The sequence below is a fragment of the Clupea harengus genome, chromosome 21 (genome assembly GCF_900700415.2).
Source record: "Clupea harengus chromosome 21, Ch_v2.0.2, whole genome shotgun sequence".
NCBI lineage: Eukaryota > Metazoa > Chordata > Actinopteri > Clupeiformes > Clupeidae > Clupea > Clupea harengus.
The window spans coordinates 4,342,352-4,457,351 of NC_045172.1; the positions used below are offsets into that span (position 1 = coordinate 4,342,352).

The following is a 115,000-nucleotide window of genomic DNA, read 5'->3' on the forward strand; positions in this document are numbered from 1 at the left end:
AACCACCTGATCCTCCTGTTTATTTTTAATAACCCTGAATAATTCATTTGCGAGTTGAGGCCGTGACGGCTGCGGTACCTGTGCAGGTGACATGGAGATGAGCTAGGTGATGTGACTGAGGAGGGGCTTAAGGAGCTTCATTACCTGTGGTCTCTGGCTGCTTCTGACAAAACACCTATGAAAATGACCCTGACAGTGAAAAGCTATTGTGCTCTCTCGGTCTGTCTCTCGCTCTTTCTCTCGCAAACATAAACACACAAAGAAATGAATTGTGTCTTTGAAGGATGTGTAAACAAGGTTGTATTGACTTGGAACCTTGACCAAAACCTTCTTGAAGAAGACATTTTTGTGGAGGTCTCCATGTGCACTTTCAGCACTGACATTAGATGTCATTGATGCTAGTGGGGGAGACTAACATCCAACAAATGTTTTTTGAAACACAGAAATGATAGGAAATATAGCTGCAGGCAGCAATGGCGGGTTCCTCCTCAACATTCCAATCATTACAAAATTGACATGACACTGACATGTATTTCATACATGTACACAACATTGGACAGATAATTGGATCAATGGCTGATTTGAAGTCATTTTTTTAAATTATTCACAAATTGTCACTGTCGAGAAATATCCATGCTGGTGACATTATGGGTTCTTGAGACTTTGTGAACCAGGGAAAAATGTAAATTCTGCACAATTTGTCACTGTATAGAAAAATCCATGCTGCAGACTTACCAATGGGATATTCAATTTGAAATGCAATACTGTCAAGATCCACAAGCTTCAAGCTAAGGAGAGAGCGGGGCCTTGGTCAGGCCACAATGTCATGAAATGGTGTGTGTGCGTCTTGCCAAGTGTTTGGTGTGTCAGGTGAAAGTTTGTGTCTGTGAGAATTGGGGCAAGCCGCACGGGGAGCGAAGGAGGAGAGAGGGAGACATTACACTGGAAATGGTGGTAGCAATTAGCCAAGCATGCATGTTTCAAATATTCACCAAAAATCTACTTTTCATCTTACAGTCAACTTTTTTTCAGATTTGTGTACTAAACATTCTCAAGTGTCTTCATATGAACTTGTGATTGAATCAGAGTATCACTTTTTGAATGAAAAATGTGTAAAGCATTATTTTAGCGTTAGCGATTAATGCAATCTGCTTTATATCAATCATTTTTGAAGATATGAAGTTGCCTTTGCACATGGGGACATGTTGTAGTGTCTTCCACGTGCATACCAAGTTTGGCGTTGATATCTGAAATATTTGCTGAGATATCACTTCACTTCCTGTTTGATGGCTTTTCTGCTGAAATTCAGTGGCTGTACCGGACAAACGGTTGTGAGGATCAAAATTCTGTTGGATAAATGTTGTGAGGCTTGGTCTGAAGATCATCTCTGGTGATTTTGAAGAAGATTTGACAAAAATTGTAGGAGTGGAGGCCTTTCAAAGGTTTTTGATAAAACCGGGAATTGCGGAAAATCTATATAACCGGAAATTGACGGCATAGGGTGTGTTGAATTCGTCTTGATCCAGGGAATCCAATGGTACCTCATTTTTGAAAATTGGTCAAACGGTTCAAAAGTTACAGTGTTAACAAAAGTCCAACTTTGACCCGTTGGTGGCGCTAGTGTGGTCTAGTGGGAGACATGAAACTTGGTGTGAGTGAAGAAGGGACTGTCCTTAATGAGTGTGCCAAATTTCAGAAAAAGTTACCATACGGTTCTAGGGCCTGCCATTGACTTCAATGGTACAAGAATAATAATAATACCTACAATAACAATAGGTTTCCTCCTGACGGAGGAACCCTAATAATCCAGGCAATACCACCACACCAGTGACAGGAGCCTCTCAATTTGGCAAGAACACCACTCCTTAGTAAGATATATCCAGTAAGCACACACGTTCTCCAACTTGACACATACTTCCTTTTTCCCCTTTCTCCACTTTTTCTCTGAAGTGTCAGCTCTGTTGACCCATCCCCTCTTTTCAACGCAGCGTCTTGTGCCACAGGTCGAAGCACGGCACAGCGTGGAGCCGGACGTACTTCTGCCCGCCGCTGGAGCATTCCAGGCAACCGTAGACGGTCTCGCGCCGCTGCTGGCCCATGCCGCACAGAGCACAGGGGCCCTTTGAGATGTTGTGGTTGAGCAGGTTGACGCGGGTGTGGTTGCTCTCGCGCAGATAGGTCGTGGATACGTCCGTCATGCTAGCTGCCTTCTCGTAATAGTCCGTGGTGGCAACATCGTCCAGGAACGTGTCCGAGTGGGTGAGCTGCTCGAATGTCCTGTCATCTATGAGAGGGAGCGATGGGTAGGAATAAAACAAAACACTTTCTTTGTCAGTACATGGACAAGCAAATATTGTCTCTGTATTTACTTTGAAATGTTTGGTTGGAGGTATTTGTGATTGAATCAAAGTACGGAATTTCTGCTTCGGACCTCTTTACTCAGGGACGTTTTTTTAGATGTTAATGACTAATTATCCTTTCTGAAGGCCATTTGTCATTTTTACCTAAAGGTACACACTAAGGACTTCCTTGAAAAGTGAAATTCAAATTTCTGTTGAAGGTACAGAGTAAACACGGATGAAGGAAAACGTCAGTAGTTCACCTGCTCTGAATGGGTTTCCGTAGATGATTCCAGAAAGGAACCTCCTGAGACGGCCAAAGTGGAAGCGCCCAATGAAACCGCCCAGCTGCTCTCTAATCTGCTCCCTCTCAAAGCCACCACAGGACTCTGGAGCTACACAGATGTCTGACCACAACACACACAGGCACGAGTGACCACACACACACACACACACACACACACACACACACACACACACACACCAACATAGCATTTATGCTTAGATGGGAATGCGATGAGCTCTGACTTGGAGCAACTTTAGTCAGGAGGCTAGTGATGTATTACCATAAGACATATCCCAAGTAAGCCATGAAAACTTCTGTGATAGACACCTGTAGGAGAATTGGCTATGTTGGGCCCACATTGAACATATTTTACAACACATTAGGTCTTTTACAGAATGACCTAATGGTGAACTTGATCCTTAAAAGTTGACTTATAAGATAGAAAACCATGCTGTCTCTCATTCATTATGGGACATGCATACATTTCACCAAAATTAAATTCCTTTTTCACTCTTCTTTTCACAATTTCTACTGGCAGTGACAGTATTAGCCTACTCACCAAGTCTTCCATCAAGTCGCACATACAGGTCAAAGACACTATATGCAATTGTTGTGTGAGCTGGAATCACAATGGCTTTGTCACGGCCTTTGGGGTTGCGCCCATCATCTATCTGAAACTGTTTGAAAGAAATTTAGATTGATTTGATTGTAGAAGTTTTTCCACTGGTTAAGATTTTGTACATATTTATTATGATATTTGAAATGTATGGTTGTGCATGCTTGTGTGTGCTTCTCTTTTTTTCTCTCTCTCTCTTTGTGTGTGTGTGTGTGTGTGTTCTGTGTTTGTACTTACTCTCATAGTAGTCCCTCGCATGCCAGCATGAACTGTAAGGGAACACTGGCGCGTGGTGCGAATGCTCTCCATGACGACACACAGCACAGTTCTCCCACTGTCCTTTGATTGGCGGATGAGGCAGTGTTCAAGATCCACCTTTCTGTGGTAGAGAAGGTAAGACAGTCAAATGGCTGACTTTTTGTAAGTCATAATGCAATTACAGCTTGCCGTGATAAAAGTTTGTGACAAAAACCAGACAGACACCTTGAGTTGAGCTCTCTGAGTAGAGTGGGAACTTCCACCTCGTGTTTGGTCACTATGCCAAAGGAGGCTTTGACGGCCACAGAGTCAGAACCAGTGATGTTGAAGCCCACATCGTTCATCAGGTGATTCCCCAGCCTGCCATTCAGGGCCACGTCTGACTTGTCCTCATAGTTCAGCAGCTGGTATGAGGAAACACCTGAGTGGGGACAAGATGTTAAAGTCACAATGATGTGTATTAGTAGTTACATATTGATTAAATATGATGAAGATAAACTGACGACAATATTTAATGGATCTTAGCTTAACTGTACGTTTTCAGTGTAGCCTACAAATGTTGTCTTGCTGCGTTCTTATAAACTTCCAAATTGATGTCCACTGTACTGTACCAATTTAGTTTTCTTCTCCATCTATTTTTCCATACTGCTTTTTTTCTTACCAGCTGTGATCTCCTTTTCTCCCACGAGTATGTCTTTCAGTGAGAATGGGGAAGAGCCATACTTGTTTTTCTTCCAGAAGTGTCTCCTTCTCTTTCTGGTCACCAGGCTGAGAGGTTGATACCGGTCGGCTTCGCTGAGACTGGGCACAGGGATGAGCCTGCCTGTGTCGCCCACCTGTTTGACGAAGTTCTTGGTGGCTGCGGCGAACATGGTGGAAATGTCAAAAGGCTCAGGATACCGACTGCCTGGTAAACATGGCTGTGTGTCCTCCGTTTGCTTAATGTTCCGAGCTCAGAGGATCCTCAGCGGCTGAGTTCGTTAGCGATAGTGAAACGTGATGTTGTATCCTTCCTGTCTAAAGCTAACCCAATCAATTATGTAGGTTCCTGTAAGGTGATAGGGAACACATAGTCACATGCGGCGTGTCAAGATGATTGTCATCCCCTGCCCAGTGGCACAGTCCTCCAACAGAGAACAACATCCTCACTCTTTTTATCTTGAGGGGTTTTAAGCATTCGCACTGGTTATGACAGCATTTGTCCACTCTGATACCCCACTTTCAAAACAATTAAAACACAGGCTGAAAGAAGAAGCTGACCAGCCAAAATGACAAATTTTGTTTTTTTAAATACTCTTACACACATAAAACATTAAAAAACATACAAAAAAAGAAAATCTTTCCCTCTAACAACACAACTTGTAGTCAAACTAATATATTGTTTCAATCAATCGTCGCACAATAGACAACAAAATACTGCTATCAATATGAACCTTTTCAACCTTAATTTGCACTATATGCCTATGCCGTTTGTGACTTTACATAGTTATAGTATGTGCCAAAATACTAGCAAGCATATCACTGCATACTAGCAAGCATATCACTGCATTAGCATTTAGCAGAGATAACAAACCCTGCTGCACTCTGCACCTACACCTTGTTTGAGTTGCCCTGTTGAAATACTGTAAAAAAGAGATATTTTATAAGAAAGTTTTCTTTGTTAATTTTATTGTTGTGTGCAGGCCTTTTGTTTTTAGTCTGTCTATGAAATCTGTGTTAACCGTTTTGAAAAAGGGTGTAAAAAATGTGTGAAACCAATAAAAATGTTTTTGCTAAAGAGAAGATTTCTGCAGTGGTGGTGATGAAGATCAAGTGGATCCCAGTTTCATTAAGCGTTTCATTAAGTCTTAGCGATCGAGGAAAACTGTAGTATACCTTGCACTGTTCAAAATTTGTGAAGGGGCCACATAATGATATATTAAATGTAATGTGTGGATGCATGAGACTGCCACTTGCAGTAGCTTGAGCCTGGCAGATAGATAAACCACATGTTATGTTCTACAGCCGCAGGAACATCTGGAACATCTGTTCAATCATTGGCTCATTTCGGTCGTCTTCGTCAGAGAGGGGCACACGTGCTGTGATGAAGAGGTTGCAGTTTTGTGTGTGTGTGTGTGTGTGTGTGTATGAGAGAGAGAGAGAGAGAGTGTGTGTGTGTGTGTATTTGTGTGTTTGTGCGTGTGGGTGCACATTTGTGAGTGTGTGTGTGTTTGTGTGTGTGCATTTGTGTGTGTGTGAGTCTGTGTGTTTGTGGTGAAGAAGTGAGTCTATGTACATGCTGGGGAGAGTTCAAGTCTCCTAAAACATGTACAGTAAAGTGGTGAATGGACCATAAATGTCATTTCAATACCTATACTATATCTGTGGCTGACTCTGCCCAGGCCAACCTCGTTAAACGTTTCCTTCATACAGGGAGGCCTGTGCAGTGAGTTGTGGCAACCAAGGTGAGCCAGTGTCAGATCTACTGTATATGAAGCTCTGATCCCAGACCAGCTGCTGTTTCTTAGTTGGCCCACATGCTGTTTCTCACTGTTGTCTACTTGTTGCTGCTTCTTGTCCATTTGTATTCATATTATTATTTTTTTCATCTATCTCCGTGCTTGTAAGAACTTTAGCTATGGCATTTTCATTATTGTATCACTTGCCTATTTCTTGTTGTCTAATACATTTGCACTTGGCATTCCTTCAATTTCTCGCATCCATTTGGGCCTTTTTGAGGTACTCACTTTCAACGTTGTCACAGTATTACCCCACATTGACATATTTTGTCCTCTAACTAATGTCTCATTGGATGAGGGATTCTGACCAATGGCTGAATGTAAATAAATATGAATAAATATTATTATTATTTGTTACTCAATAAATTAATTGGTTCTGCTTACTGAAACTCAGCCCATATTTCCTCTCTGCTGTTCACTGGTCTTTCATGTCTTGTACTGACACACTCCCCTTTTTCTCCTGTTCTCAAAGGCCTTTTCTTGTGGTGCTTGAGGTGAAGCAGTCTTCTATTTGCAACGGAGCGCCATACTGGTGTGGTCTCATCCACATCACGACCCACCTCTTTCCTCAGGAGCGGTTCCTGAATACTTAATGCCCATGACCTCACGTTGCCTAGCCTCCCGTAATTTCCCCCGTTGGGTGGAGAATGGACAGGGAAATGGGTGATTTGTTTGAAGGAGCACTCCCTAAACAACTCTAATGGCAGAAAAGGGAGCTCATCCAGGGAGAATGCGAACCTGGCGTGCAGGCGTTTACAGTGGGCCTTTGTGGGGTGTGATGCAGGTCACTGACTTACAGAGGCAATTTTGATGACAGAGCAAAGCATGTAGGAAACTCACCCAAAACAGCGTAATGAGTCATTTGTGTACAGTAGAGGTGGCTGTTGAGAAGGGAGGGGAGAGAGAGAGAGAGAGAGAGAAGAGGGTGTGAGAGAAGTGATATAAATAATTCTCCTGTTTGTTGTTTCTCTGAGTTTGGGTTTTTAGAGGTCCACACAGAAAGATGTGTGTTCAGAGCAGAGACGTTTCGAGAGGAGAGAAGGGTGGATAAACACAGGGAAACAGGGAGAGATAGAGACAGGGAGACAGTGAGGGAAGAGGAGGAGGATTTCACAGCACTGCAGCATCTGCTGCCTCAATTAGACATTAATCAGTCAAAAACATGTCATGGACCCAAACTCCCAAACGTGTCTCCTGCACGGCTCTAACATGGAAGATTGAGTGGCCCCGTGGTACTCTGGCACACTGAACAGCCATGTCAAGTCCTCAGAAATGACCTCGTCATGTCAGCTCGGCTGTAATTAGTACGGCTCTCATTTAGACGAGAGTGTAAACAGGGTGGAGACAGGATGTGACAACTTTCACCCAGTATTTCCCTGTTTTCCCATTACAAGGGTGTATGTAAACAAAGACTGGGAACTGAGGCTTCTGTGACGTTACTTCAGAGGGATGGAGCTGAAATGTGAAAGCTTTGACAGTGACCTCTTTGTTGTCAGGTGGTACACCGGAATGTCTTCCTACTGTGGAGGAAAGGTGAATTGTGTCGTATATTCCTGATGAAGATTTAAGACAGTGCTTTTTTATACTGTACATTACTTGAGAAGGTAACCGTCAGAAACTACAGTTTTGTGTAGTTGGTATTTGAGCTCTTGGAGAGTAGGAAACCAAAAAGATGAGTGATGGGCAACAGACGTCAACACACTGGATCTAAGTACACAGGACAAGATGTTAACTTCCTTGTGCTAGTGGTGGAGCATACCCGTAAATATTTGGTTCAGTTGAATGGGCATGTTAACAAAACAGTCAACGGTCAGAGGGTGACTCCCAAGATTTTTTTCAAATGTGTCTTTTTTTTGTCTGTGTTTTCTTTTCTGTGCTGTAGCTTTAGTATCATGATGGTGAAGTTAAATGAATCATTATGGTGTGTTGAGTTTGAACTTGACCTATATCTGTGGCTCTGAAACAACAAACAGAAACTGTCTCAACTGAGATACAAGCTGCAGATGTGACCAGAACCGACAGCTGGTGTAACAATTAGACCAGATTACTGGAGAGCAATGTATTTGATGATCATAACATGTACAGATTGTCAGAATTAATTGTCATTGGACGCTGAGTGGATGCAAAAAAGTGAGAAAGTGAGCCAAAGTGATACTTGTGGAAAACACTGTGTATGCCTTGACAAAGGGAGAGACACACACACGTCCTGTATATTCCATTCCTTTCCTTCTCTTACTTTCCCCAGTTGTGTAGTCTCTCTGCTTACACTGCGGCTCGCTGCAACACTGGCCATAAATCTCCCCCATTTCAGCTATTGTCACCTTGCACACATATGTTTTCCCCCTTTCACTGCGGAAAGGCACGTGTCAAAAAAAAGATCCTCCTCACCTATCAAGTGTGTGTGTGTGTGTGTGTGTGTGTGTGTGTGTGTGTGTGTGTGTGTGTGTGTGTGTGTGTGTGTGTGTGTGTGTGTGTGTGTGTGTGTGTGTGTGTGTGTGTGTGTGTGTGTGTGAGAGAGTGTGTGTGTGTGTGTGTGTGTGTATGTAGTGTACAAAGGGGAAGAAATGTGTCGTGCCTAATTTGTGACCTTCAAAAACTATTTACCCAAGTTTTGGTGCAGTTATGACTGTGTTACAGTGAGGCTGTGCTTGCCCTGTCATGGGTCAGGTTAAACAAGGTAGTCTGGGACAGGCACCTGGCCAATGTTGGGCTGAGATTCTGGGTTTGGGGTGACACTTGACACTTCTTTCAACTTTCAACACCCAGTAAATAGCTGTTCATGTAACTTTGCAGTGTGACATGCCACCGTTTCAGCTGATATGTGCTGTAGGCAATGACCAAGCTGGCAAAACAAGTGAATTTGACATTTTGCTTAGATAGATCTAAAGAGAGTTTCAAGGTTTTTCTAAATGCCGATATTTAAATAGCGCTTTGTTGTTTAACTAAATATTTCAAGATTAAATATAGAGCAAAAAGCCATGTTTTTCTTTGGTTATTTCTATTTCTGACTTGCGGCTGACTGTGAGCCGGCGCGTAGAGCAGGCTGGAGTCACATTGGGGAAAAAAGGAGCGGGGGGAGGCGGGGGAGGTCGGCTGGTTGCGCTGTTCGCTGCAGATCAACTTCTGAGTTGTCATACAAGCACCATCAGGGCGAAGGCTGGCAATACTGCGCCTAGGGCAGAGGGGCAAACTCAAGAGGCTGTATGGTGAAGGTGTGACTGGGATATATCTTACCGGTCTTCGTCCCCCCTCGTAGCGCCCCAAGGAGGGCGAGTGTGTGCTGTTGAAAGAATGGCGTTTTCTCTAAACCATAGGATCTGTCTTTGGCTCGCCGTTTCCTTGGCGCAGGTATTATTTGTGACGTGCCAAGATGCCAAACCCGGTAAGTTAACGACCTTACGCATTCTGGGTTGTAATGTGTGACTTTTGCACTCTTGTTTTGATTGAGTTCACGGGTTGTCGTTATGAGGTAGGCCTAATGGCAGTGATGATGCATGTATTAATGTCAGAATTAATACGATGACCACACGTCAACGCCACCTGGTAGAAGGGTGCTGAAACAAGTGTGCTGTTTTGAGAATTTAAAAACGTAGTCTTTGGTAGGCCTATAGACAAAAGTTCGCTACAGGTGCATATTGTGCGTCTTACTTATATGTCACACGTTAATCTACCCACCCAACCAGCATCCTTCATCATGGGACATTATGCCTAGTTTTTTAATATGATAAAAACAAACAACAATTTTCATATGTCGTCAGTTTTTTTTTAAACCACATTTACCACATTTACCTCAGATGATAAGCGTGATAGTTTTACAATGTATTTGGTTGTGTGGCGTGTTAAATGTATTAGCTGTTAGTGTCCTGTGTGAGCCTGTCTGAGCAGATACAGGATGTTTGGTGTGTCCGTTACATCCCCTGGACAGATGAGCCTGCATGGGGCTTTTGAGTCCACTTACTGTACACAACTCCATCCATGTGTTTGTCTCATCAGATGCTAACATTACATGAAACGAAGGCCTCTCTCAGGGTTTCGTTTTTATCCTGTATTAACTCATGTAATGTCCATTCCATGTAGGTTAAGATGGCTTCTCTGGCTACTTTTTTAATGATAGCATCTATTTTTCTCCAGACCACAGATAGAGTCCAGATGATTTCTGGACCAGGCCCTCGTGTAAGATGGACCAGGCTGTCCTTGTGGGCTCTATATATAGATAACGTTTATCCTCAACCAGAGCAGGCTTGTAATAGGAATCCCAGCCTTGATATAATATTTGAGTTCACTGCAGACATTGATGATGTGAGTTTAATGGTGTATTTTCTGGCAAGGCATACATGCATCTCCAGTTGACTAATAGTGCGTGTAAAGATTTTTTTTATTTGTAGATGATTTGAAATCCATACCATATTGCATCTTTTGTGGATTTGAGACCATTCAGGCCTGGAGGTGGGCTGTCTCTATGTGAAATGACGTGTTAGACTGGGGCCCAGCTGTCTGCATGCCCTGCGACTGGGCCTATTTCAGTATGAGGCTTCCAGAGAATGAGAGGTTTCCAAGAGGCCTTGCATAAAATCATCTGGGGTTTTCATGCGCCCAGGAAGAGTAAGGCCACCAATTTTGGTCTCAGTTCTGCCCAGGAACGAGACTGAGGGCACACCCACAGATGAAAGAGAGTGTACACACACACACACACACACACACACACACACATTCTCTCTCTCTCTCTCTCTCTCTCTCTCTCTCTCTCTCACTCTGTCTCTCTCTCTCCCACACACACACACACACACACACACACACACACACTCTCTCTCTCTCTCTCTCTCTCTCTCTCTCTCTCTCTCTCTCTCTCTCTCTCACTCTCTTTCTCCCCCACACACACACACACACACACACACACACACACACACACACACACACACTCTCTCTCTCCCACACACAAAGCACACATTGCACGGTCTGCTATGCTGGGCTCGTTTTCAGATCAGTTTAGTCTAATTAAATACTGACCACCCACCCCACCCCTGCTCATTCACACAGCCACCCACCCACCTACTCACACACACACACACACACACACACACACACACACACACACACACACACACACACACACACAACCACCCACACACACACACGCACACACACACACACAACCACCCACACACACACACACACACACAACCACACACACACACACACACACAACTACATACATACACTCTGACAAGCCTGTTTTGTACAGGTTGACTGAAGTTGTGTGCCACCTCTTACAGTCGTCTGTCTTAGAGAGTAGATCACTAAAATAAAGTCTGGAGGTAAACAAAGGCAGGGCCAAAGAAAATGGGGGATAGCGATGTGACACAGCCAAAGGTGTTTACATGCTCGCACCTCCCTGAGCGCGGCTGCTAGGACAAGAACCTTGCAGTGTGGATCTACCTACGCTGGGTTTATTTCTGGAAAGGTTTTTGTCCATTTCTATGTCTGTGTGTGTACCTTCACAAAGACCTCTCTGAGAGGCTAGCTGACTTGTTGTTGGTTTTCATCAAATCTGTTTGAATTCATCTTAGCCAAGGAGTCCATTAAAACTGAGTAAATTCATCTGGAATTTGTCAAAATTGGACACATTTGACAAATACTTTGCCATGTGTTGAGATTTAGCATGTTTTTTTTTTTTTATCTTTGCAGTTAAAGTCTCACTGAAATAGATTTGGAACTCACTTGATTGTAATCATAATCATTGTAATCACATCATAATTACAGTATAGTGTCCTGTCCAGAGAAGACACAAAAATCCTCTGTCAGCTTCATGCGATAATTACTGTGGTTGGTGGAAAAATCATCCTCTATCGGTAGACCATCTCATTTTGAATAGAAGGTCTAAGATTGCAGTAACCGTAAACTCTCATTGTCCGTAAACTCTCAAATCCAACCCGTTAGAACAAGTTAAGAGCCCAACCTAAATCATATTTATCTCCTCTAAGGTATGGGTGTGTTATAAAACAAAATGGGAATATTTTTGTGTACTGCACATGCAGTGGGACAGTGTGTGAGGGGTTGTAGACAGAGGGTGTGGCCAGGCTGTCAGAAATAAAAGTTGCCCACAGGCGAATGCGAAGTGGAACGTATAATACAGCGCCTGTGGTTTCCCTAAAATAACGTCTGCACTCCCACTAAATTGGTACTTGCGCTCTCTTAGTGCTCTTTAGAAAAAAAAAGAAAAGATAGCTCCGTGCTTTTTTTTTTTTGTGAAAATCAAGACTGTAGCAGGTGCTCCCATTTTAGAACTGAGTTCTTGAGATTTAGCTGTGATCTGCATTTTGCTGATGTACATGTTTCTCGTATGGACTATGAGCGTGTCTTTTGCCTTTTGCATCCCTTGGCCAAGAGAAAGCCCATGAAATAATGTAATGGATGCCTTGCAGTACGTCACCAACAGATGCCTTGAGCTTTAAACAGTGACCACCCAGATCCAAGGCCTTTCTTAAAAAAAAAAAAAAAAAAACTTTTCAAGGTCTTATTTTCTAGAGATTTTAACCTTTCTGTTAAAATAGATTTGACTACACCCTCAAGCTGTTAAATGTATGTAATCATTGCTATACCTGCAGTAGGCTATATTAAGCCATATAACTAAAGAGGGATGTCTGCTACCTTGAAGACACTAGATGAAAGACATTGAGGGGCTTTTTAAAAATCTTCCCTGTGGTCTCATTTAAACCATCAGACACACTTGATGTGGGTGTAGAGTGTTCTAGCCATGTGTCACCCATGTTAGGCATCCCATATGATTTACAAGCTCAACTTTACACGGCTCACTCAAAACTATATAATTTGTCTGCACCTCTAAATTGTCAAGAATTCTCTTTGAATATGCTCTGCCAAGTCATAACTATAAAACTTGCTATCTGCCACGAGTGAGTTATGGTTTTTATGCACGTATTATTTGTTGACACCCATAATAAACAATTGTAAAATATGCCTCACAAGTCGCAGTCCTCATAAGGTTAATCTGAGTGAGGGAGTATTCCAGCCTACTGCTGCGGAGCGATTTAGTTTAAATGATTATGGTCTGGAACACAAGCCCCTAACCACAAGTGAACGATTGGATTGTCTTCTTCTCTTTGGGTGTGTGTTGTATGAAGCCATGAATTACATGCATCTAGTGTCAGCTTGTTTGTGGCCAAAGCACTGTAATTTATCTAAAAGCGTCAGACAAACAAAAGGAAGGCTATACTTGCTCTCAGGAGCTCCATTTCCTCAGATTTTCCAGGGGCCAGTTAGTTATGGTGCAGTGAATTTGGTCTGTAAACCCCACAGCAAAGATAAGTTTAGACGGGACTGAAAGCAAACGGACATCTTTTAGATGTCTAGCATGCTATGTGTGTTTTTGTGTGTGTGTGGTGTGGTGTGGTGTGGTTTTTTCACATTTTATTTTGACATAATTTAATTCATGTATGCATTAATCCACTCATGTGTTATGCCAAGGCCTCTAGTAACTGTGTATCGTGAGTGTGTGTGTGTGTGTGTGTGTGTGTGTGTTACAAGTGTGTGCATGCATGCATGTGTGAGTAATTTATGAGGGAGAGGATATACTTCATTTTGGTTCAACCATGTAACAGTGAATAAATAGTTGAATTCATGAACTCGTTGAATAAAGAATTGCTCTCATTAACTCAATATAACTTCACTGTCTGGGTGAAGAATGAAAAGCAAATCCAGATGATTGACACAAACTAAGTTTCTGAACCTATACTTTCCACCATGGGCACCAGTATATGTCACGTTATGGTGGGGTTCTGATCCAACTCCTTTCATAGTTGTTGATGGAGATGATATGGTAACGCTATCCATGTTTTGAAACTGATAATATATTTTCTTTTAAGTACCCTTACATGTGTTATTTATTTCTGGAAGCCTGCTATCCTCAGTCTATTTGTATGTTTATTCCCTGGATTGTTCTCTATTTTTAGTTATTTATTGTGAATGGATTTGAATCTCAAGTTTATAGCATTTGTAGGTCACAGACTCTCAGAAGAAGTCGTTTTACCTTGGAGTCTCCCATTGTACTGGAAGGCTCCTCTGCTCATGAAGGAGATGATTGTGTTATAGCATGGAATTATTATTTGTATAGAGAAGAGACCGATGCTGAAAGTAACGCAAGGAGGAAGGGAATATGGGTAAGACAAAGCCATGAAGGATACTTCTGATAGAGCCCACAATCCTCAAGCTTTCTGCATCACTCTGCTGTTTCCTAAGGATGCTCACTAATGAGACAGCCCAGTCAGCAGCAGAGGAATATAGGTCACCTGGGCTGCAGCCTACCTTTAGACGTGACCAAAAAAAGAATCAGCCCATTCCTGATCAGTCTGGCTCTTGACTGCCCTCTTCTGTCTGTTTGTTGAACTGCCTCTGTAGGTATGAATGTAATGAATCAGCACAGGGCAGAGAAGAAATTACTCTCCAGTGACACAAAACAATAAACGTGTTTTTGAAGCTGTAAATAAAGAATAAATTATGTTGAATTGTTATTAACATCTGCATTTAAACAGATCTTCCATTCACAATTAATTGGTTTCATCTACGCCTAAACGTCCCTAATAGACACACACATCCATGTCCAAGCGAAATACATATTTATATATAACTTTGTGTTTAACCCTCTTAGATGCAGACGGCAAAGGAAGCTGTAAAGATAATGACCAGGTGTACCCCAACAACGAAATCTGGAAGCCAGACCCGTGTAAGGTGTGCGTGTGTGACAACGGAGTGATCATGTGTGAGGACATCCGCTGTGAGGAGATTGGGACCAACTGTGAAAAAGTGACCGTCCCCGAGGGCGAGTGCTGCCCTGTGTGTCAGACTAACTACGCCAGCGCGTCTGGGAAGACACGTGAGTCACCCCCCCCCCCCCCCCCCCCACACACACACACACCTCCTCTAGAAACGTCTGGAAACTCCAGGAGAGGGTCTACAGAGCTGCACCAGTGGTGCCTGTAGAGATGCGTTAAACCCAGAAGTGATAAAGTGTTCAGGGGAATTATTTCTCATGAAACAAGGGCTAAAACTTGACTTGGAACGTCCAGCAACATGTTTTCTGTATACCTTCTTTTGATTTCTAATACCAGTAAACTAAAAGAGACAGATGTATGTTTTCACTTGTAAGTGAAATGGTCAGCATATGAGAATTACAGATGTTTTGTAGATACTTCTTCAGTAGTTCTCTCTGGGCTTTGTGAAACCCATGTCTTCATCAGAAACAGTCATCAGTCATTCCCACGATGTTAAGAACCTTATATCCCAGGTTTTACTTTTGTTGAGCCATAAATATACGCTGTGTAGTACAACCTTCAGACAGCTGCATGATGAGGAACAATGCATTATTTTAATATCTGTTTGTTTGTGTTCTTATCCTTTGCAGAATTCATTGCATATCATTTGATGGTAAGCGGATCTTTTACATGCTGTCTGTGTCTGTGTATCTAATAACAGGTATGTTCTGAAGCACTGGGTTGCACATAGTAATCTTTTCACTGTCAATTTCCAATTATATTTTAGGGACAAAAAGGAGAACCAGGTGACATTCCCTATGTGAGTATACCGCATACTATGTATATTTACTTCACTAACACAAACAAGGTGTTTTTATTTACTTCACTAACACAAACATGTTGACTTGTTTTAGGTTGTGGGACCAACGGGCCCTTCTGGTGGAATGGTATGTTTGAAAAATCCCATTTGCTCTTTTTTCAACATAGAACATGGAATTGACTTGCAATGACGGTTTAGTTAACAGGTACTGTGTTCGTCTTGAAACTAAGGAGACTAGACCTGCATATGACCACTAGATGGCAGTATCACTAAACCTAACTATGTTTGTGGTTAAAAGCAAATATTTCAGGGTTTTACGTTTTACATTCATGTTGAGGATCTTCATCATTCATAATCCAATTCATGTTTTTAAAAAAAACTTTATGAGCACCATGAGATGCAAAGCACAAACAACAGACACTCCACACACACACACTTCACTACACACACGCTACACACACACTACACACGTGCTGTCATCTCATCTGTTGAACACTGTGTGGTGTTAAACAGGGAGCCTCCGGCGCCGTGGGATCCAGAGGTCGTGCAGGAACCAAAGGAAGACCTGTATGTGTTTACTTCCTCTTCATTCTCTGTGACCACACATAGTCCATTATTCATTCTAGGGTGAAATGTGCTGATGAGATGCTGTGGTAGAACAGGTGGATGCATTACGTTAAGTAGAGCTGGTGTATGCATTGTGTAATTACATTGTAATAAGTAAATGTTATAAATTGTACGTGTGCGATATCACAATAAGTTAATGTCAAGACGGACTGAATTCCCATGTAACAACACAGTTCTTATCAGGCTGGTAAAGTAAATGATAGACATGTTATGATAAGTATACATTCAATCAGTGTAACCCCTTACTCATCAATCTAACCATGTGGCTTGTAAGGGGTCAGGTGAGAGATAACCAGAGCTGTTGTTTGTGTGTGTGTGTGTGTGTGTGTGTGTGTGTGTGTGTGTGTGTGTGTGTGTGTGTGTGTGTGTGTGTGTGTGTGTGTTTAACCCAGGGTTTGAGAGGTCCACCTGGGTTTGATGGAGAGCCAGGAATCCCAGGCATGCCAGGCCAGCCCGGCCCAGCCGGTCACCCTACACATCCAGTAAGATCACGCAGCCCTCCCTGCCCGTAACACTCAAAAATATCTCTCCCAAGGATGTCACATTAAGTCTAAAATATACTGTACATGAGGATTTTACATTGGTGTCATGTTCAGTCTTAACATACCGTATTTGTCAGTGGGTTACATCTTACAGACACATACTCAGATACTGTAGTGGAGAAGAGGTTGATAAGAGTATTTTTGTAATCCTGATCTCCTATAAATGGAAGTCTAAGTAATTAAGGTATCTTTGACAAATATACATATATATACCACACAGGTACACACACACACACACACACACACACACACACACACACACACACACACACACACACACACACACACACACACACACACACACACACACACACACACACACTCACACACACACACACACACACACACACACACACACACACACACACACACACACACACACACACACACACACTCACACACACACAAAAGAAGGCTCTGCCTGTGGTCACTGCGCTTTAGAGGTACCAGCTGGTGTTTGGAAGCCGGTCATGACTAAAATGTTTTGAAACATTTGTATTTATGTAATGGTGAAGGTCAGTGCCTGAAGGTATACAAGTACAACACATTAATTATGCAGATTGTTTTACCTCATTTTCAAACTTACTTTGCAGTTTCAAAGACACTTAATTTGTTTTATGTACCCTTAGCCCAGTTCATACAACGACAGATTGGGATGTTATATTATACCAAGTACTGTTTGCTTCCCTGATGCCATTTTCATACCTTTTTTTGTCAGTTCTAATCACTCCTGAATTGAACCATGTTACTACCTTGTCTGTTATTGTGCAAACTGAATTTGACACAGCCTAAGTAATGAATGAGTCACATTCATGTTTATGGTTTAATTAATCATTTTCCTCTGTTGTGTCAGAACCAATTGGCGACACAGATGGCATCGGGCTATCATGACAAACTTGGAATGGCAGGAATGGTGACAGGAAACACGGTAAGGAGGCACCAGATCAGATCCCACACCTGTTTAGTCTACATTTGAGTTAAGGGGTTTAAAGTGTGTGACAAACAATATCATAGCATTTGCAAGCTTGCTCCATATGCTTATGCATTATTAAGGTGCTTATAACTTTTAAAGTAGCTACCCTCGTAAGCCTTTCAAACAAGACACCTTCATAAGCCCTCGTAGACAGCTGACATAAGCATACACAGGCATGTTACAAACATGTAGCTGAGGCAGTGCAGTGAAACTCCTAAGAGGTATATATTATATTATATTATATTATATTATACATTGGTAAGACATAATTTGCCATAGTTCACCCTCAGTCAACAAATGTGAAGCTTTGGACAACAGATAGCCATACTATTCGGCCACTCAACAACTGATTAGCTCACTTCCACTGGCATCTGATAGTGTGGCTGTGACTCCATTAGCTTGGGGTGTTTTACTGTTGTGACGGAGCCATTAAAGAGAGTCCCAGATTCGAATCCAAAAGACGTTTGGTCAAATTAATCCAACTGCTCCTCGTGGTCCTCTAGTTGTCTGTTCTTCATGTGCACTCACACAGTCCTAGAAAACAAAGTGGCTTGGACAGAGCCATATGCTTTTCCAGCCAATCAACACTTTGCTCCAGGAGCACGGAAGGGAGGGGTGGAATTTGATTGACTGTTGTGCTCAAACATCAACAACTTTTCATCAAAACCACAGACCACCTTTAGCGGTTTTTTTTGTGTCTCTTTTCCAGGGCGAGTCAGGAGCTCGGGGTCCCCCAGGACCATCCGGCTCACCGGTGAGTCTCTCACGGCCTTCAGAGGTCAGACTTACATCTTCAGCTCCACACTGTGGGGCGGTCACTGATCCTCCCTCTTTTTTAACCCTATTCCTCAGGGACCAAGTGGTGGTCAAGGTATTCCTGGGGACGTAGGCGAGGCGGGACCTATGGTAAGGACTGATGAGTGGCGACAACCTGTTCAGTTCAAATGTATGTTTATCTGAACAACCCATGCTTTGGAGACCCTTTGAGTCATGCTAATATCATCGGTAATGTCGTTTTAATCTGAGTTTGTGTTAAGATTATGGTTAGGTTAGGGCTAGGTTAGGTTAGGGTAGATTAGATTAAGGTTAGGTTGGGTTAGATTAGATTATGGTTAGGTAAGGGGTAGGATTAGATTAGGGTAGATTAGATTAAGCTTAGGTTAGGTTAGAGTTAGATAAAGGTTTTATGTGGATAAAGTGCTACTCCAGAGTGTATGGAATATTAGTAAGAATGGGCTGCTTCAGTAAAATATATTTTGCTTCAGTAAAATATATTTTACTTCAGATTTTTAGATCTTAAAATTCCAGAACTCTCAAAACCACTGAGGTTTCTCAAAACTGACTTCATTAATGATATTGTGATTTGTTGCCTTTGTACATAATCCTTCACAGATCAATAATTATCACTCAGCTCGTCACATAGTCTCTGTGTGCAGTGACATGTGTCAGACCAGGAGGGAGATGGGGGGTGTGTGTGAGGGCTGATTTGTTTTTGTCCTTGTAGGGCTCCTTCGGTCCACGAGGCCCCGATGGCCCACCAGGAAAACCTGGCCCAGATGTGAGTTATTTGTTTACTTGCTTATTTCCATAACAAACATCTTGACAAAATAATTTGCTTATCAAAAGCTATTGCGATGCAGGATACGTCTCTTTTCACAATGTGAATCCAAGTCATTTTGATTATAATAATTTCTAAATGAGCATGACTAATACTCACTTGTGGTTGTCATAGGGAGAGCCTGGGTCATCAGGAAACACAGGAGAGGTTGGATTCCCAGGATCTCAGGTACAGTGCTTTTGCCTTCAGCGCTAATTGTGAAATATTGTATCTCTCCTCAGCCAAACAGCATAATAACACTGGCATTTTAAACACATTGGACTTAACAAGTCTCGTCTCAGACGATTAGTGCATCCAATAATGACTATTTAATTAGTCTACGCTGGTGTGACTCATATCTGTGAGCTGATATTTCATTTGTGCCCCTCTGCGGTCTCTGTAAGGTTCTCTTTCTTTTAAAACCCAAGAACTAACACTTTCAGGCCTTCTTATCTGGCATCGAGGGACACAATGTGACATAAGTGTGACAATACTGCCTAGAGGTATCTGAGTACTTCTAAAGTCAAAGTGGGTCACCGGATAGATAACATAACTCCCATTACCCCATGTTCTTTTCCTAGGACCCAAAATGAAAAAGAGTAGTTAATCAGACTTAGCTGCATTTGGCCCGCTTGTGGAATATTCAGACCCATCTGGGCAGTATCAGCACCTTTGATCCAAGTTAGCCCTCCTCAGATTAGAGCCACCCGTTTCAAATGTTTGTTTAATAGTCAAAACCCACAGAACAATCTAGAAACCTAAGTAGTTCACTCTTGCAAAAATAGTGTGCACCTGTGGTTTGGTGTGAGTAAGACCAGTGTTGGAAAGAGAGATATAAAAGGCTTCAAGTTCTTGTCTTAAATGTTGAACTTGTTTGTTTCAGGGGGCCAGGGGGTTCCATGGGTTGCCAGGACAACCAGGACTGAGGGGACTGAAGGTAAGTTTGAAGTAGTCCTTAACTCTCAGGCAATCAGAGGGCTTTGTTCTGACATTTGATTTTAATAAGATAATTCAAGTACAGGTTTCACAAATACAGTGACTTGGATTTGTATAGACTTGGTTAATATGTATCATTAGTTATACAGTTAGTCCAAATGCTGCTCAAAATGTTTAACTTTCATTTGGATAGTCACATAGAGATGAATACTCAGTAAACAACCAGGATTTCTTGAGGCAATAGCCTCATATCCCAATTATGGTAATACTATACTTAGACTGAAAATGAACATGATTTCTAATGTAAAGAAGCAAACCTGAGGGAAATCTTTCCTGAAGGAGTTTTCTGTACAATACAAAACCAAGGACACTCTTATTGATAGCTGTGAGGCAAAGACAGCTGGTAGAGTTCCAAGGTGTTTGAATTATTCATGTGTGTTTGTCTGTCATTTAAGGGACACGGAGGTCTGTTAGGATCCAGGGGTGAACCAGGGGTGACTGGATCGAAGGTAATCAACTTCGACGATTTCTATTGATATATATTCATGAACTCTGTTTGAAATGATTGTATTCTGAGGTTTTTGGATTGCATTGCTTTTTGACTGGGTATTTGAAACAGCTTTAAACATGTGTGTGTGTGTATTTCTGTTTCCCTGAATGTGTGTGTGTGTGTGTGTGTGTGTGTGTGTGTGTGTGTGTGTGTGTGTGTGTGTGTGTGTGTGTGTGTGTGTGTGTGTGCATAGTCATGTGTATATGATATTCTGTGTTTGTGTTTATGTTTGTGTGTGTGTGTCTTAACAGGGAGAGTCAGGCAAACCTGGTCACATGGGCGGCCTGGGTCCACGGGTGAGTGTGTGGCAGAACAGCCATCATGTTTTCCCCCAGTCATCGTTACTCTCACACAAATCAGACCTGTGATAAATAGCCCACTGACAGTTCAATCAAACACAGCTCACATCACCATAAAGCACGAAAGTCCCCTTTCCAATTAAGATGGGCAATTAATTTAGCTGACGTGCTCGTCGGGTTGCTGTGACTTCACAGCTGAATAAGTACTGCTGACCCTAATGATGAGTTTTATACCGTATTTTTCTGCAGTTTTAGAAGCATTTTCTTTAGAAATAACAAAGTATCATTTCTACTTACACTGATGCATTCCTATAGTCAATCAGACAGGAATAATACAACAGCTGGTTTAAATTGGGGGTTTCGTTGGGTTATGCTACTTCATGCTACTTCATTCATCACTGTGATGTTATGTGCCATAACTCATGACTGGGCGTGTGATTATGTGGTTTTTCTGCATGTTGCATCGTTGTGCAGGGTCCACTGGGAATGCCAGGAGACAGGGGAAGGATTGGAGCATCTGGCCCTGTGGTACGACATGATGCAATCATTTAAATAGACCTGGATGTTTAATTGAATGAATAATAATGATTACTGTAAATAGATAATGATTCATAATGCATAATTCAACACCAAATGTTTAGTTTGTGCCCTTGTTTGTTCTGTGGTCCAACAACTCCATTTAACAAGTTGTATTGAGAGATCATCAGAGAATCAACATGATTATGAATAGGCCAATTCTTTCCTGTTTGTTTTAGGGAAAACGAGGATCATCTGGGGATATTGGTAAACCAGGCCCATTGGTAAGTTCTTTTGTTTGTGTTCATTTTTGCATAGATAGGCCATACCACACATAATGAGTTGCATCATGTGAAAACCAACTGAGCCCTTTATCAGCCCTTTCTATGCTCACAGATGAACATAACAGAGCTTTATGCACTATGCAATGACCTCATAGGTGTCTGTTTCAACAGGGTCCAATGGGAATCACTGGATCTTCTGGTTTTCCAGGTGGTCCAGGTATGAAGGTAAGAACACTTTACCTGTATCTGTAACCACGGGTCTAGTCAAGATGGAGAGGGGTACTGACGCATGGCTAGGACTGTGGATTGATTTTTGAGTCGGAGAGAGGTTGCTATGTTTAGACCAACTATGCTTCACTATTTTGCGTATTTCAATATTAGCATGTCAAGTATACTGTATTTCAATCAAGTGCACCACTTGATAGTGAAAACGATATGATCTCTCTCCATCATGAGAAGATGAGTCATTATGGATCAAGTGCGACACACTAGCTGAATATGATAGGACATTTTATTTTTAAGATCTTGGTATTTGCCTAAAGCACTTGATCTCCTCCTCTCCTGCCCAGGGTGAAGCAGGCCCCACTGGAGCCAGAGGCACAGGTGGACAACAGGGCCAGAGAGGGGAGACTGGTCGACTGGGCTCAGCAGGATCATCGGGCAACCAGGTGGGCATCACCTGTTCCTGCTTAGCCTCTGCTGAAAAAGCTGATGATGATTAACAGTGTTGAAAGAAGGCTGATGTGTGTTGGTAATGTCCACAGGGAGCGGCTGGGACTGACGGAGGCCCAGGATCTAAAGGACCCTCGGTAAGTTGCCCTCTCGGAGGGCCCCACTGGACTGTGAGCACCGGGGGAGCTAGAAATATCAGCATGGCAGAGGAGTAATGCACCAGTGTGCACCAGTAATGCACCAGTGTGTGTTCTGTGAGTGTTGAGCTCACAGCTCACAGCTCACAGCTGCCTGGTAGATGAATAATGTGGACGTGTGTGTCTGTGTTTTCGGTGCGTTTAGCGTGATTTAAGTGTGTGAATGTTGTATCAATGATGTGCGGTTCTTCCACAGGGATTGCCCGGCATTCTGGGGGCCGCAGGGCTCTCTGGGCCACATGGCCCTCCCGGACCTCAAGGAACCACCGGATTCCCAGGGGTCAAAGGTTCAGGGGTAATGAACTGTCTTTATATGTGACCTTACATTGTAATTTAGGGCACTGAACCATTTCACTATGCCAGCTGTACCTTAGTCATTCATTACATGAATTACAGAATGGGACATCCTGTTTCACCTCTAATGCTCTCTGGCCAACAGGGTGACTTGGGAGTTTCAGGATACAAAGGAGAGCCTGGTCTTAAAGGAGAAACTGTGAGTGTATTTATCAAAACAAAAAATGAAAATACTGTCAGTACTACGTGCTACGAAAGCGACATGTGTCAGTGTTTTTCCATTAAAGTGGAAAGTCAATGTCAAAGTCACTATGATTCAAATCCATCTCTCAGGAATGTTACATAAGACGAGGAAAGCTCTGAATGAGAATCAGGGTCATTCAGATTCGCTCACCTTCAACTAGCATGAACCAGTGACACAAACACAACCAACACCACAACAACAACAACAATAAATAAATGTGCGACAAAATCCATATTTTAGGGTTCACCAGGGCAACACGGCGAGATGGGTCCGATGGGGGAGGAGGGGAAGAGAGGAGTCAGAGGAGACGCAGGGTCCTCAGGAGAAGCTGGGCCTGTTGGAGAGAGGGTGAGCACCACCTCCGTCTCCATTTTCATTATGTCATTCATTCATTCATTCATGCATTCATGCATTCATTATTTCATTCATTTTTTCATCAAATTCATGCATTTATATAATTCATTCATTCATGATATCATTCATTCATTCATTCATTCATTATATCATTCATTTATGCATTTGTTTGTTTGTTTGTTCTTTCGTTCGTTCGTTCATTCATTCCTTCAGTCATTCATTCATTCACTCACTCACTCATTCATTAGACCTATTTATCCAAAACAACATGCAATTTAGACAAAGTATACAGTTTTTCTCAAAATGTGTGCTATCGTGGAAACCTCCACCACTGCCCTATCACTGTAAAGTGGCTGCCACCACCCACAGTGGAAACTGATGAGGCTGACGAGATGATGAAGCTCAGGCGAGGCTGCTCTAAAGTGTCCTCCCCCTACAGCAGATCGTGCTCTGCCTGTATGAGATAAGGAACGAGTTATGAACCACTGAGATCTCATTAAATACTCGAAGGGGAACTAAGTGTGGGTGTATACTCTATGCCTAAGCAGCAATACAACTGGGTTGAAGTTGTCAATGAACTGGCACTTGAAACAGTCATGAGATCAGAAACAGTGGAACTACAATTGGTTAGCCTTGTTACATTAACCAGAGCATTAAATTCAATTAATAACCCATTTAAAGATATCCAATATATTACAGCTACTGAAACCCGTTCTTTTAAAAGAATACTTGAGTGAGCTGTTTTTTCTTTCCTGAGCTATCAGGGCAGCACATGTTAACTTTGCTTGCTTTCAGCATCTGTAAAAGACAAACAGTATCAATCAAATTAATGATTTGTGTCTTTAATCAGGGGGTTCCAGGTAATCGAGGTTTCTCTGGTGGTGATGGCCTTCCTGGTCAAAAGGTAGGCAACAAAAGGTTATTGATTATTAATTAGAATGACTTATTCTTAAAATCATTTGAGTTGATATTTCTCGACATGCTCACTGAACTGTTTCTCGTCCTTAGGGTGCCCAAGGTGAGCGTGGTGGCTCTGGATCCTCTGGCCTGAAGGGAGGCGGTGGAGACCCTGGACGCTTAGGAGAATCAGGCCTCCCAGGGGCTAGGGTAAGAACCGCATCACTTCCTCTTTAGTCCGAGACATGCAAGGTGTTAATCTCATCTTAATCTTGTCTCTCGGTACTGTTTGCCTTGATCATAACACATCCAGATGGCTCACTTGCAGTGGAGAGTCAATGTGCTGTTTCCCTTTAGGGTTTGACTGGGCTGTCTGGAACAACAGGACCCGAGGGCAAACTAGGACCACAGGTAAATGCCACCGACAAATGTCAGAGATTTACCTTTCATTAACCTATCCGTGGCACCTGCTACTTTGTCTTCATGCCAAAATATGGCGTGTGTTTCTTTATTGATTAATTTATTAAGTCACTGTCACTTGCTCACACACATCTGCTGTAATTAAACATAAATGTCATCTTAGCATTTACACAATTCTCAGACTTCATGTTAGCTTTACTTAATAGGAGATAGACAGATAGATAATAACCCTTTTCCCCTTCTCCTTGGCAGGGAAGTGCAGGAGAGGATGGTGGTCCAGGTCCCGCTGGATCTGCCGGTACCAGAGGTCTGGCAGGGTCACTGGGCCTGCCTGGGCCAAAAGGTTTCAGTGTGAGTAAAAGCTAGCGTTCAGAACCCTGTTTGTTCCTGTAGGGATTTCATACAGTTCACTGGCATTAGCACTGGAATTAGTGAATACTGTTTGCATTGTAATACCTGTACACTGTAGAACCTGCTTCCATTGATACATCCCCATTATACCCAACATCTGAAACATATCCATAGCATAGAATATGTATATCTAATGCAGTGCTTTTGAAATGAGTTGAGTTGTGTGAAGTCTGAAAAATGTGTTTATTCCCCCATTTCGTCTCCAGGGAGATGCAGGAAAGATCGGAGAGGCAGGGACCCCTGGAGTGCCTGGCCAGAGAGTGAGTGTTGCCCTTCCCCAACCAAACATCTGACGCTGGACCAGACCTTAGTCAGATCAGGGCCGAATCTGGGCCGGATCACAGCTGGATGCTCTCTAGAATGATCTATTATCTCTGTGTACTCTGAGGACAGCGTTCTCCTTATCAGGGACGGGCTGAATTACCAAGTCAATGCCCACTGAAGGGTCATTTGTGCATGCATAAATCAAACCGGTGTCCCTGTACAGTTCGTTATGCTAAACCAAAGAAGAGGGCCCATCTTCCAATACAGTTTGTGTATTTTTCTGTCTCTCTTCTCTCTTTCACTTTGAGCCGGATTGAAGTGGGTCTCTTGAGAGAGGCCGAGACAGGGAGTGCTGATAGCGTTAAGAATGGACAGCCTTCAGAACTGAATAAATGTAATTTTAATGTAGTGGAGTGGAGGTTATGGTGAGAAGGGAAAAGAAATGGGGGAATAACTAATGAGTTGGTCTTGACGTTGCAGGGAGGAAATGGAAAAGATGGAGAGGAGGGGGCGGCAGGGCCACCTGGACCGGGCGTAAGTGTCTCTTATCTGATCGGGTTCTATTGAATTCTGCACTGTGTGCTCGCAGAGAACCCTGTATAATTTATGATGGAGTTTTTGCTCAGTTGCTGTTGTATATGAAAGCTGGTTTGTCCATGCGTTTCTCTGCTTCTCTCTCGTTTTCTTCTCTCTCTCTCTCTCTCTCTCTCTCTCTCTTTCTCTCTCTCTCTTTCTCTCTCTCTCTCTCTCTCTCTTTCTCTCTCAGGGCCTTTCCGGAAAGAGAGGTGAGCAGGGGCCACCAGGGCTGAATGGATTCCAGGTAGGCTCTTGACCTTCAGCGCCTCGTACAAGAAAGGGTTTCTAAAAGGGTTTAGGATTGAGGGGTATTGTCACGCTTTTTTCGGATCGCCGACCACTGCCACAAATCCTCTTAAATCTTAAGTGGTTGTGCTGTGACAGGATGTTATTAATTTGAGTCTTTAACACTTTTTTTCTGGGTATTTTCAAGGGATTGCCTGGATCCGCAGGCCCACCAGGAGAGTCAGGAAAGCCAGGAAACGAGGTGAGTGTGGGAAGCTATGTGAGTGCTAGGTAACTACTTATTTGCCTCTGCCTCATCCAATATTTTCTAATAACAGGACCCCTCAGACATGTATTTAGGTATGCATGTATAGCCCACAAAGGAAACATTTGGTTCATTTTGAAAAAAAGCCCACCTGTTGATCTTTTCACGGACAAGGATAACGTTGGATAATTTGCTTGGTTATAATTGATTCCATTGTTGCTAAGCCCGAATCCTTTAGCTTGCTAACTGTTCCGATGTGTTTCGATGATATATGCTGACCACATTTTTTTTGCTTCATAGGGAGTCAACGGAGAGACTGGATCTGTTGGACCAACAGGACCAAGAGTAAGCTGATTGGTCAATTGGCCAATAATTTACAATACTCAGTATTTCATTGGGCAATGTATATGGTTTTATCCATAATATTCATCATCTGAAACAGCAATCTAGGGAGTGTTACCTGTAATACTTATCCCCACCGATTGCACTTCAATTTTTACTCAAGCAATGGTAGACATTTGGGACAGGCCCATCCTTCATTGAATACTTAGTCCAGTCCTTGTGTAGCGTTGCATGGTTGATAAACACCACTGAAATCCCTTCTTCTTTGTCTAAGGGTGAGCGAGGAACCCCTGGAGAGAGAGGGGAACCTGGGTCAAATGGCCTCAACGGACCCAAAGGCATCTCAGGCACACCTGGACCCGATGGCGCCAAGGTGAGACAGTCATGCATGCCCACTCACAGCTACAAGGACACCAGGGTGCTGTGATGTTTCACCATGACCCTGCAGTGTCCTGTCCTCATAGCCTCTTAGCCTTGCAGATACACGCTGCTATTAATGTTATTATACGCAACTATTATTTATACATTGTTATCTTCTTAGGGAAGGGTTATTTTGACGATTGGCAATGTCAGTGTCAGTATCAGTGTATGTTAGGAACAGACCAATGCATTGGGGAGACTTTGGAAATGTATGGAAATAATTGCATGGGAATAAAGTGGAGGACCATTGCTGGTTAGTGGGTGGAAAATTAAATACAGTATATTTATTGATTTCTGTAAATGCAGTTTATCATTAAGCACAAATTGCCCCATTCATTGGCAAGGAAGTGTGTAGATGATCTATTAACTTTGCCTCAGGGTAATGCTGGCCCCTCGGGCAATCTTGGAGAAGTGGGAGCCGCAGGCCTGCAGGGAATGCCTGGAGAGAGAGGTATTCCTGGCACCTCTGGACCTAAAGGAGAGAGAGTAAGTGTCTTCAGGTGACCTCTGACCTTACAATGAGAATTGAAATTATAGTCGTAATTCGCATTTGCAATTGCAGTTGTTTGTTTAGTATTTAGAAGGTGGCCACATTGGCTTTTACAATACAGAGATAGTGTCCATTTTAGCAGTATGTGTGTTTCCTGGCTTGTGTTTCCTGGTTTGTCAGTGTGTGTCCTTCCAAGTCTACATGTTATGCAGGAAATGAACTGAGATAATGACGTTGCTTCCATAACTCCCTGCTCAAGCTTCTCCATCATGAAATCTGTTTCAGTTCGTGTATGTACCCCTGGTTTCGGCGTGATGAGCTCCATTGAGATGCGGATCTCATTTTTGTGTGTGTGTTGCTGAGCTCATTATTGCGTAGCCACAATCATTGAGATCCTGACCTTGGTTTTGTTTTGGTTATGAAGTTTTTGCCTCTCAGCTCAGAGTCTCATTTCCAATATTTTAGGGAGGCATTGGAGGCAAAGGAAATGAGGGGAAAGCAGGAGCTGATGGTGCAAGGGTGAGTAATGCCAGTCCCTCTGGGGCAATATTCTCTTCGCTTTTTTCTTTTTGTAAAATTAAATTAATGCATCAGTCACACTGATTACTCTGTAATATCAGTACATTTCAAATCAAGAAAAAGATCAGACATTAATATAAAAATTCATGCCTGCTTTTCCCTGCCTCCATCTATACCTTTGATACCAATACTATTACTATTGCTGTGCTATTACTATTATTACCATTACTGTACTAATGTAATCTGTTACACCTTGGCGTTGTCCATGTCTTGTAGGGATTGCCTGGTGCACTTGGACCTCCAGGCCCAGCTGGGCACAATGGAGAGAAGGTGAGAAGGCTGAATGCTCTTCAGTCATACGTGTGCATCCGTATGAATGCTCGCTCAAAGTGTTTTACGTTTGTGTTTTAATCCTGCGTTGTGTGCCGCAGGGCGAGTCTGGACCCAGAGGCCCTTCAGGAAACCCTGGAGCCAGAGCTGTGGCCGTGAGTAGATGCGTGTTGTGTTTGTGTTTGTGTTTGTGTTTGTGTTGTGATGTTGTCCAGACACCACTGGATGTAGATCCCTTGTTCAGGTGTGGGGCTCTGGTTTGACTGCTTTTTCAATCTTTTTTTTTGTTGCTCACAACGAAAGTTGGAGAAAGTCCAAGAGTTGAATCTCTGTCAAGGCAATTCAGAATCAGAATCAGAATCAGAATCAGAATCAGGTTTTATTATCAGCAGCACAGTCATAAAGCCTTTCCTCATGTAATATCTTGTTTTAGGGTTCTCGTGGTGAAACAGGTCCTAGTGGTCCTGTTGGATTTGCTGGTGTCCCGGTGAGTAAGACCACTGATTTCTCTTAATGGGAGATGTTTGAGTTCCTGTCAAATGTTTTGATTTCCTGTTAAATGAGTCACATGACCCTAAGTGTTTGTAACGGCAGTCATTTCCTGTCAGGGTCCTGATGGTCAGCCAGGGGTGAAAGGTGAAACAGGCGAGCCTGGTGCCAAGGGAGAGGCAGGGTCTGCGGGCCCACAGGGTATGGCTGGAAAGTCTGGTCCTCGGGTGAGTTTGGTAGCGGTGTGGGTCACTTACTTCTGTATGGATGATGTTTTCTGTTTTAGAGGTTAAAATGTATATCGTTAAAGGTTCAGTCCTTGATTATAATCCATTGCACTTTTTCACCAAACTCAAAGCTCTCCTCACATTCCACTAGTTGTATGTTCAGTGTGTGTATTCAACAACACGAATGGTGTTCATACACAGTCCAGGCCCTGTCAATGAGAAACAAAGTTACTCTGACCAGGCCATACACTTTTCCAGCCAATCCACACGTTGCTTCAGGAGTACAGATGGGAGAGGTGTGATTTGATTGGCTGCTGAGCTCAAATATCCACAACCTTTCTCCATCATTTAGGACTGCACCTGTAAACAAACACAGTACATTATTGCATGGTAATCCATGATGTGATGCCAACACAAATTAGAGTAATGCAAAGGCCTGCAGTGAAACTCAGGGTCGGCCTGCTGGAAGACAAGGAAACTTTTGTTTTTGTTTTTTATGAGGTCATATATACACTCCAGCTTTGCTATCATTTGTCACCAGAGTGTTTACAAAGGATGTCTCACCCTAGTAAAGGTTAATGTGGACTTCAGTTTTAACTGAATTATGTGGTAATTTGTCTCCAGGGACTTATTGGAGTGGGCGGACTGAAGGGTGCTAGAGGAACACAAGGCGCTTCGGTGAGTGTTCCTGTGTTCACTGTTTTCCACATGGAGGTCACCATCAAACTCAGTATTTTCAGTGGCGTTTGAAATTGAATGTTCCCCCTTTCTTCACGCAGGGTTCACACGGTTTCCCTGGATCTCCTGGTGGCGTTGGAACACCTGGTGCTGCTGTGAGTATTTCTATTTCAGTTATTAATGTAAACTCCCACTTGCAGTTATGTTGTGATTTGGCCAACTGACTATTATGCCTGTACGAATTCTATACAACAAACACTCACCCACTCCAGTTGTATATTAAGTATGCTGACATTTAGTCATATACGTGTCATACTGTGTCATAGTGTTATTAGTGTTGAGTCAACAGTACTTTACTGCTCTTTCCAGGGAGGGGTTGGAGAGGCCGGGCCAATAGGACAGCCTGGGAAGGCCGGTGTTAAGGGCATCCATGGGGAGAAGGGTCCCATGGGGCGCGTGGGGGAGCGTGGAGCCCTTGGCTCAGCTGGTGGCCTTGGTGACAAGGGTGACGCAGGAGAGGATGGACAACAGGTAACATGGGAAAGTCATTTTTGCAAACAAAAACCCGAAAAAGATAATAAAATATAATATAAAATAAAATAAAATGACAAAAGAATAATAGAATAACCCATTCCCTTTAATTCGATTAACACCTGCTGCTGTGATTAGTTCAGTGTGTAAAAACTGCTGTTTAGTATAGCTAGCAACATGTGGTTTTATTCTGATACACTTTTGGTAGTCAATTAGTATTTATTAACATTCACTGGTTGAATCTTTCTAGTCCTGTTGACAGCATAATTGGCACAGGATTGATCTAGAAGATAAGACAGTTTGCCAATAGTTTACTGGTTAGACATGTTAGGGATCATTAAGGGTGTAATTACCTTTCATTAGAGACTTTACTTATCGCTTCCCTGCTCCTGTGCCTTGTGTTAGACGGCAGCCAACACTGTGGCACAGGGTGAATGCTTAAAGTAACCCTAATGAATGTGTTTCCTGCTGGTTTCTAGCATCATAGCTGCATTAAGATTTACATTTACATATGCATATTTAGATTGTTCTCATAGGGTTATATGGTCTCCGAAAATATGACCTTTGTATTTCATTATATCATTTCATTCATTCATTCACTCACTCACTCATTCATTCATTCATTCATTCATTCATTCACTCATTCATTCATTCACTCACTCATTCATTCATTCATTCATTCATTGAGTGTTTTCATGCTGGTTTCACCTCTTTCCCCTCCATCTCATCTGTCTTTCTTCCTCAGGGTCCCACGGGGCCTCCAGGTCCCTCTGGCACCACGGGCATGAGAGGGCTGGTGGGCATGCCTGGCATGAGGGGAGAGAGGGGCATGATGGGCCTCCCTGGTCCCGCTGTGAGTGTCAATCCTACTGCCTGTGTGTTAACCGTAGGATCAGTCTTAGGGTTAACCTAGTACATGACATGATTCATTTACACTGGCCCTTAATAAACCATATTTTTGAAGATTTTGTTTTTAGCCATTTGCATTTATTGTAAATAGTCTATGTACATGGAAATATGACAGCCCTACAATTAGATTGTAAAGCTACACTGGAATTCAGAAACACCCATGCCACTAAAGACTAATGACTGAGCTGAATATTGGGTACAATATATGGTGGCTGCCTGTAGCTGAGTCCATGTCACAGTCCAAATATCTTGAGGATCTTAAGTCTATCCTAAAAAAGTTTCAGGTGGGTTTATTTTGTATGACCATAGTGTCGTACCAAATGCTTCCTCTGGTATCCTAACAAGAGGTTTTAAAAAGAAAAAGGTCCCCCAAAAACAATGGCTGCCAACTTAGCTGCTACGGTGATATTTATCATCCTGTTTTGACAGGGGAAGGCTTTTGCAGCTGATTCAAGATGCCCTTTAGCCAGTAACAGAGTCTTTGTATAGGAAAAATACTTACAGGGATTTCATGTGCCTCCAGGGACCTCCAGGAAAGAATGGTCAATCGGGCGGTCCTGGACAGAAAGGACCTCCAGGGATTGCAGGATTAATGGGCCTCCGCGGACCTCGAGGAGAAGCTGGATCAGAGGTGCAGGACCTCCCTATGACCGTGCCCTCCGGCTCCAGAGTTTAGCTGCTCGGGGCCCACTGCTCTACTGTCACTGCTGCTTTCAGATTGACATATGCACATTTAGATTGTTGTCATGGGGTTATACAGGCTCTGGAATAATGACACTTTTTACTTCATTATTGCATATGAGATTACAATCACTCAGTCATTCATTCATTTGTGTGTTTTCTTTGTAGGGTCTAGCAGGATCTGATGGAATACCAGGAAAAGATGGTAGCATTGGAGAAAGGGTAAGGAAAGTCACTGCAACACAGCTCTGTGATAAAAATCACCGAAAAACCCTCTCACTATTCATTATGCAGTCAGAGCTGAATTCTCTCGTGCCTCTGTAACCTATATATTTTGGTTCAAGGAAAATGGTAATGATGGATTCCTCATTGTATAATTGTTGTTTTTGCATACGTCATATAATTCATCTTTCATAAAAGCCTTTCATAAAATACATCATTTGCTTTATGGAAGTGTCCTCATCATTTCTTGTCAGGCTTTCTTGAAAGAGTTTTTTGATGTCATGCAATACTGGGTCCCTTTGCAGCTATGCCATATTACCATGTTGAAAGAAGCATTTGCCAATTAATTAAAGGCTGTTTCCAAAGGGATAACATAGAGTAGGATGGTAAACAAAGCCTGCTGTTTACATTTCCTGTCTGATTATGCTGCTTTACTTATCAGTTTGTTTGTTTATTTATTTATTTGTTTGTTTTGTAGGGTGACAGAGGAAATCCAGGTCCTGAAGGACTGGCAGGTGTTGCGGGCGCACTTGGAACTCCGGGGCCAGTTGGCTCAACTGGAGACCCAGGAAAGAGAGGAAATCAGGTGAGACAGCGCAGGCCCCTGCCAATATCCCTATTCTATTTGTTCAACCATTCATCTATTCTTTCTGCTGTCTATGGAACAAACAAGAGCCACTAATCACCACTAGCGCAGTACCTCAGGGCAAGCAAATGTTTTTCTTTTCTGTGAGAGATATCATTTAAAATGTTAGACATCATCTTAAGTTATGAAGGCATGCTCTATGTCCTAGTCGACTCTTTCTTTCAGAGGGATTGCAGTTCTTGTGCCACCTGAAAAAGTATTTGTGATCAGTCAGTCAGAGTTCTAGATGTAGAGCTTGAAGTACACAGTAGTTCATGTCTCTCTGCTGAAGAGCTTTTCGGTGTGTTTGTGTTTGTGTTTGCTGACAGGGGTCAAGAGGTCCCCCTGGCTCTAGTGGCCCAGCTGGCACTCGTGGAAAGCTGGTAAGATAAGGCCATTTCTGGTGAAGAAATTCATATATATATTATATATATATATATATATATATATATATATATACTGTATATATGGATATATATACATATTCCACTGTATATATTTCCTAATCTAAAACCTGTTATATGACTGTGTGTGTGGTTAACTGCCTGAGTTAAACATTGCAGTACAATATAGTGTAAGATTGTAAGCTGATTTGCACTGGGCTCCGTGTAATGTGTTGTGTTGTGTTGTGTGGGATCCAGGGGCCACAGGGACCACAAGGAGATAAGGGCGAGAAAGGAGACAAAGGAGAGAGAGGTCAGAAAGGTCACAGAGGGTTCACCGGACTCCAAGGCCTCCCTGGAATAGCTGTAAGTCTAACAGCCTTCACTATACAACTTTACATCAGTGCTCTTGTTTTCAGATGTATAGAACTTTTGTATTGACTTTGTAAACAACTGTACAGTTTTACATCAACGTCTTTGTGTCAAAAGAGTCAAGTTTCAGTACAGAACCCTTTTCTCTGAAGTGTGCAGCTCTTGTATTTTTCAAGGATTTAAAGTATTTTCATGAGTCCAAACCGAACAACAGCTTTATGCTTGATTCTGTTTCAAGGGTCAAACAGGAGATGCTGGGGGTCGTGGAATCGTTGGACCTGGTGGCCCAAGGGTGAGTTCTGGAGTGGTGGAGTCGACACACCATAGCCCAGATAGAGATATAATCAATATAATATTATCAGTATGATCAAATTGAGAGATAATCATTATAATATAAGCCCCACAATCAGATTTGGATATTATCAGTGTAATCATTTGTCATTACAAAATGTGCACGGCTGTCTTTAGGGTAACCCAGGTCCGGTTGGACCACAAGGAAAGGAGGGAGACCAGGGAATGCCTGGACCTCAGGGTTCTCCTGGAACTCGTGGAGAATATGGTGAACTTGGACCAGAGGTGAGCCTTGTGGACTGTCTATACTTCAGAACAGGGACAGGCTTATTATTGAAAAGTCTTTGGTTGGATTCAGGTTGAATATCTGAATATTCATCAATTTGGTTTTGTCAAATTACATTTGCTCTAATTATTTGGATGTTATATGAAAAAACATTAAAAAACAAAACATTCAAATTTACATAGACATCATTTTCAAGTGTTTGGGGAACTATTTTGGTGAGGGGAGTTGGCCGGGGGTGGGGTAATCTAAAACATATTTTTGTTAAACGTAGATTAAGAAAAAGAGCCAGTTTGACAAAGTTGATGTCTTTTATAAAGCTTGTCATTGAACTATAAAATTATTTATATTAATGTATTTAGTAGATGCTCATATTTATGTATGTCTGAGCTGTGTGTGACTTACAGCACAGATGTACATGTTGATCAGTATGCGTGCTCCCTGGGACTACTCATGACCTCAAGACAAACGGCACAGCTCTTTCCCAACTTGCTCTCCCCTCTTTGACCCTCAGGGACCTCCAGGAGAGGCTGGCCCCCCGGGTCTCCCCGGCCCCGCCGGCCCCCCGACGGGCATTGCGGACGATCTCTTTGCCACCTTCCCTGACTACGAGGGCGAGGACGCGGGCTCCCCGTACGTCGCCTCCGACCAGGACCCCGCTCCCCCGCCCGAGGTCGTCAGGGACGAGGCGCTCCCCATCAGCAACACGATCAACAAGGACTCGGGCAAGGCCCGGGTGGACACAGGCATCCACATCTCCCTCAAGACCCTGAGCAGTCAGCTGGACAGCATGAGGAGCCCCGACGGCACCCGCATGCACCCGGCACGCACCTGTGACGACCTCAAGCGCTGCTACCCCCACAAGAAGAGCGGTGGGTGGAGAGTCGCACAGTCGCAGATAAGACAGCGTGACAGATGGGAAATGTAGAGGGGGGTAGGGTGGGGAAGGGGAAGGGGGAAGGGTTAAATCTAAGGGGGGAGGCGTGATCAGGCAGGCCGTTTGAGTATAACTGGGTTGAATGGGTCTAATCTCACGCTGTGGAAATGAAAGCTCCTCGGTGGTGGAAAAGCCTATTTATGCCGCAGCAGAAGCAGGCGATGCCTGGTAAATGACTTTCCCCCGAGGTCAGGTGTGAATAGTTATAAGGAAGAGACTTACATCGGAAATGTTCAGACGCTTTCATCATTTTAAGCACGTTGTTCTGACACAATAAGAAGTACATCAATTCTAAGTATTAAACCTTTAAAGATGTTCTCGGTCTGTCAGTGGTGCAGATTTGACTAAACCTCATGGATCCCTTTTTGTTAATATCTATTGTGGATGTTGTTGTAGGTGAGTACTGGATCGATCCCAATGAGGGCAGTCTGAATGATGCCATCAAGGTGAGCTGCAACATGGACACGGGTGAGACCTGCATCCCTGCCAGTCCCGCCAGCATCCCACGCAAGTCTTGGTGGTCGTCCAACTCCAACAATTCCAAGCCCATCTGGTTTGGAGCCAACATGAATGGAGGAAGCCGCGTGAGTGCAAATAATGGCCTTTCAAATACATTGTTCTGACATTACAATTGACTCTTGAAATCTAAATTACATTGGCATTAGGTCTGTCCCAGGGCACCTGCCATTTTACCTACCCGAAAAGCTGCCCTTTCCCTATGACAGTTCCCCAATCAAACCTGTTTTAAACCTTTAAATTTAAAGATGCATGTCCACCCAGAGTTCAATTGACTTTACTTTCAATTTACCTACTAGAAAACTAGTTGTTGTCCAGGACATTTACTGCATAGAGGTGTAAAATGTCTAAAACTCCTCCGTGAAGTGGCATGAACACTAATGTGAGGCGCTCTGTCTGTTGTTTTAGTTTACCTACGGGAATGAGGGGGCCTCTCGTAACTCGGTGGCTGTTCAGCTGACCTTCGTGCGCCTGCTGTCCAAAGAGGCCACGCAGACACTCACCTTCCACTGCCGCAACAGCGTGGCCTACAAGGACGAGAGCGCCGGCAACCTGAAGAAGGCCGCCATCTTAAAGGGAGCCGACGGCGTGGATCTCCGCGCCTACGGCAACAACCGAATGAAGTACACTGTTACCGAGGACAGCTGCTCCGTACGTTGTTTTGCTTTGTTTGTCTGTTTTCCTTTCATGACTAATGATACAAATATACAATTGGCATATGCTTTAAGTACTGCGCCTTGAAGAACAACATGAATCAGAGTGGCCATTGAACAGTTACACATCAAGTGTGATCGTTTATTCAATTTAGCCTATTCAGTGATATGATTACTTTAGGTTATGCAATACATACATCCTAAAAAGTATTGTAAAATATAATTTTTTGTTATATGTATTCATATGAGTGAGTACTAGCTATGCTTTCTGTGGTACTGTTTGAAACTGAGCAGATTCTTTGAAACCAGAAGGACTGTCTCAGGTGAAATCATACAAATGTGCTTCAGTATTAGCAGTGTTTTGTGTTGTGTAAGAATGTACACTGTGGGGGTGCTGTGACACAAAGGGCCGCATCCCAACCTTATATGGGTCCAAGGGCCCACGGGCCCCCGGATTCCTGTCACTCAATCCTGTCTAAATAAAGGCAAGAGCCCCAGAACATAAAAAAAAGAAAGTACGCTATAACATACTCATAATGTAGTATATGCAGCAACATTCACACTATTAATGGTAATAATTCCTTGTTGGTTTGCCTCTACAGGATGCCCCCAGTGATTGGGGCAAGACTGTTTTCGAGTACCGGACTCAGAAGCCAGCCAGACTGCCCATCGTGGACCTGGCTGCTGTGGACGTTGGAAGAGCTGATCAGGAGTTCGGAATCGATATAGGCCCTGTGTGTTTCTCCTAAACCCAAGGAAATCTCCCTAATCTAATATTCCCTTGGGAAACACCATGGGAGCCATGAACTATCTGCTGATGCAATCAGCCTTGTTGACAAACATAGAGACTTCCTTGCCCAAGACAAACAAGTATTTATTACATGTTTTCAGATATCTCTAAATGCCAAATTTATAAGGAGACGGCGATACCATGGAGCCATATTGAGATTGTTTTTTTTTAACCACAGCAGTATTTTTCTTCCCAAGTTGAACTTTGTCAGGATTCCTACTGGTTGGGTGGTTTGAGATTTTGAGACACCATGCTGACCCATCCAAAAAAGTCACCATTTCTTTAACCAGAAATAAAATGAAAATGACCACATGCAATACATTTGAAAAAACTTGATATGTTAGTTATTTATGTTGAATGAATAATTATTGTCGTATTTGTTATTCTTTCAGGGTGGTGCTATATGAAATCTAAGCTCAGTTGTTTTTTTTTTAATGTAATTTTGTCCCTGCCCCTCAGGTGGGTCCCAGGGCATCGGGTGGGTTAACCTGTATTAAAGAGCTCCCTGGAAGGATGGCGTTTGTGTGGTTTGTTGATATCATTTTTTTATCACCCCTCACCCCATCTCCGACCTCTCCTGGATTGGAAAATTAAATTTCAAATGGCACCCCATTCATGTATGACATTATGCATGCATGCTACCTCTAGACGTTATTTATGCTAATGCACGGTCGTTTGAGAGATGATTAATCGCTGCCAGCATAATGAGGTTTTCCCAGCCATCAGTGAAGCACTGTAGGTGAGGGTTGTGGTAATCACTTAACATAATGTGGTCATGACTGCATGAAAAACAGGTGCAGTCTGGCCAGTATGAATGGTTATTTGTGTCTGTACTGAGCACTAGCTTGATTTCTTTTTTGTTCGGGTAAGACATTCCAGATACTGGCCAAAATGATAACTAAAAAAATCTCAAATGTAGAGGCTTGCGCTACATTTAATAACTTGACATAATTGTTGTCATTGGTTTGCCAGTTGATAATCTTTCTAATGTAATTCTGTTGCGGAACCTCCAGGCCAGTGTGTTTTTGTTTGTTTGTTTGTTTCTCCAAGAGGCTACACATCTGATTAAAGCAATCATTCAACTCCTAATGTCTTCAGTATAGATGACCACCTCCATCAAGCATGACAACCAAAGGTCTAAAGGGAAGATTACCACTGGGCTTTAGATTTCTTCAACCAAGTAGCGATATTTTCACAAGGTGATGATTTTAATAAACGGGCGCACACACTCTTTCGGTCAAGACCATAATCACATTGGCTACAAAAACAGACTAATTTCATTCACAATTAAGGACATTTACAATTTATTCTCCAGATAGAATAGAAAAACACATAACATTTGCAGTTCTAAGCCTTTGTGTAAGTGCACATCTTGGGGTTTCCACCTCTCTTAAGATTGATGTAAGAATAGAAATAATTCTTGAAAGAACAGAATAGTTAAAGTAATAGTGGTTATAAGAGGGGAAGTGCTGGTATGGTGTACATGCTGATGTTAATACAACTGCTTTGAATCACCAAAATTTTACCCGGAAAAAAAACCCCTGTAAAAGTCTTGGCTAAATGGACTAAACAAAAATGTTGACATTCAGCAACTTTGCAATGCAAACAATTATGATTAAAGGTGTAAATGTGTGTTTTAAACGATGATAAATGTTAGTTTGAGTTATGAGGACATGCAAAGCAGCTTTGTAGGTGAAATATTATGTCACTATGTTAGGATTTGTTCTGAAATCCTCATAGACATCAATGCAAGTGCCACCAGTACAATATTCCGGTGAACATAGAATAAATTCAGAAGAAGTTTTCAAGTTCTTCCATGTGCAAAATTCTAAAATAAAGAAATTGCTAAATTAAATAGATTTAAATTTGTAATTACATTAAAATGCCCTCTAAAGAGTTGGTAGTTTCATTGTTAGGTTCAAATACATGAATTTCACCATTGTATGATATCAAATAATTAAATGCTCAGAGCCTTACATATATCCATCTCGTTTCATTCATCCTACAAAAATAAAAAACTCCACATAAGTGGCTTTAACAGTATTTCTCTTTGACACAATGCAAAATGTAAATAGAAATACACTGAAATCTTGATCTTGATTTAACATTCCAGCAAGAAATCATTTCAAGTCATTTACAACTTACATTTCTATTTACATAAAAACTTTAGTTTTGACATCAACATCGACTATCCACTGAATCCATTGAAAACACAGTGCCTTCCAGAATTAGTCCCATTTTGAACCCCGCCTGTGAGGAAAAAAAAACACAAAAAGACATTGAAGTGGTTTTTCTAAATAAATCTATTTCCTATGACAACGAATAGCCACTCTCATGCACTGTGTATGACACTTCACAAGACTAGACCCTGATAGGCCACTTAGTGTTCATGTAACAGTCTGCCAGAGTTAGGAGCGCAGACTTGATTATGCTGTTCTGCCTTTCAAAAAATAATGAATGAAGAAATAAAAGAAGTCTCGAGGGAAGTGAAAACATTTGAGGACAGCAACCGAGCTTGATGAAAATGAAAACATATAAAACACACACTGTTATGGGCATGCTTTCTGGGCCATGAAGCAAAATAAATTTCCATCTTTACAAAAGAAGTACAGTAACAAACTCAGTTCAGTTCAGCCCCAACTTTCGGTGTAGGTGGGTGAAGAAAAGTTAGCTTCCTTTCAACCGCACACATAAATAATTCAGAGGCAGTTTATCATTGAACTGATTATTGAAATGCAAAGAGGCAGGGGAGAAAAATCCCGATCTGAAAGGCCCTGAACTGAGCTGGAAGTCACAGTGAGTGACTGGCGGCTGCGGCACAAAACACGTGACAGAAGCCAGAGAAGCCAGGAGGTGGCAACAGCGACAGTAGCACTCGGGGTTATATCAAGCCTGGGAGGAAGAAACGGGTTTACAAACCATCTTTGCCGCTGCAGCGTGGAGAGACGAGAGCAGAAAGATCACTGCTGTTACTGAAATACTAAAATACTGCCATATCAAAATGGAAGAAGGAACCAGAAAGTGTGCTCTTATGTTGGAATGCTAAATTCAAGCAAATTTGAAACACGGACATGCAACCTTTGAAATATTTGACCAGTTATTTTTTACTTTTGGCTTCAAAGTCAAAGCACTTGTAACTGTCAATCTTATCCCGTCACCACGTTGACATTTTTGTCTAAGAGAAGTGGTTGTCAGTCATTGGGATGACAAATGCAACTCCCATCTGACTTTTCGTGAGGGAACCACAGAACAACAAAGGCAAAATCCCTCTCCCTCAATGATAAATACCTACATTATGGCTTCAACTAAAATTTATATCTGGTGATGGCTCAGAGAAAAATCCCAATAACGACTTATGTAAGCCTCCATTTGTAAGATCAAACCATTTATAATTCAAGTCTCATTTTTGAGTTTTGAAAAGTTGTAAATCACGATTGCATGTTAGCTAGTGCTTTAATTAATTATTGATTGCCTTCTGAATGTTTCATTCCAGCCATAAGCCACGCTTTACCAGGATCTGCCCTGGTTAAGGGTTTTATTTTTACTACGTGCATGTAAGAGCATTGTAGCTAAAGCCTTTGCTTTTACCCCCATTTACACAACAGATCAGTGTATTTGTGTGTGTGTGTGTGTGTGTGTGTGTGTGTGTGTGTGTGTGTGTGTGTGTGTGTGTGTCTGTGTGTGTGCGTGCGTGTGTGTGTGTCTCTGTCTGTGTGTCTGTGTGTGTGTGTCTGTGTGTGTGTCTGTGTGTCTGTGTGTGTGCGTGCATTTACCTGCATCTCCTCCAGCTTGGATTGTATGTCGGGAGAGTAGTCTGCAGGCACACTGCTGAAAGGGTCAAATGGTTCAGCTCCAAACAGGTCCATCCCTGCAGGAGAGGAGAATGGAAGACAGGGGAGGAGGAGAGAGGAGAGTCGATGGAAACAACATGAGAGGGGGAAGGAAGAGGAGGAGAGAGGAGAGGGGAGGGGAGGGGAGGAGGAGAGAGGAGAGTCGATGGAAACAACATGAGAGGGGGAAGGAAGAGGAGGAGAGAGGAGAGGGGAGGGGAGGGGAAGGGAGGAGGAGAGTAGATGGAAACAACATGAGAGAGGGGGATGGAGGAGGAGGAGAGAGGAGAAATGAGAAAGGAGAGGAGAGAGTCGATGGAAACAATATGAGAGGGGGAAGGAAGAGGAGGAGGAGGAGAAGGAGAAGGGAGGGGAGGAGAGAGGAGAGAGGAGAGAGGAGAGGAGAGGGGAGAAAGGAGGAACAGAATATAAAGGAGAGGAGAGAACAGAAGAGAGAAAGAGAGAAAGCAGAAACAATATCAACGAGTCTCACTCTATGCCAATGTCAGTTATAGCCAGAGGATGTAAGAGGGGATTTAAAAAGGCCTGAAGCCTCACATATACCGGTCAGAGTGAGATACTCACTCCTCTCCTTCAGCGGCAGACAAGGAGGAGGAGGAGGAGGAGGAGGTGGTGTGAAGGGGGGCGGGCTGTCCCCGTTGCTGGCCGGTATCTTTGTCATGGGTGACACGGGGGAGAAGGGCACCATGTCAAAGACGTCCGTGGACCGCCCTCGCACAGGGATGCTCCCGGCCTGGTGGGAGATGGGGGTCAAAGTTCAAAGGTCATTTATGAATTTGATTAGCTCCTGAACCTCACCCATCAGCTGAACATGCTGAAGTGTCAGTGCTGATGGGGTCTTCAAAGCAGAATAAGTAATTAGTAGCTGCAATTGGGTTGAGGGGCACTGGCTTTGACTTTGATCTTCCCTCGTGGGTGAGTGTAGTTAAGACCTTTATACATAATGTAGTCGAGTTAACTGCAACTTTTGGATTTTAAATGCAATATGGCAAAAAATGCGTTGAATCAAATCAAAGTTCAACTTTAAACATTCTAATCCCTTTCAAAGTCTGGAGTGTGTGTGTAAGTGTGTGTGTAAGTGTGTGCACTGTGTTCTGAGATTACCACTCTCTCTTAGTTTGAGCTCTAATTCATCAAAAAGATTCCCCTTTGCAGATTTACTTACAGGAACTATAAACTAGAAGCAGGAGAAGATCCTCTTGAGGGGTGAGTATTTCAAACATTTCATCTTCTTCTTTGGTGTATAGATGTACAGAGGTAAACATGTACAGTATGATTTGGCACAGAAATATCAAAGTGTGTATACACCGTAGGTCTACATATCATGCTTATAGAGTAGGGATGTTGCTGCATTCTAAATGGCTTTGGTTGTCTGCCATGTGGTGTTGGAGTATGTGGCCTTTGGGACATGACTGATCGGCTGTTTCTTGTCTTAGAATCGAATTCACTTTTACGTCACTTTGCATAAAAGTGTCTGCCAAATAAGTTAATCTAAATGGAACTGTTATTAAATCATAGGTACTGGTGTGGAACGGAGACCCGAGACCTGAAATCCATCAATTTGCCTTTTTAAAGAAACATCTGTTGAGTAATCCTATCTTTTTCTCTTACAGTCTTTTGATTTACATTTATTCATTTAGCCGATGGTACAAGCTGAACTAACTTAAACTCTCTCTTGTAAAGTGAGGTAGAAAAGCAGACCACTGCCAAAGGCATGTGCTTTTGTCAGAGAAAACCACTTATGCAGGAACACAAAGCGTTAAACAGTGGGTGAGTAAAGGAAAGAAAAGCTCTGGTTATTACGCGAGGGCGTGGCACACTGTGGTTGCAGAGGGGCTTTGATTGGGCAGGTTTAGAGGGTGGGGGCGTGATCAGGCCGGCTGATTGGCTGGAATCGGGGGAGCTGGCGGGGGTGAGCGTGAGGGAGGAGATCTCCAGACAGGCGAGGGCTGTCAGGTCACCGCCGCACCAGAACAGAGCCGACGGCCTCTGCATCATGAAGGCCTCGTTACTGGGGTTTAGGTGGAGGAGCTAGAGAGACAGAGAGAGAGAGAGAGAGAGAGAGAGGGAGAGAGGAGGAGGAAAGGAAAAGAGAGAGGAGAAGAAGGAAGAAAGGAAGAGGGAAGGGAAAAAACGAAGAAAGAGAGAGGAAGAGTTTTCTTTTTGTTTAGAGGGTTAGATACAATCAAAAGGTGGAAGTGAAAGATGACAGTTAATTAAAATGCAGACCAAAAGAGGAGTGCTAGTGAGAGATAGAGGGTTAGAGGGCCTATTTCTGAACCGCCATTTTGGATTTCATCTTGTTGTCAACTACACAGTTTTAAACTGACAGTTTCTACTCAACTTCATACATATGTAAAAAGTAGACCAGAACACCAGCACGAAGATAATTCATCCAAATCATCTAAAGTCAAAATTAGGGCAAGGGATGGGTGAGTACTGTGAAGAAAGCAGTGCCTTCTTGCTGAAGTGGTTGTCTGTCAAAATGAGGGGAGAACATACTGGAGAAACCTGGCCATTCGTCAGCTGGTCCTCCAAATCCTGCAGCTGCTTTTTTAATCTGGAGTTCTCGGCCTCTAGATCTTGAATCTATAATCGAAGAAGAACAAAGATCTTGAATCAAGAAACAAAAAGCTTAAGATGGAGGGCGAAACTAGGAGTAACGTATCGATTCGGTACCTTTTACATTTGAATCATTTGCCTGAGAGAAACTGGAGGTTTCACTCAACTATACAGACAATAAATGACACAAAGAGCTGGGACATACTGCAAATAGTGAAGGAAGACTGATAGAGATTTTCAGGACCATGAGCTCACTCAGAATTATATGCAGAACAGTGATGCACAGTGTTGGGCTAAGTACTGTCAATTTCAATACAATCTTGGATGACAATCAAGCCTGAGCTTTATCAAGCCCCTTAGTACTAGAAAGACGAATTTAACATCTTGTTCTGTGTATTAATAAATGCATAGGTAGCAAATAAATGAATTGATATCATCACAAACAAATAATCTCATGCTCTATTGAACCTTTACCCTCTTCTGTAGGTTGCCTATCTGTTTTCTGGTCTCCATATCTTTACCACCGGATTCCAGGAATTTTTTGTATGCCAGGTCAAACGCTTGACCGATGGCGAGGGTAATCTCCTCTGCCTGCGCCACAGCAGCAAACAATGAGGGCACAAAGAGTAAACACAAACAGTAAACACAATGGTGGAGAACAGTCAACAGCAGAGTAAAAGCATGCAATCCTTTAAGCAAACAGAGCTGGTCAAGTTAAACACGGATTAGCGCTAAATGAATACTGTAATGACTGCTGCAGAAAAAATGGATCCATTTCAATTACAGCTTTCTGTATACACAAGGACATCGACATTGACATTAGAAGAAACAAGAGTGGTTCAGGGGGATGGACAAAAGAGGCAGACAAGAAGTAATTATTAATGATTGAATATAAATGTATATATATATATACATATATAATATGATTGAATATGCTAAAAGGATGAGTATTGGGAGTACTGGGGCAAGAGGGGTCTAAAATTGAAAAGGAAATTTGATTGGATGAGGAAGGGGAAAAGATGGCAGACTGCGGTCAGGGACTGGATGAGTTTGTCTGAATGAGGGTGGTGGGTTGAGAGACTACAGAGAAAGAAGAAACAGTGCTCTCCAGGACAAATGTATTATTACTGTTCAAATGGATTGTTACTGTTATAATAATATTGGCCTGTTTCTGCTGTGAGTGTGACTGTGCTGTGAGCGGGTCTGGTATCACTGGGCTAACAGGACATTCAGTACAGTACAGAAGAACTTCAGCCATCACCGGCCACATGTCTGACTTACACATTTATCGCTGTCGAATACGTAGCACAGATGCGTCTTGGTCTCGGGGTCGGTGCAGATGAACGTGAATATCCTCTTGTCCGTTTTATCATCAGCGCAGAAGGACATTCTGTGTAACTGGCAATTATGCTGTACTTCCTGCGGAGACAACGTCATTTAGGTTCCAGCCGAATAGGGCAATTCCACTGCTGTGCTGCTCAGGGGGGGGGGACTTCAGGAGGCCATGCGATGCAACTCTGCAGCTCACCTTTAATTAAACTAAGAGACTGTTTTTATTATGTGATACATCACACTCACTGTCTTTGCTCGCACTAACATTACAGAAATGTAAATCTGTTCCTGTTAATGTACATGTATGAATCACCTTCTCCTTTCCAGTCTTTTTTTATGGGGGGGGACAGCGACGACGACGACATTACTTTAAAAAATGACTTTTTGTATCTTTTAAAAAATAAACAAAACACAAAGATATGCAAATCCACAGTAGGTCTAGATTACAGTTTCAGTGACATAGTCTGTGTGCTCTTGCAGCTGAACTGGTAGAGCAAGAAGCCAACAACACCAAGGTCATGTAGCTCTGCACCGGACACAGTGCACATCTAAACAGTCGCTTTGGATGAAAGTGTCTGCTGACTGATGAAACATAAATGTCAGTACGTGTCAGTGAGAGTAGGTTCAGTGCTCAGTGTTAATAAAGAATGTGTCAGTGAGAGTAGGTTCAGTGCTCAGTGTTAATAAAGAATGTGTCAGTGAGAGTAGGTTCAGTGCTCAGTGTTAATAAAGAATGTGTCAGTGAGAGTACGTTCAGTGTTCAGTGTTAATTAGTGACGCCTGAGGTCCTGGGCTTGATGTGCTGTGAGACTGACTCACTCACTTTTGTCTTTGGATCTAAGATTTTCACTCCGTAGATGGAAATCTGCAATTCCACTTTGGGAGACTTCTGTCCCTCAGACTTCTTGATGTGCCTTTGAAACTGAAAACACCAAAAAAAAAAACAACACTGGAAATAAACAAAAATGCGTATGAATTATTCAATCTGAGCTTTTCATCATTTACTTATTTGAGTCTGATTTTAAATTTTTTTTTAAGTGCCCAAACAGTTCTTTAAATTTCGATCTCTATCACTGACACCCCGGTTGTGATGTTCATGCACTCCACTAGAGGGCAGTACAGAACACACACGCATACTTGTCCCATGTCATTTGGCCGGAGGCAAGCAATTAACTTTTACGTGCCACCTGGCTCTTTTGTGCGTGAGAGAGTGCCCACCTGTTGCTAATGACAGAACAGTGAAACCAGGAAAAGACGTCAGTGGAGGAGATTAGAGTGCTTTGAGCTGAGTGTGAAGGTACCTTGAGCTTCCGTACAGCAACCTTCACCACGTCGGTGCCTTTTGGCTGGTCCACCTCGGTGATCCCCAGGAACTGAGACAGACAAAAAATCAAAGCAGACAGCACTAGAAACAATCAGTGCCGTGCTGGCAAGCGACTCCAGACTTTGATAAATGTCTGTCTGTGTGTGTGTGTGTGTGTGTGTGTGTGTGTGTGTGTGTGTGTGTGTGTGTGTGTGTGTGTGTGTGTGTGTGTGTGTGTGTGTGTGTGTGTGTGTGTGTGTGTGTGTGTGTGTGTGTGTGTGTTTGTGAGAGAGAAAGAGTGTGAGAGAGAAAGAAAGAAAGAAACTTTTCTGCTCTTAAACTTGGCAGAGGTGTCATCCAGAGAACTCATCAATAAGAAAAAAACTGCCAAGTTAGAGAACACCTCGAACCTGTGCGCTGTCAGACATTATCAGCTCTGATTTGCCTGGCTGGCTCTCAAAGACCTCTCCGTTCACCACTGTTTCTCCAGGATCTCTACTATCCACTACTGGCCAGCTAACTCTTCTGGACGTATAAAACCCTTAAGGAGATAAGCTTGAGAAACATCTATATCAATATCCAGGCCAGGCTCTTCAAGCATCTAAACACACCACCATGTAAGATACTTTAGCTGTCTAAGTCAGCAGGCGATACGAGGATAAGAGACGATATTGGGGATGGCCTCCAGATGTAATAACCACACTGAGTGAGGACTATAAGTTGGGTTTCCATCCAACTCTTTAATGCACATTTTGACCCTTTGAATAGGGGTGGAAATGCTTCTTTTAAGTATAAGAAATGAATTCACTGGAGTGGGTGGATTAACTCACGATTCACATAGGGTATAATGCGAATCACATTCGTTGCGTGTTTCCATTAAAGTTGCCCTGACAACCTCCAGTTTTGAACCCATAGCTGTTCACAACTCCCTTGATTAAGAGAGTGAACATTTTTTTATTCACATAACACAGCGGATGGAAACGCTCACAGACTCCGAATTTTCAAAAATGTGCTTCAAATACGAGAGTGAGTTGGATGGGAGCCCAGCTGTAGAGACCTCTTGTGTGGCACTCATCCCCTCTCCACAGACTCCCAGCACAGCAGCACTCCCCTCCAGCCCAGAGACACCCCAGGAGGGAGATGACAACTCTGGATCTGACGCGCCGCTGATGGGGTTCAAGAGTTACGTCACTGTCTGGGGCCTCACAGCCACACACTGAGGCCATCCAGAGTGTGTGTATGATGCTTGTGTGTGTGTGTGTGTGTGTGTGTGTATGCTTGTGTGTGTAATCCTGTGTGTGTGTGTGTGTGTGTGTCAGGGCCCTCACATCAACACACGAGAGAGAGAGAGAGAGAGAGAAAGAGAGAGAGAGAGAGTGTGTGTGTGTGTGTGAGTGAACACACTGAGGCCATCCAGAAAAGCCTTTTTGAAAAACCATTTCCACCTCCTGCTGAGTATGTGTACACATTACACATTTGGATTCATGAGTGTGTGTGAGTGCATGTGTGTGTCTTAGAGAGAGAGAGAGAGAGAGAGCGAGAGAGAGAGAGAGAGAGAGGGAAAGAGACAGAACACACTGAGATGATCCAAAGAAAGCCTCTGGGAAGGTGATATCTAAACAGAACACCTCCTACCCCCTGCAGAGTGTCCCCTCCCCTCCCCTCCTCTCCCCTCCCCTCCCCTCTCCTCTCCTCTCCTCTCCTCTCCTCTCCCCTCTCCTCTCCTCTCCTCTCCTCTCCTCTCCTCTCTTCTCCTCCCATCCTCTCCTCTCCTCTCCTCTCCTCTCCTCCTCTCCTCCCCTCCCCTCTCCTCTCCTCTCCTCCCAACCTGGCCTTCAGCACAGTGCCGAGCCCAGAACTGAGTAGGGTGATGAATCTCTCCTGCTTTTCAGGCTCCTGCAGTCCAACTTGGCAGAGGTGCTGCTTCTGAGGGCGGGGAGGTATGGGTCTGTGTGTGTGTGTGTGTGTGTGTGTGTGTGTGTGTCTGTGTGTCTGTGTGTCTGTGTGTGTTGTGTGTGTCTCTGTGTGTGTGTTGTGTGTGTCTCTGTGTGTGTGTGTGTGTGTGTGTGTGTGTGTGTGTGTGTGTGTGTGTGTGTGTGTGTGTGTGTGTGTGTGTGTGTGTGTGTGTGTGTGGAGGGGGCATCGCTGGCTGGTGTGTAATGGCGTAGGGTGGGAGTGGGGACCGGGGGTGAGGGTTGGATTTCAGCGGAGCTGTATGGGGCTTGGGGAGCCAGGTCACATTTCCAAAGGGAACGTCTTGCCCTTTTCCCAGTGAAAGCCAGCTCTCACCTGGGTGATGTGTGTGTGTGTGTGTGTGTGTGTCTGTGTGTGTGTGTGTGTGTGTGTGTGTGTGTGTGTGTGTGTGTGTGTGTGTGTGTGTGTGTGTGTGTGTGTGTGTGTGTGTGTGTGTGTGTGTGTGTGTGTGTGTGTGTGTGTGGTGGTGGTGATGGTGATGGGGGTGGGGGCTGTGTTTGGGCTTCTGTGTGTGAAAAAAAGGAAACAGACATTAGCTAGCTGTGCCTGTGAGCCTGGTGGAGTGACATAAACTAGTGTGAGTGATGGGGAGGACATGTTTATGTGTCATGTTTACGACAGGCCCGTGTCATCGCCGTCAAATGGCGTCATGTTCAATAGGAGATGAATGCGGTGAGATTTACGGCTCTGGAAAAAGAGACCCTTTTCCCCACTCGCCATGGGGGGGGGGGCTTTGCTGCACGCTGTGCTCAAACGAAAAAGGAGAATAGCCTAGCACACCCCCCTTCATAGACTGTGGCCATTTCACACTTAACTGTACGGATTTTACAGCCTTTTAAAATTACAAAATAGCATCTACAGTGGCTTGGATTAGCAAAGCTTCTGTGATTGCTGTGTTTGAGTCACATTGTTCAGGTTCAAAAGACCCCAGAAGTCTCACTGAGTTTGCTTTTTGCAAACAGATAATTAGCCACAATTACCACACACCCTCTCCACGCAGACTCTAAGTTCACCAGAGGCCGAGTGTTAAAGAAAAGGAGAGCAGAGTGAATGTGGCTCATCATACCTTAGCGTTGTACGCCACGTGCTGCTTCACCAGGGCTTCGGGGGTGAGCATGGTGGGTTTATCTGAAACACACAAAGGCAGGAGAGGCTCAGGGAGAGCGGAGGCTGAACGGCAACAAAGGAGACAATGCGGGTGGGGAGACAAATGTCCCCCATTTAGCCAAGCATCCTGTAGGACTCTGGCCTCAGGCAGAACGCTTCTGTCCATGCCCACTGTGCTACTGTAGACACACAGTCAACAAACAAATAAATACCCTCACACACACACACACACACAAACACACCAATATACAAACACACACACACAAACAAACACACTCACACACTCACACACACACACACACACTCACACACACACACACATACACACAAACACACCAATATACAAACACACACACACACACACACACACACACACACACAAACAAACACACTCACACTCACACTCACACACGCACATAAACACACGCACATACACACACACACACACACACACACACACACACACACACACACACACACACACACACACAGACATGCAAACACGCGTGCCCGACACACACACACACACACCTGAGCAGAGTCTGTAGGCATGGAGATAAATGGGAGAGCCCATTTGTCACAGTAGTGGGTTGTGTTTTCCTGAGCAAGGCTGAGAACAAGAGGCAGCAAATGTGTTTCTCTTCTCGTCTCCTCTGCACTCTTTTATTTCTGCATGACAAGGAAAGGCACTCATCCAACTCCTCAATCCTCTAGGCCTTACAGCAAACTGGGATCCTAATGCTGTTGTGTAATTGTGAACAATTGCACCTAGCTCCACACAGGATTGTAAACAGACCTACTTCAATACAGAGATACTACAATACACTGTCATGCCTTAAGCCGTGATGTAGATCAGCAATGGTTAATGGGGGAAATAGGAAAGCAAAAATAGGAGGAAAGGGATTGTCTGCGACCTAAATATATTTCTGCTGTTACAGCAAAATCCACACTTTGGAGTTCTTTGGATATTTAGAAGTTTAAAAGTTTTTTTAAAGACACTTAGACACCTTTGGGGCTAAACTATATTAGAGGCATTGTAGCAACGTATCCTCTCCCGTCTTTGTCCGTTTTCCTCCTCTCCTCTCCTCTCCTTCCTCTGACCGTGACTCACTGTCCAGCTGTTGCCACTGACCTCTGGGCGGCTGGCTGGGAATAGTGCCCTCTCTGTGGATATCTTTGTCCCGACCACTGCTGAGAACTCAGTCTGTTGCGGTCGGCCGATGACAGAACAGTTCCGTCTCTCTGGGTCTCCTTGACCACACCACAGGTGGGAACACCGTCTGCTGCATTCTGCTGTTGACAACGGAACAGTTCTCTCTTTCCAGATCACCTCCACCAGGCCACTGATGGCAACACAGTGTGTGTGTGTGTCGGTTCTGCAGTTACAGTAAGAGTACCGCTCAGAGACTCTAGAACTCCTGGACTGGACTGCTGGAGAGAAGTGTGTCTGCTGATATCACAGTATCCTTCATTTCTGTGTGCAGTTGATTCACGAAGTTCAAAAAGTTCACACCAAGGTTGGCTGGTTTGGATGCGCATGACAAAACCACTTTTCTTCAACCCATCCGTTCTGGCGACGAGACACTTGTGGAAATGAAATCCCACGGAATTGATGCGTTCTCCCGCACTAGATGAAACTGTCTGCTCTCTCCCCGGCGAGACAACGAGTGCAAAAATGAGTTTTCATCTCCCTCGCCCCCTCTGTTTTCCCCCAGTTTCGACCCATCTTAATCTTTTCTCTTCCTCCCTCCCTCCCTCCCTCCCTCCCTCCCTCCCTGCTACCTCTCTTTCATTTTCTGTCTCACTTAAACTCACTTTTCTCTCAATCTCTCCGTCCCCCTCTTCTCTCATATTGTCAGTATAAATGTTAACAAATGGCTTCCTATTGCAAAATATCTGCATGTGTGTGTGTGTGTGTGTGGGGGGGGGGGGGGGGGGGTGTCAGGTTGTCCCACTGCCTTTCCTGTCTGTCCCCTGGCCTGTGTGAGGCCATCCGTTGATGGATGAGCCATAGGGAGCTTTGTGCTCTGTGGAAAGCACTTTGAAAGGGCTCCAGGAGACCTTCTGTCATCAGATCTGCCTTCTCAAACTGTGCCACCATCAGCATTGGGCTCCATCCCTCAGTGGGGTGCCTCGTGCGCTTGGCCACAGGGTGCAGTGTTTGATAGACTTTGGATCTTTGCTTAGTCAGCGCAGGTTATATATACATATATACTTTTTTTTATTTATACATGCAGGTTCTCCACATACATACACATGTATACATATATGTACACATACATGTATATATTAAATATTTGTATATATATTTATTTCCCTGTAGGTAGTAAAACTGTTTGTGATTCTGATACATACGTCCACATACTTACATAGACACACATTCAGTTCATACATCAAGCATGTTTTTATGGCATGTTACATTGATATGAGGAAAACAGACAATGAGCGTATCTCCATATGCTGCTCTCAGGTATACTGTTAGGAGGAGAGTGTAAAACTGGAGGAAACTGGCCACACTTTTCACAAGCGCACAGGTTCTCAAACCACATTAGCCACAGAGCTGCCATGTCTACTCAGCATCACTGGGCGCAGACGAGGAAAAGAGATGCCTCCTGAGTCATGCCCGTAGAGGGAGACGCGCCCACTCAACGGCCGTCTGGCGGAGTCGCAAGTCATGACGCCAATGGAGTGGTGTGTCCTGTCACATCCTACCTGACACCTTCACGCAAAGAGCCTTTCCCCTTAATACCCTGGCCCAAGCTTGACAGCTGTCTGGAGCATTAGCCATGGCCCGTCGCCTCTGAACTAACCCAAAATAAACAAGAAAACAAGAAAACATGACAGCACTACTGTTGACGAATACGGTTTCTGCTTCTGGGTGACTACTGTCAGCTCCTAGACGAAACCTGGCAGCTAGTCGTAAGAATGTAGGCTACATGGACCCCGCTACTGTTGCGTGTCGTTAGGGGGATTGGAGTCCACTGATGGTTATTCCACCTCAGCCCACTGCTGATCCAGCCACTGACTGACTGCAGCATCCTTTCACCTGCTTTTAAAAGTCTTAATTAGACTTTGATTGAGAGGCTGCCTGGAACATCACCCCCCTCCCACACAAACACACACACACACACAAATGCAGTCCATTTGCAACCCTTTAGAGGAGATGGGTTGAAGACCCTGATTGTAGGAGATGGCAGCACTTTCACTGCTGGGCTGATGCTGCTGAAGAAAAGGTCACGGTGTGCCTGCCTCCCCTCAATGTGTGGGTGGAGGGAGTGTGTGTGTGTGTGGTGGGGGGGGGGGGGGGGGGGTGGAGGCGAGCGAAAGGTCAGCGAGTGAGAGGAGGCTTCGGATCCCGGAGGTGGAGAGATGAAACACAAGTGCGAGGCAGGGTGACAGCCGTGATCCAGTGTGTGGATGCATTAAGATATCAGTTTAGACGGATGTGCCCTGATCGTGGTCACGACCTCTGTAACCTTAAGGGTTAATACTTTTTCCTTTCATTTCCACCTGCATGGCAGGGCAGCAGAAAAAAAGCCTCATTGGTGGTCGAATCAGTTTTTTTGTGGCTGAATCATTGGGGAAAAAGATTCAGGCCCAAGTACCTCCTGTGCTTTTTGGATGAATGTTCTCTGATTGCCAGACACTTGACAAGGCTTTTGTGCTCCCCCCGCCCACACACTCCTAGTTTTACGCCACTCAATATCGCTCAGGCCTTGAATCAAATATCAACAGCCCACACAGAAAAGTACTTTCTACAAGCAATTTCTAGCCGCCATTTTGGGGATGACGTGACTCTTTTTGTTCTGTTTCTTTGGACTATTTCAGGCATTTAAGCTTAATGCCATTCAGGATGCACCGCTTGCTTTTATATCTTTCACCGCCATGTCGGGCCAAAGACACCTCAGCCGCCTGCCTATTTAATTTTCCACTTCAGTAGGCTTATCTACGGCTCCTATATTAGCAATACAAATAGGGGACATTACGGAGAAGATTAAAGTTGCCCTTGTCTCAGGTGGATGACGGATCTGACTGTACCACAAATATTACCCATGTTAAAAGCCATTATGACTTTCTGCACAGCGCGCCATTTTCCCGTCGGGCCGTAACTGTCAGGGGGGTTTGTCTCTGCTTTGACACTGAGGAGAGACAGACGGGGTTTCTCTCGCATGTTGGGCCAATAGCAGCTGGTGCGCCACCATTCATCTAAATTAGACATTTCAGATGAGTTTTTCGGGCTAAACGTCTTTGGGTGCAGCACATGCTGCCTGGCTCTCTCTGCATAGTTGGTGGTTCATGAGTTTAGTGAGGTGGTTGACGAGAACTAACTCTAAAATGGCAGTCTCTTAGCACAAAGGATTGCGTGCACATATAAATGAATTGGAAGTCATTGAAACTCGGAGACAATTCATCTAAATTATCCCCCTTTTAAACTTATATTTAGTTCCATCCGTAGTTATACTTGTGGTACTTAGAGACAGAGGATTTTAATTGCTGGAATCCTCATCATTTAGTCAATGCAAATTCTCGTTGTCATTAAATATCATTGTCAGTGCCAGTGGAGGGTAATCCCGTCAAACATGTATTTCTATTGGCATGTGAAGAGGTGTCAAAGGAAGAATGAAAGACTGAAAACTGGGAATGAAACAAGCCTCTCCAAACCTCCACCATGCAAAACAGCAACCCGCCTTCAAACTTCATTATCTCCTCTCTTGAAACGCCTGTGAGAAGGAGAGAAAATAAGAGTGCCTTCGTGCACACACACACTAGGAGGAGGGAGAGAGGAAGAGATAGGGAGAGGTAGAGAGAGAGAGAGGGAGAGACAGAGAGAGAGGGATATAGAGAGGGATATAGAGAGGGATAGTGAGAGGGAGAGAGAGAGAGAAAGAGAGAGAGAGAGGGAGAGAGAGAGAGAGGGAGAGAGAGAGCGAGAGACCCAACAGCACGGCATGAAATATTCAAACCAACCCACTACAGTGGCTGCCTGCTAGGAGAGATAAACCGCGCCAGAACCGCCGACCACGACCGAGGCAGCGGGTCCGGAGGCAGGCCTGTCACCAACATCCATTAAACATGAGAGCCCTAGAAGGCAAGCCATTCTCTCTCATTCACCCGCTCCCAATGGGGGTAGGCATGTGGACGTAAACCTGAGGCCCTGTAACCACGATGACGACGAAGATGACGATGATGATGGCGCTTCTGATTGCCGCCACCAGAGCTGCCCACTTTTCACTGGCTGTGGTTTTAATTGCGTTATGCACGGATGGAGGGCTTGAAATGGAAATGCCCCATCACTTTGGAGTGTGTGTGTGTGTGTGTGTGTGTGTGTGTATGTGTGTGTGTGTGTGTGTGTGTGTGTGTGTGTGTGTGTGTGTGTGTGTGTGTGAGTGTGTGTGTGTGTGTGTTTGAGTTAGTGTGTCTGTATCTGTGTTTGGTGACTCTGACTCTGGATCCGGATCGGGTGTGTGTTATGCATGTTTGTGTGTGTTCTGTATGAACGTGTGTTTATGTGTGACTGTGGTTGTCATGTGTATATCACTCTCTGTGTTGTGTGTGTGTATGTGTGTTTGTGTGTGTGTGTTTGTGTGTGTGTGTGTGTGTGTGTGTGTGTGTGTGTGTGTGTGTGTGTGTGTTGTTTATGTATATGAGAGTGTGTGTGTTTTACTCTCATTAGTGATTTTGTGAGAAAAAAACGCTCCCTGTTGTGTTTTGCTGGATGAATGCAATCGCCAACCGCTGATTAAAAGCCAGCTTCTGTATAAATATGCCGGATGTGTGTGTACAAGTGAATGTGGTTTGATTGTTTCGAGTTCTATGAGCACTATATAAAGTTCTGAGCAGTCTGAATCTCTTTTTCCCACAGTAAATCCAGTGACTGACTTTTTAGAAACTGCTTTTATTTACTGCCTGTATTCAAGCTAAATTAATTGTGGAGACACAATATCATTGAATTCTCCAGATACCTAGCCGACTCACTAATAAACATATACATGGAACAGTTGCTTGTCATATGCAATCCTGGGGTGAAGGAACCAGATCAAAGCGTTCTACGGCAGCACCTAGTTCAGATGATGATGTCGTACCTTTCTTCCGGCTGAAGGCTCGGTTCATGCTGTAGGTTCTGTGGGGTGTCTCCGGGCGATCTGATGCTGCTCTGCCTGCAAGAAAAACAAAGACTTAAAAATGACACATCCCTTCACAATTACTTTTTAGGCAGACGAGAAGAGTTCAGCAGTTTAAATGGTTCCTTTTTCATCCGTCAACGCTTTCAAGGCGCAGCAGAACGGGCTGGGCCCCGGTACGAGCACACAAAAAAAAAAAAAAGTTGATCCAAATATCACCGTGACGTGACGCTCCGCACGCGCACTCTGGAGACATTTCTCCGCAGCTTATCCGCCCATTAGCTCAGGGAGCGCTCAGAGGCGGCGAGCTCTTGACGTTAGACCAAAATACCGCCGCGCACATGCATCTCTGTGCTGGCCCGCTGCCACACTCTTCCACAATGACTCTTTGTTTCAGAAGCCTGGCTTTCAGCAAATTACACCGGCCCTGCGCCGCACACCAAAGACAGAGAACCAATAAACAAATCGCCTCTAATGGGGGTCTGAGCCAGGCTACTCCTGCACTGGAGCTCTTTGTGAAAGAGAGAAAGGGATAGAGAGGTATACAGAGGGGTACAGAGAGAATGAGGGATATAGAGAGGTAGAGGAAAAGCAAGAGGAATAGACAGAGGTAAAAAAAAGAAGCAGAGAAAGAAGGATAGAGAAGAACACAGAGAATGTGGGATAGAGAGAGACAGAGGAAAGAGAAAGGGAGATGGAAAGATAGGACGAGGACGAGGAGGCAAATAAGAAGGGAAATGAAGGCTTTTCCCCGTCCCCTTCTGTAGGCATCTGTTGATACCGTGTGCATCAGAGGACTGTCAGCCTTCCCTCCTGTCACGGCTCAGCGAAGCCCCAACCTCCGGTGCCAGGCCGTGCCACGCCATTCCACGCCAGTCCGCTCCGGCTCACGCCAGCCCTCATCAGACAGGAAGGCACTCTCGGGGTGAGGAGGGGGGGCAAGACCCGGGGCAGAACTCGCCCCCCTCTCACTAAGGCACTTCAGCAAGTCAGTCTGAGGCGCAGCCAAAGGGAATGGAAACTGAAAGGCAATGTAAGCACTGCTTGATAGGGAGAGAGAGAGAGGCAGAGGGAGAAAAGAGACGGAGGGAGAAAGATAAAAACACATACAGAGAGAGAGTGATAGAGGGAGAGAGAAAGAGAGAAAGAGAGGAGGAAGAAAGGAAAAGGAGATAAATAGAGACAGAAAGAGAGAGACAGAGATTTGAATGCCTCGTCTGTGTTGATGGGACTTTGCTGCTTGGCTGTCTGGTCTACTCACAGACCCTTTCTCACACAATCTTAAGGAATCCTTGCCTTCCAGAAGTGACACAGTCATTTCATTCCTGAGAGCATTGCTCTGAAACATAGAAGAGATTGCAAAACACTAAGCCAGACCGAGGGAAAATGCTTTCATGAGAAGCTTATTTAAATCTCAAGGACACTGGGTTCACGTTGTTCCATCTGACTGGACAGAAGCCATCTCCATCTTAGGCATGACGTGTCAGGGCTTCCTTCTTAAGGCAGAAAACCAGGAATAACTAATATTTTTAGCAAATTCCCGAAGGTCTTTAACAATTTAAATGAAAAAATTAATGTTTTATTTTTATGCAAACCGGAAAATCGAATTTCCACATTAGCTGCAGTGAGTCTATGAAGCAATGGCCTCACATGTACTGACGCACTTCTTGGATAGCGTTATCTCCAGCCTTTTAGCACATTTACTGTGACCCAAGGTAACCTGCACATACAGAAATGTCTATCATAAACAGACAGAAACATTAAGTCTTGCACTTATGGTCTTCTTGTTTAATAGCTGTTAAATGTCTTGGTTAAATGCTGTTAAATGTAATCCATCACAGTCATGTTAATGAATAAAGCAGTCTGTAAAATGGATGGAAGCCGCTTTTGTTCTGACGCCAAACTTCACATTTCCTTGCACTTTAACAGAGACAAACGTGAGTGGCCTTCCTGTCGAACGCATACATTTAGAAGACAGCCATTCGTTTGGCATTTAAAACATCTCCCAGTGCTGATGCTGACTGAAGACAGACATGATGGTTCATCATTCCACACATTTATCCTACAGTTACGAGCCAACACACACACTCACACAAAAAGACTACAGCCTTTCATTATTCAAAGGAAATCAATGTCTTCAATTCAGGAAAATAGCTGCTATTGACAGCCCAGAGTGCTTCCACTCCATTAAAGCCCATTAAAATCCACTTAAGCCATCCCTCACGCATTAACTGGTGTCCTAACAGGCCTTATACCACTTCCTAATAACTCCAGAGTGCCAAATATTCCTTTCACCAGAGAAGGTGTGTTAAAATTGGGCAAAGTTGTATTCCAAAAGGACATGCAGCCAACTCGTGACAAATGTGGCCGATGTGGCCAAAGAGTAATGGATGTTTAAATGTTTAATTGCATTTTAAATGTGGAGGAAATACCTAATTGAACAAACTTTAAAACAGTCTTGTTGAGGCCATTTCAAGTTTAAAGACTCTCTCTAACACACACACGCACGCACGCACGCACGCACGCACGCACGCACGCACGCACACACACACACACACACACACACACACACACTACCACAGGAACCAATCTTATTTAAATCATCTTTCATTACAGGAAACAGATCCAATCGAAGCACTGTGGCTGGAATTTAAATTGGAGCAGAGTGTTGGCTTTCGCCTTCCCTGCGGATTACAAGAGCCAAGTCAGACACCGTCATGCCCAAAGGAGCAGAATATGGAGTGCGCTGTCCGTTAGTGAGTGGACAATTTTTTAATGCAATCGACAGAAACACAATTTCTCCCACCCAAGTTCATTTAGCATTTCGATTGCTGAGCTGTTTCATTCCATCATTTCAGTTGACGCTTCCACCAGTGTGCTTTAACGTTCCAGAAAAAAGGAGCCTGTACGGAGATTAATCTTAGGCTACTCTTATTCCAAGGAATTGAGAGCAGCGAGCAGCCTTTCTCTCTCTCTCTCTCTCTCTCTCTCTCTCTCTCTCTCTCTCCCTCTCCCTCTCCCTCTCTCTCTTCCCACCCTTCTCAAAGTGGAGCTTTTCAAAAGATGGTGAGGAACATAATGAACAGTAGAAAAAAAAGTGCACTTGTCAACCTCTTCAGAGCTCTTGTTCCCTTAAACTTCACTCTGTAACCCCTCTCTGTAACCTCGTGTCTCTTTGAGTCATGCCATAGAGCGGAGGCAGAGATTGCCAGTAGGAGTCAACTGCTGTGACAACTGAGCCTGGGAGAACGTAGTGACTTAGTCGGCTTATAAAGGGCGTTCTTCGCACAGATTTGCAAAATAGAAACACAAAAAAAAAAAACCCTAACAAAAATTGAAAATTGAAACGAAAAAGTTGAAGACAGGTAAGAGAACAGGCATTGATACAGCGCATCCCTGCTTAGGACAGCCACAGCAGAGGCGGGGGGAATAAGCTCAGCAAGACTCCGACAGGCCTTAAAGCTGGACTTTGGATTTAATGCCAACCGCTGGGTTTCCATCAAAGCCCGAGCTGACCACAATGACTAGTTACTAAAGTCCTGACAGATGCACAACTTAACCCGCTCCATCGTTTCTTAAAAAGGCAGGAGGGCAGATGAGAGTTATGTATGAACTGGTGATGGATAGCTTATTAAAAAACTGACAGGTGTGGCAGGTCAGCTATATATTCGGTAAAATAAGTCAAGCAGGAGGTCAGTGAGAACTTCGAGGAGAGCAGGCAGAGCACCCCGGCCGTTCGTCACCCTTGAAAAATGGCATGTGTGGTTCAGTGGGCTGCGTGGGAGAGCTGTGGAAATTAAATTAAATAAAGAAAAGAAAATCGATGCTTGGTTTCATGCAAGTGCCTGTCAGTAAACACAGAGGCTTAATTAATTTCATTCACCAGCCCTACTGTTATTGTGCGCATCGACAGTTAAAAGCCACTCAATATACTGGGGTCCCCAAGCAATCACACGGGCCATATGATTTCCCTTCATTGCGCTGCTGGTTCATTTACAGTTTGGAAAAGACACCAGCACCAAAGCAGACTGTGGCAGTGGAGAAGACTGAAAGAATATGAGGAGGAATATGGGTGTTTTGTTCTGCAAGCATATTCTTGCTACAAGGGCTTTACCCATTGAACACATTTCCCATGGTATCTTTGTCATATGGTGTTGGTGCTTGCATAATCCTCAATCCAGATAACTGTTCCTGAACCCTCACTTGATGTACCTTGATGGGGATAGATTCTAGTGGTTCATCTACACACTATGAGCAAGTGTGTACATTTGGACTGACAAAGATCAGTTTTATACTGATCTGAATTCAGGGAATCTGTTTCTTCTAACGTATCTCATTCTCTGTGTTACTAGTGGCCATATGTAGAGCTGAGGCACTACATCAAGCTGTCGGCAGGAAGCCAGAAGGCAAACATTGTGGGAGTGGACCCTAACCATGAACCATGTAGAATGAAAACAGAGACCTATAGAGAGAAAAAAAGAATGATTGAGAGTAGATGAAAGTAAAGATGCTGTCCTTGACTGACAAGGAACGTTACATAAATGAAGGACCAAAAGAAAAAAGAGAAGAAAAAAAACCCAGCTTCCGCCTCGTTTCTGCTAGTGCACGAGTCAGAATCAAACACATGTCAAGAGTGAGACAACCTCAAATCTGCTAGATCTCACCAAATGAGACGATACATGAGTGAAGCTTTCCTGACTCTCTCTCTCTCTCTCTCTCTCTCTCTCTCTCGCTTGCTTTCTTTCTCTTTCTCTCTCTCTCTCTCTCTCTCTCTCTCTCTCTCGCTTGCTTTCTTTCTCTCTCCCTCTCTCTTGCTTTCTCTCTCTCTCTGATGCTGGGGAAATTGCTGTAATCCAGACAGCCACGCTCACTTGACCTGATCGCAAGCATCATATCAGAATGCACGCACCGCACTGTGCCGCACGCATGAGGTACTCGAGAAAAATGATGCAAAAGCCCTCCGGATTAGAACAGGTGCCTGGGCCAGGGCTGGGCCTCGTCCGTCCCAGAGCCAGATGCCATCTGCTTTAGCTCGCGTGATACCCGTGAAAAAGAAAATGACGAAGCGAAGTTGGCGTGAAGGAAGTCATAACTCGTTCTTGGCCCTTGAATGCCCCAGGGAGTGTGGTGACCACTGGCACCCCCACACTCCATGCCAAAGCACTGATAGCTTATTTCTACACATCAGATATTTTAATTTACTACCACCCCACACACACACCCTTCTCAACACCCCCCTTCCTTCTCCACTCCTTCTTCAAAATGGACATACATTATGTATCCTCATTGCAGAGAGGAAAAATTGGGGTTTTCGCAAAAAGGGAAGCTTGCTGTTAGACGTGCTTTATGGGGCATGAAATCTCATTACATGCCTAGTTAAGGAAGGCACTGATGGGATCGGCTTGCAGAAATCAACCTTGAATGTGGAAGTGTGCCAATAATGAAGGAGCTGCACGTGGGTCTGGGGATTGGGGTTTAAGGGGGTGGAAAACAGGCTTAAAAAGAACACTCCGTATCCTTAGATCTGTCTCCTTAGGTAATCTCAAGCGATGCTTTTTAACAACAAAAAACAAACATCAACATCAAAAACCAACAAACAAATATCAACATCTGTTGGTGATATCGGTGTGTTATTTTATTAATTGATTTATCTTCAAAGGAGTAGGCCTATCGTTATGTAAGTCCAACATCTATACTCAAAAATAAGCAGAGCAGTACATAGAACAGGTACCTTTACCACAACTACTACTTCTAGGCTATGACATCTGGGCATATAATTCTACATGAACATATGTCAACAACCTATAGACAAAAAAAAGGACACAAAACCGGTCCAGTTTCTGTCCCGCACCCAAAACAGAGTCAATACCCAGAGTGCTTCCTTTCGCCACTACTAAGATTCATAATGTGTTCTTTGTCAAGTTACATTTTTTTTCCATCTTGCTTCACGGCCTGGGCTGAGCGGAATAATGAAATCATTCGGGAGAACAACATCACCACGTACACGTTTACCAGAGCCCAATGCTCCCGGCCTCAGTCTACGTCTCCTCGCCTCGCTTCCCCCGGGTCGAGCTAATGAAGGGCTCACATCGCCCTGATGGAGCGAGCCGTGGAAATCCCCCGACAGATGAATAAACCAGTGGAGTTGCTTTCGGAGCGCGCGCAGGCGCTTGCGCGGGGTGTCATGGTTGGACACGCGTGAAATCCTGTGCCAGCCTCCCCCAACCTCTTTCTGTTTCTTTGCGGTACATGCTTTGTGGTGTACCTCATGGCTCCGACAAGACAAAGCACTTTAGAATAACGAAGCAGGTTCATAAATCTTGGGGAGCGATTCCAAGCACTCGTTTCAGTCTTAAATCCCATATAATAATTTGCCTCTAATCTTCATGGCTGTTTCTGCATGATAAGGACTTTACTTTGGCGAAATGCACTGCCTGTCCAAGTCACTTATAATGTGCCCATATTTTACTGTCAAGAATTGATTTCTAAGGAGTGTTTTTCTCCCTGGGCGAAAAAATAGAGTATGCAAAAAAAGGGGGAAAACGACTCCCACTTCAGCAGCCAAGGACAATCCAAACAAACACCAATTCCCTCTACTTCTGTAAACTTGGAGAGAAATAAGCGTTCTACTCTCATAATAAGAGCATGCTCCAAGGTCACAATACACCAACACATTTTTAAAAAGCACGAAAATAATCCAGATGCAGGCCCTCATTTTTCTTGACGCTATCTCGGCTAGGATAACCCTCACCAGTCACACCTTTTTTTCCCCACGCGCCTGTGTGAGATTGTGACACAGATACATACTAAAACCTTTTTCCGCGGAAAAACATATGCCTGGAGGGTGGAATATAAAAACGTGAGCCCTAAGTGCTAAGACATGACACCCTGTGAGGAGTGGAGGAGATGCAGGGCAAGCACTCAGTACACAAACACACACAATATGGCCACGGGGATTTATCCATTCACTGCAAAGTCTTCACAGTCCCTGACATCAGGTCTCTTCATTCTTACAACGGTCCCACCCTGGTCCTCATGGAAGAATTATGGTTGGCGTTGTGTTAGGCCCTTAATAAAGCTGAAGAAAATGTAGCCATAGGTATTTGAAACATCTACATCTTAGAATTAAACTTTTCTTTGAAAGGAAATTACCATAATAACAGCTCTCAGTCCTGTCATATGAAAGAACTTTATGCTCGCCTAATGGTGTAGTCCTTGATTATAATCCATTACATTTTTCATTGAATTTAGCTCAAATCTCATCACGCTCCTAGTTTGTGAACTCAGAAAACTCTGGTGTTTGTGCACAGTCCTGGCTCTGCAAATACAAAACAAACAAAGTGGCTCAGCCATTCTCTATTTCAGCCAATCGACAACATCGCTTCAGGAGCTTTGCAGTTGATTGGCTGTTGAGCTCAAACATCAACAACCTTTCAACAGAATTTAAGGCTGCACTTTTAGGCAGAAGCCCACTCAAGAGTCACGCAGGATCAGGTGAGATTAGGACGCAACATTACAGGGGATAAATCCTGAGAACATTCACTTCACACTGTTTTGGATGGCAGCTTAAAACCCAGTCTTTGACTTCGGCTGTACAGAAAACCTTTCATTAACAACACAGTCACATAGGAATATAGTCTTAGAATGGAAAACAGAGCTGTGGGAGCAGCCATTTGTCCCTTTGATTCGCCACGCTAGGTTAATCCCTTCTGAACCTTATTAGGGTTTATAAAAGAGGGGCTTCTGTGCCATGAAAGAACCCAACACAAGAATGCAGCACACACGTGCTGGACACAACACATGGGGGCTGGAGGTTTAAACACACAGACACACAGACACACACACACACACACACACACACACACGCAGAGCCTGTGTCTCTGCTCGGTTCTGGAAGGGGGAGATACGGAGGGTGAATCCATATGCTCAGAGAGAGAACAAGAGAGAGCGAGAGAAAGAGGAAGAGAGAGAGGGAGAGGGAGAGGGAGAGAGACAGAGAGAGGTAAAGAGACCAAGAGAGAGAGAGAGACAGGGGAAAAGAGAGAGGGAGAGGGATATATATATATATATATATATATATATATATATATATATATATATATATACTGTATAGTGGGTGGGTGTAGGGCTGACCAGGCTTATATAACACACGGCTTGGGGCACCTCGCCAAACGGACCATATAAACCCCTTTACATGCATTGTCACGCTGTCCTCATAAACAAGTGTGTATAATACACATCTGTAGGAGAGTGGGTGTGTATGTGTTGGTCTGTGTGTGTGTGTGTGACAGAGAGAGTGTCTATTCTGATATCTACTTGTCAACATCGCCCCCAAGGCCGATAGTGCCAAAAGAAACCCTCCTGAGATTCCTTCTTCTTTTTGTATTGCTTCATCTCCATCATTGTCATGACAGCCTTTACAGTAAATGGCTTACTTAGTCAGGGTAAACTTCCTTATCCCGTGGCAAACTATCTCATTGGCCGTTAATGATCCATTCAGACAGGATCGCCAGCCTAAAAGGCCATCTGGGAGCGAGAGAACAACACCACATCCTCTCCCAGGAGCTCAGAACGCAATCACCAGAAAAAAAGGGGCTATTTATTTATCTATTCATTCTCATCCATTACCAAGGATAAACAACCGTGACTCTATCACATAAATGCGTCTCTAATAATCCAGATGGTCTGGATCATCAAAGCAAGACATTCTGCCGTGTGTTCTGTCTGGCGTGTGCGCTCGGCCATACGCTGAGCCAATCAAGCATCTCCCACAGGCCTCAGCATTGCGCAATTCACCACCTTGAGTAAGAAAGGGCCGCCCAGACTAAAATTAGATCTGTTGCAGATAAGGGATCGCCCTCTCTCTTGCCAAAAGGGCACTAAGAGGCTTATAGTCTGCATCATGCAGACGACTTCATGCATGTTCCCAGTGTGTCTACTCTATGGTTCTCTATTTGTCTTTGTCTAGTGTGTGTGTGTGTGTGTGTGTGTGTGTGTGTGTGTGTGTGTGTGTAAATGTGAGTTTGTGTGTGTGTGTGTGTGTGTGTGTGTGTGTGTGTGTGTGTGTGTGTGTGTGTGTGTGTGTGTGTGTGTGTGTGTGTGTGTGTGTGTGTGTGTGTGTGTGTATTAGTGTTAGGGCTCTGTCCTACTTGAGCAGATGATTATTTGACCAGAACAGTTTAGGGTGCAAACCTGACATTTACGTTTCTACATAGCAATCTCACTAAAAGAACACGAGTGGGAAGATCAAACTCAATACACAATTAACATTTAAATGTTTCCCTCTGTGAAGATGCATAGCGGCTTCAAGCCAGACCTGGGCCATATCCGCGCCGGAGTCCTCGCTTACCCAAGCATGCCACGCTGTTCCTCAGCGCATGCATCTTACCCAAGCATGCCACGCTGTTCCTCAGCGCATGCATCTGCATGTATATTTCATACAGACTCATGTTGTGCGCTGCAGGACTGGCTGTTTTCACGTCACCCAGAACAAGGGAAAGGACAAGGCTAGGACACGGAACAACACCTTCAAAGGCATGTTTTTCTGTCACGACACAATGTTAGCCGAATGGGCGCTCTCCTTTGGTGTTTAATGGAAAAGAAATTACAGTGATCCATCTTGTTTTTTTTTTGTGTCTTCTCACTGGCATCAATTCTAGTGTTTTGCGTGGTGTTCCAGTTAGATTTTCAATGCATCACTGGTGTCTGCGTAATGATGTTTGTGCGTATGATTCTCATTTAGGGTTCCTAATGTCATTACACAGTCCTTACACCAGTGTCCACTACCGGCGCTGGTTGGGAAAGGCTTTTGTTTTCCACCAGTCAATGTGCCTTGTTTCTGTTTATGATACGCAGGAATACGTGGTTGAATAGACGAAAGAGGGACTGCGGTGTTGATGTGAAGCCTAAAAAAAAAGGACAACTGGAGCACGCTCAGTGGCTCTGCAGAAAAACAAAAGTGTGCCCACAAACCAGGCCGACTCTCAAAGCAGTCTTCAAACGCCGCGCAATCCTTCAGCTGGAGTGAACACTGAGTCAAGCCATTGAGGCTGCCGTTCCAAAGATAGCACTGTCTGAGAAGCTGAATTAAGTAAGTCACCAGCGTTTCTCTCTCTCTCTCTCTCTCTCTCTCTCTCTCTCTCTCTCTCTTTCTTACTCTCTGTCTGTCCCTTACCATTGCTCCTTCCCTCTCCCTGTCGCTCACTCAGGCTATCCCTCAAGTCTCTCTCTCTCTGTCCTTTTCTCTCTCACACTCCTGCTCACTGTCTCTCGCTCCCTCTCATCCTCTCTCACTCCCTCTCATCCTCTCTCTCTCTCCCTCTCATCCTCTCTCTCTGTCTCTCTTTCTTTCTCTCTGTTTCCATGTTTATGTTTGGCAGCCGTCTGCAGAGAGAACACGAATTCCACAGAGCACACTGTACACAGAAATCAAAACATAAACATAAACATGTTTTTTCTGTCCTCTCACAAGCAACACGGTGTGGTTGCCGGGTCGCCACAGTCATCCTCCACCGTGCGGCACACGGTACAGTGCTCCTAGCATCCAGGTGCTGAGTTGGGCATTCTCTCCTCTGTCTTCTGACTGGGATGGCTTGGGAAGAAGAGTCTTAGCATCTGGATGGCGATACCCTGGGAAACAGCCTCGCTAGCCCTTCAGGGTTGGGCTGCTGAGGGTAGATAAGTCCTAAGCCCTGGTCAGGTAGCACACACACACACACACACACACACACACACACACACACACACACACACACACACACACACACACACACACACACACACACACACAGCCTAGCATAATTCTCTTGGGAACCACACCCGCATGGGGTTTTAAAACGATAGAGCCTATAGCATCCTGGAATTAGTGCACCCTCTCAACAAACACACACACACACACACACACACACACACACACACACACACACACACACACACACACACACACACTTAGCCCTAGAAGATACAAGGTAAAACTGTCAAAATTTATATGCATACAATATAAACACATACGTAGTACATGTACGTAGACCTATACATGAATCAGGGGGGCGGTCTGTTTGACAATGTGCTACTGCGCTGGACACAAAGCTGTGTGAATCACAAGAATCAAAGTGAATACAATTAATGCTGAATTTGCCTCTACAATCCATCAAGTAGGCATGTGTGATGAGATAATTAACGGCAAATTAGCAGCTCTGTTTTGGAGTGTAAATAGAAGGGTAGTGTTGTGCGCTCTTAATCACACCCTCATAGACTAACATGGCCTTCTTCATCTCATCCAGTATTACCACACAATAGATTGCAACATCAATCCCACAGTCCCTTGCTGCAGAACAATGTTGCAGCTACATAGTGGGAACAAGAACAAAACAAAAACAGCAGGTGAAAAATGCGCCGCCTTCCCCATGCTCAAATATCATCCCAACAGAAGGTGGAGCATTTATTTCCCTAATGGCTCTAGGCATGATGGATGAACTGTGTCTATGACTCTATCTCTGGACCTTATCTCACTCTATAATATGGTATTTGTTCCTTTGTCTCCAGTATCATCCTATTTCATAGCACATTTACAATGGAGGCCTGACAGCTGAAGTTTTTCACAGCGTAATATGATCAAGCCCAGGGAGTGTGGAATATTGATTGCACTAAAGTAAACAGCAAACAGCCCGCTGAAATCCCTGAAAATAGGGAAACAATCAGAAAAGAAAAACACAATTGGCCTTCCGCATTGTAATTTTTTACATGAATGCCCAAGCTGACGGCGTGAAAATTCTCTGGCAATGTCAGTGGCGAAAAATGGAGGAAATATTGGGAACGTCTCAAATGGGGTGAAATTGAAACGCCCAATCACGGTATAAATTGCACAAACACTGTTGAGTTATACTAGCGACGTCAGCTTGCGTAAAGAACTTCTGCACTATTACTCAGATAAAGTGTGTGCACACAAACACAAACACAAACACACACATCCACAAGCACAACAAACACACATACACAAACACAACAGAAAAAAGACACAGACACGCAAACATGCAGATAACAATACACACACACACACACACACACACACACACACACACACACACACACACACTCTCATACACAAACAAATCTTGGTGTTTGACATTCACAGTTGAGCGGTTTCTTAGAGTGTTAACTAAGCTTTAACTATGTGATGTAATGCTGTCAATGAACAGCTGTGACAAACCCAGATGGTTAACCCACAGTGATACCACAGCCATAGCCACATCAAAATATCTTCTGGCCATAATTCCATTACTTCACATTGTGATAGTGCTTTCTCATTGTATATTATAGCAGTGGAAAGGAGCAAAGCTTAATCAGCTTAAACTAAGCCCCTTCGAGTGACAATGGCGAGGACTTACTCTTTGCCTGCGAGACGAGGCAAGGTTTATTATGGCTTGAGTCATGCAGAGCACTCATATTCTCCCTCAGACGTGTGTGTGTGTATGTGTGCGTGTGTGTGTGTGTGTGTGTGTGTGTGTGTGTGTGTGTGTGTTTGTGTCTGTGTTTGAGCGTGAAGGTGTGCATGTGTGTGTGTCATAGGTCATCTGATGTGTGTGTGTGTGTTTGTGAGTGACTCTGTGTGTATGCTAGTTCTCCCTTCACAGTCATAGGTCATCTGTTGATCATATCCAAGCTTACGGTTACGCTACATGGAAAGACTCTATTATTATAATGCACTGGCAGTCACATTGACATTCTGTAGTCACGTGTATCTGACACATGAATTGCCTTGTGTATAGATTGTTCTCATTTCTTCCAGGCTAACAATATTTGTGTTTACAGCAATGGGGTGGCATACAGAAAAGGAGTGATCATTCATTTAGTGTTTTCGGTTGCACATTCTACCGCAGTCTGAAAGAGACTGCGGTAGTCTGAAAGAGACTGCGGTAGAATGTGCAACCGAAAACAGTAAATGAATGATAACTCCTTTTCTGTTCAGTTCCCCACAGCTCTTCCAGAGCTTTCTATGAGTTTCAATCAAACATCATATAAACAATACTCCATTGTCGGCTAATGATGATGAAAAGGGCAGAGTATGTTCCACATGCGCCATTTGGTCCATATCAGTATGCTGATGCAATATCTCATGTGTGAGGGTTGAGAGAAATAGGATATTAAAGAGAGAGTATTCCTCAGAAGGAGAGATAGATAGAGAAAGAGGGAGAGAGAGAGGGAGAGAGAGAAAGAGGGAGAGAGAGAGAGAGAGAGAGAGAGTGTAAAATCCCATTTTGAACAGGCTAAATCTTTGGGGTCGGCTTCCTGTTTGCCGAAGGGAAGGAAATTGTGTAACGGCACGCTCATGATGTGCCATTGGGTGGGGGTGTCTGCAGAAGGAGTAGCCTCTTCCTGGGGGGCAGAATGAGGGAGGGCGGGAGGGGTCCTGACTTAGGAATGGAACAGAGCAGGAATGGACCAGATTCTAACAGCACAGACCAGATTGTGACCTGACCTAAAAGAGCAGCTCTTTGCGATACTGTGGAAGCTGATCTTAAATTCCTTCAGAGTGTTGATATGATGATGTACAGAGCATGAGGTGATATGAAATAAAACTAAGGCTGTAACCTTAATGTGAATACCTCTGAGTGATTAGCAGGGAATGTTTTTGGTACATTGTGCACCAGACTGGTCTAGGCCTTGAAGCTATAACCTTAAAATCATGGTTTATCTGCCTACAGCTTTGTTATCTTTCTCTCTCTGTTTGTAGGTCATATCGTAGGTCAGGGTGTACTTTCATGGAGCAGCAATTGTTAAGATGTCTAGGTCAGTCCATTTGGGCAATACTGGAAAATGGTGGTAAAATGATTAGTTTAGGAATGACTATTAGGACTATTTTTGATTGGTTCTTAAACTATCTTCTGTGGTGATGCCAATGTGGGAATAAGCATCTACGACTTGCCAATTCTAGTCAGAAACTCTAGTGCCCTCTCTCTGCCCACGTGCAACTGTAGAATAATAACCTTTGTGATTTGGACTTGAACACAATTTTGCCTCTACTGTGTTATTTAATGGAAATTTCTACAACAATGCTCGTCTGACGGTGAGGCAAATGTCATTGCTTTCTGAGGGGCTGCACAGTGTACTGGCTTAACTTTTCCTACTTTAGTGTTCCCAAATTACAGTTGATTTTGACTTAACTATATACTCTCCGCTAAGTTCTCAAAGCAGCCCCTGCATCTATTTGAGAGCCTGGCATATTCTTTTCCTGGAAACCAGGCTTCCTTAGAATTAAATGACTTGAGGAAATCTCTATCTCTAACAACACGCATGTGAAATATACTTAGTGAAACATTTCACGTCATTGTATATCTATTTTGTTTTGCACATTATAATGTCAAATCGTAAGGTTCTCTCTTTAAAGTAGGCTTGCACGTACATTAATGCTGCCTGAAGCCAAACTAGGTTCATGCCCACTTGGCCTTCTCTCACAAGGTTTTTTTTTTTTACATAATTGGCCAATCACTGGACTGGACTGTGAAAGAGAATAAAATGCCCTCTGGGTGTGTAGATGACGCCCAAGAATGTTTGGCCTCCATTTAAACAAAGCAAATTACAGGTGGGCAGATGAGGGTTATCCAACCTGGTATCCAATAACCAATCAGATCAGAAATGCAGTCACGCCAAGATATGACTATGAACTATAAAATTAAACTGAATGCCATCCATTGAGTTTAGTCAGTGAATTGCTATTGTAAACATGTGTCAACAAAATACTAACATATTGATCCATTTCTTGTTGCACATCTGTATGGTCACTTTGCCTTAAATAACTGGAATATACTGTATGAAAGGGAGGAATACGGACGGCATAACTTGTGCGAAAAGCGGAGAGTAGGTTAAGGTTCCCCTGGCTGCAGCTCAAGATGCTACTTAATCTAGCTCAATAGGAGGACATCATGTGCAAGCGAATTAGCCTATTTGTCCAGGGAAGTTAACAAACAGGAGAAAACAGAGCCTATCATTTAATCGATCTGTCTTTTAATTGTGATGCTTAGTTGCAAACTTCTTATAGGCTATAAGCTACAACTAAACTGATTTTGTCTAACGTTTCACAGATAAATATTGATGATGTGCAATAAACCCAGCTTAGCAAGAAACCTGGAAATAGTATTTTGAAACGGTTTCTCTCTTTCAGTGTGAATAAAGGTATCTGTGATATACTTTATAGAATATAGATTAATTGTCATGACAGCACCACAGCAAATTCGTAGTCAACCTTTGTATCTTATTACACCCACTGCTTTCCCCCGCCCCGACCTCTAAATTCATTTTGGGACTTCCTGAGTTTCAAACATCACGCCCTGCTACTGGTGACCCATACAGTATGCCAAGAAATTTCCGCCCCTCTCATCTCACTAACTTATTTCCCCGCCATTCCCCACCTGGAACCCAAATAGCCCAAGAATCGCTGAGAGGCCCTTGCCATCCATCTTGTGGGCCAATCTGCACCACCGAGTGGGAGCACAATTTCTTTATCTCGAAGATCTGACGGTGACAGAGATGAACGCCGGTCTCAAAGCCCGACGAGTGCATTTATCAGCCAAACAAGAACACAGGCTCACAATGGAGGAGGCGGCTTCAAAGGAAGACGCAAGCCCTAAGTGCTCGTCTAATTCAGGCACAATGACCTCATTTGCAAGAGCCGGACGGAGGAGGAAGAGTGGCTTTCCGCCTCCTATTGTGACGTGACTATTATGGGCCAGGAACGACTGAAACAACGACCAACTTGGCAAAGGGATGAGCTATTTTTGAGAGTATTAGGGTGGGGTAGTCTTTCTTGATAAGATCTTAGTTTAAACAGACACAGCGTGCAGCTGAATCAATAAACTTGCAGCCGTATTCCTGCCGTCCGCATGTGCCCACAAACATTACAGGCAATGGATTAGGGAGCGTACAACATGCACCAACTATTTATTTTCCCAAAAGGTTTATGCCTGTCCATCTTTCATTCCAGTAGAATAGAATACACACAGCAACAGCCCCCCCCCCCCCCCCCCCCTAACTCCATCCTATTCTGCCATTCTGCTGCGCTCTAGTTATTCATACTGGTTGAATGTGGAGGAAGCTGTGAGCCCTCATCTGGGCGGAGTAATGAGGTGATTACTTTCTCCAGAGTGCATATTAGATGGGAACTCTTGGACAAACACGCCATGTTAGTTGTTGAAACATACATACTCAAACACACACCCGCACAAAAGAGAGAGGGAAAGAGAGACAGAGAGAGAGAGAAAGAGAGAGAGAGAGAGAGAGAGAAAGAGAAAGAGAGAGAGAGAGAGAGAGAGAGAGAGAGAAAGAGAAAGAGAGGGAAAGAGACACTCAGGCTTAGTGGCTGTATTGGGCCCCAGTCCACCAGCTGCTCCATGCCAAACAGTAGTGTCAGGGGTAAATAATAAAATATGCAATGTTTAAGAAAAAACAACAACATCATGTCTGAGGGAGCGACAGGGGCCAGAGGGTCCTGGATTGATTTATTCACACAGTACAGCCAGCTCAGAGAGGCAGGTTCTTTAATGACTTTCTGTGTCTGTGCCATAACTGATGTGAAACTAAAGCTGCAAAAGCCTTGTTTACTCTGCCATTGTGCAATTAGGCTCCATTATCTTGAATAAAAGGGCTGCGATGCAGCAAGCCAGTCAATGTTTTGCAAGAGTTGATGCTCAGTCTTTGGATTACTTTGAACAATTCCTTTTTTTTGTATTTTCATGAAGTGTTTTAGCAGCTTGGGCCTAATAAGGATGATGATTGTTGATGTCGAACTTCACGGGGAGAAAATGTTAAGCTTTGAAGGGAAGTGGTGTTACAGGCACAGCAAAATTCTCAGTGACACCCATGTCCCAGAGTCAACAGGATGAGTCTGAAACTGGCAAGATACAACACCTCCAATTATCTGCATGGTTCACTGCCGATTGAAGTATTTAAACATGGCGTTTGAGCCCTGCTTTGGAGAATGCTGTCATTTTTACAGAGGCTTCTCAGATGCAGGCCCACAATATCATTTCCTGCTGAATCCCCAGCCTTGCATTACTAAGCAATTACCTGTCCAACAGGAATACAGCAACCAGGCCCTTCAACTCCCTCAGTTGTTGCCACTGTTACCTCTTGACCTGTTGGGGATGTGTTGGGTTGAAGAGCTAGGTTATAGCTCATTATGCTAACTGCCAAACCAACAAACCAACCACTACAAACAACAACTGCCTGAGTGCTTGGACCTTTTCGTCCTTATCTCCTTTGCTGCCCACGGACTTCTGTGGTTGAGTGGTTGGTCGACCGTCAGCCAGACTGAGAGGAGCAGGCATGTTGGGTGCATATGCCTGTGCAACTCCCGTAACCCATATTGGACTGTGCTTCTAAGTTTGTGTCACAAACGTCTGTGTTTGTTAACTATGGAAGCCTTTCGCTACACAGCCCTTGAAGTTGTGGTTCTCCTCTACCATTGCCTCTATCAGCGACGGTTCTCTACTTCTGCAGGGCAGCTGGGAAAGTCCACTGGAGATGATAGCCTATGTTCATTGAGGCTCTGGTCGCACCTTTGTCATCCAGCGGACTGTCGTAGGTATGGATTGGAACTGGACATTTTTGCTGCACTTTCACTAGCTTTAGCAAACAAGAGAATGGGCAGAGTGCATGCCGGTGGGTAGGAAGGTAGACAGGCAGGTAGGCCATCCAATCATTTCATTTGGACCGAATGTGACTGCTGTGGGGTGATTCTTTTCTTTTTATAGTCAGAGCATTTAATTCATTCATTGCTGTCGGGATGTAAAGAGAATTTCTACAAATATACCAAAACATGCGTCTGAAATACATTACCTACCCTAGCTCTAATGCAGCAAATGAGGATATGAAAATGAAAAAGTACCCCATATTTCTCATTTGTAAATACTTGATCAATACCAGGTTTAAATCACAGGCAACGCGGACCTGTGAGTTGGGACGCTGATGCATAAGTCACCATTGACTGGCTCGTGGGGAGAACGGCTCTACAACTGTTGCTTGCTTGACAATTCTGTGCTGTCAGCTCAAACTGCCAGCAGTCAATATCTATGCACAGCTCAAATCAAAGGGATACGCCATCCGCCTCGCAACTGTTTTTGAAACTACTCCATACACTGCCGTCGTTTTCAATTTAGGACAGAATCAGGTGCAATTTAAGAGAGAAAACTGGGAAGCTTCACAGCGGGTTTGCCATTTCCTCGACTCATTTCTCTTTTATGAAGAAGTCTCATATCGTTTGCATCAAAGAGAGTTTGTGGTGATGAATGCTATCAGGTCAACGTTAGTGCTGAAATTTCAGAGCGTCAGGTCACAGTCCAAATCTGGTTGCCTTCAAGCTATTCACAGCTATCAATGGTCTAAGATGTGGTTGCTGGCGAGAAAAAAAACAACTACAAAAATGCACTAAATCAACACAACACATCCTCTGGTCTAGACATGCCTCGTCGATGTCAGGAGGGCGACTCCAAACCACCCTCAAAACATTCACAGCCACAAATGGAATGATCTGGAATTGCCCCCCATGGCAAAGTAAACACGCTTTCCTTTTTATTCGCATACATGATAAAGTCTGCACTAATCTGAAATACAAAAGTCATATTTTAGCAATCAACAGCTGCAGTTATTACCCCAGAGAGCTAGAAAAGTGGTGTGTGACACTAGGCAGGACCTTGTTGAGAGCAACATTTTCAATGGGGAAAACACAATAATTAAGACTCAAGCAGCTCTACATACTTCTCCTTAACACTATCGCCTCAAGCTTCCATCTAAAAAAAAAAAAACAAGCACAGCGGTCACTGTGATTACAATGATTCTCGATTTTTCTCCTCCAAATGGGCACTTAAGCCATTACGTTTGACAGAAAAGCAGAACACTAATGCATAAATAAATTAAAAAGAAACATTAAAATATGAAATAAAATTTTAAAACCGACTTTCTATGATCCCTTTCTCTTTGATTCAACCTATTGATTGCGGCAGTCTAATGGTAATAATAATAACGAAATGCCCACTCTTGCCTCAATAAGGCCTCCTCTCTGGATGTTCGATACAGTGTGCCCTGGAAATAAATAAATGAAAACGAGGTGCCCTGCTGTGTTCTTCGCCCCGGAGACTACATCTCTATCCCCTTAACAAGCCAGTAGCTCCGAATTCAGCCAAGGTGATGGAGGACCGCTTCGGCTGCCAGCTCTATTGCTAGTCAGAGCTCAGGCCTTTTGACTTCTGCCTTGGCTGTTTGAAGTGCAGGCTGGGGCAAAGGTTTCCAAAAATGACAACCAGGAACATATTATGGTAAGATCACATGCCAGTGATTATGGGCCTGTATGAATAACACAGGGATTGGGGATAGGGTTTTTTTTAGTGAAACCTGTGGAGCTTTGGGTTTTCCTGTGAGCCCCTAAGGGATAAGAAGGAGAAATGATGTACTGTGCTCAGAAGTGCAGCGATCATGTGTAAGTCCCTTACAGCCGTTTTGTTTGATGTATTGGCCATAGGGGAGGTGCCCATGCATGCAATGTAAAGCTCATTCTCATGCAAAAGAGAAGAAGAAAGAGAAAGAGGGAGGGAGAGAGAGAGACAGAGGGAGCATGAGAGAAAGAGAGGAGAGAGAGAGAGAGAGAGAGAGAGAGAGGGCGCATGAGAGAGATAGAGCAGCTATGCTTGACTGATTGCATATATGCCAATGCAATTATGCACATGTTCAGTGTGCTAACCATTCATACATATTTATAACCTCTACATGGATCTGTTTCCATTCAATAGATGAAAATAACTGAATCACTGGGGACAATCATGTAGACTATGCATCATTCTATCAAATTGATCATATCCTATACATATTCACAATCAACAGTCTATCCCCACCATGCCTGCGGGCACGGAGTTTAAAAGATACCAATTAATACTGCAGCACACTGACTGACTTGCTGAACAATTTTGTTTACCCTGTTTAATGGTTTTACAGAAATAAGTCACCCATGCAGGTGGACATCACGCACGGAGGTCAGTTCTGACGTACAGAGCTGGCCTTGCCAACTTTAATGGCCAGCGCCAAGTAAACCGCGTACGCTTGGTAGACTGAGAAATCTAATTTTGCCAGCCAAGGGCACTTTCAAGAAGAAGGGTGTCCAGTCAGCAATGTCATTCAACCCTAAGATTTCAGTTATACCCTTTTTAGCAGACACTGCAAAAAAGTAACCCAAAGCTTGATGAAAATATCAGGATATAAGATAGATAGGATTCATGAAGTGGCAAAAATGGACTACCTTACAGCCGTGCCATATCGTACCTATAACGATGCCTTGAGTTGTACGCCTCACACGGGTCGACTGAAAAGCGTGGACACTTGTGGATGGGCGATCTGACAGAGGACAAACAAAAACACTCCTTGCTCCTTTATCAACATCAAATAGCAACTTCCAAGAGACCACCCAAATTCAGCTCTGAACCCGTTTGCACTTTGTGTCTCTCAATCCTGACACTGTCCAATCTGCACGTGCCATTGTCACCGCTGTTTACATCTTCGCGACCTTTCTCAATATTTAATTACAAAATGAATCCAAATAGTAGAACAGTTCCATTCCATATCAATACGTGGGAATACTACTACTTTCCCGAACGCTACTTTTACTATCATTAGGGGAAACAAACAGTCAAAATCGACCTCATAATTCTGCAACGTTCGATTTATTACGTTTCACTACAAAATGACCAACAAGCATGTTGATTTATACATTTTGTTGAACAAAGAATACGTGCGTAATGCATGAAACAAAAGAGAATCTCTAACACCGACAACACAATTCTTTCTCTGCTCAAAGCACGCCAGCCAGGCTACTACGACAAGAACTTTGTGTTTATGTATTAATTTCTACTCAAAACTTGCCCTTGTCCCGATAAAGATTCCATTCTGCTCAAAGAGGTTTTCTCCGAGCCAAGACAAGAAACAGAAAAACGCAGAGTAAAACTCACTGAGAGTGGAGATTTTCTGGCTGCGCCGCGTAAAGCCGCTCGCCTCCGTTACCATCGGGACCCGCACTACAGTCTCCTCACATTCCGCTCGCTGGAGCTGCTTAAAAAGTTTAGTGACGTCAAGGCAGGCATTTAAAACGCCGCTTTTCTACTGGAATCCAGAGTCGATAGCCCTGTTAAAGGGACAGACTGATCATCTGTCCTGAGTGGAAGTAAACAAAGAGGCTGGCTTATTCCCCAAGCCGTTAAAATGCCTATTTAGCCACCCAGTGGTCAACGCGATGCAGTCTCTAGTAGGCCTACTGTCAGCACTCAAACAAAATCTCATTCAGTTCAAAATAATGGCTATGCACACAATATGTTGCTTTATACACCCTATGCTTCCCCTTTCTGTATCCTATAAATAGCACATGCTAGTGCAGTTTACTGTCACTTATTTTTCTATTTGGCAGTCATCAGATACCATCCCACACAAAAGAGCAGGAGCAAGGTGCATCTAATCTGGCAAACATTCACCAGCCTCCCTGAATGGACTGTCATGGCCACATGGGGACTGATCAGTGATGTCCTGAAGCCAGACGATCATTCTCGGCCAGACGGCTCAGAGGAGACGGGCAGAAAAATAAAGAGGTAGCTACAGGACCAAAGTCTTTCTTTCTACAATATCTGTTCTTAATTCTGCCACTGACCACAAAGTCCTCTCTTTCTTTCTCTCTCTCTCACCAGTGCAGCCCTTTGTAACTCTACCTGTTCCTCTCATCTCTCTCTGCTTGCCTTCTCTCCGCCCCTCTCTCTTCTACCCTCTCTCCTGCTACTGTACGCACCATCCCTTCTCATCGCCTTCTTTTCCCCACCCTATCTTCATTCTGCCACTGACCCAGCATCTTTATGTGTGCAGTCTGTTATTCAGTTTTGACCAGAGCTTCTTGAAGTCAGGTCTAGTTAACAGATACATCACCTAATAGGTGTGTGTGTGTGTGTGCATGTGTGTGTATCCTGGCCTCACCTGTCCAAGCATTAGTAGAACTGGTTTTCATACATTAGTCAAGTGCAATGCTGAAAGACACTAGCATAATCACTGGGACTATGGACTGCATAAGAAAGTGTGTGTGTGTGTTTGTTTGAACAAGAGGTCGGTTATGACTTCCAACTGACAATTTAATTGTTAACCCCCATGAAAATGAAGTGCAATTTGACGGAAACCTCACCTCAGATCACAGGCCACACTATAACTCCGGATTGCACGACTGGATTGATATATTTTATAGCGTCTGTTAAACCTGCATAATCTCTCCCTCCCCGAGAGCTGCTAGTTGAGCAGCACGGCTCTGGAAATTTGACAAGCAGTCACAGCATCTCTCTCGTGTCGGTGTATCTCTCCTCTCCTACCAAGCACTAATGTGCACGGTAATCACAAATTGATCCAATCACCTGCCTGTGTTTTGATGAGCATCGGGGCGCATCTGTGTCCGATGATTAAGAGGAAATGGAGAGAACTCATTTTGAACTATTACCTGTAATCAGTGCAATGTGACTTCCATACCAAGTGGCTGTGCCAGGTCGAGGTCTCGCCTGGAAGATGCGTCGAATTTGCAATCGATTTAGCAAGCGCCTCCTCCCCCCTCGAGAGAGAGAGGGATAATTTGGCAGCTGTGACACTAGCCACATAAATATGGCTCACTGCAGCCTACTGGTGACATGGATTATGTCCCCTTCTGATCATCTGAGGGCTTGCTGAGCCATTCTCTCACGGCTTTGTTCTTTTATTCAGATGCAGAGGTATGATGAAAAAGAACACAGGATATACAGTCTCAGAGAGTAGCTGACTCTGGATGTGTTTTGGTGCCTGACCAGAAAGGACAAGAGCTGTTTCACTGATCAGGGCTAGAACTGTGTCTGAGAGGCTGCTGTTGTATGGGGAGGTTCACCTGAGGTATGGAACAGCAGATGCAGTGGCTCTGGAAGATGAGGAGATTGTAGCGCACACGGAGTAGCTCAGATGGTCCCCTTAGCAGATGTTGGGTGGAGTGGGATGAGGTAATGATGTCCCTCTCCCTTGAAATTCTGTGCACCCACTAAGCATCTAGGTTATTGCTATTGCCTATCTCACTTATGCCCAGAACCACCACTGAACAGAGGAGTGCCCTCTTTCAAGGGAGCACACCTTCTGCTCCCATTAGCACGGTACTAAAGCTGGTGTGAAAGTCTCCCAGAGAACGGCAGACTTCGGGGCAGGTCCGGCCCTGTTGCTGTTGCGGCCATCAAGGCTGAAAAAATAATTACCTCTGTGAGAGCACCAGTCTCTAAAACAGCTGCTCTGTAGAGAGGGGAAATGGCTGTCTGTATTTGTCTTTTTTTCCCCCAGAAATGTCAGACGCAATTTTTTCACTGCAAGGAAAAGCGTGTGCCTCAGTGCTTCTATGTTCACTAGGAATCAAATGTCACCAAATGTCACAATAGATGCATTGCAGTTAATGACGGTAGAGACATCATCATGCATTATCATGATCAGCATTAGATACTAAATGCATTTTTTATTAGTAAATTGTACTTTTCTAACACAGAATTCGAAAAATAAAAAATACTTACGGTACGCTTGAAACATAAATGTCTTAAAAGACTTATCATGGTTCTTCAGTAGGTTCATTCATTTTCACAAGAAACAGTAGTGAATGGTGTTAAATCTTTTTGCTCTGCTTAATTTCATTCCAACTCTGCAGGTTTCTGTTTCTTTGTGCTCGCAAAAAACAAAGTTTTTAATTAAGCAAATTCATAATCTAATCTTATGTTTCCAGACAGGAAATGCTTATCAACTTTATTAACAATTACATTATTACGTATAATTCAAAGTGATAGAAAAAATGGGCCCTTCTCCAGATACATTTTTCATATATATGATTATTCATCCACTTTGCCCAGTGCATTCACCACAGAAAGTAATGAAATTATGAACATAAATCCTTTATTCTATTTATGCAATGGTTAGTTCCTCTCACTTGAACATTCAGACCTTATTAATAGACTGTCTTATTTAATGTGCATTAGATTTGAGTGACTTTTTAAAAAGCTACTATGATCACATCAAACTCCCTATGATCATATGTTATTATCGAAAACAAAAGTATTAACCAAATGTCGCCCTAGCTGATGTATATTTAGTCCACCAGTCCAGGAGAATACCCCACAACAGTTATAAAGCATTTGTTACACTTCAAGCATATCGCGTGTTCCTTAACCCAGTATCCATAAGGCATTATAAACACATCCATAAAAGGTTTCAAAGTGATCATTATGCCTCATAATGATTGACATAAGTCTATATAACTACTTAGGCCTTTACACAGTAATGACTGCACTCATAAAGCCTGACAGTGTTAGCCCTTAGAGCTTGAAGTATCTGAATGTGTAATTAAGCTTCTTTTAGCTCTTGATAATATACCTCTGTGGATGAACTACAAAATGGGGCCATATTTTGCCAACATTTCTCTATAAGAAAATAACATGGGGATTTTGACTTTGAAATGCTGCTGTTTTGCCCTGCATACTTTTGTTATCTGATGTTGTACGGGTCCTGTGATCTTTGATGCTGTTAAGAGGGGAAACTAAGATTCTTGTTACATTGGAACTAACCTATTAACTATTCAGTGCTCACTTCGGACATCACGTTGTTGGAGAAAACAAAGTGGGGGGGATGGGGGGGGGGGCGTGCTGTTGGCCAGCCACTGCAGCGAAAAAAGTGCAGTTAATGACAAGCAAGTTTTAGATTTCACTACATAGTTAGTATAGTTAGTTGCCAGTATGTTGTCTTTTGTCATTATCATGATTGATCAATTCTATAACTTAATAGCTATTGGACTAACATTAGCAAACAATGTCAACGCTGCCAGGCAACCCTCAGCTCCCCAGAGCCCTTAACTGGTGAATGCGCTGAGAAGGTGGCTCAGGTCAGCCCCATGTAAAGTATTAGTTCACTAGCTTCACAGCATTGGAGATCCACTCAACAAAAGTATGTAGGGCAAAATGGATGCATTTCAGAGTGTGGTAGGTGTGATTATGCAAAATCCTCATGTTATTCTCCAATACAGAAAATCGCTTTGACACGGAAGTCAGTAGCGGACCACAAGGTCTATAAGCATTGAGGACATCTTTGTCTTTATGTCAAATGCTTTTTATTCCCCAAATGCTGACATATGTGACCCCATACAAGTTTACATAATAATAACATCATAACACTTTATGACTGGAGTCATGTCTATTGATAAATAGTTATATAGGCTTATATCTCGCTGAGGGGATCCTTAGGAGTTGTAACACACATGACTGTGAGGCAACTCATACATTTTTCCCTCTCGCTCTTTGCAGTCAGCACATTAATGTCGACAGCGGCTGGTATATGGTGAACGGACTCTCCCTTAATGATGAGATTGCCCCCCCCCCCCCCCCCCCCCCCCCCCCCCCCCCCTGTTTGCTTTATTTTTATGATCATGCCTGATACTGTGGCCGCCCCCTCTCAGGTCGTCCCATTTGAGAAGATCACCCTGCTAATAAACAGCGAGGACTGGTTATCTGAATCTGCAAATGACAGCACTTCTAGTTCCTGTGTAACTGCCGGTAATTTATACTCTTATCGATCCTAAGCCCCCCATCACAGATAGCAATGAAAAAAAAACTCCAGCTAATTACATTTTTACAGTAAACTTCCATCACACATAGGCTCATCGTATTCGCTCTGTGTTCCCTCTAGGTCTTGTAAATGGCTGCATGGGTTGATGTACATGGTCATCCATTTTGGTCCGTTAAACATAGACGTTCATGTAGAGATCTTAGTTGTTGCCGATGGGGAAACCTAATGAGCTATGTGTTGGGTTAATCTTACGAGCTCATCACAATTGCCGAAGCATGGTTTGCCACAGATAAACGTCTGCCTGGTAATATGTTCCCACAGCCATACATCAGCCATATGATTCGATCATACATTTTGCATGACTGATCATTCAGTATTGAGATGAAGAAGATTGATTGTTAATTAGATTATGTGCCTGCTGATGCTGCATGATAACCTCTCAGAAGGGTGTATATCAGAAGAGAAGCCCCCCCTTTACCCCTCATTACAGTGTGATCCATACCGACCGTGTCAGCCAGTGATCAGTGGGTTATTGCAAATGGACAGTACTACAGGGCTGACCCCAGAACAAACCAGGTAGAAGACTTTAGAGGGAAATAGCAGCTGGGCTCTGTGGTACATCATTTGTTGGAAGTGGCAACCTGTCTATCTAAAAAGTCACGATCTCCGTAAATTCTACATGCAGAAATAACAGTTTCAGACTGCCACTTCAGACAAAAAGCTGTATGTTAGCTGTTAGCTGTGTGTTAGCACACTGAAAGACTGGAGATAATGAGGACCTTCTGTTCAGCTCGGCATTTAAAGAGAGATGCCATGTCTCAGAGGCACGTTAGTTGTGAGCTGCAAAAGCAGCCGCCCCTTTGCCCCGGCACACTGTAATCGATTTGTTCTGAGCCCTGAAACCTAACAGCGGGATGTCGACAAATTGCATCACATTTCAATGCTAATGACTGCATTCAAATACCAAGGACAATTATCAGTGGCGTACAGTGCCTGGTTAATCTGGTGTGGGCTTACAAACTGGGAGGTGCACGTGTGCAGGGCGTGGGGTGCGAGGCAGGGGGAGGTGGCGGGGGGTACACAAAGGGAAGTGATGCAAAATAAATCCCTTGCCTGTGGTTGCCATGTTGTGCTGTGCCATGCTGTGGTGGAGCTCCATGTACAACAGGGGAAATTATGTTTATGCTACCGGTGTGTGTGAGTGTGTGCATGTGTGTGTGTGAATGTGTGTGTGTGTGTGTGTGTGTGCGTGCGCGCTTCTTGCTGGTTAAGGAAAAGGATGCTGAGACTCAGGAGTCTGTACGACTGGCTTGATGGATTGATGGCCTGTCAGCCCCATCTGGAGCATCTCAAAGTTCCGAGGAGGAGTGTGTGCGTGTAGGGAGGATAGGAGTTAGCATGGAAGCCAACGCACGCTAGCGGAAGAGAGCGCTTCCTGGAGTGTGCCTGCAACAGCAGTGAGCTGATCATTCAACCTGTCATCTCAGGGGGAGCTTTCATCCACATACACCGCAAAATGACTGACATGAGTTATTTATAGTGCTGTGTCACAGGGGCTAGATCTCTCTCTCTTTCTCTCAGAGTGTTTACATATATGTGTCTATGTGTGTGTGTGTGTGTGTGTGTGTGTGTGTGTGTGTGTGTGTGTGTGTCAATAGAGCTGTTGGATTGCTATGCCGTGTGTGTGTGTGTGTGTGTGTGTGTGTGTGTGTGTGTGTGTGTGTGTGTGTGTGTGTGTGTGTGTGTGTGTGTGTATGTGTATGTGTATGTGTGTGTTTTACTGTGAGTATTTGTATGTGCATGTGTCTGGTGAAGAAGTAAAATTGCAAAGTGTCATCAGAAAAGCCATCCTTGAGGCGTTATTGGAGTCCCGGATTAAAAATATATTACAGCATTAAAGTAAATCAACAAATTGCCAACTCATCCCTTTCTAAATCACATTTATGTTCTGGCTCTTCCATGAAGGCAGGCTGCACTCTCACCAACTAAGTTCCTGTACTCTGATACACTGGAGGTTTTTTTGGAAAGAGTGGAAAAATATGAAATTTAATGTAGGCGCACTGTGGAGAGAGAGGGAGGGAAGGAGAGAGAGAAAGAGAGAGAGATGAAGACTTCCAGGATGAAAGGATTTAAGTTTTAAGTTTACTTGTGTGCTAAAAACCCGATAAACAGAGGTCGGAAAACAAGACAGTTACACAACCCGAAGTGGTGCACCGTTGTTCCAAACTAGCATTAACTGCCAGTCACAGCAAGTAGGGAGCATAAACAAGAAGTAGGCTTATAGCTAGTATATACTGTAAGATAAAAGAGGAGTCAAGTGCTGAAGAGCCAGTGGCACTTTTTAAAGGGATTTCCAGGACTGAAACAACATGAGTTCCGAGCAGCAGTGTTGGCTTTTCCAGTCCCTCACATCCCGCCATCCTTTCCTCCCCCGCCCCCGCCCCCGCCCCCGCCCCCACCCCCACCCCCACCCCTCTTCTTCTCCCCCACACATCCCACCTCAGCCTCTTTCCATAAACCTCCTGACTTGCCATTTCAGACCTCTCTCTCTCCGCGGGTCATAAGAGATGAGTGTTTACTGGAGTAGAGAGAACAGTGATGGCAGTCTATCCCCCCCCCCCCCTCTGACTCGATTTGTCAGGAACCAGCAGCAGGACAATAAACCATATGATTGCGCTGGCTCAGTCCAGCAGGCTGCTCTGTAAAAGGCGAGGGCACACCACATCAATCTCTCGTTTGTAAGGTGAGGGGGGACCTGCGCCCGTGGAGGCCCAGGCTACGAATCCTCCACCGCCTCTCGAATCTCGTTTCGTTTCGTCCCTCTGACGAGTTACGTCGGACACGATGAGACGACCTTGACTGATAACGGCACTCCCAGGGCTCGTGCTGATGTCTAGCAGAAGTGTCCAAAGTCCCGCTTGATGACATTTTCTCCCCCAGAAGCACCTCTTAAAAAGGATATGTTCCTGAAGCAGCTGGACAGATTTGTTTGTAATGACAATGGCAATCGTCTCATTTTTAGGGCTGCACATCGATATCATTTCATTGCTGGTGGCACCCTTACTAAATTGCAATATGTGTGCCACGCTGTTAGTTTGCACAGAAGATTAAATCCTCTCAATGATATATAAATAGAAGAACATTGCCAGAATGACGGCTCATACATTCCAGGAAGGCGCTTTGATTTTCAATTTGTTTAGTCATTCGATGCCACAGTGGGCCACTGGCAGTCTGGCTTGTTTCTTGTTTGATGAGTTTATGGAGGGTTGTGTTGAGTCATCGCGGCTGCTTGAAACAGACGGTGAAAGTCTGTGGGTGGCACAGGTGGAATCAAACGCAGAGCAGGCTTTAATTCTGCCCCAGAGGGCCAACAAGCATAACAAGTTTGTCTGAGAGAGGTATTCAGGCAGAAAATACGTTCTGCACCGTCAAAATCCGTGTTTTCTGTTTGCGTTTACACAGCCCAGGCTCTAAATGACTGGGGGCCATCTGGGGGTCTATCTGGGAAAACATGATCTATATGGAAGACTGTGGGTAGCACAGGTGGAATCAAATACACAGGGGGCTTTCACTTCACACCAGAGGATTATCTACTGTAAATTAACCTTTTATTTACATCTGAACACCAGCAGGGAGAGTTTTACTTCACATCTGAGTGAGAGGTATTCAGGCAAATATATATTGACGCTGTTGATATTAGTGTTGTTCTCTGTGTATGTTCCAGTAATACAGGTTATGTCTTTGAAATATTTATGTAACTTCAGAAGATAAAAAAACATGGTGTGCTTTCAAAAACGTACTTTGGGCATACAAGTGTTCAGATAAGAGGATATGGTATCGTCAGGGCCGGCACAAGACGTTCTGCTGCTCTGTAGGCAAAACATAATAACATAATATAATAGCATAATGTAATAACATAATATAATAACATAATATAAAAAGATAATATAATAACATAATAACATAATATAATATAATAACATAATAACATAATATAATAACATAATAACATAATATAATAACATAATAACATAATATAATATAATAACATAATATAATAACATAATATGGCGCCTTAAAGCCGCGCCCAGCCTGAGTCGCCATTTAGCTAACAGTTTGGGAAAGCTAACTAAATCATACTTTGGTTTACAGTTCCGTCGTAGCTCTGACTAGACATACTAGTCGTCCTCCATCATTCGAGAATTATTGCACATATGACAAATATTGCACTCGCTGATATTGAGATTTGCACAAAGATCATACATAGAGTCAGTTGTAGAGTCTACACTGTAACAAACCAACTGATGTTAACTCTTTACACATGGTGTCAGCAACACTTCCCATTCAGAAGGAGCATCGCTTGAATAAGCTCATATGAAAATTTGTTTAGTTTCTTCATTTAACATTCTGCCCATGTTACTCGTTTGAAATTTTAAGAAACACCACAGATAACATTAGGCCAGTTTATTGATCTCAGTTTGGCCATAAAGCATTCACTGTGGAGATTCTCCACTGTAATGGCTAAGTTCGAAACTGTAAGTCTGCTAAAGTAACGTTATTATAACATACCATTTTGGACCTTAATACCCAAGTCTTCTTTAGCCATTGCCCACTGGTGGCTGATTGGTTCGTACTTAAAAAAAAGTTGCATGGGGTCTGCTGGCGAACTGAACCTGGGAGCGGAGCCATCCTAGAAATTCACTGTGACTTGCCTTAGTGTGGGAAGGAAAGGGGATGGTAGTGTATCAAATTTAGATTACTCCAACATGGTTAGCAACCTCTCTTGTCTTCATCCAGATTCTTCACTCTCTCTCTCCACTGCCCTTGCTGATCTGCCGCTCTAGGCAACTGCGTAGTTCGCCAATATCTACGTGCCTAGCCAGCGTGCTGTAGTGAATGAATTTTTGCCCAACAAGCTTTTTGTACAGTTTTTTTTTTTTTTACTTTAATCTAAAGGAAATAGGTTTACTAGTGGGTTGCTGTCCCTCTTTCTGACATATGTTACTGCAAGATGCAAGATTGCTGTGTGCAATATGAGTATGTCACTGTGGTATGAAATATGATGGCCTCCTGGAATGGGTTTTGTGGTGTATTGTGTTACTGTGTGCTCCTGTCCACAGGGTAGATTCACAGATTTCTATTCCACAGTCTAACAGTCACAGGTGGGTGAGCACATTCCCCATTCGCATTCGCTGCCCATCTACAATGTTAGTGACACACAAAGAGAGAGAGAGACAGACAGATAGAGAGAGAGATGGATGGAGAGAGTGAGAGAGAGAGAAGCAAGAATGAGAGAGCGAGACAGATGGGGGGAGAGAGAGAGAGAGAGAGAGAGAGAGAGAGAGAGAGAAGGCAAGCGCTTTCTTTCGTTTCCTGAGTGGCTGCGCAGTTGCACACGTGTTCCACCAACATCAGTCACCCCAGGAGAGCCCTGTGGGGCAGATTTACTCCTGATCCCGCAATCATCTTTCACAAGCCTTGCTGAGCAGTTTTTATGCCCGCGTGTCCAATGGCAAGCACATCGCCCAGGAACACACTCGCCTTCAGATGTCTCCTTTCAGTCGTCTGCTGCTGCTGCGTGGAGAGAGAGAAAGAGAGAGAGAGAGAGGGAGAGAGAGAGAGAGAGAGAGAGAGAGAAACGCCTTGAATGCAACAGGGCAGTCAGACCAGGACAGCGTGAAAAAGACAGAGCTGTAGGGAAGAGTACCAGGCCTGATGAACAAATTGCTTTCACAGCATGGAAGAATACAAAAATAAACCCTGTGAAGGGTTTTTATCGAAGGGAACAATCACCTTTGCTTTGAGTCACTCCTGCATGTACACATACATGTTCACATAGAGGCACACAGACATCTACAAAAAGTAAAAGTCACACGAAGAAAGAAAACCAACCAAAAACACTCTAAAGCCATGCACACTGTAACCCACAGAGGGCACACAGAATGATTATATTCACATTGAAATTGCACACAGAGGGATGAAGAAGTGCTCTTAAACACAACTAAGGCATTCTTCTCATGCCTTTCAAGAGGGTCTCTGCCTTTTTTCTCTGCTTTGTTTGGGGAAAATGGAGTATAATGATCAAATCACTGAGCTTTTAGTTAGTACCAGAACACAACACAAAGGAACGGAAGCTAATGGGCACTCTCCTCGCCTCTACAGTCATCCCTCTGAAAAGATATCTGGGTGAACATTTACTTTGCACCCAAAAGTGCGTCAGTCATTTTCCGGACCTGCGGGTGAAACCACTAAGCGCATGCATGCTCTCAGGAGTTTCTGATGTTGCTGTTGTTGTTGAGGGCAAACTTTGTGCTATGTCTTTGTTTTGTAATGCTGTTATCACTGAAAAGATGCACTATATAGCTGTTTTTTTTCCTCTAATGGTGAATCTCATCTCTCCTTCAGGTAAGTGTGACAGTTTCGAGTATGGCTTAGCTATGTAAGGATGAGGGGTACTAAGGCTTCAAGAGGCAGACAGCTTTTTTCAGTATAGACAGAAAAGACTTTCTGCAGTATATGCTCTGCTTAAGGTTCTCTTGTGTCACTAGAGGATCACATGCTCAATACACAAGCATTCAATCCATGGATATGTATTTGAAGGCTACAAAATGTATCTGGCCTCATTTTTTAAGGCATATAAAAAAGACATTCTGAAGATTTTTGTCAGCTCGTCTCTTGTGAAGAAAGGACCTGAATCAGTCTCCTGCAGTAGCCTCGTCTTGATCACTTTCAACACAAATTCCTACACTTTGTCACTGAGTGCTTTTGTTTAGTTTTATGCATTAGCTCTTTTTGAATAATTGCACATTAATTGAAACTTTAAAATAGGCTGTTTATATGCTTGTTCATGGGAAGGAAATGGGAAAGATGGAAAGATTTGCCGGCACTTTCTGAAGGCAGGCTGCATTTACAAGCTTAGATTTAATTAGGACGTGTTTATTGCTCTGCCTGCAGACTTAGGGAGACAGAGCCGGCGTTCACCTACAAAACTTGTCCTTCGCCATAAATATGGTCCCAGATTAAAGAGTTGTCTCACACTGCAGCACAAAGGTTCTGTGAAAAACAATAAGGAGCAAGGGCTCAAACTTGAATTAATCGAAGCTGACATATCTCTTTGAAGTTAACTTGCACAAGTCACAAGCTGTTACTGTTACAAAGTGGAAACGGCATTTTAGGAAAATGGGAGAGCTGACACTGTAGAGGGGGGTGATCATAAGAGAGCCAAAGTTGCTTAGAAATAAACCAGTGCTGTGGCTCCTGTTTCATTTGGCCAGTTCATTACCCATTTGCCTCTCAGTAGCATGTAGGAAGCATTAGAGGATCCAGTAAATTGGTGCTATTACATTCACTGGGAGGATCTGCTAATGAACTTGAGTGACTGAGAGCCATGCCCCTTTGATATCCGAGGGAGCCAAGACTCTCGTCGGCGCAGACTGAAATTAACTTCCCTTGGGTCAAGACTCCCCGTTTCTAGGAGAGAGCATGTGCGTTTTCTCCATTCTCTTTGAGCACCAAAAAAAGGAAATTAGGACATTCACAATATCTGAAATAAAAGAAAAGACCACACTTTTGGTGTGGCTAATTAGATGTAAAGTACCTGATTAAGAGGTTACAGAGTCACTTTCCTACGTTGTGAAGCCCCCCCATTCCTCTGGAAGCTGTGAAAAGCAGGCCTGTAGCTTCTATCTTATTAAGCAGACAGTGAGCACCTTTCAGGAATAGCGATTGCATAACACTAACTCCCTGTCTAAACACTCTCTTGTGATTAAACACTTTGGCTGCGAGGCTGTTGCTTGAACGTCACTGGCAGAATCACAATACCAGCTGGGCTTCTAGCCAGTCTGTAAAAATGCTATTAACCTCCTGTATCACTAATGGTCTTAAGGATCGCTCCATAATACCTGGTAACTAATTAAGACATGTGTCCAATGCACTTATTCATATCTATTGCCCTCATCTGTCCAATGACACTTTTCCGTTTGTTGATGCTTTTCTGTGAAAACCTGAAATTTATATTAGAGGAGCCTCTCTTTTCGTTAGTCCCTTTTCTTTTGATGACTTCCTCCAGTCCAGTGGCTAAAGGGGGTGTGATATGGGTGGTGAGGTGCATGCTGGGATACACAGCTGACTAACCTGTACAACTCTTCAGATTTGACCCACAGAGTCAAATTGAGGCTTTGTCATTTCTAAGAAAAAGATAAGCGTAAATTAACTACATGAACTACATTTCCTGTCAGGAAGTAGTTTCTACTATTATCACTGTCGATCACCTTTGCAGTTGTGGGTTACTGAGACCTAGTGGGTTTTATGCCTGCTCTAGGGTATGCTGTGCTACACGGATAAATAAAATGGAATTGGATTGAATAGCACATTTGATTTACTAGCATATAAAAGCAGAAAATCTGTCCTGCATCAAATTGATGTGTTATGCGTCCCATTCCATCGCAATCATGCTGCGTTCACATTGCTTTCATACATGACGCTGTGCTCCCTGCTATTTATAGCTGCTTGCACACTGCAGCATCTTAGCCACATTTATCTCAATAAAAATCTTTTCCAATAAGCCACTCTGGAGATCTCGCCTGTGCTTGGCAACCCCACAAACAGGAAAAACAAAAGAGAAGCATTCTGTGTTGCTCAAGAGGTTCAGTTGTAATTCTCACCGACATTGATGCAAAACTGACGTGGACAATTGAATTGTTTAGTGCAAATTACAAACAGACTGTCCTGCTTGATTGTGAGAGTACACTCAGATGAAACTCTTTTACTAGCTCAAGGCACTGAACCGGTTTGACCTGACAGAAAAGCTGGCGTCGAGGTGCCGTCAGGGATTAACCCAGGTGTGAGCGCTGAGGACAGGGCTGTTGGCAATGGCCTCTCCTGGAGGAGGAACACAGAGCTGAGGTGGTGGAGTACTTGAAGGCTGACTCAAGTCCTCCTCCTGCTGGAGCAGGACTCCTGTGCGGGTGGGGGGGGGGGGGGGGGGAGGAGCAGAGAGAGAGAGTGGGCTTGGTATTTAGCACATTGGCAGATGTGAGTTTTTCAAACTTTTGAAGGCATTTTCTCAGTAGATGCTCAGGAGGTTGAGCAAACACCCGGGGATCAGTAGACTCATGCCTGCTGTGAATCTGGCTCCTCTTGGCGGTGTGTTGAAATGTCAGTCAGTAAGACGCAGAACTCCAAAAAAGCTCCTACAGACAGGAAGCTATGGACTTATGGACGGCAGTAATTCAGCCCATTTCCATTTGAAGTGAGGGATAATTAATTGATGGAAATGATTGGTTCACCTTTCAAAAGACATCAAATAAACCTCTTTAAGTCAAGTCAAATTGCTGCTAGGTGAGCCCTTTGATACATTACAACTCACCCATCAAATGCATATCAAGCAAATGTAAAATATTCCACCTGAGCATTCATTCCAGCCGAGTGAGTCACTGACAGAGGAACGCTGCCAATGTGGCAACTACTACTACTGTGCAAGACAACACACACACACACACACACTGCACACACACACACACTGCGCACACACACACACTGCACACACACACACACACACACACACACACACACACACACACACACACACACACACACACACTCATACACACACACACACACACACACTCATACACACATTCACACACACACACACACACACACACAGAGACACATACATACATACACACATACACACACACACACAAACACACACACTCACTTACACACACACACACACACCTACACACACACACACACACACACACACACACACACACACACACACTGCACACACTTGACCGTGTTGCAATGACAGATTTACTTGGGCTTACAGGGCAGATCCCCTTCTGGGTCGTTATCACCATAAATATTAACAGCTTCATCAAATGTGCAGAGGTGGCTGGTTAGAGTCTGCCTTCTGTCTCCTCATGAAAATGCATTTAACTAACCTTCTCACACACACACACACACACACACACACACACACACACACACACACACACACACACACACACACACACTCAGCAGACACACTCTCACACAATATACAACATATTACTTTAATACTGAATCCATGTCATTTTTATTTGCGCAATTGCTCTCCAGCAGGCCATCAGATCATTCATCAAAGAGTAAGTTACAGATACACAAGTCTCCCCCACTGCTCATCAACTCTCTTATTCCAAGCACAAAATACATTTCAGACTCTAATGACCATTAATTGTCTGAATAATAACATATAAATCAATGGAGCTGGTACCAGAGAAATCTTAATTTTCTGCTCTGAGAGACATGGCGACGGCTAATGAACAGCGAAGAGCTGAATTAGTCATTGAGAAGAAAAAAACAAGATCAGGAGTGTTGATGCATAATTCATCACAGAGATCATTTGGACGAGAGAAGGACGGGAGGATGAGAGGATGATCAATCGATTAATTGATGTGTCTTGTCACGTCACGTCTCCTGTTCCTCGCCGTTTTGTGGTCCTCGGCAAGATTAGACGCTGGTGGGCTGCAGACTGACTGCGCTGATTGCTGTGTGTGTGTGTGCGTGTGTGTGTGTGAGTGTGTCTGTATGTTTATGTCTGTGCCTGTACGTGTGTGTGTGTGTGTATGTGTCTGTGCGTGTGTAGCTATGTGTCTGTGTGTGTGTGTGTGTAGCTATGAGTTTGTGTGTGTGTGTGTGTGTGTGTAGGTATGTGTTTGTAGGTATGTGTGTGTGTAGGTATGTGTGTGTGTATGTGTAGGTGTGTGTGTGTGTAGGCAGGGGCGGACTGGCCATCGGGGATACCGGGGGAATCCCCGGTGGGCCGACGAGGTTGGGATGGTCCAAAATACCGGCCCACATTCATCACCAACCGGCCCTCCCTCTTTCATCGCCAGCACCTCCGACTATTATCCATACTACTCAGATCACGTATAATTTCCTCTATTAACTAAATAATTAAAATCACTGACTGATTTTTATACTCCTCCTCGCAATCTGTATTCACACTCATGGTGCCTTCTGAAATGTGTTCTTACGGACTTCAGAAATTCAACTTAAGAAACGGTCTCCACCTTATTAATGAACACCTGAAAATGGGTTCTTACACAGCCGAAGTGTTCTCAGCTGTGCGGATTGAGGATGAGGATTCTTAAATTAAACGGACCTGGATTTGCATACAAGCCCCGCCAGGGCACGCAACCGTAGTGATGTGTGCCGTCAGCCCTTCTAACACGGAGCGGCCCGTGGGGCATCTGGTAGTTTTGAGGAATTGCATTTAAGAAAACTCTGGGCCATTTACGACTGTTATTTCGCGTGACAGTGACAGTGATACAAGGTAAGTTGTGGCGTTGACTTGGCCAATGTTAGCTTGCTTTTCACAGATGAGGTAACGTTCACTACCAACTAGCCTAGCTAACGTTAGGTAGATAAACGTCCAAAATTGAGACCGTTATGATCTGGTAAAATAAGCAAGCTCGCGCTGTTGTCATCATCGAGATGATCTATTTTAACATGTTAGCCGTAGTCACTTGTTTACAATCGATGAGCAAGCTGTCCATGGTGGTAGTTGTAAAGAGGGCAATCTTATAATTTCTAATAACTTATGTAAAATAAGTTAACCAGCTAGCTTGTTATGCTAAAATCACCCTGTTACACACAACATTAACATTATAAACAATGTTAATATGTTATCTAGATTAGATAGTGAGGTCATAATAACACATGAGTATACTGATATTGTTTTTTATTATCATGTGACTATAATGCACCCGGGCCAGCAGAGTTAGTTTAGGTACTGTTACTTAACTTATTGTTTTGTTATGCACCTTTAACACCCCTACACACACACACACAATCACACACCCAGCATGCAACACTACTTATACCACTGATGTTCACACCCCATCGTATGTTCTATTCTGTTCATTTCTACAATATAGTTCATACTAATTCTACCCTCTTATTCCAGTTTCTTTATTGTGTGGATATTCATTCCTTAATGTTCTGTAGTTATACGTATAACCATCTGATACTAGCCCAGAGTTAAGCCTATTCATCTAGCAAACTATACCTACCTTGGAGTGTTACAATAGCCAGTATCATTTTATTCCATGTGTCCACCCAGACAAATTGGTGGATCCAAATGTTATTTAAAAAAAAAACATATATGATGTAATTTCTTTGTAATCATCCAAAATAATGTTAAGTGTATGGGTATTTTTCCAAGTAGGCCACTGAATGGTCGATACGTGCGATACATTGAATGGGCAACGCGCCGTGTATTGAGTGGGCAGCACGCCGTGAACTGAGTGGGCCGCGCGCCGTGTATTGAGTGGGCCGGTCTGACTGTAACTCTGATGGAGATAATTTCCAAACACTGTTAATGACTTAAGAATATAATAATCAAGTGCTTTGTATTAATATATTCCTTGTATGAATCATGTGCTTATGAAAGCAGGAACATGGCTTTTCTGCGTGTGTGTAACTAAGATTATTAGGTGCCACTTAGTCTGCATATGTACAAGAGCATGTTTAGACCAGAAGTGATAAGAAGGGTCGAACTGTGCTTCTTCCGACCTTGCAAAACTTCCATCCTTGCCTCGGACGTGAGAAATCCACCACGTGATTATCCCTGCTGAACGCTCAACTTCTGTCTATATAAACCTTGTGCGATGTGTTTATCATTGCTTCACTTTCAGCCTTGTGCTGGGAGTGAGCCCGATTGCAATTGTTGTCTAATAAATATACTTATATGCAGCTCCGGAGTCCTGAGGTAACTAGGGTGAATTTTCACCTATCATATTTGGGGGCTCGTCCGGGATTCCAACAACCTCAACGGCTCTCCACGCTGGGCTAATCATCAGGACCTGGACCATACGGAGGAGTATGAGACTCTGTTTTTCTAAAGACCTCCAACTTGAATTGGAAGGAGGCCAGGGCCTGCCAGCGGGGAGAGCCGAGAGTGAAGGAAAAGAATTGGACTGTAGGGTGTGGACTCCGAGCTGTTTGTGAGTATATTGTTTGTTTGTTGTAAGTGCACGGTAGTATATTGTTGGTTTATTGTTTGTTTCGGTTTTGTGTACACGTGTCTTCGAGTGGGGCTGTGTTGCCTGTTCTCTGCGGGGTAGAGAAGGAATTCTTTAAGGTTACAAAGTTGTTAGAGATATTCCTGCTTGCCTCGTGTGTTGAACGAATTTGCTAGCTGTGTTAAAAGGTTGTAAATGAGAGATAAACCTGCGTGGTAGGGGGTCCTCCGCAAACTCTTCGGTTGTAAATGAGAGATAAACCTGCATGGTAGGGGGTCCTCCGCAAACTCTTCGGTTGTAAATGAGAGATAAACCTGCGTGGTAGGGGGTCCTCCGCAAACTCTTCGGTTGTAATTGAGAGATAAACCTGCGTGGTAGGGGGTCCTCCGCAAACTCTTCGGGGTAAATGAGAGATATATCCCCTTGGCCACTGGAAGCCTGTACAAACTCTTCGGGGTAAATGAGAGATATATCCCCTTGGCCACTGGAAGCCTGTACAAACTCTTCGGGGTAAATGAGAGATATATCCCCTTGGCCACTGGAAGCCTGTACAAACTCTCTAGACCTATTTCTAGACGACTCCGGAGAAGTCTTTTAAAGGTCTATCCATTCCCCTTTACCTGGTGTTTTGCTGTGGGGTTGATACTAACTGTTTTAGATATATTCCTGAAAGAATTTGCTAGAGTTAGAGATACTCCTGGATGCTGAGGTATATTCCGGTCTCCTTAAGAGACAAAACACAAACATTGAGAAACTCAGTTATAGCTCAGTTAGAGGTGTATAGTACGTTACGAATAGATATATTCCTGAGGGAGACGAATTAAAAGACCTATCTCCAGTCTGCTTAAGAGATAAAGAATTTGCAAGAGTCAGAGATACTCCTGTGTTATTTTTCTGTGGGATTGAGACAAACTTTTTACAATGGGTAAAACACAGATAATTATAGTCATAATTTATGTAATTAAAGGACTGATTTCGCATTACTGAGATGCCTTGACCCGGAACCAGTAGGGGACTGATCACCCCAGGGAAATCCCCTGGCCTCAACCTCCTCACAAAACGAGAGAGACGGAGGACCTCTGGTCGGGCTCGGGTTGACTCAGCATTGCGATCTCAAGAACAAACTATGAGAGTCTGAAAATAGAAACATAACTAACCCTAGTGTGAAGAATAAGATAAAGGTAATTTTAAAAGGTTTCAAGAGCAGTTATTATTAGAGGTATTAAGAGAAATACATAAAATAACTTACAAATGGGAAAAAAGTGCGTCAAAAGCAGAAGACGCACATGATAATAGCAATAAGAGGTGGTTTAAAATGTCTACAACAAGAAGAAAATTGTAACACTGATTTGAAAATGTTTTTACATTATTGGTTGCACCAAACAGAGCAAAGCTAACGTTAATGGTGGCAAGAAAGCCAATGATTTTTTGTTTTGTTTTATGTGACTTTGGTGCCTGCTGAGCAGTAATCAGAGAATTAGATGCCCAGAACAGTAAGGTTGTAAGAAGAAAGAGACATCTAAAAGCAGAGTTTGAAACAGGAGAGATATTTCAAAATACAGATTATGTTTCAAAAACATGCCCTACAAACTTATTAGGAAGAGATGTGATGTGGGTTGGGCATTAGAATTGTTCCAACAATACATACAGGTTTTAGAATAAATTAAACAATGATGTCCCAAAATATTATTATGTATATAATATACACTGTTTAGCCCAAAAAAGATTTTAAGAGAAATGTAAGCCTGTCACACTAACTACATTAACCTAGACTGATACATTGGACTAAGACAGGATGGGTGGGGGCTGAGTGCTGGCTCAAAAGACTGTATTCTCACAAGCCATGACCTCAAACTTAGCTACAGTTCGAGGGACAGTCAATTGTTGTTGAACATCTAGTGCTGTTCCTCCAGATAAGAAGACCTGTAAACAACATACCCTGGCGTTGTTAGGATTTTAGCAGAAACAAGGCCACAACATTAGCAGCTATGGTCCACTAAAGTAAAGCTATCTTAAAAAGCACCTCAGCCACAGACAAAGAAATAAATTATGTATTTTCTGAGAATGACTAACTTCTGAGATAATGGATTCCTAACCACGAGTTAGAAACACAAATGTTGCAGAGTTTACTATATTCTCAGCCCAGGTCAGCAGGAGATATTATTAAAAGGCCTGAAAATGTAAAGCAGGCATTTGAACAGATAAAACAACTGTTGGTCAGTTCTGCTGTCCTAGCACATCCATGACATGACAAAGCCATTCATACAAACTGTAGACTAAAAAAAAAAGGTTATATAACATCTGTGTTAATGCATAAGTGGGGACTTAAAGTTGATACCAGTGGCATACTAGGCAACACGGCTAGATCCAGTAGCCCAAGCAATGTCTGAATGTTTACAAGCAGTAGTGGCTGCAGCCTTGGCGGTGCAGGCCTCTGCTCCTATTGTACTAAACAGACACTTACACTGAAAGTTCCACATGCTTATTTTTATTTATTTAATTTTTTTTTGCTCACTCAGCCTCATATCAATATTGAGCGCTGCGTGACATTTAACCCAGTTACACTTTTACTTACGGCAGAGGACAGATAAAAACTATGGCAGCCAGAGCTGACCTACAAGATATGCCTTTTCCAGAAGCTGATTTAACTATTGTTTGTTGATGGTTCACACAAATAAACCTTGAACGCATAGCCAATACTTCCACACTATTCTGCACAAGCAGCGGAACTAATTGAACTGATTGCGCACACATGCAAAGACCCGGTTTCATTGGGAAACCACAAAGCAGACAAGGCCACTAACCAGGCCGCACTACAACAACCATCTGACACATACACAATTGAAGAATTAGATCTCACAATATTAAAAGATATGCTGCAATATTGAGCCATGGTGAAAACATGCCTCAATAAGTGGGGATAGTAAGCATATATTTGTACTTCTTATTTATATTTCATGAGAAAGATGTTTAATCATTCATTATTGATTTTATTGGGTTAAATCCCAACGAAAGAAAGAAATATTGTCTAGCCATAGACAATCACTGTTCATACAACCCCCAGTCAGCCGGACTGGTAGAAAAGAATGAACCGAGCAATTTGAGAATCCAAGAGTGAAATTAGTGAAATTAAGTATGCATGTTGTTATCACTGTTTGAAATGATGTATGGAAGAATCTACACTGCCTAAACTCTCAAACTATTTGCTGAAACAGACAAAGAGATTGAATATACATTTGCAGAATATATGGCAAAGATGATGTCGAAACTAAATGCTCTCAGACTTCTCTCCCCTACACAGGAACACTGTGAGGCTGAATTCAAGGTTGGACCAGGAGATTGGGTCCTAATCAACAGCCTCAAAAGAAAACACTGCCATTCGCCCAAGTGGGACAGACCATAACAAGTGCTACTGTCAACACCTACCGCAGTCAAAATAGCTGATAGAGTCACGTGGATACTTCTGGCTCAATGCAAACGGGTAAGCCTGCACACGGCTGAGGCAGAGGAATAAAGATCATCTTTCTTTGCTGTTTCCAGGGTGTGCCCACTGTGACAGAAGACCAGCCTACAAAGGGGTTTAGATGTTTAGATTCTATTCGTCTCAACCGCTGGCAGAAGATACAGTACTCTCCTGGGGGATTAGAACCTAGTGGAAATTGTGGAGTAAGAGGTCTCTTCCTCTGCAAGGTCATAGGAGGTTACGGAAAGTGGGCCAGAGGATGTGAGGGACTCTTAGCAACGACTGTAGGATTTTACATTGTTGTTCTAGTAACATACTTATGAATGGGTAAATCAGACCGTCAGAACGCAAGTACCACAAGTTAGTTTAGTCTGTTTAGTCTGTGCAGGGCCCAGGGTGCCGACCAAACCACTCCTGGCGACCCCTGTACCTTATGACATAGATCACTGCGACAAAGAATTTAGAGAAACTGAAGCCTGGAAGAAACATGGTCAACTTACTCTTAGCTATCAAGTGCACGTGTGAGATGTGCCATCTATCGGACACCTCGTGTAGTAGAAAAGAATGTTCATATCTTCCTGCCCAATGTAACTACATACAACAGCCAATGTGTTCTACAGAATGTTTGCTGATGATGGGAAATAGGGCGTTTAATGATGCAGCTATACAGCATGACTGTTCACATTTTAACTGACCCTACATGCCAGACAATGTTGCCCCACCTCCACACATTATTAGAAAAGATGCTCTGTTTGAATGCTATTTAAAACCTGGGGAAAAGAACGATCCACACCTAGGACACTGGACACAATGTAAAACCATTACACATGTGATAGATAATGGGAGAGAAATACAGTTAAATACTTCCACTGAATGTAGAATAGCGGAGATGTGTTTGAATGGCAGACTTCTTGAAGTACAGGATATAGCCATAGCTGATAAGTGGGGATGGTGAATTAAGAGCTACACTACCTGTGGGTTGGTCTGGGCCTTGTGCTAGAACAATGTTGGTGCAACCTTTTCAGATTTCCCCCAGGTCCAAGACTCACCAGTACCTGAGGAACATTCCAATGCATTCCGTACGAGGGAGGAGAGAAGCAGGGGATGACAGCGGGATCTGGTCCGATGGCCTGGGCATTCCCTGAGGCATTCCAGACCACTACAAAGCCTTGAACCCAGCAGCCAATGGCCTGGCATCTACCCTCTGCCCCTGGTGCGTCATCGGAGCACACACAGATTGGATTAACTTCCTTTACTACGCTGAGATGAAGTTCCAGAACCTGACCACAGACGGACTACAAAAGATCAGAGAAGAACTACACGCCAACTCCAGGTTAACTCGGCAAAAAACAACCGTGCTTGAAATTCTCACTGCCATGAATGGAGGCATTTGTGTCATGCTTGGTACTGACCAATGTTGCACATATGTCCCTGATAACACCCGAGATGGGAAAGACTTAGATCTGATCCTACAAAAGATGCAAAAAGTTGTCCAACAGAATGCCTGATAGGGAACAGGGCCTTCAAGGACAGAGCAAAGAGGCCTTGTTTGAATGTTATCTGAAGCCTAGGCGAGCTAATGACACACACACACACACACACACACACACACACACACACACACTCACACTCGACACCCACTATGTTGGCCTACAAATGCAAAGTATACAAATGTGTGATGTGAAATATGATGATTGACTTATGATGAGATGAAATAATGCTCAGTAATGATCTCTGTTCCGAAAATCCATGTGATGAAGCTCAGAGTGATGATTTTGAGGTTATCCATTGAAATTGATAATTGACGAATTAAGAAAGATGATTTGTGATTTTGATGGTGATTTTGAATTATCCATTGAAACGGATAAAAGGAGGGACTGATGGAGATAATTTCCAAACACTGTTAATGACTTAAGAATATAATAATCAAGTGCTTTGTATTAATATATTCCTTGTATGAATCATGTGCTTATGAAAGCAGGAACATGGCTTTTCTGCCTGTGTGTAACTAAGATTATTAGGTGCCACTTAGTCTGCATATGTACAAGAGCATGTTTAGACCAGAAGTGATAAGAAGGGTCGAACTGTGCTTCTTCCGACCTTGCAAAACTTCCATCCTTGCCTCGGACGTGAGAAATCCACCACGTGATTATCCCTGCTGAACGCTCAACTTCTGTCTATATAAACCTTGTGCGATGTGTTTATCATTGCTTCACTTTCAGCCTTGTGCTGGGAGTGAGCCCGATTGCAATTGTTGTCTGTCTAATAAATATACTTATATGCAGCTCCGGAGTCCTGAGGTAACTAGGGTGAATTTTCACCTATCAAACTCCCGGGCCACTTTTTTCCCCCAGTCCGCCCCTGTGTGTAGGTATGTGTGTGTGTAGGTATGTGTGTGTGTGTGTGTAGGTGTGTGTGTGTGTGTAGGTATGTGTTTGTAGGTATGTGTGTGTGTGTGTGTGTGTGTGTGTTTGTGTGTGTGTGTGTGTAGGTATGTGTTTGTATGTATGTGTGTGTGTGTATTCCTCAGACATATTTACTGCACCTCAGTGTGCGCTGGTGGTGGCTGTTAAAATGAGCCGTTTATTCTCCACTCATTTGCCTTGTGTGTTGGACCTCTGGGACGCCATTTGGATGGTCTCCGGGGGCTGGCACATTGATTTAAAATAAAAGTCCCCATCAGCATGCATCAATTCACCACATGAGCTGCGGTACCTCTACGGAAATGGCCCCTCATAAAATAAAGCATAGTCTTATCTCTACGGCACAAAGAGACACTTATATCGTTTGTGTGTGGGTGTGTGTGAGAGACAGGGTATGAGTGTGCATGTGTGTGTGTAAATGAGTGAGAGAACGAGAGAGACAGATAGTGTGTGTGTGTGTGTGTGTGTGTGTGTGTGTGTGTGTGTGTGTGCGCGCTTGCTTGTGCTTCAAAGACTTGGTGTGTGAGATTATACAATGTGAGCTGACATTTAAACGGAGAGAGAGATTTGTCAGGCCAGAGGCAACAGGTCACATACTAATGACACATTAATCTCCGTAATTACAAGCTAATGGAGCAATCTCGCCCTCATGTCTATTATAGTAGAGTGTGTTTCCTTCCAGATCTGAGGCTCGGACACACACACCCAAACACATATTTACAGAGTATATCAGTGTCTTTCCCTCTGTCTGTCTGAGCTTCTAGCTTTGCATGTTACTCTGTCTCTTTCCTGCCCACAGACAGATGGACAGACTCAAAGATACAGTTTTTTTCACAACTGCTTTTTTTCAAAACTCAACTGACAATTAACAAAACTGCACCCACAAAATGCAAAACACCACAAATCTCCTGCAAAATGAAACAGTGCATTCAAAACTCAACAATCAACAATCTAACTTTTGTGTCAAATGGTGAACACAACTATTCATACGGTTACACTTTTCCAATCACTAACTACACACTAGTAGGCTAAAGCCTGTTGCAGTAACAGTATTATACAGTGCTGTAGTGCTATAGAGAAATCTGATCAAACCGGTCAAAACAGACTGAATATATAAATACTGTACACAAATAGAGTAGAGGATACAAATTGCAGTATGTTTTCCAAAACACTGTGTTGCACAAACAAAGTGATCGTTTTCAGTTTTTAGTGCTAGAATGTACAAAATACAACATAGTTTGTCTGAGAGAAAGTTAATTAAAGCAAGGTGAAATCTATTTCAGTAGTCATACTAAACACATACTTCAACACAGGATGAGTAAATACTAGGCCACTTACAGTGCAGAGCATTGAAACAGTACTGTAACAAAGACATTTTACAGTATAGTGCATTACCAAAACAGTATTTCAAAGTGTTCAGTCTGGAAACTGAATATTTTGTAGCAGGCCGTATAGAAGTATAGAAAAAGAAAAAAGCTTGTCTGCGCTTGTCATATCAATTTATCAACATCACAACCAATGTCCTCCTTTGGTACTGGTGTGTCTTGCATTTTGATGGACAGTGCCTTAAAAATGCACAGAAGTGTTCAAGATCTGATCATTGTGTGTCGTGAACTATGTGTGTAATGTTTTGCAAAAAGTGTATGAAATTGTATGAATATACAATATATGTACTGTATGTGGTATGAAATTGAAAGATGAGTAAAAGGCTGAGAATTAGCTTATGGTTTTGCAAATTTGGTGTGAGATTTTACTGTTTGAGTGACATTGTGACATTTGAGTAGAAATTGTGTGATAAGCAACAGATGAGCAACAAACCATCATATTTATACATGTCCATCATCATTCACTCGTAGCCTTCCTTCCCCACAGCTGCAATGGATAAAACACAGGTCTCATCTCTCTGAACGAGTGGACCGATGGTTTCTTTATTAGAAGGTAAAACTCATCTGTAATCTGTAAAAAAAAAACGGTGTGCTTGATGGATCTGTGGTTCTTCGATTTCCCGTTACCGCCCCCTCCCGACACGCTCAGTCAATCCTGCGTGCCCCGAGGATCGGCACCAACTGGCGCGTCTCTGGCAGTAAACAATATTCTGGGAGTTTGGCCAGCTTGCCCACCATAAATAATTGGCGGGGATTCAGCAGTTGGCATATGCTGAGGCAGGGCAAGCTGGCATCATCCCCGGGGGCTTATACTTAAAACATGCCAGTGTCAAACATGGCTGTATGCTGCCATGCTGACGGCACTGTTTGCCTGGGTTAAGACACAGCTGTCAAACACACAGAGAATGAAGAACTACCACCAGTCAGTCAATTTCACTCAGCAGGTCAAATGATTGTGTGTGTGCGTGTGCGTATGTGTGTGCCTTGTGCGTGTGTGTGTTTATCAAGGGGTTTGTTTTTCTCAGGCTGTTCCTAATGACTTGGATTGATACTGAGAAGGAACAGGTACATTTGGAGCAAAGGTGATTTGACTGAATGGGTGGTGGCTTTGCGAATTGATCGTGAGCACAGAAGACCTCCAGACAAAGTGGTTCAAATCCCTCAGCCTGCATGCCCTCAGATGAACCCCAGCTCCCCCAGGCGGGCTTACTCTGGAGAATCTGGGACACCAGGGAACTAGCTAACTTTTTCACTAATTTCTTTTTGTGTGTCAGCAATCTGGCTCTGATCTGGCCCTGATTCAGCCCAGAGATGGCAGATCAGCGCCAGTAGCTGATTGGACCAGATCTCCGCCTCACTCGCCTGTTATCTGGGTTCTGATAGAGGCTGACTGTGGAAAGGTTCTGGCTTACATCCGGCCCTGGTGTGGTGGACCAGCGATATAGTGGATATTCCCCCAACATAGGTAAAGCAGGTTATTATCTATGTGTCCATATCACAAATGTTTATTATGTGTACATATCACACCTGTTTATTATCTATGTGTATGTGTCGCTTATGTTTTGGGGGAGTCATAAAAACACAGAATCATGTGGAGTCACTGGAGTTTTTGACTAAAATTAGGAAGACTACAATTATACCCATTTTGACATCACTTCAGAACATTTTAGAACCAAAAAATACAACCGAAAGTCACGTTATTCTACTCTCTTGTATTCTTGGTATTCATGAACAGCGTCCTGATGTCGACCCTCTATCTATGTACTAGCCTTGGGTGAAAAAATGAAAACCAAACTATCAGGATTCTGGTGCCGTGAAAACTAAGAGATCATGTTGACCTGACCCATGGCCAAGTAAGTGATGAGATAGAACTCAAGGAATGCCAAACAGAGTGGGGAAGATACAGACCAGTACAAAAGGTACAGAATATACAGAAGAAATGTTGAGGTTAATGTCACAAGACCTTTAACAGACTGGTGTACAAATGATTTCTTCCAAACAAAGTTTGGGAGGAGCCTATAGGATGATTGAAAGCTGTCAATCACCCCACTTCAACATTCTAGGAGATATAAACCGCCTTAATTGTCCAATACGCGTGTATGGAAAGTTTCTCAGCTCCGATTACCACCTTGGCTTTAGGCCCTGATGCTGTGGACCCCTCATCCTTCCTTGCTAGTGCTCGAATTGCAGGAGGTTTGCGCCCCGTGTCTCCAGACAGCAGCCCAGGGGTGATATCCAGCTCCCGGCCCTGTACAGGGCCAAGGCCCTGTGGGTCCTCACTGCACACCAGCCATTAACCTAAGCGTTCCCCACGTGCAGTAGCCCAATCCTTTCCAATCTAAATGCTTGGCAATTGGTCCTCAGATGCCTACCTAATCCCTCAGATCTCCGATTCGCCCACCCAGCATAGGTTACATTGTAGATCTCCCCTCTGGTAGCGGCCTCAGACACAAGCTCTCTCCATGATCTCTGCTATAGGCCAAGCCAAACATGCATATTATCAGTGGTCTGAATCAAGCACTCCCATGGGCGAACTAGTGAAACAATTACTAGAAAAGCACCTTACAGATTCCCTTCATTAATCATCCAATCCGATCACTAATATGAATACACATAAAGGTTACAGTCATTAGTTTAATTTCGAATTACGTATCAGCATCGTATGAACTCATGCAAGAAATCCCATACACTGTGTGAGCTCAATCTCCACAGGGCTGCAGCAGATCAGGGTTGGATCGGTTCAGTGGATATCTGGGTTTGGTTCTGGTACGAGGCCCTTGACTCGCTCCCTGCACTCAGGGATGGATTAACGAACGGGCCTGCCGGGCCCAGGCCCAGGGGCCCATGAGCTCAAGGGGCCCCTAAGCCAGAGCTTCTGCGTGAAGTCGCTGCTATGTATCTCTTATTTGTGGTTGAAAAAGGTGTATTTTGTTAATTTGCTAATGGCTTTAATTGAGTGTACCTGTGCTGTGTTAGAAAATGTGCATGTGCGCCAGGGGCGTAACTATATACAATGCATTCAGCGCGGAAAGTTCGTTGGCAAAGCAGACCCTGCTTTCTAAGAACTTTCGAACATATTGATGTCAGCGTGTTGTTAGCGTAATGCGAAAGTGATCAAGGATGATTTAATAAATATTGAATTATATACCTTATGCTATATATTCCCTCAAAATAGCAAACCTGTCTCTGTCATGGTTTTCATAATTTTTAGGGGGAAATCGTCAGTAGCAATCTATAACACAATTATATGCTTATTGTACATACACTATAGAAACTATTAAAAAGCCGATTCAATTAAATTAATAATTTCTTATTTAATTTGTTATTTTTGTCATGTACAGATATGCAATGATGATTGCTGGGTAATATGTATCTTGTTTCGCCAATGTCAAGTCTCTATTTGATCATGTGACAAGACGATACGATATAGCTAGTTTAGGCGCATAATCTGAACGTCAAGACCTACAAGCTGACTGAGCAGAGGCACAGTACACTTGCCAAACGACGCCTTTCAAACATAAAAGTGGTGATGCATGATTTGCTCTTTCGATGGACAGGTTAACCAGCCCATTCAGCCTCTACTGCCCCATGCTGTCCAGGTAGGTCTTAATCAGTTTCAATTTGGAAAAGAATCACTCGGCTGTTGCCCTGTCACATGTAATGTCAGAAACAATAGCAGGGCAGTGCACCGAAGGTGGATGTTACGGGGTACACTTTGACCTGTTTACTTTCCCAATACAATAGCCTAAGTATCTAATTTGACCGTTAAATCCAACACATTGTTGGTAAAATATATATATACGCCTAATGGTGTTTGTGTGTGCGTGCGTGTTTTGCGAGTGCACAATTTCTTTTCGCGAGGGGGGGGGGGCTTTAACATGTCCAGGCCCAGGGGCCCGTGGTTTCTTAATCCGTCCATGCCTGCACTGGTGTAACTATTGTGCAGCGCACCAGGGGGCCAGAGGCTGTTAGGGGCCCGTGTCCAAAGATGATTTTTTTGCTGCTTTGCAGTAGGTGAGCCCTCTTGCGCATTGACCGTTTTGCGCAGTCTTCGAAGTAAATGTTCATCAATACCACTAAAATGCTTAGGACAACACCTACACCCACCTTGTGTACAACACCTACGGTTTGAGTCATAACCTATTTATATTTGTCCTTATTGAAATGTTCCAAAATAATATATGTTATTTTTTACCCACCATTTATTTAATTTGGTTGTTTTCTTCTCAAAAGTTACGAAGGGCACGAAAGAGGAAAAATAAAAGAGAACAGGATGAACAAGCTCACATCGATAAAGTCTTATTTAAGGAGCAGCATGGGACGAGAAGGACTCAGTGGATTGAAGTTCAAAGTACTTTATTGTCATTGTCACAAAAAACAACGAGACAGACGAGGCAGCATCAGACAGCTAAAAAACTTAAGTGAGTACAGGGGTTTGTCTTTGTTATTGAGCGGGATCAGGGATTTAAATCGATAGCAATACAATTTCTGTCTCTCATATGTTGGAAACTATGAGAGACAGAAATAATCTGAAATAATCGACCTACTATAATCCGTTCCTGAGATAACATTCGAGTGCTGTACCATTGATGATGAATGATCTATAGAAACAAGTGATTGTGCGATCAGGTGTCGTCATCCATTCATTATCAGGTTTTCAAATAATTTGTGTTTTCGTTGGTGTATCTGTTGTTCTCTTTGATAGTGGGTCACTCAGGGCTAGGGTTAGGCACCAGCTGAGTTCACTTGTAGAAAAGCTAGAAACCAAGATTGGTGTCCTAGCCTACCATTGTGAATCTGGAAGTGGGTTGTTGCTTTGACATGTACATGGACCTGTGTTTCTCTGATTTAAAAAAAAAAAAATACCAGCCATTAATTTATGCTCTGACAGTAGGTGGTTATGGTACAAAACTAGTTGTACTCGTTTATGGTAGCCTTGGACATGTTCATAGACTCTGTGTTAGAGGATTACAAATTGCTGGATTTAATAAGAAGAACTCTAAGCAAATAGCCAAATGCTCTGTGTCAGCAATCATACGCAGTCTGCATATATGGAGAAGGCGCTGCCATCTCTACCCCTGATATGTATGGGGCGCCGTTTGTAAAATGTTGCACGTTCGAAAATCCTGCTCAGTTTTGGTACATTTAGCATTATCATATGGAAAAAAAAGCATGACAATATTCAAATGTCACTTTTTCAAGCATTTAGAGATAAATTCATGTAAATTCATGCGATAACTTTTCCAAGGATCATTTTAGGCAGTAACACAAAGTTGTTAAATAATATAAATCTTTAATCTAAATGTTAATGTTAAATGTAAATGTTAAATATAAATGTAAATGTTAAATGTAAATGTAAATGTTAAATATAAACGTAAATGTTCGATGTTATATATAAATGTTAAATATAAGTGTTAAATGTAAATGTTAAATGTAAATACAAATATCAAATGCTAAATGTAAATGTTAAATGTAAATGTTAAATGTAAATGTTAAATGTAAATGTAAATGTTCAGTCTACATGTCAGACTTGACGACAGAACATTACAATATTTACGGTAATTCATAGCTTTCAGTCACACTACAAGGGATACCTTGCGGGCAAAAGCGAAGATGTCGACCAACAGTGGACATCGTCGAGCAGTGCAGCCTACTCAATTACGATCACCATCAAACACAGTTCATACCACAATAGCCAGACAGAGATATCTAGAAAAAAAATTACATTTTGGTAACCTGTGATCCCTTTACTGCACCCGCTGATATTTGCATTTCTATAACGTCGTAGAAGTCCCTGCCTGAGTTCCAGTTTGGAGATATTTACATCTATCTAGAAAATCCGTCCCCCTACACACCTCAAAAACTGAAAGCCTATCAAAAGCACAGATAGTCATTTAATTTTCAGAAGGGGATGGGTTCATAACGTCTGGAAGGTGAAAACTAATAAACATCTTCATTATCAGAGCAAAGATGATTGCCATTTAATAGCTAGCAGCCTTTAGCCTACCCAACACTGTTCTTTATCATTTGACACAATTTCCTGGTTAACACAAGTGGCACGGTGGCTCAGGTGCTTGCACTGCCGCCTCACAGCAAGAAGGTCATGGGTTCGATTCCCGCATCGGGCGCTGTTGGCTCTGGGGGGCAGGTCCTCCCCAGACCTTCAGTTCTCAGATGGGCTATCTCCTGGGCCTTTCTGTGTGGAGTTTGCATGTTCTCCCCGTGTTCACAAGGGGTTTCCTCCGCTAAGAACCCCAACAGAAAAACATGCGAACAGAACAATCCTGTCCGTCCCTGACCGAGACGGACGGTTCACTTGGTCCCCGGGCGCTGAGAAGCTGCCCACTGCTCCTGGGGGGTCCTGGAGGAAGGACGTCCTGGGATGGGAAAAAAGCAGACCAAGAATTCACGGCGACCTCAGGCCTGCGTGTGCGTGTGTGTGTAGTGTGTCCTGGTCGCCTCCATATATATAACACGTGTGTGTTGTTCGTGCAATAAAAACTGACTGCAGTCAGCCTTGTTGTACAACCACCTGGTCTGGCGAATGACAACGGAAATTATCTTCAGTATTAGTATTTTCTACTGGCATTGTAGTATTACCAGTTGGATGACAAAATACAGTAGCCTAGCCTACTTGCTTAGGTACTTGTCGCAATCTCAGAGCAGAAACCGGGTAATCCAATTTGAATCGTGTTGATGCTTTGTTTCTTGACTTTATTTCTTGATCTATTCCCGTTTTAGGTAGTTATTCTGATAAATGAGGCGACCAAAACAGGGTTACTGCTTTTATTGCAAGCTCCAAAAATAAGGCTACTTTACTGCCTGCCTGAGAAAAGTTGACCCAGAAGACGTCTACAATCAGCTGGAAACAGCCAGGCTTGTCTTCTCGCCGATTTGAACAGCCAACCGAGCAACAACTGTCTGGCATTTTACTACCTATGTCAGACAATTTTAATCTTGAGTGAAAGATGGTCAGTTCCTGTATAAATTCGAGTGGTAGACAGCTGTGGAGTGTATTTCTTGCCCGCAAGCTGGTAATTCTGACGTGACGTGAAAACTATGAAAGCCAATTACCGTAAATATTGTAAGGTTCAGTCTTCAAATCTGACATGTAGACTGAACATTTAACATTTACATTTACATTTACATTTAACATTTACATTTACATTTACATTTTACATTTAACATTTACATTTAACATTTAGCATTTAGCATTTACATTTAACATTTACATTTAACACTTATATTTAACGTGTATATATAATATTGAACATTTACGTTTATATTTAACATTTACATTTACATTTAACATTTACATTTATATTTAACATTTACATTTAGATGAAACATTTATATTATTCAACAACTTTGTGTTACTGCCAAACATTATCCTTACATGAATATCTCTCTAAATGTTTGAAAAAGTGACATTTGAATATTGTTGTGCTTTTTTCCCCATATGATAATGCTAAATGTACCAAAACTGAGCAGGGTTTTAGAACGTGCGACATTTTACAAATGGCGCCCCATAGATATGACTATGTATTAATCTACTGATTCACTTGGCTGTAAATACTTGCATAGTGTTTGTGTTGTTGTGTGAGACATAATAGGCTCTTTATTAATATTTGGATGCTGTGGTGTTGTAATCAGTATTGGTCATTCCAAATAAATGAATCAAATGTGTGCGTGCATGCAAATACGGGTTTTGGTGTTTGCTAACTGTCGCAAATACGGGGCAGGAGTGGGCCGTTCCTGTGCAGTTGTGCCACGTCTCAGCCCCCTTCCTGTTCGTGTGGGTTTGTGGCAAATTGGGTATGTGGAGGTATGTATAGAGCGGTGTTAATTTCAGAGCTCAGTTTGAGTATCATAGGTGTGACAAGAGAGAGAGGGGGGGGGGTTAACCACAAAGGACAGGGTTGCCGTGTGTTGACCTCGTTTGTGTATGTGTGTGCCTGTGTGTGTGTCTGTTTGTGTGCCTGTGTGTGTGTCTGTGTGCGTGTGTGTGTGTGTGTCTGTGTTTGTGTCTGTGTGCGTGTGTGTGTGTCTGTGTGTCTGTGTGTGTGTGTGTGTGTCTGTGTGTGTGTCTGTGTGCGTGTGAGTGTGAGTGTACCTCTCCTCACCTCTCACCTCTCAGGCTTCTTCCTGTTCCTGTGGGTTTGTGGCACGTCACGGAAGGAGACTCAAGAGAAGGCTCACAGCACAACCGGGGTGCTGGACAGCTTCTCCTACAGCAGGAGCACCGAGGAGTTCTTCCCAGGAGGGAAGCTCAGCTCCTGAGCCGCACCCGACCCACTCACACACACACACACCCAGACCTGCCATTCCCTCGCTTTCACTTCTGTATTCAGCTGCCATTGTTGTTGACAAAATTCCCAGTTCCTTAATTGTACTGGCATGACATTCAGAACCATGTTCTTCTCCTTAGTGGTTGGCATGAATTTGTTTTGGGCAGCCGAAAAAGCAAATAACATTTTCCCACAATACTTTTGCTGTGGTTGTTGCGAATTGATCACGCGTTGGTACAGCCCAGGCATATCTGGTGAAGGCGTCTACCATCACCAACACATTCTGGAATCTCTGTGTGGAAGGGGGTAATTTCAGAAAGTCTAATTGGAGCATTTCCAAAGACATCTCCTGACTAAAGTAACCGTATCCATTACCTAGCAGAACCCTGTCTGTCTCTCCTGACTAAACTAACTGTATCCATGCTAACCCTAACCCTAGCAGGCTGAAACAAGAGCTCTACCTACCTGTAGTTGTTCCACACACATGCACATGGAGCATTAGCGCTGAGAGGAAAGCTAACTGATGCACCTCCATACCCCTCCCTCTACTTGTGAACTAGCAGAAGCCTGTGGCTGTCTGCAGGTTTCTCATCAGCTGTGTGTGTGTGTGTGTGTGTGTGTGTGTGTGTGTGTCTGTTTGTGTGTGTCAGTTTGAAAACATCTGTGATAGGGTCAGCCAACGTACATGTTCACTGGCTTACACCCACCTGTGAGTGAGATGAGAGTTAATGAGCTTGTAACTTCCGCCTAGATAAACTAGGATATGCTCTCGCCGATTGTTTGAAACACACGTTGCTGTCGCTGGTGAGAGCAGGACGCTAGCTGTGGCGTGCACCTTGTCAGGAGTTTCAATCAATCAATCAATCAATTCAATCTTATATAGCGCTTCTCTAAATACCCGAAGTCGCTTTACAGAGCCCAGTAGTCATTCATACACAGTCATACCGGTGGTGGTAAGCTACATCAGTAGCCACAGCTGCCCTGGGGCAGACTGACAGAAGCGTGGCTACCAATCAGCGCCTACGGCCCCTCCGACCACCACCAACATTCATTCATATTCATAAGACATTCATAAGAGTTTCATGCCGGAACTTCACGTCGGGCATTGCGTTGCAACAGCCCTCCCCTTCTGAAGTCTCCCCAGGCTACTAACAAGTGATGCAGAGCTGACGTGGGTCCCTCCTCGATTCCCATTTCCTCCTGGATCCTTCCTTTTGTATGGCAGTCAAGGCCAAGATCACAGCAGCAATTGACCACAGTTGATAGTCTGGCCACTGTTTTCCTCTGTTTATTTATTTCATTTAGTTCTTTGTGTATCGACTGATCTAGCTGAAGCCACGTGTCTCGTTGTTGTTACTTGTATATTTTTCTTATTGTCACCGATTTTCTGTGGCCTGTGTGCCTAACTCAGGTTGAAATGCAATGTAACATTGTGTGGATACATTTATGGTACTATTCTGCCCTTAAGTTGCTGTGTGAACAACCCCCTAGTGTTTTAGTGTGGAGTTTGACACAACCTGTATAAGCTCGTTCTCTGTGTGATTTATCTTGACCTCACAACGTTTTGCACTTTGCAGTATTACACTAGTCGTGTGTGCATGAGTGTGTTAGTAATCACGTATGGCTGAATATTGGTCAGAGGTACTCTAGCAGTGTTACTGTAGTTACTCTGGGTTGGCCCCTTGGGCCTATGTTATGTGTTTTGCTTTCTTTTCTTTTATGTCTGATTTATGTATTGTCATCGTGTTTTGTTACCCCTGCCAAGTACAAACAAAAGAAGACCTGTATTGAAATAAATGATTTATTGCTTATAACAGCCTCGGTTTGAATCCATTTACAGTAATTGGGTAGCATACAAAGTACTGGGTAGCTACTACCTTAGCAGCATGTTAATGTTAATAATTATTAGGAGTACAGATATGTACACATTACATCAATTAAAACAATGTGCCACAAACCAGTTAACCTTTCGGTTTGAGTCTGAAGCTTTCTGTTTCACACAGGTATATGTTATGAGGTGTCTGTGTGTTTGTGTGTGTGTGTGTGTTTACGTGTGCGTGTTTGTGTCTGTGTGTGTGTGTGTGTTTATGTTATGAGTGTAGAGTGGGGAAGGGTGGCACACACAGGTTTATGTTATGAGGTGTCTGTGTGCGTGGGTGTGTCTGTGTGTGTGTTTTTGTGTGTGTGTGTGTGTCTGTGTGTGAGTGTGTGTGTGTGTGTCTGTGTGTCTGTGTGTGTGTGTGTGTGTGTGTTTATGTTATGAGTGTAGAGTGGGGAGTGGTGACACACACAGGTTTATGTTATGAGGTGTCTGTGTGTGTGTGTGTGTGTGTGTGTGTGTGTGCGTGTTTGTGTCTGTGTGTGTGTGTGTGTTTATGTTATGAGTGTAGAGTGGGGAGTGGTGACACACACAGGTTTATGTTATGAGGTGTCTGTGTGTGTGTGTGTGTCTGTGTGTGTGTGTGTGTGTGTGTGTGTGTGTGTGTGTGTGTGTGTGTGTGTGTGTGTGTGTGTGTGTGTGTGCGCGTGGGTGTGTGTGTGTGTGTGTGTGTGTTTATGTTATGAGTGTAGAGTGGTAGCAGAATGAAGAACGTGAGAACCTAGAACTGAGAACTCTGTCACGAGTCACCACAGCAAATAAGTCCCTTCCTGTACTGCACACACACACACACACACACACACACACACACACAGCTGATGAGAAACCTGCAGACAGCCACAGGCTTCTGCTAGTTCACAAGTAGAGGGAGGGGTATGGAGGTGCATCAGTTAGCTTTCCTCTCAGCGCTAATGCTCCATGTGCATGTGTGTGGAACAACTACAGGTAGGTAGAGCTCTTGTTTCAGCCTGCTAGGGTTAGGGTTAGCATGGATACAGTTAGTTTAGTCAGGAGAGACAGACAGGGTTCTGCTAGGTCAGACCTGGGCTGACTGGTGACTGGTGTCATTGGCAACGGGTTTTGTGCTTTTAATTCACATCTTTCATATCATTCCGCAACGCAAGTAGTCCGGTCATTTCACGTAACTGAAAGTCATTGAAACTTGAAGTCAGAAGGTGGGTTGCTTCGCATTTGCGTGAAGAACTAAACGGCAACAAAATCATTAAAAAGAGGTATTTTGGAGAAATGTCTTCTATTATTTTGGCAAGTAACCGTATAATAAGCGGGATATTTTTTTATTTCCGTAGGCCTACATTCGTGCGTGTGGGCGTGCCTGCGACCATTTGCGCTGATAAATATTTATATTAATATTAATTTGTATACTTATACTATTGCATTGCAAGCTTGCTCTCGTGTGTGTGTGTGTGCCATGTGTATTGGTCGTCTGGGAACACCTTTAATACTGCAAACATGCTAATTTTCATGCTCATGCTCAAAATCGTTTTGGTGAATGTTGATTACATGTTGATTAAATAATGTTGGCGTTTTTACTATGCCTGCACCAAATTTTTTTGATAGCCTAAATGCAACATCTACTCTTACCAGTAGCAGTTAATCAAAACCATACAATGTAATGTTTTTTTTATAAAGAGATACAACTTATATTGAGCAGAATTGAGTTCAGCCTATTGGCCCGGCCCTCCACAACAGTCCCACTATCTCATGTGGCCCCTTGGGGAAAATAATTGCTCACCCCTGTGCTAGGTAATGGATACGGTTACTTTAGTCAGGAGAGACAGACAGGGTTCTGCTAGGTAATGGATACGGTTAGTTTAGTCAGGAGAGACAGACAGGGTTCTGCTAGGTAATATAGGTCACATGCGTGTAGACATTTGCAGGGTGCGATTTGTCAAAACAACAGAGGGGGGGATGTTTTTTTTTTTAATTATGAAAAAAAACAAGCAATAAATAGGGCTAATTCTTTTCAAGTTAACGATAGGCCCTATTACATTTTGAACAGTTGAACATTTAATGCAAACTAAAATATATAAAATACATGAAATATTAGTTTTTTTTGTAAAAAACAGAGGGGGGTAAATCCCCCCGAACAAATCGCACCCTGGACATTTGTATACTTGCGTGTAGATATTTGTATACTTGTGTGTAGACAATTGTATACTTCTGTGAAGACATATGTTGATATCTTTCATCTGCATTTTGGTGCAACAAATTAACTTTCTCTCTCCAGCTATATCCTGTGATCTTGTCGCTGAAAAATGCAAACAAGGGCGTTTTTTTGCAGCGTAAGTAGCATCAAAAGTGTAAGTATGAGTGAATAAGTAAGTAAATGAGTAAGTATGAGTGAGTAAGTATGAGTGAGTGAGTGAGTAAATGAGTAAGTATGAGCGAGTGAGTGCGTAAGTAAATTATATGGTATCCATGACTATTTAGACCCAATTTTGTTATCTTTATTAATATCATGTGACTGTTCAACTCACGATGAAACGTTTATCCTGTGAGAGTGTGTGCGAAGTGTGTGTGTCTCACCTCTTTAATTATGTTACTGACATTGGCAGGTGCTACAGTCAGTGGATAAGAGGATGTATACGTTCAAAATTCAAACACCAAGACGTTGATAAAAAACTTGTCAACTCTTCGTTAGAGGTAAAGGGATTCACAAGTATGAGCGTTCATAAGTATGGCCGTTTATAAGTATGGCCGTTCATAAGTATGGTGGTCACTCAACCACTGAGTAGTACACTATATAATGACGCAACCATTTTGTAGGGCTGTTAGGGTTAGGGTTAGGCTAACCCTAGGCTGTTTGAATTCACAACTGTATCTGCCCTCCACACACACCCTTCCCACTGCAACTGTATCTGCCCTCCACACACACCCTTCCCACTGCAACATGATCACATCTGTGCTGAACAGCTTGTACTTCAAGGTGAGCGCCCCCTTCTGGTTTGAAATAGGTATTTTCTTTGGGGGTGGGAGGCTTGAGATGTCGGGTGAAGGTGGTTCTGATGAGTAAGTCCTTTATTGCGTTTGTATGTTTTCATTTTACAGAAGGTAAAGCTAACTAAAGCTAACTAGCCCTTACCCTATGATGAAACCGAAGGTAGAGCTAACTAAAGCTAACTAGCCCTTACCCTATGATGAAACCGAAGGTAGAGCTAACTAAAGCTAACTAGCACTAACCCTATGATGAAAGTTGAAACCTACTTCTTCTCCACTAGGGACAAACGGACACAGAATATGGCCACAGGGTGCG

General features: G+C 43.4%; 4 protein-coding genes and 2 long non-coding RNA genes across 11 annotated transcripts; 4 read left to right on the forward strand and 2 right to left on the reverse strand.

Moving 5' to 3' along the window:
• Positions 1-1,824: 1,824 nt before the first annotated feature.
• pjvk (pejvakin) lies at positions 1,825-5,087 on the reverse strand. Its single transcript, XM_031558947.2, has 5 exons — positions 4,161-5,087; positions 3,725-3,920; positions 3,479-3,620; positions 3,185-3,302; positions 1,825-2,284 (listed from the first exon to the last, which is right to left on the reverse strand). Exons 1-5 carry the CDS (start codon positions 4,369-4,371, stop codon positions 1,980-1,982), a joined length of 972 nt encoding a protein of 323 aa, XP_031414807.1. The 5' UTR covers positions 4,372-5,087; the 3' UTR covers positions 1,825-1,979.
• Positions 5,088-9,044: 3,957 nt separating this feature from the next.
• LOC105894541 (collagen alpha-1(II) chain-like) lies at positions 9,045-18,546 on the forward strand. The gene is made up of 6 exons (XM_042702950.1): positions 9,045-9,379; positions 14,660-14,884; positions 15,413-15,435; positions 16,096-16,149; positions 16,484-16,490; positions 18,434-18,546. The coding sequence occupies exons 1-6, from the start codon at positions 9,289-9,291 to the stop codon at positions 18,544-18,546; spliced, it is 513 nt and encodes a 170-aa protein (XP_042558884.1). The 5' UTR covers positions 9,045-9,288.
• A 34-nt stretch (positions 18,547-18,580) lies between these two features.
• Positions 18,581-19,487, forward strand: LOC122128586. Its single transcript, XR_006151455.1, has 3 exons — positions 18,581-18,630; positions 19,229-19,282; positions 19,457-19,487. It is a non-coding gene; the product is annotated as an uncharacterized LOC122128586 (long non-coding RNA).
• Positions 19,488-20,010: 523 nt separating this feature from the next.
• On the forward strand, positions 20,011-38,624 carry LOC105894540 (collagen alpha-2(V) chain). The gene is made up of 40 exons (XM_042702951.1): positions 20,011-20,258; positions 20,713-20,766; positions 21,059-21,103; positions 21,581-21,634; positions 21,862-21,906; positions 22,078-22,131; positions 22,476-22,574; positions 22,671-22,715; positions 22,972-23,070; positions 23,215-23,268; positions 24,518-24,571; positions 24,676-24,774; positions 24,922-24,975; positions 25,237-25,335; positions 25,602-25,655; positions 26,140-26,193; positions 26,426-26,479; positions 26,669-26,722; positions 27,026-27,070; positions 27,342-27,440; positions 27,866-27,973; positions 28,443-28,496; positions 28,773-28,826; positions 28,928-28,981; positions 29,435-29,542; positions 30,167-30,220; positions 30,322-30,375; positions 30,590-30,751; positions 31,497-31,604; positions 32,184-32,291; positions 32,510-32,563; positions 33,042-33,149; positions 33,518-33,571; positions 33,830-33,937; positions 34,182-34,235; positions 34,412-34,519; positions 35,032-35,389; positions 35,851-36,038; positions 36,379-36,621; positions 37,226-38,624. Exons 3-40 carry the CDS (start codon positions 21,083-21,085, stop codon positions 37,370-37,372), a joined length of 3,423 nt encoding a protein of 1,140 aa, XP_042558885.1. The 5' UTR covers positions 20,011-20,258; positions 20,713-20,766; positions 21,059-21,082; the 3' UTR covers positions 37,373-38,624.
• On the forward strand, positions 28,705-29,287 carry LOC116218133. Its single transcript, XR_004162698.1, has 3 exons — positions 28,705-28,826; positions 28,928-28,981; positions 29,260-29,287. It is a non-coding gene; the product is annotated as an uncharacterized LOC116218133 (long non-coding RNA).
• A 76-nt stretch (positions 38,625-38,700) lies between the features above and the next one.
• On the reverse strand, positions 38,701-77,127 carry gulp1b (GULP PTB domain containing engulfment adaptor 1b). Of its 6 annotated transcripts, XM_031558402.1 has the most exons (14): positions 76,652-77,127; positions 75,969-76,040; positions 55,626-55,700; positions 49,502-49,563; positions 46,460-46,531; positions 45,982-46,080; positions 45,108-45,245; positions 44,301-44,417; positions 43,767-43,853; positions 43,068-43,295; positions 41,808-41,997; positions 41,187-41,281; positions 40,333-40,343; positions 38,701-39,663 (listed from the first exon to the last, which is right to left on the reverse strand). In XM_031558402.1, the coding sequence occupies exons 1-14, from the start codon at positions 76,704-76,706 to the stop codon at positions 39,642-39,644; spliced, it is 1,323 nt and encodes a 440-aa protein (XP_031414262.1). In that variant the 5' UTR covers positions 76,707-77,127; the 3' UTR covers positions 38,701-39,641. The 6 variants fall into 6 exon arrangements, with proteins under 6 accessions (XP_031414262.1, XP_031414266.1, XP_031414261.1 ...); XM_031558406.1 differs by lacking the exon at positions 43,068-43,295; XM_031558401.1 differs by lacking the exon at positions 40,333-40,343.
• Positions 77,128-115,000: the final 37,873 nt, after the last annotated feature.

Coding starts and splice junctions, on each gene's coding strand:
- pjvk (XM_031558947.2), bottom strand. CDS start 4,371: ATGTTCGCCGCAGCCACCAAGAACTTCGTCAAACAGGTGGGCGACACA. Junction 3,921..4,160: donor AGAAAAGGAGATCACAGCTG/GTAAGAAAAAAA, acceptor GTCCCCACTCAG/GTGTTTCCTCATACCAGCTG. Junction 3,621..3,724: donor CTCAGAGAGCTCAACTCAAG/GTGTCTGTCTGG, acceptor TCTCTACCACAG/AAAGGTGGATCTTGAACACT.
- LOC105894541 (XM_042702950.1), top strand. CDS start 9,289: ATGGCGTTTTCTCTAAACCATAGGATCTGTCTTTGGCTCGCCGTTTCC. Junction 9,380..14,659: donor GTGCCAAGATGCCAAACCCG/GTAAGTTAACGA, acceptor TAACCCTCTTAG/ATGCAGACGGCAAAGGAAGC. Junction 15,436..16,095: donor TCATTGCATATCATTTGATG/GTAAGCGGATCT, acceptor GGTGTTAAACAG/GGAGCCTCCGGCGCCGTGGG.
- LOC105894540 (XM_042702951.1), top strand. CDS start 21,083: ATGGGCGGCCTGGGTCCACGG. Junction 22,716..22,971: donor CAGGATCTAAAGGACCCTCG/GTAAGTTGCCCT, acceptor GTTCTTCCACAG/GGATTGCCCGGCATTCTGGG. Junction 33,572..33,829: donor CTGGCACTCGTGGAAAGCTG/GTAAGATAAGGC, acceptor TGTGGGATCCAG/GGGCCACAGGGACCACAAGG.
- gulp1b (XM_031558401.1), bottom strand. CDS start 76,706: ATGGTAACGGAGGCGAGCGGCTTTACGCGGCGCAGCCAGAAAATCTCC. Junction 43,854..44,300: donor TAGGCAACCTACAGAAGAGG/GTAAAGGTTCAA, acceptor CTTCGATTATAG/ATTCAAGATCTAGAGGCCGA. Junction 43,296..43,766: donor CGAATGGCCAGGTTTCTCCA/GTATGTTCTCCC, acceptor CTGTCTCTCTAG/CTCCTCCACCTAAACCCCAG.